This window comes from Gorilla gorilla, chromosome 11, assembly GCF_029281585.2.
Source record: "Gorilla gorilla gorilla isolate KB3781 chromosome 11, NHGRI_mGorGor1-v2.1_pri, whole genome shotgun sequence".
NCBI classification, from domain to species: Eukaryota; Metazoa; Chordata; class Mammalia; order Primates; family Hominidae; genus Gorilla; species Gorilla gorilla.
In genome coordinates, this window is record NC_073235.2 from 140,006,036 (window position 1) to 140,150,214 (window position 144,179).

Here is a 144,179-nt window from a genome sequence, read left to right on the forward strand (position 1 = left end):
TGTGTCAAGAACTCTGCTTATTCTTCATAGAAACAGCCTACTTAACACAACCGGACCTTCAGACAACTCCGGCCACTCTCACGCCGAAACACCTATGCATTCACTATAAAACCTAGGTCTGTCATCTGTACAGTCTTTCTGTTGGGGTCACATTCAATGATCTTTTGGTCAAGGGCAAGGGCATTCATTCCCAGGCCAGATGAAGCTTTGTGCAGCACTCTACAGAAGACCAGACACAGAAACATGTACTTAGAGGTGCATTTAACCCAGTGCCTCTAAACCAGAGATTGCAAGCTGGTGGCTCAAGGGCCAGAGTTGCCCAGAAGACATTTATTTGGCAGGAGTGTATTCAAGTCTTCAAACCCCAATGCCTTTAGAATGGACACCTCTTCCTTATTTGCCTCAAGCCCCAGCAGTCCCTAGTGCTTTGCTCCTCCTCTGCCCAAGAGACCCACCCAGCCCTTGAAGACACAAGGCTGTGACTCCACCTAGACCAAGTATGCTCCTTGAGCTCCAAAAGGACCCCAAGGGACTGAGGCTGAGGGGGCTCTCTGAGCCACCATCGCAGTGGCTGCCCTGGCTGCCAATACATCCCCTGTTATCACACATTCAACCCACTTTGAAATTGCCTAGTGAGAATCCCACTCCTGCTCCTGGAGCCTAAGGAGGCCTAAGCCTTGTGCTCAGTGAGGTCACAAAGGGAGTGACTCCGAGAGGCTCCAGAATGGTGCCCTTTCTCTGTACATCAACAATTAGTTTGGGTTGGGGTTTGAGTAACAACTTCAGCCAAACAAGGGAATCAGCCGAGTCCTGATGAGGCTCTGCAGACAGTGCCTCCACTTCCACAGAAGACAGCCAGGCTGCGCGGCAGAGCCTGCTGAGCTGCACCCCGCTATTTTTAGTGCTGCTCTCTGCCACGCTGGCGAGGCTGTCCTGCTCAGTGGCAGGCAATGCGTTCCATGTGTGCAGGCTGGAATGCAGCGGCTGAACCAGGGCCAGCAGCAGAGCCTGTTTCCTTAAAAGGCAAGAGAAATTCAGATCACATGGCCACAGGGACAGGAGCATGGATCCTGGGACAGGAACGGATTTCCATCCTAGAGAGCTCTTCAGGGGCAAGTGAACTAACAGAAATCTGCTTATGAACTTGCTGTAGGTGAAAATGGATTTTTATATTGAAATTCAAATAAGGACAGGGATTTGAGCCGATTGTTCCATTGCATTCCGGTCGTCTCAGGAAAAGAGATCCCTGTGTGATTTATTTGTGGCAGAGACCCTAGAGCCACTCATATAAATTCCCCTCAGACATTTACTTCACAAATCAAAGCTGTTTGGCCAGCTGGTTACAGCTTGATGCTAAGCAGACCCAGGCCTCAGCTCAAGCTTCTCCCAGGGCAACCTTGTGGAAAGAAACAGTTTTCTGAATATATTCTAAAACAGACTAGAATAGAATAGAATAAAACAGAATTAGAATATATTCTAATTTGAGACCTTTATTCTGAATATCATTAAACACGCATAAGTTTTTTCTGGAAATGGTTAATATTTATCTTTCTTATCCTGAAGTTGCGTCTTACACTGAGTAGCATTCATTCCCCCGCCCCATGAGGTGGGAAATTCAACAAACGACTCATTGTGTATAGATAAGGGCCAGGCAATCTATTGCCAAAGTCCTCTTTTGCCTCACAGAAAAACAGAGATAGAGACACTTTTGAGGTCCTTCTGCACAGCCCTAAACTTGTACTCAAATCTTCGTACTGTTTTCCAAATCACTGTCTTAGGTCACAAGCATTAGACCTGGCCCAGGAATTAATGAAGGCCACCAGCAAATGAAGAAGACAGGAAAAAAGTGTGGTTAGGATGATGGGCACAGACCCCCAACATTCAAATCTAGACAGTCAGCAAAGTCAGTGTCTAGTTGAGGCAGTCAGGTTGACAGTCACATAAGGACCCAGTTTTCCTGTCCCACAGCGAGGAAACCACAATAGACTTTACGTGTCATTAAGTCTTACTACTTTAAGTGCTTCCCTTAAACAAAAACTAGAAAGCTTTGTTTCTGTTGTTTTGCCTCTTTTGGAAACTGTCAAGGGAGTTAGTAGGGAAGGTGATGCCTATACGTATGCCTATATAGGGTGAACTACAGACTCTTAAACGTCACTGATGACTGTGTGTCATGGCTGCATACACATGAACTTATACAGGAGCAGTGATGAACGCAGTCCTCCCATATCCTCCCCACCACAGCCCTCGGGTTCCCGCGCCTCTCCACAGGGGTGGGCTTATTTAATCTAAGAGGGGTTCCGGTTGTTTTTGTTTTTTGTTTTTTGTTTTTTTGACGAAGTCTTGCTCTGTCACCCAGGCTGGAGTGTAGTGACATGATATGGGCTCACTGCAATCTCCACCTCCTGGGTTCAAGTGATTCTCCTGCCTCAGCCTCCCAAATAGCTGGGATTATAGGCATGCACCACCACACATGCATGGCTAATTTTTGTATTTTTAGTAGAAGGGATTTCACAATGTTGGCCAGGCTGGCCTCAAACTCCTGACCTCAGGTGATCCACGGATTCTATTCTTATTCCCAACATTGGCTTAGAGGCATGCAACCCATTTCCAACCAATGGACTGCCAGGGGACATCTGCCAGGGAGCTTTCTGGAGAAAAGCCACAGAAAGGATGGTCTTCCTTCTTCCTTTAAATATCATTGTGTCCACATGAGACTGTCTTGTTACTAGCCTAAGAGTGGAGCCCAAGCTGAAAATAGTCCAGAGAGATGGGAAAACCTGGGTCCTTGATGGCATCTTTGACTCCTCCCACAGCCTGTGCTCTGGATTTCTGTGAAATGGGGACAACCATTGACTTCGCGATCTAAGCCAATGCGAGATGGGGTTTCAGTTCCTGGCTGCTGAGAGCATCCTAACTCACTACACACCACAGCCCCAAGAATACTCTCTCCTTCCTGCTCTCTGTTTTCTAAACCATGAGCAGCATTCAGCACAGGTGACTGCTCTGTTCATTTTGACACAGCTTCTGCCAACGCTGTCCTTGCATGACACCTGTCTCTACTGATTCTCTTCTTATTTCTACAAACACTCCTCCTCAGCCTCTTTCACCAAGCCTGTCTTCTCTGCTCAACCTCTAACCGCCAGGGCACAGACAGGCCTCTCCTGACTCCCTGTCCCTCTTCATCTATACTCTCAAGCAAGGAAATCGCACCATAAATCTAGGCTTCGAATATGGTATATTTCCAAACTGCTGAATGTATATCCTTAGCCCCACCCTCTCCTCTGAACTTCAACTGTCTTCCTCATATCACCGCTTCAAAGTTCAATAAGCATCCCAAGTTCTAATACGCATGACAGAATTTTTGATTGACTACCCCGCCTTCTCAAAGAATCACATGCCACACCCAAGACTGCCCGGCTTAAAGCTCCCAATGGCTTTCCATCACATTAAAGTAAAATCCACAACTCGTTAGTTATGAAAGAGTTTTGGGGCCTGACTTGGCCATTCTCTCTCAGACTTCAACTCCAAAAATTTATCCACTTATTTGTTTGACTCCAGCCACACTGGCCATCTTGCTGTTTCTCAAACATGTCACAGTCATTTCTCTACCCAGGATCTCAGATCCAGGCCCTCTCTGGATCTGGAATCTTCCTTCAGGTCTTCCCAAAGGTGGCTGTCTTGGGATTTTTTGTTGTTTGTTTTTTGTTTCTTGAGACAGAGTCTTGTTCTGTTACCAGGCTGGAGTGCAGTGGTGCGATCTCGGCTCACTGCAACCTCTGTCTCCCAGGTTCAAGCAATTCTCCTGCCTCAGCCTCCCTACTAGCTAGGATTACAAGCATGTGCCACCATGCCCAGCAAATTTTGTTGTTGTTGTTGTATTTTTAGTAGAGAGGTTTCACCATGTTGGCTAGGCTGGTCCCGAACTCCTAAGTGATCCACCTGCCTTGGTCTCCCTTGATGCTGGGATTACAGACATGAACCACCGTGCTGGCCTCTCTTGGTTTTTTTTTTTTTTTAGCTCATAAATCAACTCTTCAGAAAGGCTTGCCTTAAACATGCAGTACCTCATCAGACAGCCTCCACTGCAGCTCATACGTCCTTATTTACTGAGGGTTTTATGTGTTTGCCACCTACTTCCCTTGCCGTGTAAGGAACACAAGAGGAAGACGTGTGTGCTGTTCACCCCTGCGTCCCCAGTGCCTTGTCTAATACCTGACACGTTAGGTGCTCAGCAAATGTTTGTTGAATAAGTGATTGAATGAAAGACTGTGTACCTGTCCAGGCTCTAGGCAGCAAGTGACAGAAACTTACTCTGGTTAACATATGAAGAAAATTGAATTATTGGAAAAATATTGAGTAGTTTATAGCAACAATGGGAAGGCTAGCAAATCAGGTTCAGTTCCACAAATGGAAAGGAACAAGGGAGTTGGGCAGCCCGAGCCACCACTGAAATTCACAGACACAGTACATGCTCGATGGCTCTTGCTGGAGCCCCAAAACCACTGGACACTGGCGGGGTCCTTTACCAGAAGTTTGCTGACCCCCATCTGGTAGAGTGCTGGGCATACCGTGGGCTACAGTTTAAGAGCTCAGAAGCTGTGCTTAATCCATAAATCACCTCATTTCTTTCCATCAGAGTAATCAGGAGTGGACAATATGTCTCTATTATCATCCTTATCTAGGCAACCATCTCTAATCAACTTCATGTTAAAGACACTTCAATTTCTATAGGTTCATGTTCAAACTGGCTGATTGCTGATGCTCTTTATACCTTGCTCCTCGGCCCGCCTCTGTGCTCCCCTGCAGCTGTGCTGGCTGCTTCCAGGTGTGCTGACAGCACTCCACCTCAGTGGCCCACATCCCTCTTCTTCTCTGCTTTACTTTTCTAGCAACAGTGTGTGCAGGGCAGCCTCAAAATGCTGGCGTGTAATGCCCCCAGGTCAACCCTGCGAGTGTCAACTTGACTGGATTGAAGGATACAAAGTATTGTTCCTGGGTGTGTCTGTGAGGGTGTTGCCAAGGGAGATTAACATTTGAGTCAGTGGACTGGGAGAGGCAGACCCACCTCAGTCTGTTTGGGCACTATCTAATCTGATGCCAGTGCAGCCAGAAAAAAGCAGGCAGAAAAACGTGGAAGGACTAGACTGGCTGAGTCTTCCCGCCTTCGTCTTTCTCCCGTGCTGGATGCTTCCTGCCCTGATACATCAGACTCCAAGTTCCTCGGCTTTTGGACTCTTGGACTTACACCAATGGTTTGCCAGGGACTCTCGGGCCTTCGGTCACACACCGAAGGCTGCACTGTCGGCTTCCCCACTTTTGAGGTTTTGGGACTCAGACTGGCTTCCTTGCTCCTCAGCTTGCAGACAGCCTATTGTGGGACTTCACCTTGTGATCGTGTAAGTCAATACTCCTTAATAAACTCCCTTTCATACATACGTCTATCCTATTAGTCCTGTCCCTCTAGAGAATGGTGACTACTACAACCTCCAACCAAAAAGAGATGAGGGTCAGTCCATAAACGTCCAGCTTTCTGTTCCTCGTAGCATTCTCCCCACCTTCTCAGTGGGTTTCCAGGGAGACTGAGCCCCAGTTGCTCTCAAGGGTAACATGCTTTTAGTTAATGCACCATCCCTTGACTTGCCAACTTCTTTGTCTTGCTTCTCAGTGGCCTCATTTGTGCTTCCCACACACCTTCCGAAACAAATGACTGCAGCCAAAACTTGGTCAGGATCTGCTTTCGGGGAACTCAACATAAGACTGGTTTATGAATGACCAGTCAGCTTCTTCAACTACAACTCCTATCAAATGTAACTGTTTTAAATGGAGTCTTTCAAAACAAAGATTCTTTCCCAGATATACAAGTTCTGACAATTTCTTTTTATTGTGCTATTTCTGTTTCTAACATCTCTTATAAAATTCGTGTAAATGCTGGGAATTTACTATTCTCTTGAAATCCAACATGCATAGCTAGCTCCCTTTGCAGATGCCCAAATGCCTTCTCTTAGATGACTTTTTGCAACAGCAGCATGGTTTTCGCAGAGACATCTGACGTAGGCAGGAAAACAATATCAGTTTTCCAGGTTGAGCGATGCTTGGGTGGTGTCCCCATCATGCACAGAGGCCTTTGAATCACTGGCCTTTTCCCATCACTCGTGACCAAATGCCTTCAAGCTTTGACTACTAGATTCCAAAATACTACTTCTTTGGTGTTTTGGTCTTTAGCAGCTTTATGCCCACCATAAAGTTGGATGGAAGACTAGGGAATACCACGGAAAAGGATTTCTGAACTGGCTCTGCATGGGATCTCAGGAATGCTGAGGGGTGGCCCAAAGCTGGAGAGCATGATTCCAAGAAAGCAGGAAGACCCCAGGAATCCCATGGCTCTTACAGCAGCTCACCATCAGTATTCATCTCCCAGGGAAGGGGAGGCACAGGCAGCGGCAAAGCTCAGACCCAAACTAACCCGAGGAGGGGTATGGCAGAGGGCAGCCTCTGGACTGGGCCCCCTGGCCTGGCAGTGTCAGCAGCCCCCAACTTCTCCGGAAGCCACACCCAGATAGGTGGAACCCTGAGAGCCTGGCTCATGAAGAGCAGCTAGGTCCAGCTGGAAATCTGACAACAGTGGAAATTTGGCAGGAAAATACGAACCATCTCCTAAAAATGAATCACCATGGGGAAATTTAAAATGGTTCTTGAGGGTTCAAAACATTGGCTTTCTACAAAAAGGCTGGCACCCATTCATAAGTGCTGTGATTTCTTTTTAATTATGCAGAAAATCGTTGAGGGAATGAAAGTATAAAGCACTTGTATTTAAAAACCCAGCAAAGCTGCTGTTGAAAGGATTGAGATGTGCTCACAGTTAAGCGCAAATAGACGTCCTCGTGACTCGGCCTTGGAGCCCAGGCAGGCCATACTGAGCCCAGGCCACCTTCTGCGCAAGCCCTCAATGCGTGCCAGGGCCCCCAGCTTCTCCAAGTTCTTTCCTAAGCCAGAGCAGCTCAGGATAATGAGAAGAGATGGAAAAGACTACAATGAAAGGAAGGAGAAGGGTAGAGACTTGCTGTCCGAGAAAGAGTGACGGAAGGTCTTGGGGAGGGTCATGTGGAGGGCATGCTTTGTTCTGGGAAAAGACACATGGCTCAGATCTGACTTCCAGAGAAACAGCCAGAAACATCTAGAGAATGGCAGTGAGCGTCCCACAGCAGCCAACCTTGGAACTCTGAGAGGGCTTCCGGGTCACCATAACTTGCCCAGATCCTCCATTAGAACATAGCTGGGTGAAAAGGACCACTTTGACCCTCTGTTTCATCATCTTTAAAACTAGAACAATGACCGCTACTGAACAGCACCACCTAAGATGTGTGTGAAACACCTAGTACAGCACCTGACCCACAAAGGCTTCTGGATAAAGGTGCGCTGTGTTCGTTACGGTCACACCAGCTGCTAGAACAGCCCAAGACCTCAGTCTGTTACTTCAATAGAAGTTTATTTCTTAGTCATAAAATCCAAAACAGGTTTTCTTTATTGGCAGGCCACCTTCCACGGGCCAGGCTGGAGGCTTCCCCAGAGAGAGCTGAGTGGATATGAGGGTCAGGGACATGTCAGGGTTCAAGAAAGGACACAGAGTCCTTGGCATAGTCTGGCAGAAGAATGTCTTGGGAAGAGAAATCCACGAGCTGTCAAGGGGTCAGGAATCCTGCAGCTCAGATCATGTTTTGCTGAACCCTAAGTTAGGACAGACAATGTAACAAAGGATTTTGTTTTATTTGCTCTGTGGGAATAAATGGGAGAAACTGCTCATCCACCGCCTGAGCACCTTGCCTTACCCTAAGTTAGCAGCACACACAGCTTAACCAGCCACTCACCTGGACTTACGTCACTTCCTGCTTCTCCTGAGTCAGGTGAGATGGTGGGTGTGATTGTCCCAGCAACCTTGAGCAGCCAAGGGACACACACAGAGAAGCAATGCATAGATAGAGTGAACCAAGAATGGCAGGGATGGGCATGCTGGCAATAGGAGGTGGAAAGGGAGAGAGGGTTCTGGAGCCCTTGGAAGTGAGTCTCCTAGTGATGGGCCCTGCCCCAGTCTATTGTAACACACCTTGAGCAGACCATCTAGGTATGTTACAAATATTGGTGTCCTACTCCTGTACCCTGGGCCTGACTACTCCCCCAAGTTCCACATGGGAGTATCTGCAGGTCTTTGCCAAGAACATTTTCTTACACCACAGAAGGCCCCTTTGCCAGTGTGCCTGCAAGCCAAGAGGACCACCGCATGAATGCCTCAGTGACCCGTGGAAACAGGTGTATGACTACCCAAACTCCTTCAGCCCTCTGCTGGCCTACGAGGTGCAGTGCCACAGGTGCTCCCAGGGTTTCCCCGAGGGATTAGGCTCTGGGCACCCACAGTGGACACTGACTGTACACCTCTTAACAGTGCTCTCCCTTTACTTGTCTCACTCCCCACTTCTCAGCCACTCAGTGACTTCCTTCACCTCCCAAATAAACTACTCACACCCATATCCTTAGTCCTAAGGGCTGCTTCTGGAGGAACCCAAAAAGTAAAACCAGATTGTGATGCTCATTTTAGGTCCATAGCAGATCAAGTCAATGGGGGCGGCGGGGGCAGGGATCCCTTGGGAAGTGGAGCACTCAGCCCACCGCTATGGGAGCTGGGCCCACAGCTCTCTGCTCCGCAAGTTCCTGCAAGAGGCTGGTGTTGGGTGCCGGGCGGATCCCAGGGTTGGTCACCAAGGGTCACAGCTCAGAGCACACTGACCTGAGCACACCATGGTAGCTGCCGAGATAGAAGAGGACTGGGGAGGAGGTCATGGCGACCTTGTGGGGACTAAGTGGCGCTTCTGAAGAGGGCCACACTCCTCTCTCCTTTCCCAATAGACCAACTGGCAAATTCAGCCCGATTTTACATAAAACATTTCTGCTGACACCCAAGATTCCTGTAATTCTACCCTCAGCACTTGTCAGGACATATGTATTTTATCCAATAAGTTTTTCCCTTTGTAAGTGGAACTCAAGTGCCACCTGAATATGTATTTGTTGGTTTCTTGTATTATTTCTGAAGAGAGAAAAAAACAGTCTTTAAGAAAAACAAAAAAATGAAAGACCTTGTGCTTTGAGACTCCAGGAAAGGGGTTGGGGGTCGTGGGGCAACACTGAATCTCTCAGCCATTGTGAGAGGAAGCAAATCAACCCCCTGGGAAAGGATCACTGTGGAGAGGAAGACAGGAGGAGGCTGAGGCTCTGAGGGCCAACCAAGAGTCAGAGGAAAAGATGGAAGCCAGCCTGACTCTGAAAATCAGAAACACTGCCGGGACCCAACAGCAGGAACACCTTCCGCTCGGCCATGGAGCACTGGAGCGTGTGGGGCTGAATCCACAAGCGGGGGATGCTTGTCTCCACCCGGTCTCTTTGCACACTGGCTGATAAAGCTCTTTTGCCTCCTCCACTGGAAACGAAAGGCTGTTGCACAGGTCCATGGGGCCAGAACCAAACCCAGTTTCCCCAGCCTAGGGGTGATTCTGACAATCGCTGCTATGGAAACAAGACCGCCAAGAACGTCACACCCAGGAGACTTTCAATATACTTTATTAAAAAGTTTCTTTGTATAAATTTCCTAAACATTTTAAAATTAAAATTAAATCCCCTCCCCCCAGCACAAAAAAAAAACACACAACATTAGAGGAATGCCAAAAATATTCTCTATTACAACTTTTTTTAATTCTTTAATTAAGGCATTGGTCCCAACGGTGCACATAGATTAAGGGATTTTGCTTCCTTCTGAACTAGATCATTTGTTAGAGGCTTCAGAAAAAGAAAATTAGCTTGAAATCTAGTCTGGGAAATTGGGGGCAGGGAATGAAAAAGTTGGTCTCTTGTTTCTCCACGATACACAGGCTTCCCATCTAAAGTCATGCTTAACTAAAAGGGAAAAAAAAATGAACCAAGCAAAAGTATATAGAGTAGCCGTGACATTTGCATTATTTTCTAGACTTTACATTTGCCTGCAACAGGCATAACATGAAACTCCAGAGGGAATTTGGATTGATAGGAACGTTCACATAAACACCAGCAGTGGCTAACTGTTACACAACATTCAAAGTATTCGAGAGAACTGCCTGGAGACAGAGAGCGAGGGTCCACAGACACATTAGCACCATACTGATAGGTCATGCAGCAGGATGTTCCCTCCCGAGTTCGAGTGTAAATCAAAGCATGAAATGATACAGTGCAAGGGAATCTACACCCGGAGCTTCTACAGAGACAAGTTGGCGATGGCTGACTCCTTCTTCTTCAAGAGGTATATGATGTTGGCCAGCCACGCTTAGGTTCCCATCACACTGATGACTCCGGGTTTGGCGAGCACTGAGCGTCAAGAGAGGGGGTCGGTGGGGTGAGGTGATGAGCCGAGAGAAGAGAGGAAAAGCCACATTACTGACCCAAAAGGGCACTGTCATTATCATGACACAGTCCCGCAGCCTCTGGTTTCCATCACCTGTCTCACTTTTCTACTCAGTACATCAAAGGCCCTCTGTGACCTTCTTGGCCTGGGGCCCCGGGGCCCAGGGATGTCTGGGAAATCTGATCCCATTCTTTTGCCCTGCACCATCTACCAGGCCTTTATACGAACTGAACCCTCCCCATTCTGGCACTGACCCCAGGCTCTGTTCAAAGTGTTTATTTTATTACCAGTTGAACTGCGCAATATAATGGAGATACTGGATGGCCCCAGTGACAACATTGTTATTTATAGGAAGCAAAACTATTTAAAAGATAAATTTGTGGGGGTTATTTATCTTTGGCGTTATCTGTAGTTGTTCATTATATTATCTTCCCAGGAATCATTTTTGGTGCAATATTTTACAAATAACAGCAACTTAGTAACATTTCTGAAGAATGACAAGGGACAATATGTTTTTAGAAACCCAAAATAGGAATTCAAAAAGAAATTTCATGGGTTGTATTTGAACGTCTTCCTTATCTGAGGATACACTTTATCTTCTTTTTCACATGTATCATAATCATTGCACTTCTAATATTTTTCAAGGTGAATTATTGACCTGAATCTCTTATTTGCAGAAGCCATAAACACAAGGAAGAATCACTTACCAGGAGCGCAAACCTTTTCACATTCTTTCTGTGATCCAAATTTGTTTTCGTTTCCACCACAACCTCCATACCAGAATCTTGCACAGCTTTTGGTGTTTGGATCATAGTACCATTTTAATATGAAATCCCTGCAAGTTCCTTCGTCTTTTGGCAACTTGCATATGTCTTTAATAAAAACATGAGAAAAGGCTATTAATGAGAACATGCGTGTTACTCGGCTCCCAGTGCTGGGGCTGACAGTCTGATGACCCTACTGTGGCAGAAGGAAAAAAAAGAAGAGCTTCCAGGTGAAAACTCCCTTAACCTGCTCAAATCTCCATTTCCTCACTGCCATATGGACATAGGAATTGCTTACAGCATTGTGAGAGATAGATGAAATTATATCAATGAAAGGGCTTCATAAACAGCACTCAGAATCCCAAATGCTGGCAATGGTTATTGAATAATTTTAAATGAAATGAATTGTTTTTCCCCTTTCCAATCACTGGGCCATTTGCCCTCCAAGTCCTTCCATGTTAAATCCCCAGAAAAGAAACTGAATTTTAAAACCTCAGGGTTTTATAATTCTTGGCAAAAGGGAAATTCGATTCTGTTGGGATATAGTTCAAAAATAAGGCTCTACCTTTCATTACAAGCCAAGTAGACTGAAAATTAAAGGTAAAGCAGAAAAGAAAATCCTTCATGAGTGTGTGTGTGTGTGTGTGTGTGTGTGTATGCACGTATGTGTGGTAGCCAAGGGCCTTTGTGACCTGCCAAATGAAACACATAAAACGAAGAGCTAGCACTGATGTAAAATTCATGATGGCAAAAATGTCACATAGCAGAACTATTTTGAAGACAGAGAAGCATTCTTTTCCCAGTTAAGGAAGTTTATGTTTCAAATGCACACGTCTGATGTAGCCCAGCTGCAAAGTAAAGCAAAGGTCCCCTCGACGCCTGGAGAGAAGAGTTTACAGTTCACACACAGCACGACTCCTGTTTACAGAGTTTTCTGGCAAACTCCAGATTGTTCTGGGAAAGAGAAGCATTGATGTCAACTGTTATCTGTAAGTTTGAAAACGTAAACCTTCTTTCTCCAAAACTCCCTGGAGCCAATAATTCTGCCTGTTCCTGTGAGTAGCTAACAGGCTGGAATTATCCAGCTCTCCCCTACAAAGGGATGCCTCTCCATCTCCTTTGTCCCCAGCGAGGCAGGCTGCTCACAGCTGCGGAGGTGGTGAGCATCTGTGCTTCAGACAGATACCAAAAAGGATAAGGAAAACCTAAGTCTTCAGTGGATAATCATAGCTTGGATCACCCACGATGGACCAGACTCAAAGGTGCACAGGACTGAGGCTCAGAATTGATCTAAAACATTTCCTGGTTGCTGCTGTCACCCAAATTCCAGGCTGGTGGCTGGTGGCTCGTGGCTCCACAGTTACAACACCTCCTAGTTGCAGACGCTCTCAGGGCCCAGAAAGCCAGTGGTCCCCACGAGAGCCTTTGAAGACTCCAGGAAGTCAGAATAAAATGAAGACAATTTACAAAAACAACCTTCTTTCTCTCAAATATGCCAATAACTGAAGGAAAATGCCTGGCTGTCAAGGAAGGTCCTGGAGAGAACTGACAAGGCAAGGTAATTTAACCATCAAAACTTATTCCTCATTTACCGGTGGCTTCCCTGTTAGCGTGAGGCCGGCGTCAAATGATCTCCCTATTCTTCCTTCCTTCTCAGAGCGTTGGCCAATGGACCCTATTTGCTCTATTTTATTTGTTTCAAGTGCACTTCAGTCCTGACCATCTGTGTTTAGCTGTTCAGTTCCCAGTCCCCTGGGCTCTGCTGAACCAATCACGAGAGGTCTGCCCAGAGCCACGGACACCCAGCCCATGAGTGGCCTCACAGCAGCACACTCCACTCCCCGTCTGATTGGCTTCTCCAGCTTCCTTGGCTCTCCACCCTAGCCCTCCGGTTCCACACCACGGCACTGGTGTTTTCTGCCCTTATTTCAGTGAGAGTCACTACTGAGACCCTGTAAGATTTACTAGTGGAAAATAAGGACACTGTTACTGTGGACAAGCAGATATTTGGAAAACCAAGAGAAATATATTAGTGAGGTGAGAACCCAGCACTATTCAAAGACAAAAACCTGGACTTTTCTACTTCTGAAGCATGAAAACGGAGGATTTTATGTTCTTAAGAAGGCTTCTAATGCAAACTCCACATAATCTTGACTTCTGAGACACGTGGTTTTGGCTGGACTCTACTCAGCTATGAGTGCATATGTTAAAGCAACTGTTTTAAAGCAAAAAAAAAAAAAAAAAAAAAAAAAGTATTTAAATGTCCTGGAGTACAAAGGGAGATGGCTGGCCCTCGTTGAACTTAACCTGGACTTTTCCCTAGAACGACACGTCTTTGGATGCAATAGTTGTTCATCTTTTCCCTCTGAAATCAGTCTGCCCCCCAGGCATAACCTGTAGGAAGCTAGAGCCTTCTCTTTATCTGAGAGGAGCGCATGGCTGAGTCTTCCTTAATTTGCTCTTCTTTATTATTGAGAACCTAGTGGGAGCCTAAAAGACAATGGGGACTGAAAATTATCCACAACCTTCCCCGGCTTCCTAACCTAGAATACCAATGTAACTAAGTTTGCTTGGAAAACAGAGAGGGGAAAGGCTGCCTGACTCAGACCACTGTCTGCTGAAACTTCCTTACTATTGGTCACTGGGCTTCAGGAAAGCATCCAAATAGAAGAGAGGAAACGGAGGCAAGCACAATGTTAGGTTAAAACCCTGTTCTGGGAATCCCACCTGTTCCCAGGAGCCACAGGCACCTACCTAGAACATCCTAAAAACAACCATTCAAAAACAGTGGGGCGCAAGGCACCCTAAGCCCCACAGTCCATTTTTGTAATAATGATGTGCAGGAGTGGATGCGCATGTGCGATGCATGCACCTTCCCACAAGCAATAATATTCATAGAAAAAAATAGGAAGGCTATGCATCGGGTCACTATTGGTTTTCATCAAAAGCCAGCAATGCTGTCACAATGAGAATCGTGTAATATATTTCTCTGTACATCCTGAATGCTTGACAATGCATATCTGTTAACTTTATAATCAGCAAAAAATATATGTATTCTTCAAAGTGGAAAACATATTGATTGGAAAATCTTGTCTTTTTCATAGTTTGATATTCCCATAGTGTTTCAATGCATTTTTAAAGGCATCAGCTTTGACATTTCCCAAACATATTGATTTCCAAATCATGATGTAAGTACTTCCTTGAGCAAACTGAAGGAAGACAGACTGAGAGGTGTTTATGCTTCAATCACCAACATGTTCCTCATCAGTTTAATGGTCCCCAAAACAAGAAAATTCAATCACCTTCTCACTCGGCATTGTTGTTACAGTATAAAGTACTTCCATACCTTGGATGCAGGTATGATTTGCCTGAATGAAAACACTTTCCGCCGTCTACATTTTGAGCATTGATCAGTTCAAAGGGTACCAAGGAAACTTACCAAATTTTTAACTTACTTAATTTATTTACTTATTTAGAGACTGAGTCTCACTCTGTTGCCCAGGCTGGAATGAAGTGGTATGATCTCAGCTCACTGCAACCTCTGCCTCCCAGGTTCAAGTGATTCTCCTGCCTCAGCCTCCTCAGTAGCTGGATTACAGGCATGAGCCATCATGCTTGGCTAATTTTTGCATTTTTAGTAGAGACAGGGTTTCACCATGTTGGCCAGGCTGGTCTCGAACTCCTGACCTCAAGTGATCCTCCTGCCTCAGCCTCCCAAAGTGCAGGGATTATAGGCATGAGCCATCACACCCAGCCAATTTTTAATTTTATTTTAAAATGTAGCTGTGGTTAAATTTTACTCTTTCAGATCTTGACCAATGGACTTCTATTTTTTAAGACTTCAAGATAAAAAACACTCCTTTGGGCTCATCATAACCCACACACGACAACTAACCAGAAAACATCCTCACACAGCGATGAACAACAGACAGCCTGGAGAGGACCATTTCCTAAATCCCTGTAGCTATTTAACTTACTTCAGCTGTGGGATTAGTTTGTTCTTTAAATTATTATTAACATAAAGTCAGGTATTTCCCCCAAATATACCATTTTATGCTAATCGATGATATATATTCACATGGAACATGGCCAACCAAATACTGTATTCTATCCAATATAAGAGCTCTTAATTTTATGATGCACCATTATTTTATGTTCCACTAAGTAACACAAAATGCTACCAATAAACCATGATATATTGTCAATTCTAAGTCACATTTCAGTTTCAGAAGTGTCCCAATGAGAAGAAAATTGTGCATCTTAGAATCAATAAGTAAAACGTTAGTAAACACAAAATGATGGTTCCTTCAGGGCTATACAATTGGCCCAGTCATGTCTACTCGGACAAAATGTGATCAGTTCTACAGATTGCTAATTTCAAGAATAAATAATAAAGGACATGATGATTTTGTTAGTTGTTTTGTCTAGTTTCTGCACTGAAACTTCTTTAACACATGTGATTAAGCCAATAATTTAGGATTCATTTTGTAATACTGCAAAAAGTAAATTTTAAGTTAGATTTTTGTTGTTGTTGTTGTTTAGAAATTCTAGACAGTCTTAGCTTTAATAGTAATATGCATAGAAAATATCTATCCAAATCTTCCTTAGCTAAAAATGAGAAGGGAGAAGAGGGAGGTGGTAACAAAAGCCTAAAACCAAAATTAGCAACTACATAGCACTGTCAAAATCAGCAGCGACAAAGCAGGTGGCAGAAAGGCCCAGCACACCCATGCTTTCAGGAGGCCATGGTAATGAATGAAAGATCCACTGCTGCTCACTGCCATTTATAGGCAGCAGATGTGTGACAGAAAAGTGGCTGGAGTATAATTCTTTTAGATGCTGAGCAAAGCAAAAAGTGGAGTGAGATATTTTTGTGGGGGTTCATTTGGTTTTATTTAAAAAAACACAAATATTAACCACTGAAAATCAAATCATGTAATATTGTAAAGCTGGAATCCTGAGTGGTTGCTAACGATGCCCTAGGTATATTAATGGAATCAAGGCCTGTTAACAGAATCAACCTTCATCTCAAAGGCGAGAGTCTCCCTGCCACATACCAAACAGGGCCAGATCTTATGGAGGACAAAAAATGCCCCAACCAGACTGCCCTCGCATTACATGCCTGACTCAAATTCCTGATAAACAAGCATCTATTCAATGTGACTGTCAAAATGGGCAAACATTAACATATGCAAATGAAAACCAATGGTAACACTGGTCCTCTCCTCTTCCCCTGCCTTAGGTGCCCAGGACTAGGAACCTTTTCATTTCAGAGTGTTTCTACCTACAAATTCCTTCACAGATTCAAACACAGGTCACCAGGTTCCCAGAATCCAACATGATAAACTATGAAAAATACAGATTCTTAAGACAGCATCTTTTATTCACAGAAGTAAAAAAGCAAACAGTAGCATCTACTATTTAATACTAAGAAAGGGACCCATCTCTGTAAACATGTTTCTAATTAATGGATGCTGCAGAAAGTAAGAGGAATTAAAATGGACACATGTAAATATAAAAAATATATTTTTAAAACTTCATTTTGCCTGAATGGTCTAGAAAATGTATATTTGGAGAAATAATGCATATTGTGGTCATTGGAATTTGGATGCAAAATACACACGCAACTACTGAGTAAGCATGCAGTTATTATCTTTTTTTTAGTTATTTAATAAAGAGTGATTCATTGTCACTCCTTTTTCTATATCCAAATATATAAAAACCATTAAAAAATTTTCCCCCCACCCCAGGGGAAGTAGTTAAAATGACAATTATAGGAGAAGGTGAGGAGGGGAGGGAGAGAGGTTGGTAGGGGTGGGGAGGATAAGGATTCCTCTCCCAATTCTGGTTATCCATTTTGAATTTTAGACATTTTTAAGTAAATGTCCCATTTATTAGGTCGGTGCGAAAGTAATTCCAGTTGTTGCCATTACTGTCAGTGGCAAAACTGCAATTGCTTTCGCACCAACCTAGTAATTCAAAAAGAGCTCTCAAAAATGCCATAACTGTGTGTACACCAACATATATTCATCAGGCCAAGGCAGGTTAAGTGCTTGTTTGTTACTATGAAGTCATTAAGTTTAAGAGATCAGAGATCAATTATGCAGGGCCTTGTTCTTTTTTTTTTTTAAAAAAAAAGGTAATTTATGTCTTCACCCTGGGAAGGAAAACACACATATGCATGTGTACACACATACATACACAGACACACACACGTGAAATGGTGAGAGGACATTCACATCCTGGGTCTGAGGGTTATGCCCCAATTAGTATGAAGGAGAAAGGTTTTATTTAGATTCATCTGTATCAACTACTTGCAGCCCTGAAAGAAACACAAGCCCCAATTTCAAAAGCTCTTTTCTCTTTATCACAGGTAGACAGGCGATCTCAGTGTTAAAGGTCTGGATCAAAAGCACCTTCTTAATTCTGAACCTCACAACTCTCTCTCCCTCTCTCTCTCTCTCTCTCTCTCTCTACATATATATATATATGTGAAAAGAAAAACAAAACAGCCCAGCCAGACCCTTGCTTAAAGACATTGTTGTTTATATGAACTAGGCACTGTTTATACAATCTTGTCCCTTTTGGACCACACATAAGAGAATCAAAAACATCCCCAAATCTTGCTGTCTAGTTTACTCATTATTGATCTCTGATCTCTAGTTTACTCCAAGTCTTTTTCTCTCAATGAAGCACTAAATTGGCTAAAATTTTTCTATTTCCCACACTGTATTCAGGGAGAAGTTAACCAATGAGTGAGAAATGACATACACAGATTTCAGCAACTTTGAAGTTAGAGTTGAATCTGTCCTGACCCACACCTTTGGGGAAAATCTACTGTGTTCTTTGTGGCTTCTCTTTGAGCTCAAGCACCATGGTGGGGTCGCCTAACAGGCTCACTCAGCAAACACCTTTAAAATCAATTACAGAAATGAGCATTGTGAAGAGAAATGCTTTCCTCCTCCTGACAGTAGACGATACACCAAAAAATAATGAATTGTCCCCTAGTTAGCAGAAAGCTTTTGCTTCAGGTCTATAAAACAGTATTATATCTAAATTCCCATGGCATTTCCATTTTTTATGTTAGCACCATCATTCTTTGCTGAACACTCTTAAGCAAAGCCTATCAACTATTTTAATAATCAGTTTCTCACGGATGAACAAGCCAAGTCCACATTCTGCTGAATGAGAGATTCCAGGTCTCTCAGAGTTTCACTGCCCAAGAACAAAAGCAAGTAACAGCTGTCAGTTCCTGAATTACACCTAACCAGTCACTAACTTAGCATAGACTATGCACACACTCTGGGGTTCAAGCACATGAGAGACAGTATCACAGACTCACACACTAAGCTGGGGTGTGTGCTTAGGATGTCCGGACCAGAACACCCCATGGGTCAGATCCAAACCCATGCATTTCATGGATTCCAGCCAAATTTGTCTTGTGTTCTTCTAAGCAGTTTTTTTATTAGATTAAATCACTGAGTAAATGAAACGCCAATCTTCACAGCATCACAGACCACAAATCAACTCGAGTCCCAGTATGAGGCACAGGAGAAATGTCTAATGGATACGTGAATTCTAGTGATAGCCCCAAAAGCACCTCCCATCAAATTTTCACTGAGTCTGATCACAGGTAAAGTAAGACTCCATTTACACCTGGGATTATGCAGAATAAGATGATGTTGGGCTGCACAGAGCTGACATGGACCTTTTCCCCCATAGAAGTCATGCCTGGGCTAAGACTTAGAACCCAGGAAGGTAAATTGGAATCAAGATGGGTATTTTCTTAGTGCCATTAATGGACCTAATAGTTTCACAACTCACCTGTTTCAGTGAGAGCCAATGGTTCTGTGCTCACCATTAGATTGATGGTTGAACTAGAAGCTGACCTTGCTGGCTGTGGAGGTGGGGGCTGAGATTTCTCTATAAAAGAAAAATATATGCAACTCGTAGGTAAATCAGAAACAGGAGGGCTTGGGAATCCTTAGTGACTGATATAAGGTTGCCTGCTGTGATTAATGTCTTATGTGGGGGAGTGGTGATTGAAAGACACAGATCCAAGACACCTCTACATCCACGGCTTATGCTGTGGGCTAAAAGTTGGATCCATGTGCTAATAAGCGACAGGAGGGGATCCCTGAACTTCTGAGCAAATCCTCTCGCTTCCCAGACAGCCTCTTCTGCTGCTGTCCAGGAAAATAGAGCCCTAGGGTTGACTGGGTCTTTGGACTCATATCTCTATGGGCCTAATCCATGGCACTGGTGGGAATTCCCTTTCCTCAAGCTGGTTCCTTGATCTGAATAGCATTGACCTGAAGAAAAGAGGAGCCTTCCCTTCACATTCCTGGAGCAGTGGGGGTCAAGAAGAATGGGAGGGGGGAATTTAGAATTCAGAAAGAATTTAGAAAGATGAGAGAGGGGACCATGAATAATTAAGAAAAGCTGCGACAGCACTCAAGTGCAGGCCTCAGTGAAATGGGGGAGCCCTGGGGACAACAGCCAGCCAAGGGCAGAGCCCAACTATGGTGAGATCAGGGCAGGGAGACTCAGCTATCGACATCCTCCACCCCCAGAGCGGTGAGACTTCAGGGACACCTCCATTACTCCCTAAGGAGCCAGTGACTGGCTGGGGTTTTCCTGAACATGGAAACCTGGACAGGGTGGTAGGCAACCAGGAGCCCTCGCTGGGAGACGTGGCCATCTTTCCCGGGTGCAGTGTTGGAAAGGGCTGTGCTCAGGCGACGTGGATCTGGCTTCCTCCATAAAGTAACCCAGGACCCAGAGGGCAGGACTGCATCCCACATGGAATCCCATTTCCATTCCGTGTTTTATAAACTTAGGCTGCCACCAAAGCACCCAGGCTGAGTTGTTTTTTGTTGTTGTTGTTGTTTTTCTAATTTGTGATTATTTCAGAATAGATTCAATAAGTAAGTGTCTCCTTTGTGTCCTATTTGATACTCTACATAGAAATCAGGTACCGACTTGTACTGATCATGTACTTACTTGTACTGAAACTTCCGTGGTAGGTGGCTCTGACCTGAGACCTCAGGTAGCAGACCACAGCCACATGGTATGTCTGCCCAGCGAGCAGGCCTCCGATGACGCGGTCCGTGACCGTGAGGTTCTGCTTCAGAACCAGGGACTGATCATGGGCTGAGGTGACGGTGAGGTCATAAAAATAAGGACCGGGGGGCTCAGGCCTCTCCCAGTGGAGTTTGGCGCTGTTCTCTGTTATCTCAAACACCTGGACTTCACGGGACATCTTAACTGAAAGATAGATCAGAGTGTGAAGATAGAAAATAAAATCCTCCATGACTGTTGTGCGTGAGCGAGAGAGGAAATCTGAAAGGGATGTGTTAACAGACAAATTGCCTTGAAATTTAGGTGAAGCGGGGAACTAATTTCTTGTTCAAGCCCCTAAAAAATATTGCTCTTATAATCTATCAGCATACACGAAATGTGAAATTCACAGTAATGAAAAATCTCATTATTCATCAACTTTTTTTCTATTAAAAATCTCCCCTGTTAAGAAGATACTTTGAAAATGCAGCATACTAATCATAAGTTGTGTTTGCTACAAAATGAGCCCCATAATTTAAAATATATTAAGTCATAAAATTTTAGGGTATGACATGAAATTCTTTTAAAGGAATTCTGCTTTCTCTCTTTCATACTGTTCATCAAATGAAGATAATTTCCATTTTATCATGAGCCTTCCTTTACAGCTTGTGACGTTCGGTAGTGTCTTCCAGTATCTTCTTTAGGAAAATGATAAAATAACATACTCTTGGTCTCATTAAAGCCATCTACCTTTTGTATCTAATTCAGTCTGAAATATATTAAGTTGGTGCAGAGTAATTGTGGTTTTTGCCATTGCTTTCAATATTTTTCTCATGGTCAGTATGAGCATAGATTTGAGCCTTGGGGAATGACTGATGGTCCAGGCTCTGACTTTTCAAGCTGCTGGACTGAACACCCAGTATTGCCACAGCACACAGCTTAGCGCCCCTTTTCTGTGGGTATGAGGCAGAGACAAAGTTTGCAGTTGCAAAGGGCTCCCCCAGACCTTTTCAAGGCATGTTCTAAGGTAGGCGAGTCCGGCTCCGTACACCAGCCCGGAAACATCTGCCTTGCTGCCTGAGAACCAACTGCAGTGTTTTTCTTTCTGTCTCTCTCACTCCCTAAATAGGAGCTAAAACCTTATTTCAACAAGGAAACTTTTCCCTTTAGTTTAAGATGACTCAATTTTCAGGTGAGGTGAGCTGTACCCCCACTGACATTCCAGAGAGAATGAGAGCTTCCCATCCCTACCGCAAGACAGGATTGAGGGCACAGGATGGGGAGTGGGAGGCTGGAGTCCCTAACCAACACCTCTTAAAATACATCATCCAGGTGTACAAGCCCAGATCAAGGACTGTATTCTGAGTGTGTTACATGCAGGCTTTGAGGAACACACCCTGGAGCAGGAAATGAGGATGTCACAAGATGGCAGCCCTAGCAAGGGCTTTCTTACCCACGGGCTTAGTGGTGGCTGGCTTGGTGGCAGCTGGTTTGGCTGCCTGTGGCCTAGGGACCTCAGGCTTGGTCGCCACTGGTTTTGCAGCAGCAGCAGCGGGGGGTCTTACAGCTGCTGGCTTTGCTGCTACAGGCTTCGCTGCCGTTGCTGGCTTCACCGCCACTGGGGGTCTAACAGTGGCCGTCTTTGTGGCCACAGGCTTGGCAGCCACAGGTTTTGCAGGGGCCGGTTTCACAGGGGCAGGCTTTGCAGCGGCTGGCTTCACAGATGCCTGATTTACAATAATCACAGGCTTTGTTGTGGTGGTTACAGGCTTTGTTGTGGTGGTCACCGGCTTCGTCGTAGTCACCGGCTTCGTTGTCGTCACTGGGTTGGATGTAGGACTTGAAGTAACATTATTCGGAACATTTCTGTTAAGACAAATTCAATATTACCTCTACTTTTACCCGCTATCTAAAATAAACAAAGACATAACCCCGTGAGCTACATTAAATTTGTTTTAGCAAAATGCATGCAATAGTTTTTATAGATTATGTATAGCAGTGCATATATTAAATTCCTTCTTTTAAGGATCTGTGCCTCCCTAAAAAAAGATATGGAACAGCATATTGAAAAATAGAACCATTAAAAATGAAGCTTATATTGTTCTACAAAAACATCTTTCAATTTCTAAAATAAAGGCAGAGAGAAAATAAGAGACAATAATAATATCCAACAATGTTCTCATTATAGCAATTAACCAACCAAAACATACACCAAAAATTAAATGAAATCAGTAGTTAGCTACTTACATTATAAGAAAATATCCACTCAATCAAATGCTATGTTGAGCTGGAAAATTATAAAGTTAGCATGCACTATTTTGCTCCCAGGGCTTATTATTGGGAGTATATATATTTTTTATTTCTCTTAATTTTTGTGTATGTGTATTTTTTTTACAATTTCTTGATCTATTACCAATATCTAGAGAGAATAGCAGCCTAATCAAACAGACATAACAACAAGGACCCACACTTCATAGCTTTCTTGATCTTAGAAGAAAATATATTATTTTATAGTCATATCTTGCTACTTGTCCTAGGAAGTATTAATATATTTTCAAGTTAATATCATAAGACTTCAAATACTAGGTTACTTCATTCATTCTGTTTTCCTAAAGATAAAAAGGTTGAGCCAATTTCAGGGAAGGTTTCAGAGAAAAAATACGAATCATTAGAGCCTAGAAAAATAGAGGCTACAAAGCTAAATGAAGCATCCGGTGCCACGATAAGGGTCCTAGTGGCCTTAGCAATGATACTCATTCTTGCTATGCTGAGATTTAAAGCCACTCCTTCTGAGGTCAAAAGAAAGAGCTGAAGGACTTAAGTGGTGATAGACAGAAGGGTCTGCAGTAGGAAGAGATGGGCTCTCTTTCCCCATCTTGAGAGTCAGCCAGCAGTAAGCCAGATAGTCATTTTTCAGGGATCATTTGCGTTCACATCTCATCTGTGTACGAAGTTCAGAATCTGCAGAATCTGCACTTCCCTCCAAAGCATGACATACTGTGACATCCTCTTAAGGAGCACACATTGCTGACACGCTGCAGGGGCTCAGTTCTTGCAGCCCCATCACCCCCGCTGGCCCTCTGTTACATGCCCCCGCTGCCCTCTTTGCTCCTAGGGTTGGCACCCGAGATGGAGCAGGGCATGAAACACGGCACATGGGCCAGGCAGCAGCATCGGCATGGGTGCCACAGTCCTGCCCACTCCCACCCCTCCCGTCAGTCTTCATAGAACATGCACATGGCTTCCTATTATTACCATCATTACATGTTATCACAGCATTAATAATTTTAAGAAGACATGGAGTCCATTTTTTGATGTATCCAATCCTTCTTTTATGTAATCATTTCACACCAGATACGGTAAATTGTTTGGACCTACGGTCTCAATTATCTACCTTCTCTCTGCCCATGCCCTTTCAATGTAATGTGGCAAGTCCTTCCATCAAGCCTAGTTTTCCACTCTTAAATCTAGGTTAGCCTTTGGACATGCTTTGGTCAATAGAACGTGGCAGAAGTAACAGTGGGCCAGTTCTAACCTAGGTCACAAGAGGCCTTGCACACTTGTCTTCTCTCAGGGAACCCTGCCAGGTCACCTGGTGAACAAACCCAAGCTAGCCTGCTGAGAATGAGAGACCACATGGAGCAGAGATGAGCCAGCCCATCTGAGACCACTCTAGACCAGCAGCTCTATAGCTGACAAGCAGCTGACCACAAACATAAGGGATCCAAGGAGAAAACAGAAGAACCACCCAGTTGAGCCCAAACAAAAATTGCTAACCCACAGAATTGCAAATTAAATAAGTGGTTGTTGGCCAGGCCCAGTAGCTCATGCTTATAATCCCAGCACTTTGGGAGGCTGAGGCAGGCAGATCATTTGAGTTCAGGAGTTCTAGACAAGGCTGGACAACATGGTGAAACCCCATCTCTACTGAAAAAAAAATACAAAAATTAGCCAGGCATGGCTGCATGCACCTGTAGTCCCAGCTACTCGGGAGGCTGAAGCATGAGAATTGCTTGAATCCAGGAGGCAGCGGTTACAGTGAGCCAAGATTGCACAACTGCACTCCAGCCTGGGCAACACAGCAAGACTCTGTCTCTAAATAAATTAAGTAAGAAAATAAATCGGTGGTTGTTGTTTTAAGCCACTAAGTTTTGGGTAGCTTGTTACATGGCAAAAGCTAACTGATAAAACATATTATTTGAGAAGCATGACCCACATTACCTTTGGGAAGTCACATTTTCTGGATTTCAAGGTCCTCATCCCATAAAGTCAGGAGGTGGTTGGAGGACCTGTACATTCCCTGCAGTGCTACAATTTTTAAGACAATAATTATAATCACTTACACTTGTTTGTGACCAAACTTCACAAGGTTCTTTGTGGGTTGGTCCCCTTGGAACCAATCACACTGTTTCCTGATATCTGGGGACAAGTAAAAAGCATTTTCACCTAAAGAAAAAAAACAAAGAAAACAATTGAACCGCATGCTAATAACATGAAAATTAAAATTAATCTGTCAACAAGTTAAATGAATCACATAACATTTATTTAGCCCATAATTATTGTTGAATTAACTATATCAGACAAACTATGTCCAGTGATTTTAAACATAAAGTATGATGGCATTGGATCCATAAAACATGGTAAGCCAATATGTTCTATTTGGCAATATTTGGGTGATTAAGTTAAAGATATATTTATCCAACATGAGAGAGAAGACAGGGATAGGAGAAAAATCAAGTGGAGAGTTTAACAAGTTCTAGACTCTTGGACATCAGATTATAATCCAACTGCTTTTCAGATTTTCTCAATGCTTTGTTGAACAAAGCTTTTGTTTTTAATCTTTGGAAGACAGGAACAGTGACCTGTGGGTGAACCTGGGGGCTTACCTTTGCTTCACATTTTTCTTTGAATCTTTTGGGGGCCAGACCTTCACAAACGTGAATACTGTTTTCATAGACCTCAACATTGCCTTAAATAATAAACATTTAGCATATACATGTTTATTTATACTTTATAAATCCCCCTCATTTGTTCCAAGCCTTGCCTGTACTGACCCTGGGCTGCACACTGTACGCAGGCTCTGGAAACTATAATAGGCTGCACCTCCTCAAAGAGCAGTCTAGGGGACCACAGACTCACAAATAAATGATCAACAGGCCAGGTAATAGATGCCCTAAATAGGGTGTCCGGATTAACCATGAGCAGGCCTTGGGAGCAGCAGCTTCCACGGCGAGCAGAAGCCATTGGAATTGAACTTTGAAGATGAATATGTGTTTGCTGCTGAAGTGCGGTGGAGAGCATTCCAGGGAGGGGGAGCCCCATGAGCAAAGACCCAGTGGTATCCAAGCACGGGGCTGGTGGCTAAGCCCCGATCAAAGCAACTCTTTCTGGAAGCTTTCCCCGGTGCCCCTAACAGAAATCACTTCTCTCGCGACATGCCAGCCTATTATGTCATGCATAATAAATGTGCATTTGATCCATTTGCCCACCCATTTGTAAACTGTTAAGGACACCAAGAGTGCCTTATGACTAGGTGGCGCTTGGTCAAATGTGGTGGAATAAAGGAATCAGTGAGAACAAGGATTCTGTCTGCATGTTCCCTGCTTACTCTGGCTCCTAAAAGCATTTGTAGCATATGGCAGGTGTCAATATATGTCTGTTCAATGAATGAAACAGTTCCTGTCAACACATCGGTTGTCTTTTCCATGACTGTTCCTACACTTCTCCTGGCCCGAGCATAAAGCCAGGCCAGGGCACATGCTGTGCCATGCAGGACTTACTGCTGACGAAGGATGGCAACAGCCTCCCGAAGCGCATCAGAGGCTCCTCGTTGAGCTCGGTGGACTTGTCCACTAATTTGAAGAAGACGTCGTTTGGCTCACTGGCGAAGGTGTATACCTCCTTGATGTTCACCTTCCTGCCAATGCCCAGGACCACGAAGAAGTAGCCCTTGCATTTGGCCTGCAGGATGACTCTCTGGGCCTCCTCCAGCTGCTGCTCCGGCACCTCGCCCGTCAGCATCAGGACCACAATTTTCAGGTCCCGTGGGTTTGGGGCACTTTCAAAGACATTCTCTATGGTGTATTCAATGGCACTGCCCAAGGCCCTGGTTCCCTGCAACTGTGTCATTCCCCTGCTGAGGAAGTCCACCAGCTTCTCCTTGGAGCCATAGTCAGTCAGGGAGAATTCCACCTTCACAGGTGGCATGCTGGCATTGTCCACGGACTCAGAGGGCGCGTGCTGCACAACGGCCACTCTGGCGAAGTGCTGGGAGGCCTTGGGATCCGGGCTCATGTCCAGTTGTCTGACCAGGTACGCTACGTACTTCTTCATCTCATTGAACTGGAACAGGGTGGTGGTCTCAGCGCTGTCTAAGATGAAAGCCATGTCGATGTCCACATCGCTCCCTGCCGCTCTCCTGTCCCTGAAGGAAGGCCTCCAACTGCCAAATCCACAGGATGGGTCGATGTTGCAGATGTCTAGAAAGAAGCATGGCAGCCTATTTGTTCTGTGACACCCACAGCAGGATACACAGCTCATCAATCTGCTGGGAGACTTGGGTGATTAAAATGATCACGTAAGATCAAAAGTGGGCCGGAAGCGGTGGCTCATGCCTGTAATCCCAGCACTTTGGGAGGCCGAGGCAAGTGGATCACGAGGTCAAGAGATCGAGATCATCCTGGCCAACAGGGTGAAACCCTGTCTCTACTAAAAATACAAAAATTAGCTGGGCCTGATGGTGCATGCCTGTAATCCAAGCTACTCTGGAGGCTGAGGCAGGAGAATCGCCTGAACCCAGGAAGCAGAGGTTGCAGTGAGCCAAGATTGTGCCACTGCACTCCAGCCTGGGCAACAAGAGCTAGACTCTGTCTAAAAAAAAAGAAAAAAAAGGATCACAACCAAAACCAATTTATATCTTGCCTATGGCCAGATTTCAGTTTCTATCACCTAATACTTAGTAAATGAAACAAATCACTAACCTAAAATCTTTGTAGTATACCATGTGCTGGCATTTTTAAAAGAAATGAAAAATTATATTACTTCTCTGCCACTCTTTGAAGAAATATGTTCTAGAAAGTCACTAGTGCCAATATTTTCATTCTAGATTCTAATGTCAAAACTTAAGCAGAAACTGCCTCCTCCTTTGTTACCTATAAAATGAATTATCCCCCATCAAAGAGAAGCTCTGTTTTGGGAGGTCCATTTTGAATATAGAAACTGCTGCAGTAGTATTTACTCTGGTAAATACGAGGCTTTGTGAATCAATTGAACTCAAGCTCTTTTTACAGATCATCATTATTCTCTCACTCTCCTGTGGATATTATGTTTTGCAATTGCAGCTGAGCAGATCTTCCTGTTACAGAAACAGCTTACCCAAGCAAACATGACACGTGAGGACATTCTCCAGGAAGTCTGTGAGGTCTCTCCCTGCAGGCAGGACAAGCGCATGCCCCACTGCTGTGTTATTGATCTGGTTTAAACAAAAGAACAATTTTGGTAGGGGCGTACATGATCAGTAATATCTGAAAATATGGCTGAGGAGTAAATCATAGCTACATCAATAAAATAGATTAACTTCCCAATAGGGCAGTATTGGGAATATCTTCTCATTTGGGGGTGGGGCTAGGCTCTGAGTATAATAGAAAGACATAGGTTTTATTCTACTAGGGTGAGCTGGAGTTCATATCCCGTTCAAGTGGGGTTCAGTTTTTTTCAGCTGTAAAATGGGGGGTAATACCTTCCTAATGGTGTCATTTGGAGGGTTAAATTAGATAATAAATGTTAGTACCTGGTGTATCCTCTGGCAAATAGTAGGAACTTAATCTTATCGTTATTTTTAGCAACAATATGGGAGCTCCATCCCTTCCCCACCCTCTCAGGTGTGGTTAAAGCAAGTAACAAAATCACTCCCAGTGGGTGCAAAGAGTCCTGTCTATCGCCGTACCTGGCACGCGATTAGTAATTATTCATTTAACAAATAGCTAGTTTGAATGAATGAATGAGCAAATAATTAATGAATGAACAATTTTTTGATCTTGTTGAAACCATGCTAAGAAACTCACGTGGTTCTGGGTCCCTCAGCCCACACAAGGACAGACTTATGTGAATGAACCCCCCCATCAAGAGCACATGGCCGGTAGCCCAACTTCAACACTGAATTCCCAAGCCCAGCGCTCTATGCACAAATCATCCTGTGTTTGGCAGAACAAGCTCTGAGGAACGGCAGTGATGACTCAATGTCTTTTGCCGACACAGGCTGTGGTAAAAGCATAGAATATCCAGTGTGGAAGGAAAGACATTAGCAATCATCCTGCCCCAGCCTCAACTTACAGGTGAAAAATCTGAGACGCAGGGACGCTAAGTGGCGTGCACATTACTTTCAATGGGTGGGGGGAGTGTGGAACCAGGCCAAGGCCTCCTGACTCCCGGGTGGACTCCTTCCTACCCGCCACCCATCTGTCTTGAACAGTATCACCAGAAATGCACTGAATAAATATTAATTGATGTAAGAATTAAACCAGTCGGCTGAGTGTGGTGGCTTATGCCTGTAACCCCAGCACTTTGGGAGGCCGAGGCAGGCAGATCACGCGGTCAGGAGTTCGAGACCAGTCTGACCAACATGGTGAAACCCCCGTCTCTACTAAAAAAAAAAAGAAAGAAAAATACAAAAATTAGCCAGGCATGGTGGCGAGTGCCTGTAATCCCAGCTACTCAGGAGGCTGAAGCAGGAGAATCACTTGAAACTGGAAGGTGGAGATTGCAGTGAGCCGAGATCACACCATTGCACTCCAGCCTGGGTGACAGAGCAAGACTCTGTCTCAAAAAAAAAAAAAAACAAAAAAAACAAAAAAAAACACACAATTAAACCAGTTATTTAATAGAATTACAAGCGACACTTGGCCTCTCTGTGGGCTGACCCTTGGGGCCTCACTGAAGAAAGCTTTGCACAGTGGTGTAGATTGGGGGTGCTGAGTCGGCATAGTTTTGGGGACCTCACTAAGAGACTGCAGGCCTCCAAGGCCACCCTGGATATTCACCTTCAGGGCCGACTGGGACAGAGTGGAGACTGGAATGGGTATCATCAGCACATGGGTTTCAGAGTCTAATGGACTAGGGTCCTAGCCTCTCACAAGCACCTCACCAACAGCAGGATCTTCCTATCCATGAGGTGAGACTGATGATACAAACCTCACCAGCCAGTTATGGGAAGCAAATGCCCAGTACACAGTAAGACACAGCTCAGAGTGTGCACAGGGGGCCATCTTGGGAGGAGACAGGACGGATCCAAACGTCCAGGTCCTCATGAATAAAGCAAACAAGTCACACCACCTTGTTAGTAGATAGAGAGTGTCACCAACACTAGCATCACTAACCGGCAAGAGCTGTCAACATGTGAGGAGGGACCTGGGGGCAGTGCTACAAGCATGTAGGCGTCCCTGTAGTGCTGGAGCCACGAGGTTGTCCTGGAGACCTCACAAAAGAAGTTCTCAGGCAGATGGCCTCATTGGGGACGTTTTAGGAGCTATGGGACATGAAGCCACAAAGGAGCATGGACGTGTCTGAGAACCTTTTCAGAGCCCCAGAAGAAAGGGAGATGCCAACAGCACCCACAGAGCACAGACCTGCAAAGCGTTGATGAGCTGTCGGTCTTCCTGCCTTGTAAGGAACAAGGGGGTGATCCCCGCATCTGAGAGCTTGAGCACAGCCTCTCGGAGCTGTGGGGATGCTCTCGTGGGCGTGTTGCTGAAGAAAACAGCCACTTTCCTCATCAGGAATCCGTTCCTCACACGCTTAAATGTGTTCCTGGCCACAAACGACATGGCAGTCTCCAGACTCTGCTGTTTGGATGTCAGAGCCACCTGAAGGTTCTTAATCTTGTCCAGGAGGACTGACTTCCTCTTGGAGTCAGCAAACCGGATCTCCGTGGTCACCTCGTTGTTGTAGGTGACCACAGCCACCCGGGCCCCCCGTGGGCAGTTGCTCTCAGCAATGGTCAGGTCATTCACAATACTCAAGACCACATCTCGCATCCGGCCGAAAGTGTCTTGGTTGACTCCCTCAGAGGTGTCTAAAGCAAAGGCTAGTTCTGTTGGGAAGACGGGGCACTCCAGGGGCCCTGTGGAAAGTGGAGGGCGGAGGGTTAAAGACAAACTGTACTTACTACAAAAGGGAGGCTTCCTTTCCTTAGGAGAAAGTCACCAAAATCAACTTACCATAACAGCAAGCTAGAAAAGAAGCAAAGAGAAGAAAGGGTGAGAGACTGCTCTACCATGTGAGAATTTCGAATGTAAAAATATGCATTGTGAGACAACAGAAAATCATGTACTTACGGCATTTATCTTTGATGCTTTGGATGAGGGCACATTGCTTTAAAAGAAAATAAAAGAATATGTAAAGAGAGCAAATCAAAGGCTCATGAGGTTAATGAGTCATTCTGGACACATGGAACTTACATCGATGGAGTCGCCTCTGTTGCCCTTGGGACCCTGTAAAACCAAGGAACGAAAGGTGAGAGGCACAGTAGATGGGGAGTTCGAATAAACAGGCTTTGGCCCCCAGAAATACACAGAGCAAGACAAAGGGGCCCCTGGATAACCTTGATTGTTTACAGCCTCTCCCTATAAACCTGATTTTATCCCTTGCAAAGCAAAAAAGAGAAGATTCTGGAGCAAATGTGTTTCCCTGGGAGGTCATTTGGCTTTTGAAATAGTCTCATGTTCTGAAACCAGGAAGCTCACCACCAATCCATGTAAAGCCCACGAGTGAACTTGGGTCTAGATTCTGCTTCTCTTGAGAAAAGAGCTCCCTTTCACACACTTGCTTGATACGCTGTCCCCTGCCGAAGGGGCAGTAAGAGATCATTGAGCTGCCCTGGCTCCCTCCATGTCTAAAGCATCCCAGCTGAATTCCACACCGAGGAGCTCTAGGGACTGACTCGTGGCTTCCCTCACTGTCCCATGCCTAAACCTCACCACCCTGACAGCCCAGCAGGCATCTCATGGGCCATTAGTTGTCTTTCCAGGAGGCTATTTCTGCCTGCTTGGTCTTCTGCAGGAACTGGCTTAATGTGCTCCCCCCAACACTTCACCTACTTAAAGACAGCAATCAGACCCACCTGACCAGCCTTCTTTTCCCTAATTCAACCAAACTAAGCCCTGAACCTTTCCTTCTAGGAATGATTTTCCAACTCCCGAATTATCTTTTCCATTATTTTTTGAAACTCACCAATTTCAATATTGAGGGGCAATATATGGAGAAATTCAAATAAGAAAACAAAGGTATTAGCAATAAAGAGGTTTGGAAGGGCTGTGGGAGGATGCCTTCCTGGCTCCTGGTGGCAGCATGACTAGTGGGCTTTAACCACAAATCAGGAGCTCCCTTGGGGATTTCATAGACCACAGGAAGCATTGTCAAACCAAGGCCTGGCATAATTGCACTGCCTCTACAAGATGCAAGCAAAAGGTATTTAGATTTCTCCTCTTTGGTTTCTCCTCTACACAAACCTCAAATGCACCTATGCCAGGAAACTATAAAGGCAAATTACAATACTCCCTAGATGACAGGATATCCCATGAAACCTATTTTTTTAAAGTTTCTTGTTACTCTAAAATTCAAAATCTCTTTGCTGCATCATGATGTCAGAGAAGCGGTTTGACAACCAAGCAAATACAAAGAGAGCACATTTTCTTGTGAGCAAAGCAGATGGTGGGAAGTTTTCAGGGACCACGTGTAAAGCACCCAGCGCCAGGTGGCTGGGTCAGAACTGGATAAATACTTACAGCTGGTCCTGGGTAGCCAGGGTCTCCCTTCTGTCCAACTATCCCTGGAGGTCCCGAATTTCCCTAGAGGGAGCAGAACAAACATTGTTCAACTGTGTCAGAAAGTGGAGAATTTAAGGCTCCTATAGTTGGAAGGGACGGTAAAAGTGATCTAACCCAAGGGACTCCATCACCACGAGAAATCTCTCACTTTAAGGGAGCTAAAATGTCTCTTAAATTCAAGTTTAGGGACAAGCAACCTCAACAAAGCCAATGGGAGTCCCCCACCAACTATAGAGGTGTTGTATATTGTGTTCTTTGCCAGGCTAAGGTAAGACAGATGCTTTCCCAAGAACCATTAATATGATTACTAAGGACTCCCAGGAGAATAGGTAACAGACAGTGAATTAGCTAATGTGTTCAGTGTAGATAATCACCCAATGTTTTAAAGCTCTTTGGGATATTAAATGATCTAGTTTGACTGTCTTCACTGATCAAATTAATAGGATTATTATGTTTCTTTTTAAACTACATTTGAGGCTGAAAATAACTGTTAGCAACATTTACACAGATCTAGGCCACAATTTGCTAATTGAAGACTCTGCCATTTTAAAAGGGTGAGTAAACATCCATTGAAGAATAATCTGGCCAGGTGTGGTGTCTCATGCATGTAATCCCAGCACTTTGGGAGGCTGAGGTGGGAGGATCGCTTGATCCCAGGAGATAGAGGTTGCAGTGAGCCAAGATGGCACCACTGCACTCCAGCCCAGATGACAGACTGAGACCTTGGCAACAGAGTGAGACCTTGTCACACACACACACACACACACAAAGAATAAAAAGAAAAGAGCTATCAGGGCCAAAAGTCACTTAAGGAAGAAGAATCTCAGCACCAGTAGTCTGAGGAGCCCATGGCCTTGGCCTGGCTCGCTTGCAAGCCCAGAGGCTTCAGAAGCAGTTTCCATGCCTCATTCACTCCCATTGCCTGGCCGTCTGGGTGGGTATGGCCCAAAGTGACTGCACAGACTTCCCAGTCACCCATAATGAGATTCGAGACTGTAGGTGGGTGCTGTGCCTGGAGTGAGCTGGGCTGGCGACCCTGGAGGTGAATTGGAGGAAGAGGAATATACTTACAGGAGGAGAGCCATGGACCACAGCCATGGTGGCACCCTGAGGACATTGCTCTGGGGCTCAGGATTCCCTTCCTTCCACCCTGTGCTATCCCTGGCCAGGGTGCAAGTGAAGGATAATTGTCAAAGCCTCAGCAGTTAATCACATTGAGACATACATTCTCATTCCTCACCTGCAGCCAAGGCCCACGCAAACTTACCCTTCGGCCTCTGATGCCTTTGGGTCCTGTTGTTCCATTTAGCCCAGGCTCGCCTGGGTTACCCTGGGAAGAAAGCCGAGAAGTGGCACAGTAAGCTCTGGAACAGAAGATCTCACTGAGGGTCCTTGGGGCAAGACATCCAGGAGACGTGTGGGTCACACTTTTCCAGGGCAGCCAAGTGGTTAGCTTTGATTCACTTTTCCAGTGGGTTACTACTATATTTGTGGTATTTGCAGATGGTCTCAATTTAATTAATCAGCAATGATACTGTCATGTAGGTTATATCATTTCACAGCTTACAGAGTACTTTGATTGCAGCATATTTTATTTAAATCTCATAAACACCAGGACAAGTCTGTATTGTGACCTCCACTTGACAGATGAGAGAGTATTTTAGGGAAGGAAGGGTCTTTCTCAGGGTAGCCCAGTTAACTGAGTGGCTGACCCAAGACTAATGCCAAGATATTCTGATTCTCAGTCCATGGACATACCAGAACCATCCCAAAATCATGATGATGCTTCACCGACCAGGGATTATTTACCTTTGGTCCTGGGTATCCAGGGAATCCTCTTTCTCCCTATAAAGGAAAAATAGATTATTTAATACTTGATTCTAATTTAAATTCATCTAAAATAAATTGACCTTGAAAGAAAGAAATGTCTGCTGAGTCATCAAAAGAAAACACTCACTCAAATACAAAGACAATTTTTAAAGAAATAATTCTTTTAAAACACAACACATCAGAAGTTGTCCTTGGAGCCTCCTGGCAGCAAGGACGCTTGGATAAGCCTCAGCAGATACGTACTTTTTTGCCTCTGCGTCCTTCACTGCCAACTCCGTCTCTCCCGTCATCTCCCTAAGAGTGGGAAAGAGATGTGACTGTAGGTCTCCATGCCTGGCACACCATAACCACCGTCTCTGCCCTGCCGCTGCCCCTGAGAAGTGGATCCTTGAGCTCCTGAAATGTTTGCAGACTAAGGTACAGGAGTAGGCACACTTCCTGCTCCTGTCCTATCCTCCAAGTGTGAACAAGACCATTTCTGTAGGCGGTGGGCTCAAAGGACTCCTGTAGCAAAATGGCACTGGCGGACTAACATAGAAAGAACTGCTGGTTGCTTTTGGTAAAGATTCTGTTTGGATGTAGAATCAAAGACTCGTCAACCCCAAGAATCTTAGAATTGACAGGAATCTTGATGGTTACTTTGATTCTATGCATCCATAAGTCTTTGATTCTACTTCAAAACCAAAACACTGAACTCCGTCTCTCAGGCCCAGGTCATATTCCCCCTCCCCATATCCCTTCCCTTCCTTCCAAGTCATCACCCCTAGACCCCTCCTTTCCAACACCTCCCCCCAGCATGCTCAGATCTGTTCCTGTTGCTGTCTCATGAGGAGCATTCAGAACTGGACGTCATTAATTATGAATCAGAAGAACTTGTGTGAATTGTACATTACTATCTCTAACATATGTAGGAATTGCCACTTAGTTAATTTACAGTTTTCAACAGATATCGACAACTAGAGATCTGTGGACCCAAATTAATAGAAACAGAATCAGGAAGAGATTTCCTTCAATGGTTTGAAGTCTGATTTTTTCCCTGTGCTTCTGAGATTAAAAGTAATACAAACAGATTCGTTTTTAAACTTCAGTTAGTTGAAAAGACAAAAATGAAAGAAAGAAAAATATTTTGATGCTTGGAATTAAAACAGTCAGATCAACCTGGTCCTTTTATATAGTGTTTAGGTGCCATGACTCCTTTTGGAAAAAGTCACAATGGACCGTAGATTTCTTTATTCTTTTGTAACGTAGAAATGTACATTACAAAATTATTGTTGGTGAGTTTTTGGGGCGTTTTTAAATAGCATTTAAAAAATGAGTTAATGAGGTAATAATTTCTATTCCTAAGATGTCTCATTCAAAAGAAATTGTTTCCTTCTGGACTGAGACCTAATCAAATCCAATTCCATTTTAACCCAAATGACATTTACTTCTTTGCAGAAAAGCTTCATCTAGTTATGCTTGCAAAGCATTTGCGGGACCTAAGATGAAGGTAGTTTAAGCTTCATTAGCCTCTACATTCTCTTGTATCAGGAAAAACACAGGGGAAAAAATGTCTCTACCCACGGCCCGCCCCACCTCTCTACCCCTGCCAATAAAATAAAACTTGTTAAATTAATTTGCCATGGATGAGCAAGTTTCAGTATTTCCAGCCGTATCCCCAATAATACAAGAAGCAAGGCTCATCTTTATTTGGAACCCTCTCCTGGCTTCCTGCACCTTCCAGCAAAGAGTCAGCGACAGCCTGACCCCAAGCGCGCTGTGACCTTACCGTCTCCCCACGAGGGCCCCGGTTCCCGATTCCTCCTTTTGGTCCTGGCTCTCCGGGCTCACCCTAGACATGAGAAACATGGCTGAGACCCTGTGGCCTGAGGCTGGCTGAGACCCTGTGGCCTGAGGCTAGCTTACAGTGTGATGCCAAGCCATGCTTTTGTTCTAGGTAAGGGTGCTGCAACATGCTGACTTCACCTTTGAGATTTCGGTGGAATGATTTTCTAAATTGCAACATTCATGTGCAAATTCCTGGAAAAGAATCCAGGAGGGTTTGTGTTTGTCCTTTTCACCAGCGTGGCATGGGGGACGGGCTGATGAGAAGAGACAGTAACGGCTGGGAGAAGAAGGCACGGAAGGCGGTGGGCATTGAGGCCAGCATAAAACCCCAAAACACTCTACAGGCAGAGACCATCGTGGATTCACAGGAACTCATTTCTTTTACAGAGAACATGCAGTCTTTTCGGACTGGTTATGACAAATTGTAATTTATCTCAAAGCTGATAGAAAGGAGGTTCTCAGGCAGCCTTCATACAGCAGACTTGCTGTTATCCAGGACAGTCAGGGTCGGGGCTCTTGGATGATCTAAATGTGATTAGCTGAGCCGCTGTGCGTGCACTGCCCATGTTTAAAGACTGCTCGTTCCATATTATACTGAAACTGTACCAAGCACTGCCTGGCTGCTCTGATGGCTCAGAGGGTGCTGCACTATTGGCACAAGCCAAGCAAGAAAGGAGCAGAAAACCCGGCAGCTGATGGAGGGCTGTGGCCAGGAGAAAGCCAGCCCTCTGAGCAGAGATGGTTGGTGGCAGGGATGGTGGTGGGAATTATGGTGGGGATTGTTGGGGGACAATGATTCCACTGGCCAAGCCGCGATCAACAGGGGAGGCTGGAGTGGGAACCAGTAGTACTGAAGAGGAGGGACAGACAGACTGACCAAAGAGGGAGAGGGGCATGTGTGCCTGGCTGGTCCCTGTCCTCAGGAAAGCTCTACCTTTCTAAAGACAAACCTTTCTTCCCAGGGGACCGGTTCTGCCTCGTTCTCCAGGAGCACCAGCGGCACCTCCGCTTCCCTGGAGCAGGAGGGGAGGAATGTGTCAGTCAAGTGGCCAACCGTCCAGGCAAATTGGTCTCTGAAACCTGACTCTCCCCTGCATGGAAGTCAGAGCCCGCCAGGGGCATGGGACCTGTCCCGCCTGCAAATCCCAAGCACTCAGCTCTGAGCACAAGGCTACGGACTCAAATATAAACATGCACAGAAATGGCATGCACAAATTTAAAACATGAGTATTACTTCTCAGTGCCAGTTTTCACAAATTAACGCATGTTGCAGTTATTAATGTACATATCCTAGGTTCCTGACAGGACGGCAAGCTCCCAGATTTTATGTGACTTTATTCTGCCTCCCTTTTCACACCCTCACAGGGAGCACCTGGTACATATGGGTATGTTAAAGCCTGTTAGGTGAATGAATAAACTGATGGATGAAATTAACTCTTAAAATGTGGTACAGTCTACCCAGCCCAGAAATAACGTAAAAGAGATGGTGAAAAAGTGCAAATTAATAAATGTTTCTGGAGCTACTGGATAACTATTTGAATAGCTTTGCATCTATACCATCTTAAATTGTTGATTAATTACAAGTTAAGTAAATGTTTTTTAAAAACCTCTAAAAATATGTATTTATCAGCTTTCAAGCTAGAGAAGGACTTTCTAAGCAAGCTCTTGCCTGCTTCCACCATAAAATATTTTTGTACATTTATGTAGCAACAGATTGAGCTTGTTACCAGTTTATTAGTCATTTTTTGGTAATAAATGATAGGATGCCTCCCTCAATATCATCTCAGACATGAGGGAAACCCGAATATGTAATTCTGTGACACCTGATCCTAGCCCAGCAATGACAGTGTGTCTCTGCTCATCATTGCTGATAGCTGCATTGCAAGATAACATCTGCAGTCACAGCAAGTTTAAGGGCCATCTTCTGTGCTGAACTCAAGGGTGAACTTGAGGCACTCACTATACAAAATACATAAGCACAAGGGGCTATCTCCAGGGACCAAAGGTGAAACGCCTTGCAGACTCTAAGCATTTTGGTAGATTTAGATTTTCCAGGATTCCATCCTGAGGCATATCCCCTGATTTCCACCCAGGGACACTTGGAAGGAGCAGAATTGAGACTTAGAGGCCCATGGAGCACCAAAAAAGGAAACTCTTACTTTCTTGGGGTGAAGTAGCCAGTCACTGAAAGGCCTGAGGTTAAATCTGGGGGTTTTGTTGCCAAAGAGGAGAGCTAAAGGGAGGTCTGTCTACAATAGCATCATCCGAGAAACTCTCAGCCTGCTTGGCAATGTGCCCTCTGTTCAGCTAGAGAGGGGGCTGGTATTAGGACAGGCTTACCCGAGGTCCAGAAATGCCTTGTTCTCCTATCAGCCCTGGAGGACCAGCAGGACCAGCTGGGCCCTGAGGAAGGAAAAGACCATCGTGAGTGCTAATGAGGTGACTTTCCATGAGAAGCCTCTGCATGGCATCTGCCCATCCCACAGGGCCTGGAACCTCACTTCTGCTGGCCAAAAACGGCCACCAAAACCCACAATTCTCCTGTCTTAGCTGCAGTAGCAGCTGCCTCAATCCAGAACGTGAATAGGCAAGTGAGCTTAAAATGTATACAAGCAACAAGCATTCAGACAAAAACGTGTAGGAGAATCTTCACAGAAGCATCATTCACAATTGCCAGAAGGTGGAAACAACCTAAATCTCCATCAACCAATGAGTGGATAAACAAAGTGTGCTGTAGCCACACAACAGAGTATCCTTCCACCATGTAAAGGAATGAAGTGCTTCTACATGCTGCAATGTGGATGAAGCTCAAGAACATGATGCTCCGTCAAGCCACACACACAAAGCTGCCTAGTAAATGATTCCATTTATACAAAATATCCATAGTGGGCAAATCCATAAAGAGAGAGAGATTAGTGGTTGCCAGGGACTCGGGGTGGAGGGTGATGGGGAGTGACTGCTAATGGGTACAGGTCTCCTTCGAGACTGTGTTTTGAACCTAGATAGAGGTGATGATTGCACAGCATTGTGGAAGTACTAAATGCCACTGGATTGTTCACTTTAAAATGGTTAACTTTCCGGATATAAATGCCACCCAATCACTTTTTAAATGATTTGTGAAGTATCAGAGGGCACACAGTCACACACGGAAGCACTCACCTGGGCACCTCTGGTCCCCTGCTCTCCCTCAAAGCCCGGCTGGCCGGGACCGCCCTTGTTGCCCTTTGAAATAAGAGAAGATGCAGGGAGGAGTCAGCATGGTTCCTGTCAACGTCAGCTCTTTGCTCTACAGTCATTTCTGGGCCAGGGACTTGGAAAGCAATCAGGGAAAACTCAGCTCTTCCAGAGGTAACAGATGATCAAAGCGGTAACCCCAGGCGAGACACTGAGCACAGGAGCAAGCTGTCTCCCTGCACTTCTACAATTGTTCCTCACTCTTGCCTCACCTCTCCTCGGACAGCTCTGTGAAACAGGGATCATTTAGACCTAAAGCAGAGGACCGAGACACCGGCAAGTTGCGGGTTGCTGATGGCCAGATAGGTGGGCACGTTCTGGAAGAGGCGCCCGCCCGGGACACTACTGCCTCAATCATGTTTCCTGCACTTGGACCCCAAGTCCCCACTGGGCACCATTTTCTCTAGACTCTGCAGAAGAGGCTGTTTAAGGAGATGGCTGACAGAGCCTCAGGAGCCATGACAGCCCAAGGAGGATGAAAGAAAAATAAATCTCAGAACCCCAAAATCGCTAAGCCAAAGGGAAAAGTCAAGCTGGGAACTGCATCAGACAGAGCTGCCTCCCATTCTATTTTTAAATAAGATAGCTACAAAGAATTTTTTTTTTTTTTTTTTTTGAGATGGAGTTTCACTCTAGTTGCCCAGGCTGGAGTGCAATGGCATGATCTTGGCTCACTGCAACCTCTGCCTCCCGGGTTCAAGTGATTCTCTTGCCTCAGGCTCCTGAGTAGCTGGGATTACAAGCTTACAAGCATGCACCACCACGCCTGGCTATTTTGTATTTTTAGTAGAGACAGGGTTTCTCCATATTGGTCAGGCTAGTCTCGAACTCCCAACCTCAGGTGATCCGCCTGTCTCAGCCTCCCAGAGTGCTGGGATTACAGGCGTCAGCCACCGTCCTGGCCAGTTTTTTTTTTTTTTTTTTTTTTTTTTAAGCTGCATACCTCCCTCACATTCTGCCCACAGGGAAATTCCTTGTGGACAAAGGACAGACAGAACTGAAAGTCATCCCTCTGCTCATGGGAGACAAAGGCATATCCAATTGCTTCCTTCGCCCTATTTTTCACTAAGACTAACTAAGGCGTAGGTGACTGTTCTGGTAAACTGTATATTCAGTGAAAGGCTAATCAGAGACTCAAAAGAATGCAACCTTTTGTCTCTTATCTACCTATGACCTGGAAGCCTCCTCCCCTGCCTCGAGTTGTCCCACCTTTCTGGACCGAACCAATGTACATCTCACACATATTGATTGATGTCTCATGTCTCCCTAAAATGTGTAAAACCAAGCTGTGCCCCGAACACCTTGGGCAGGTGTCATCAGGGCCTCCTGAGGCTGTGTCATGGGCATGTCTTTAACCTTGGCAAAATAAACTTTCTAAATTGATTGGTATCTGTCTCCGAAGCTTTGTGTTCACAGGAGAGAGTATTTTTCACTCCTGGGCTGGGCGGCATCTGGGCTGTTTGAAGAGAGTCTCCAGGGGGCATTGCATGAGGCTCACCTTAGCTCCGGGGGGTCCCCTTCGGCCAAAGCCACCCTGTGGAAGAAAAAGTCCCACAAACTGTGAGGGGGAGCATGGGACGCTGGGCATGGGGCCTAGAGCTCTTTCAGACTTCACCCTCTTATTCTGCGGTTACTCAGGGGAATCTTCCCAAGCACCCACATCGTGCCAAGAACCAGAAACCACGCCTCATCAGCCCTGGGGAAACTCGCACACACAGACACCCTTCCTCCACCCTCATCCGGGTGAAGTTTTGCTTCCTTGCTACTCCTGTTAATCACCCAATGGAAGTTTTGAGAATTACTGCAGACCTGCCAAGCAAAATAATGACTCCTTTTGGCTGCACGATCCCAGCCAGTTTCAAATGAGGAATGTGAAAAGGGAATGTCAACCTGTCTATTTTTCTTCCACCTTCCCAACTGTACTGAGAAGTCATGAAATACGTTAATTATAATGGAAGGGAGTCCCAGGTTCTCCAAGTGATCCCGGCCAAACACAACACACACTCGGTTAAGTAAAATATCTGAAGTGCACACACGTGCACCTAAACGTCTCGTGTACTTAGGTAGGGCTCACGACTTGGCAACATCTTCCTGGATGCTCCAGAGGTGACCTTTAGTTCAAACATGTGGGCTTACTTCACAAGTAATCCATTAATTTCCACCTCAAAATTGTTTCCTCGGCAGTAGAAAGGTTTGGGGTGGGACTTTATGAATGTCCTAGGCGGTCTTTGCAAAGTTAGGGTTGGTGTTGCAGAGGCTGTGACCGACTAGCTCTGTTGTGGGGCTCAGTCATCTGCTACACCAACCTAGGAACCTCACTCTCCACTTCCAATGGACCAGCCCAGTGATCTGCGGTGACCAGTTTGCCATTATTCGCTGTAATGCCACCTGCTTCAACGGAAGATCTTGGCCACCTTCCATGGAAAATTTGAGAGAAGGGGACACTGTTCTCCTCTACAAAGCAACAATCTGGCCTGGCCCCTCCCAAAAGAGACATGCTAGAGTTCCACGAGAGCCCACCAGCACTCAGTGATACATTGCTCAGGCCAGAGGCCGCCTGCGGAGACTCTAGAAAGGGGATGTAGGCATGCTGAAGCCCAGTGGGAGGGACACATTTCAGCTTGGCCTGAGCCTGGCACTGTGGTCCTAAGGGAAGGGATAGCACGCCATTAGGCCACAAAAGGAAGAACTGAGTCCTCAAGAGCCCGTGACTGAAACCGAATTCAAATCCAGTTTCTACCTTGTGTGTAGAATTGAAATTAATTGTATGAACTACTCAATTTTAAGTCATTTCATGAAACCAAGTTTTGGCTCTGCTCACACGCTGAGTTGTAATAGCCCATTGTAACATTTGATGAGTATTTCTTCTTTTCCATTATATAGCTTCTTTTTCATTATATAGCATTATTCAAAAATAATGCTCACTTCCAAGCAGTTGATCCAGGTCTTTACAATTTATTAAAAATAAATAAATAAATAGTGCTCAAACATTTTAAAATGATATTTTCAAAATTTCTATTTTCTTCTGAGTTTTCAAAGCAAAATGATGCCTATATTCCATCATTTGATTTTGGTGAGTCGCTCCTTTTGAAAGTCCCTCACCCCAGCGAACTCTAGTGGCCCAAGTGCTGGGGCCGAACGAGCCACTGCCACTCAGGGCGTAGCTGAGGGCCCAGTTCCCAGCGCCCAGCCCCAGCTTGCAGCCTTTGTGCTCTGTTCATTTCTGAGCAGAGACCTCCCCTAGGCACCCACCAGCATCCTGAATTTCCTCTGAGAGGTTACAAACTTCTACATCACTGCCTCCCTGAGCAGGGGTCTTCTCCCAGCTACAAGGCAGACACTGTCTGTGCCCGAGGACCCTGGAAGCTTTTGGTTGGCTTCAGAAAGATCATTCACATCACTTTGACTTTAGCATTTATTCAACAAGACTGAGGATTAGGCATACAAGGAGCTATTCTGCTACAGACATTTCTGAAACGTCTTGAAATTGCAAGATGCAATACACCAGAAAAAGAAGAAATCTAGTTTTGTTATTTCACTTACAGCATCCCCCCAAAAACCCACAGATAATTACAAAAACAACAAATCCACAACTCCCTCAGCCTTCTTGCCCCTTATTCCCTCCCTCCCCCAGTATTAGGATTTCCATTTGGGTTTCTTAAATATTTAGTTGGATCAAACCTGGCCCGATATTTGAAAGTAGCAAAGATATTATTTTTAAAAGCATCTGTTCAGTATGTTTTTGGGGAGAGCAAGAATTGGGGAGAGAGAAGAGATGAAGCACCAAGGAAATTATAAGAATGAAAATAGATTGGAGTAACGACCGTTTCAGAAATCCTTTTACATTCACTCAGTGCAGAGCTGTGGACTAACCATGCACCAGGTCATGTTGGGCAGATCTTACGGCACTAAGAATTGTCACAGAGCCCCCCAAAGCCCTAATGGCACTCACATTCTTCCCAGTTTCTCCAGGTCCTCCAGGTACTCCATCTCTCCCTGGGACACCCTGGTGTGGGGAAAATTAGCATGAGATTCTCATCTGCAGAGAAGAATGTCTAGCTCTGAAATGCTGCACAAGACATTGCAGGGAAAGGGGTCGATTCACAGAGGAAGAGCCCGTTTGCAGGACAGTTGCACACTTTGCAGGATGCACCGGACTTCAGTACACTCCCACCTCTACAAGCCTTTGGCTTAACAAACACCTTCTGTAACTATCTAAGAGGCACAGATTCTGCTGAGAAGCCCCACTTGGCAAGGGTCACTCTGGTTCCCCACGGAGACTTCATTCATGGGGACTCTGCTCCTAATCTTAGGCCACTCTGCAGTGTTAAAGACCACGTCTTTGGCCTCTGTGGCTGCTGATGAGCCGAGAAGTGTGTCCTTTCTCTTGCCCTCAGTACAGGGAGAGTCTAGGAATGTGCAGCACCTTACCATGGGGCCGAGGTCACCGGTTTCTCCTTTGGGTCCTCTCTCCTGGCTGTCTTGTCCTGGGTTACCCTGAAAGCAACATGGGAAAGGGAAATGAGCCACATATGGAAGGAAAGCAGCTGCCACTGGACTGGATGGTCAGGGAACTATTAGCAAGGACCTGCATGCAAGGCTTCGAGGGACAAGCCCTTTGGCCACAACCCATCCAGGTAACATCCATGCAGGTCTTACGAAACCCAATCACGGGATCAGCAAAGCACTCTTAGCCCCAAACAGGTGCAATGGTTCTTCCCCAGGGAGGAGGATGCCCCAGGCTCACTCTTGCTTATCCTTGGCCACAGAGGCAGGATGGACTGGAAGAAGAGGCTAGTTTGTACTGCTCATTTGCTTAAACATTTTACAGAGACACAAAATGAGAAAAGCTGCAAACTCTTCTCTTTTCCAAAAGCAAATTTGAAGTGCCCTGATACCACATTTTTGGAAACTTCTCAGATATTTGTATAACAGGACTTGCAAATGATTATCTGGTTAGCAAGAGAATCAACACATCTCCCCAAACCCCCAAACTGCAAGAAAAAGACAAAGCACTTATTTTATCAACATGTTTTAAAGCAATTTCAAAAGTAGAATTCTTCCTTTCATCCCCCTTTCCCAACAACCCTCTTCCCCAGGCTCAGGTCTGAAATCGTCAATAAAGAAATCTTCTTTACCGGGTCCCCTCGAATCCCGACATCTCCTCTTTCTCCTTTCTCTCCTCGAGGTCCTTTATCACCCTAAAGGAAAAACACAAGTGGATGCTAAAAACTAGATGTTTCCATTTTTATCTCACCCTAAAAATCACATTCTTCAATTCATAAATCTTAACTAGAACAATGTTTACAATTTACTCATTCACCATGAAGGCAAATTCACTTCCACATATTTTTCATTCGTTTAGTAAATCCATGAATATTTATCAGGGACCCACTTTGTGCCAGGCACTGGAGATTTATTTATAACAAAACAAACTCAGTCCCTGCCCTATGGGATGTGATCTCGAAACAAGAAAATGTACTGTGATGTGTCAGAGCTGAGAGGGGATGTAATGGGTGCACTCACAGGGGAGGTCAGGGAAGGCTGCCTGGAGGAAGCGGGCTTGATGTATATGAGGAAAGAAAATAACTATTCCCTAAATGAAATGTTGATATTCTTTCCATAATAGCACCACCGTGGAAATACACCTACCCTTCTTCCAGGATTCCCTTTCTCTCCAGAAGAACCAGGCAATCCTTTGTCTCCCTGCCAAAGACAAGGATTAAAGGTCACGCCTGCTGCAATTTCTATCACAGACTGAGTTGTTAGTTTCTGGAATCTTCAGAACCAAAAGCAGTTTGGACTTAGAGTAAAATCACTTACATCTTCACCATCCAGACCATCCAGTCCAATTTCTCCTACTTCGCCCTAAGAGGGAATAAGGCGGACAGGTAAGTATAGAAAGCTATTCTGGCAAAGGAAGAAATGAGAAATACTGGGAGAGTTTTCCATTTGTAAAACAAAACCAAGCTTGCATACCTTCTCTCCTGGGAATCCCCGAGAGCCCTAGAAGGCAAGGGGATAGGGGAAGCATTAGCTTTTCCTGCAGGGCTGGTCCCTCGGGCAGAAGAGGCCAAGGGCTGTTCCCCCACTCCACCCCATTTGAATGTTGCAGTGTCTGAAAATTAAATATTAGAGTCCCACCCCTTTGGATTCCTCTCTCATCACCACGTGCGATGTTTTAAAACTAAAACTAGAACTGAATGCTTGGGTGGTCTTGGCTCCCAGGGCCGGCGGGGGTGGGCCCCAAAACCCAGGGCAAGGAGCTGACTTTGTAACTTTGCAGCCCTTCCCTTCAGCACCTGCCTTCAAACTTCAGCAAACAGAGAGGCAAGTTCACCAGCCTTCAACCCACCTGCTGTCCTCTCACTCCACTCCCTTCCCTGACTGCTCCCACGGTCCAGGGCCGGGGCCGTGGGCACCAGCCTCCCCTCCACCCTGGCCCATGTTCTCTCCTTGTGAGGGTTTCCTGGCTTCTTCATGTTTCCATAGGAAACTATTTCTCCATTCTCAGGCTCCCCACCAGCTGCAGCCCCTGCTCCTGAACCCACCCTGCTCAGAACTGCCTTCCAATGAGAGGTCACGGGCTGCTGAATGCTGAGGTCAAGAAGCCTGGACCAGCGGCCTCCCTCCCTGGCAGCATCTGGAGAAACTGCGAGTCACCTGACCCCTCCCCACGCTAGCAACCCCATCACCCACGCCTCACCTTTACTCCTCTCTGGCCCGGGCAGCCCTGGAAACCTTGAGTGCCGTTCACACCAGGCGGACCACGCTCACCCTGTTGTGAGAGACAAAGGCATTTTGCAAGCTGGAGCCCTTCATCACCCTGTCTCTGCCGGGCTTGCAGCAGCGTGAAGGGTACTGTGAACAGCATGCAGCAGAAAGCAGATTTCACCATGGGGAATGCCGATCGAGGCTACGTGAGCCAGGGAGCCTCTTGGGCCCCTGCATGAGGCCTGGCCTGGAGCCTGCAGTTTCCCTGAAGGGAATGAGATCTGGGAGGGTAGCAGTGCAGACAGCACTGCCCTGTGGGGCAAGGGTGGGTGGCCCCCAGCACTGTGTGTCTGTGGGTGCTGAATCCCGGGAAGACCCACTGGGCTGACAGCTCCTCCAAGTGATGCTTGATTCCCAGTTCTCTAGCCGAGCCCTGCCGGCTGGGCCCTGGTGACCACACTGTTCCTCGTGAGCCCCTCTGTCCCCTATCCCAGGGCTGGACCTTGATCTAGGGTCCCAAAGCTCCCCAGACAGGCGTCTGTCTTGCTCCCATGGACCCTGCTACTGGGATCTGTCCATCCCCAAGACCCTCGGACACTGATGATCTGATCCAGCAACATCCCCTCCAGGGACTACCCTTAACAGGGTAACCCCTACAGCCCTGGTGAGGTCTCCTGCTGTGTCCCTGCCCCTCAGCTCACTCCCATCTCTACTTGCATGTCTTAATCTAGTAGATACTGGGTGTGCAAATTCGGTGTCCCTCTGGCTCAGAAACCAATTAATCCCTCCTTCTGAAACAGAGTAAGAACAAACCCCACCCTTCATGCCCACATTTGTCATACTTCAATTATCACACTTAGACATCCGGGCAAAGTTGTTAAGAAAATTAGAAATTAATTTTTCTCCCAAAGGGAAAGCCATCAGCAACTGAACAAATGATGAAATCCACAATGCAATCCCAATGGGTAAGGATCAAGGAGGGGGTGAAATTTTAGGGACTAAAACAATTTTGACTTACGGGTCCACCCTCATCACCAGGATAGCCTCGGTAGCCATCTTCTCCAGGAATACCCTGAAACAAAGGAAATCGGGTCCTCTGTTTAATCCCGTGGCCTTCTTTGCTCTAGAGTAAGAATCCCTGTGGTCCCCCTTCATTTGGCAGAGCAGCACTAAAACTCAGCATGGCTTTCCCTGTTACTGCTTTTCCCCTCAGTACACCATGTCACGATTCTATCAGGATCTCTAAGGCTCCTGCTCTGCCAAGAAAGCCTGTTAGTTCCTACTGACTCAGAGCAAATGCTACGAGTTCCAGCTGCCATTCGCAGCCAGGCTGCTGTCAGGGACGCCAGCTGCCTTTAACATTATTTTATGAAATGAAGGACCAAGATGTTAAAGCACAGATCCCCTTATCCTGTGCAAAAGGAGGGTCCCGCCTGAACCATCTTCACTGGAACAGGCCCCAGCAGAACAGCACGCGGGTCTGCCCCTCAGAGCTCCTCCTTCTAACATAAGAAATGGTCTCTCGTCTCCTCCTTCATCTCCACACTCTTCTGTTAGAGAAATTACCCCACCAAAATAATGTCGGGCTTCTGACACCTCATCTCAGGGGTGGGCAAGGGTAAAGCCACCGTACCTTTGGCCCGATGCTGCCGATGGGCCCGCGGTCTCCCCTCTGCCCAGAGCACTTGCAGGGAACCCCACAGCAAGCTTTCTCAGCAATGTTGTCCTACCAAAAGGAAGAGAAACCAAATGTTCAGATCTCAAGAAATGCTCAGCAGAAAATCATAAATGCGCTTTAAGGGTCAAAATCGGATGCGTGGGGGTTTCATGGTGTGAGATGAAGTCCCTCCAGGTGACATTTGCTGGACGACTGACGATATGATAGAAATTGCCAGCGAAGTCAGGAGGGCCCATCTCCTGGAGGTCGGGGTGCAGGTGGGAAGTCACCAATGGGAAAGTAAAGAACAACCAAAGTAAGATAGATCTTATCCACAATATCACTGCAGGCTGGACCTTATTTCTAGAAGTTTCCATCATCAGATCTTAACTATAACTTACATATGTTCCAGTTACAAAGTGCAAAGCCAAGCAAATGGCAGATGGCCAAGACTGAAGGTGGTTCCAGAACAGATATCCATGACCACCCTTCCTTGGAACCAGGGTGAGAGTCATGGGATATGGTACCAACCCAGAAAGAGGCTTCCAGAGCAGCCATGATGGGAGCAGGCACAAGTGATCCTGGCCTCGGAGCCACAAGCTTCTCAACTCCAGGTCACACAGACACCCTCTACATTCTCATCCCATCTGGCCCCTGACCTTATGTGGGAAAGGGCATGCCCAAATACATTTCCATCTGCTAAACTAATGGTGGGCACATGCACTTTCTTCCAATGAGCTTCCAAGAGCTTTCCCTTTCTCCCATATCCCAGATTTGTGAGCTAACTCAACCTACTTCCACCAGGAAAAAAATCCTGATTCTAGCCCTGCAAAGAAGTATGGAAGAAAGGAAGGAGCCAGGTCCATTCCTCCCATTCTCATAGCCACAGTCCACTGTTGCTACCACCAAAGAATCTCTGAGTTCGCAGCTCAGCCCCACATCTTCCAAAAGCTCCATCCCCAGTCTAAACCCAGGAGGTCACACCTCCAGCTGAGAGAGGCTGGCCCTGGGGAGAATTAGGAAGCCTCAGAGGGAGCTTCATTGACACAGAGGGAAACTAGGGAGGGCAATTAAAGCACTTCTCCACCCAGAAACAGCCTTTCTTTTCCTGCATGTTGTTTTTATCATGCAAGATTTCAGATGCTCTTGACACGGTTTCCAATTGGAGGATGGACAACCTCGACGGTTTGCATCCCAGCAATGGTGTTAAAAGAGGCCGTTGCTAACGGAGCAGAGAAAATGCTAAGGCCACAACCTCAGCGCGCCCAGGATCCCCTTCCAGCTTGCGGATTTCCAGCGATTTGCTATCTCCATTTCCAGATTCACATGTGTTATGGCAACAAGGCAGTTCCCAAGTGAATTAAATAAATTTAACTATCTACCAAGGCCCGCCCCCCCCGCAATTCACCTGCTGATAATTAACTTCATTCTCTTGAAATGCCAAAAGGTGTGGTATCTAAACTGGTCTGTGTATAAAAACATAAAAAAAACTCACAAGCTGCTCCGCTAGTTCATAATCCAAGTCCAGCAAGTTAAGCCTCAGGGGCCTGTCATACATGAACCCTCGTCCAAACTCCACATGCATTAGCCGCTCCAAGTTGGCCACTCGTTCAAGGCCCACCAGGATCAAGGCACGGACTCCTGCAAAGAAAGACACATTTAATACAGCTCACCTAGGCGCGTGGAAAATGCAATGTCCTTTTTTCCTGACTACATTTTTAAAGAAAACTTCAGAGTAAAATTTAGCTTTTAACTTAAATATATTTAATCAAGTTTATTGGCTACTCTGAATTGTTGAAATACTCAAACTTTGGACTCTGCTGAATAATTGTTTCCGGTATGTCAATAACTAAACCTATTACTAAAAATATAGGAAGTGGCATCCATGAAGCGTATTCATACATGAGTTCTCAAACTCAGGCCCTCTGTAACATGAGTATGCTGTGGGAAGTATTGAAATACTAACACCTCCAAAATCAGATAATAGCAGCCTCATCTCCATTGCTTGGGAAAAGTAAGCTAATAAATAGAACGTTCTTAGGCTAAATTGCACCTCTGTAATGGCATCCACTTTCTGATAGTCAGTGCTACCAAACACCAAAGCAAGTGAAGAGTCAAAGATCACATCTGATAACAGGCATGGCTGTCACCTTATGTTTGGTACGTCATTGCTTACATTATTTTCTTTGTATTATTTGGGTGTAGTGTTATTAAATGTTGAACTGTGATAACTGCAAACCAAAAATAGAGCAGTGTATTTTTATTAGTAATTAATTCCTAGTTTATATGATGAAGTTAAGTGAATCAATATTTCATGATCTTTTGCAAAAGCATCATGCTTTCTGAACATTCTACCACCTGAACAGCCACAACACAGCAGTAAAGCTGTCTAAGTACAGAAGGAATTTTTGTTAGCTCCATCCCACAGCTCCAAGCAGGTGATGAAGGGCCACGACGCTGGGAGGAAGACTCTCCCAAGACACACTGCTCCCTTGGGGCACTGCATTGGCAGAGAGCTTTCTCTCCAGCAGAGCAGTACACCCCACCTCACCAGGGTTTACTTCTCATATTTAGAAAGCCTTGGCACCTACCTTCTTGGCGGAGGTTCTCAGATGCTCTGTGTAAATCAGCCAGATCTCCGTCTGCTCCATCAGTAAAATGAATAACCACCTGAAGATAAGAGAGCTGTCAAATCCCAGGAAAACTAAAAAGGAGTGTTGCAGACTGTTGATAGAAAACTGAGAGACTCGCTGTCTCAAACCCTTCATTTTACACTTAAGGAAACTGAGGGCCCAAGTTGAGGAATGATTACCCATGTTCACAAGACTTTGATATTGCACTTAAAATGGAGGAGTATATTTGAGTGCTTAATTTATTTTAAAAAAGACAAGCAGCAATGACAATAAAAACAATTTATCTCATTCTCATATTTCTAAGATGCAGTTTCTGCAAATCATATGCATATGTGTGCATGCATGTGTGCATGCATGTGTGTGCATGTGTGTGGGTACGTGTGTGTGTATGGGTGCATTGCGTGTGCATGTGTGTGCATGTATGTGTGTGCACGTGTGTGTGCATGTGTGGGTGTGTGGGTGTACATGTGTGAGGGTGCATGTGTGTGTGCATGTGTATGGGTACATGTGCGTGCATGCATGTGTGCGTGCATGTGTGTGCATGCATGTGTGCGTGCATGTGTGTGCATGCATGTGTGCGTGCATGTGTGTGGGTGCATGTCTGTATGTACATGTGTGCATGTGTTATGGGCTAAATTGTGTCCCCTCAAAATTTGTATGTTAAGTCCTAAACCCCAGTACCGTAAGAATGGGACTGTATTTGGAGATAGGGTCTTTAAAGAGGTAATTAAGGTTAATGAGGTCTTTAGAGTGAACCCTAATCTAGTATGACTGATGTCCTTTTAGAAGAGGAGATTTGGACACAGACATGCACAGAGAGAAAGCCATGTGGAGACACAGGGAGAAGACCCCTGCCTACAAGCCAAGCAGAGAAGACTCAAGAGAAACAGCCCTGCTGACACCTCAAGGATGTCAAGCCTCCAAGACTGTGAGAAAATAAATGTCTGTTCCAAAAGCCCGCCAGGCTGTAGTACTTCATGATGATCCCTAGCAAACTGACATGGTGTGTGTGTCTACACAATATATATGCATGCATATACACACATGCATGCATGCACACATATACACAGAGAAATGAAAGTGGAGAACATACCTGACTGGACTATAATTAAACATAAATCAATCACAAATTCAACTCATTCAAGTTAAACTACTGATTTCCAGGATTCTTTTAGAGCTTACGTAAGACTACCAAAATGAGGAAGACAGCACATGACATTAGATCAGTTAATAAGTAAGGGATTTTCCATATAGACACTAAAAACCCAGTTAAACATGAAGAGGATTTAACTTGGGGGAAGGGGCTTCCTCCTTTCCAGTAAAAATCTGGAAATTTCCCAGGGAGCACCTGAACCAACTGGCCCCACGGACCTTCACGCTGTCCGGCGAGGACTGTCTGAACTTGTTCAGGTAGACCTTCAGGGTGTCCTCCGTGAGGACATAGGGGTGCTGGCTGCGCATGTTCCGGAACTTCTCGAGCATCTCTGGCTGGTACTCGTCAAAGTCAAAGGCCTCCACCGGGCCCGAGGGAGTGTTGGCCACCACTGACACACGCACAGTGGGCGAGCGGCCACCGCTGCAGCTGACTCTGTGCATCTGGCTGATTCTGTTCAAGATGGCGTCCACCTTGGACTCGAAGCCCTTCTGGGCCACAAAAACATTCTGGTCTCTAGAACCATCAAACCCCAGAATCACATCCAGATTACAAGCTGGAAAGGAGAAATGCAGGTGATGAGTTCTCAGCTGGGGCTGAGGAGATGAACTCTACTTATACCAGCAATAGGGACAACCCAGGAAGAGGACCAGGGCATCGCACTCAAGTGCAAAATGAGATCCTGTGTGTGTGAGCTTTGAGAAGCAATTCGATCCACCCCTCTCACAGAGAGAAATGAGGGTAGCTGTTAGGTGCCAAATAGTAAGCTATTTTAAAAAGTCAGCTTTTTGGGTGGTGTTAATTAACTTTGGTGTGATGATACACCATTGGTGTTTAGATGCACCCCAAGTTTGTGCTTTAAATTAAAAGCACTTGAAAATCAAATATTCTGATCTCAAATACTTGATCTAATAAATCTATAATTAGACACAGGAATCAATAAATCTGAATTGTTTGAGGGACTAAGGAATAGGGGAGAAAAGTAAATCTTATAAAAGCAAAATACGATAGACTTCTACTCTTGTCTTGGAAGAACGCCCTAGGTAGTGGTGAGGTGGGTGTCAGGACCAGTCCCAGTGGGTATAAGTAAATGTATGAAGCAACCAAATGCCTAAGGACTCCAGAGATCAGCACCAGGGACCAGACAGCTAAAGAGGCACAAATGTCAACAGGAAAGGATGGAAAATATGCACATAATGGGAGTTACCTTTGGCAGCATCAGTTACACCAGGGCAAAGGGTTTCATGCATCGCATCATGCAAAGTTTCCAAAACTTGCTCGCTCAGTTCGGACAGCTCCTGGACGTTGCCCACGCGGAACGCTGTGGCGCTGTTGGACGCTATCTTTCCAACCTCCTCCGAGTCGATATTCCTCACTCCAACAGCAAACACTTTGACCCCCCTCTGGGTGAGGGCCAGGCTCACATCCTGTGCATCTTCCACCGACTTTCCTCCCGTGATCACAAAGGCAATCTGAGGGACCCGCTGGTCCAGGCGGCTGCCTGCCTCAGGCACAAAGTGGTTTACCCGCAGGTGCTCAAGGCCCACCTTAGTGTTGGCGTGTCTTCCCCCTTTGTAGACCACTTTGTTGATGGCGTCAATAATCTGCCTCTTGGTGGAGAAGTCCTTCAGGAAGAATTCGTCAGTGGGGTCAGAGTTGTACTGGACAAGCCCCACTTGGATGGAGTCGCCATCTTCATAAACTGTGTCCACTATTTCAGACACAAAACGAAGCACTTCCTGGAAACTGTCCCTCCTGAAGTTGATGGAACCATCCAACAGGAACACAATGTCTGCTTTCTTCTTCTCTAGAAGTGATTAAAGTGAAAATAAGGAGAGATTAGGTTTCCAGACCCAGAACATAAATACACAAAAGGTAAAATTAAATAACTGAAATAAGACGTTCCTAATAATTTATTCACAGTGAAACCTTCACTCAAATCCATGCCTCTTTAGCCTGTAGTTCCTGAATTTGCAGCTCCCAAACATGCTAAATACAAGAAGATGAATGATAAATCCTCTAAACAAAAAGGAAAGGAGAAAAATTATTTGATGTCACACTCTGTGAAAACTCAGTGACAGAGAACTTCAGTTATCCCGTGCAAAATGGCATTGTGACAAGAATTCAATAGGGACCTGGCTTTGACATTTGTGATCTCAAGTGTTTTAGGAAATGCCACTAGAAGTTTCCTTTGTGGTCAAGAATTTTAAATGGTTCCTGGAAGTGAAGAGATGTGTGTTAGGGGCAAAGCAAGGAAGGACTGGGAGAAACAGATTGGAAAATAGGAAGAGACCCCTTAACCTTTGGATGATGGTCTGAGAGCTTTGTAAGAGCTGGCTGAATATCAGTGGTGTGGAGGGTAATTTCTTGATTATAATTAAGCAACTGAGACTGGAGTAGAGAGGAGAAAGGATGAGACACAGTGTGAGGGATGTGAGATGTGCCACAGGCAGCCTGGTAGGGAGCAGTGAGCTAGGGAAACAGGCATACTGCTCCCCTTTGAAGAACCAACCCTAATGGTTTGCTTCAGATGTCTACATGGTGATTACTTGGAGGAGGGACAAAGAAAAATATGGGCTGGTGGAGAGATCCACTTTGCTTTTGCAGCCCCAAAGGCGAGAACCAGGAGCACGGGGTAGAAGCTGAGGTGGATGACTGCAAGTCTTCCAGGAAGGTGCTCCCTGATGGTCCCACCAGGCCAAGGAATGAGGGGACCTGGACTATATTGGGCATCTGGCCAGTAGGCATGGGCCAACTTCAAAGTCATGTTCAGTGGGGCATGGACTGGCTGATTTCAAAGATGCCATCCTATTCTGAGAGCCAATGAGTTTGTAATTAACTCAGTGCAACACTACAGAACCTTTCAATGGGGCTATGATTAGTCTCAGGAGTGATGGAAGATCAATAATATGCTTCCTTCTGCAATTTCAATGGAACTACTTTTCCAGTATTTAATTTCTAATATTATCTGAAGAAACAACCCAGAGAGAAGAAAATTATTAAAAATGACTACTGATTACTTTTTTAACTAAAAAGAAAATGTTGATGTCACACTCTGTAGTCATGGGTCACACAGTGCATACCTGGCCGTGAAGGAGGAGGGGTGTCCACCCCTGGAGGTGCAGGAGTGGCTGCGGAGGGTCCAAACGAGTTCATGATCCTTTCTTCTATGTTGGGAAGCTCTCTGAACTCTCGCACTGTGAAGACCAGTCTGGGGTCATTGGTGATGGTCTGCAGCTCTGTTCTGTCGATGTTCCGGTCTCCTACCCCTAAACTCACAATGCCCGAGGAACGGATCACCTGGGCGAACCTGGACACGTCGTCCTGGGATTTTCCACCCAGGACCAGGACCAGGTGTTGGGGCACCCCGTCTTCTATGCGACTCCCCGCAGACTTAACAAAGAGGTTTCTTGCCACAAATTCGAGAGCCTTGCCAGTGTTCAGTGGGGACCCCCCTCTGAGCCTCAGGCGCCGTATGGCATCCAGCACCGGGGCCTGGGATCTGTAGGTCTTCAGATAGAATTCTGGGAAGACATCATTGCTGAACTGCACGACCCCAACTCTCACTTTACTGGGGCCAATGTTGAGTCTTCGAACAATCCTGCTAACAAAATCTCGAATATGTGCGAAGCCATCTGGCCTAACTCCCTCAGAGCTGTCGATCAGAAAGACGATGTCTGCAGCATCACTCTCAACTGCTGCAGATCAAAGAAGAAAAAGGGAAACATTCAGTGTGTAGGTAGCCCTCGCCCAGGTTTGGTGTGCGCCTTGCACCATAATCCTAATCAACCTTAAGGTTATATCCCAAGATGCCTGTGTTGTTTGTATCTTGGGCTTTTTGAAATTAGCCATTAAAAATTGGACCTTTTACACCAAAACAATTTCTGCTCCTTGAAATATTTGAAGTTATCCAAAACGTGTCTTTCTGAATTTACTCTATTTAAATGTTGGCATTGTGGTCTGGGTTACTACTGATTTCTAAAATGTAAGCAGCATTTAGAAATCAATCTTGGGCTACCATAATCTACAGAATCATGAACTGTTGCTACCAGAAGAGACCAAGGCCACTGGGATCTATGTCTTTGTTGTACAAGAAGAGAAACAGCTGAGGCCAAAGGTTCTTGCCTTGTCCAAGGCCATCACTTAGCAAGTGTGACCCCTGAGGAGCCCAACACCATCCCGGCATGCTGCCCAGTCTCAGCCCATGGGGGCAGGGTACGTATAACACGGTGCCATATCCAAGGGGTCACATTAATGCTCCCCAGGCATTTGTGCCCTCGTATTTCCTTTTTGTTCACACATCTCTACCATTTATATGAAGTTTTTATTTTTCACTATTATTCCTCTATTTCCTTTTCTTTCTTTCTTTTTTATTCTGAGACATGGTCTCTTTCTATCTCCCAGGCTGGAGTGCAGTTGCACAGTCACAGCTCACTGCAGCCTTGACCTCGCAGGCTCAAGCAATCCTCCCTCCTTATCCTCCAAGCAGCTGGAACTACAGACATGAACCACCATGCCCGTGTCTTTATTTTTTAAATTTCATTAAAATTTTTTTTATTATTTTTTGAGATGAGGTTCTCACTGTGTTGCCCAGGCTGGTCTTGAACTCCTGGGCCCAAGTGATCCTCCTGCCTCAGCCTCCCAAAGTGCTGGAATTATAGGCATGAGCCGCCATGCCCAGCTTCCCCCACCCACCCTGACTCATTTTCTTTACATAAGCGCATTTTTTAAAATATTTAATTCTATTAAATAACTGGTTTAATTTTTTTTTTTTTAGATGGAGTCTTGCTCTGTCGCCCAGGCTGGAGTGCAGTGGTGTGATCTCGGCTCACTGCAACCTCCACCTCCCAGGTTCAAGTGACTCATCTGTGTCAGCCTCCCGAGTAGCTGGGACTACAGGTGTGTGCCACCACACCCAGCTAATTTTTGTATTTTGAGTAGAGATGGGGTTTCACATATTGAGCAGGCTGGTCTCGAACTCCTGGCCTCGTGATCAGCCCACCTCGGCCTCCCAAAGTGCTGGGATTACAGGCGTGAGCCACCGCGCCCAGCCTAGTGCATTTTTAACAATAAAATTAATCAAAAGATCCTGAGAAAGATGAGCCACATTTTCCTATTAGTTAGAATTTTAGGTACTCCTCAGATGCTATTTTATTAAACTTGTATGTTGCTACTCCACACATTTCAACCTGCCCTTTGCCTCATACACAATTGGGCAATTTACAGTGTAAATGCAGCACAGTGGAAGCTGAGCAGCTCTTGTGATGGAGCTGTTTAAGAAAGAGAGAATCAGCCCCCGCATTGGGGAGCTGGTCCAGCACACATGGCCTTGGGGTTCTCCTGTTGAGCATACATGATCTCACAGAACCCCCACAACAGACAAGGCTACTCTGTGATCACAATGGGGCAAGATGAAAATGAGATCACATTGTAACCCTATCTGAACACAGACAAAAAGGAAAACATGGTGCAAACCACAAAAAGGACAAAAACACCCCCTGTCCTGGTTAATAAGAGTGACTGCTCTTCTCTACCAATCTATACCAAGGCCATCCTGCTTCTAGGTAAGACTTAAGATACAGCTACAGAATCACCCCCACGTCTTGACAACATCCAATCCAGGCCAAAGTTCCATTTCTTTAAGCCTTCCACAAAATGACCTGCCACTAGCTCAAGTCCCCCCAGTCCTTCCGGCCACCCTCCTATGGAGATGCCCTCATGCTTTGCCACGGTATGCATTCTCCTTGGATGCCATGAGCAATAGACCCAACTTGTTCAATCGCAGGTGTGACCTGGTGGGGTCTGGCTGGTGGGCATGAAGAACATAAAGGTGCTGAGCGCAGTGTCTCAGGCCTGTAATCCCAGCACTTTGGGAGGCCGCAGCAGGTGGATCACTTGAGCTCAGGGGCTTGAGACCAGCCTGGCCAACATGGTGAAACCCCATCTCCACAAAAAATACAAAAATTAGCCGGGTGTGGTGGTATGAACCTGTAGTCCTAGCTACTGAGGAGGCTGAAGTGGGAGGTTGGCTGGATCCCACAAGGCAGAGGTTAAAATGAGTTATGATCATGCCACTGCACTCCAGCCTGGACGACAGAGCCAGACCCTGTCTCAAAATAAAAAACCATAAAGGTAAGGGCATACAACCTTTATTTTAATTTAATTTATTATGAGTACCATGGCCTTTGAGCCTGTTATTTTTCATATGGAAAATGCTCCAAGGAGAACCTCCGACGCCCCCATCTCACCTGGAGGTGGATAGCGAGTGCTGGCTAAGAGCTTCTGGATCTGCTCTGAGGTCAGGGTCGTGATGGGCGTCAGCAGTTTCTGCTCCAGGCTGGGCAGCTCCCGGAAGGTGCTCACCGAGAACACATATTCGGGGCTCAGCGAGATCTTCACCAGCTCCTCCTGGTCTGCGTTCCTGGCGATCGTGAAAGGGGCCACGCCAAACTGCTTGAGCTCCACTGCCGGGTCGTCCACCTCATCGTCAGACTTTCCGGACAAGATGAGGACCAGGAACTGCGGGACGCCCTCTTCAATGCGGCTCCCCAGGGGCCTCTTGAAGATGTTCCTGGACACGTACTCCAGGGCACTGCCCACGTTGATCTGCCGCCCTCCCTTGGGCCTCAGCCGCTGCACCGCGTTCTGCACTTCATCCTTGCTGGAATGGGCGTTCAGCAGGAACTCCACCTTGGGGTCATCACTGAACTGGATGACAGCCACCCGGGTGGTGTCAAAGCCCACGTCCAGGTAGTCAACCAGCCTCTCTATGAGGGTGCGAATGTACTGGAACTCAGGCCCGGCACTTTGGGACCCATCGATGAGAAAGACCACGTCCCTCTTGCCGCCAACACCTGCGAAACAAATGTGAGCATGGCTTCACCTTCATCGTCACCAAATTCCTAGCGTTCATGAGCCACCGCCCAGTTTGTCATGGATTCACAGGCAGGGGATCCTAACACCAACCACCACTGTTAAAAGTCCAAGAAGTGGGAGTCCTGGGCATTTCAGTGTTTACACATCAGAGAGAAGGGGAGCAAAGGATGAAAAACCCGACGGAGGCGGAATCAGAAGAGCTGCATCAGCACTAGCGAGGATGGTACTTGGGAAGGAGGTGACCTGCACTGCATCAGGTGCTGCTCAGGGACCCAAGGGTCAGCCACTGGGCTTCGCCAGAGACAGGGACCTTGTCAGATGGAGTGACCTCAACTGGAGCACTTGGGGGAGGAGCAAGGGTGAATGACAAAGTAGGGTGGGCTCAGAGAGGATGAGAGGAAAGGAAATTTACAGTATAGATAAGTCTTTAGGAGACAGGTGTTGCTGGCAGGGGAAGTGGCGCATCAGAGAGGGTGTTTAAGAGAGAAGAAGCAATGCATTTTATCATGGATGGAACCATCTAGTACAGTGGAGAAAGGGTGACATAAGAGCAAGAAAGGGAACTGCAGATGGTGCCACTGAGCAGGTGAGAGGAAAGGGAGCTGAGGAAGCAGAGACAGGCCACCCAAGGAACCGTGGGATGATGTGGCCGGGGACAGCTCTCTTCGGGTTTACTTGCATTTTCTTGGAGAAATAGGATTCAAGATTACCAGCTGAGAGTCAGCTGGGTCAGGAGAGGTGTGAGAGAAGCCTCCAAATGGGGAGAAGGGGGAAAGAGGGAGGCTGTTCTGGAGCGCAGGAGAGTGAGTGGGCAAAGAGCCACAGTGTTGTGGAAATGTACGTTCCTGACAACAGAAGCTGCACCCGCACTGTGACAATATTCCCAAAGTCCATTCTCGGCAATCTGGGGCCAAGACACAGCATCACAGAGGCCTCCTGCAGGCACATACCTTTTGGAAATGTTGCATTTCCTTTCTTGTGTTGGAGACACACAAAGCGCCTTAGTTAGGAAGAAAAGAAAGCCTCTTTCACTTTGTTTATCCCACTGTTGCCCAAATTTACCTGATCATAAATGCTCAGGAACATCCCACAGAAACCTGGTGGGCCACACTGCTCTCTTCCCCAGACACCAGCGAGGAGAAACCAAGCCCCTCTCAGTTGCACCCAAATAGTCATCCTCACCTCCCTCATCACCCACTGTAACCTGCAGTGATTTCCCTTCACTTGCTTTTACTCCTTCCTCTGCTCCTCCCCAACTTTCCTTCTTTTCTCTTCTCTTGGAAGAGCAGGCGAGTGAGTGCATATGAGGGAGCAAGGCTGCATCTGCCTCCTTCGCCGCTGTGAGCCCCCCCCACCCGAGTGCCCCGGGAGAGTGGCCCTTGGAGGACTTTTATTGAGAGGTGGATATATCTTTCCTCCTTCCTTCTCAGCACCAGGGCTCCCACCATTTTTTAGTTTATTGTACCAGGCCTAGAAAGAGGGAACAGGAAGAAGAAAATAGAATAAACTATGATCATAAGAGCCAGGTGGCCTTCCTGCCAGTTAAGACACTTCTCAGCACCAAGCAAAGTCAAAATTATCTTCACACCTTGGCTCTGGAGATACCAATATTTCAGAGTCTATGTCCCAGCTTGCAGAGTGTCCCTGGTCAGACTCCTTCCTGCCTCACAGAAGGCTGCTGACCAAACCTACCAGAGGGCGCAGGACTGATACGGAACAGGCGTTATCAGTTAGACAGCCCCTCCCTTTGGATATCTAGACAGAAGCCTTCATGCAAAGTTAAGGAGTCCTGAACTCCAAGCTGCATATATGTCCCTTTTGGAGAATTTAATTTGCCCCAAAACATGAATCTTAGCATCTCCCCCCTTGAACCTCTGCCATTTCTGCCCATCGAGGCCAAAAAGGGCATGTGGGTTCCTAAATTTTCCTGTAATTTTAGTTTTCACTTCACATGGCAGGAAAAGCAAAATTGAGAACACCTTGTGGCCCACAGTCCAGACAAGTAGCCCCAGACAATGACACCGAGTGAGGATGCAAAGAGTTCCCTGCTTACCTGGGCTCGGTAGAGGCTGCAACACCGGCTGCAGCCTGCTCAGCTCCTTGCGGGTGAGCTGGGTCACCCTCTCAGAGATGACCTGTTGGACGGTCCCCAGCTGGCGAAAGGTGGGAATGGCCACGGCAAAGTCCGGGATGAAGGAGATGGTCTGCATCTCTGTGATGTCAGCGTTCCCGATGCCGATGCCAATGGGCACGGCCCCACCCCTCTTCACGACCACGGAGGGGTTCCGCACATCATCCCCAGACCTGTCGGCCGTGAGGACGATCAGCAGCTGGGGCACACCTTCTGTTATCCTGCTTCCCGCAGAGCTGACCAGGATGTTCCTCAGGACAAACTCCAGGGCGGCCCCGGTGTTGGGGGTCGGCCCTCCCAGCAGGGTCAGCTGGCGGACAGCGTTGACGACGTCCTGCTGGTTCATGTATGAATTCAGGTAGAACTCGGGCCTGGTCCGGTCGCTGTACTGCACCACGGCCACGCGGACCCGGTCCTGGCCCACATCCAGGCTTTCCACCACTCTCTGGACAAACTCTTTCAACAGAGGGAAGCCGCTCCTGACGCCCTCAGAGCCATCAAGCAGAAACACCACGTCCTTTTCGCCTGAAACTGGGAGGAGGACAGCCTGGTAACTCACACAGGACATCAGAGCAACAATTTCATATCAACGAGGTGGGCTTCATAAGAGCACCCCAGGGATGTCCAAGTCCAAATCCCTGAACTTGAGAAAAGGACTTTGCAGATGTGATTCAGGTAAGGATTTGGGGATGGGGGGATTACCCTGGAATTAGCCAGGTGGGCCCAATGTAATCAATCACAAGTGTCCTTATAAGAGGGGGTAAGAGGGTCAGAGTTAGAGAGAAGATGTAAGGATGGAAACAGAGGTCAGAGAGGAGAGAAAGTGCCAAGCTGCTGGCAATGAGGATGGAGGACGGGGCCAGGAGGCAAGGAATGCAGGCGGCCCCTGGAGGCTGGAAAAGGTGAGCAGATGGAGAATCCCTTAGAACCTGCAGAAAGAACACAGCCTGTTGACACCTTGATTTTAGCTTAGTGACACTGGTTTCCAATTTCCAGCCTTCAAAACTGTCAGATAATAAGGTTTTTTGTTTTTGTTTTTGTTTTTGTTTTGCAGTGGAGGGGTCGGGGGGTGGACAGAATTTCGCTCTCGTCGCCCAGGCTAGAGTGCAGTGGCGCAATCTCAGCTCACTGCAACCTCCGCCTCCCGGGTTCAAGTGATTCTCCTGCCTCAGCCTCCAGAGTAGCTGGGATTACAGGCACCCGCCACCACACCCAGCTAATTTTTGTATTTTTGGTAGAGACAGGGTTTCACCACGTTGGTCAGGCTGGTCTCCAACTCCTGACCTCAGGCAATGGGCCCGCCATGGCCTCCCAGAGTGCTGGGATTACAGGTGTGAGCCACTGCACCCGGCCTGTTTTGTTTTTGGCCACTAAATTTGTGTTACTTTGTTATAACAGCAATGGGAAACTAATACATCAATATAGGGACCCCTTTTATTTTGGAACTTTTCAATGCTTGAAGAGTATTGTTAGCTTTCAAAGATGTATTCAAGAAAAAACTTGGGATGGGAGGAGAGATATGAGATGGCAGCACCTGCACAACCACTAGCATTTTATCGATGGGAGGTTTCAACTGAGTTGCTGCAAGTCACAAGTGGGTTAATGGGAGGAAACGGAACCCAGATGTCGGAGTTACCATCCCAAGCCAATGGCCAATGGGCCCAGTAATCAAAGGAGAGGCTCTGGAGTCTTCATTTTTCATCAAAAGGCGTACAGGGGAAATTACTCTCTTCACTGCATTTTTATCACTAAATTAAAGTGGTTAAATGAAAAGTCATGGCAGCGTCAATTAGCAGTTGGGGGATTTTAATGCAGAGTTTATGATGGAAAGTTATCTGCCTCTTCTACTCCTTTAATTTTTAATGAATGTAATGAAGGAATTATAACAATATAAAGGCATCGGGTGAATATGAAGATGAAGGCTGTTTTAGGTACAATGTAACCATATGATATGGCTCTTATTATGCATACCATAAAAAACTGTTTTTAAAAAAGGATTTTAACCACTGATATCTACATCTTTATAACATGTCTTACTATGAAATAATCTAATGCCCTTAAAAATACTCACCCTGATTCTCCTGAGAGAGCAGCTAGAGAATCAAAGTAAGGAAAGACATCTCATATTCTATTGTTCCTGCTGAAACCAGCAGGTGATTAATTTTCCACCTTTCCTGTAAACTCAAGGAGGGCTTCTATCTGAGGACCAGTGGCCAGCAGCCTACCCTCAACTCATGCATTAGAGAACTGAGTGGCAGAACAACTAGCATTTCTCTACCATACCTGGTGCTGGTGCTCCGTTGTGCACTGATTTTAAGAGATTCACTATCTGTGGTTGAAGATCTCCAATCTTGGGAAGCGACTCCGCAGCCAGGATAAACGCTGGAGACAGCACGATCTGCTCTAACTCAGCAGGGTCCGCGTTCTTGGCTTGGAAGATGAAAGGCACAACCCCACTCTGCTTCAGGTTACTTGCTGGCCCATCCACACGGTCAGATGACCTTCCCGCAACCAGCAGCACCAGGAACTGAAGCACTCCATCCTCGATCCGGCTGCCAGCAGACTTCACAAAAATGTACCTCTGTGCATAGTCCAGGGCGTAGCCCAGGTTGAGGGCTTTGCCCGTCTTGATCTTCATTCTCTTCACAAGATTCAGGATCTCAGGCTTACTCTGGTGCTCATCAAAACGGGACTCCACCTTGACATCATCGCTGTACTGAGCCACCGCAATTCGGGTCCCATCTGGCTTCACATCGAGCTCATCGATAATCTTGTAGAGAAAGTCACGGACAACAGGGAACTGGCCCACAAGATTGGCTGAGCCGTCAAAGAGGAACAGAATGTCTCGCTTGCTCTCTGCAATGAAGGTAGATTAGGATACAATGAGGGACAAGAGCATAACAGGCACCAAAGCGACTTCAGCCCAGCACCATTTGACAACAGGAGTTGGTGAAACTCATCTGATGACCACTGTGCCAGCAAGAGAAGAGAAAACCCAAATTCATACCACTTGTCTTGAAAATGTCCTATTTCAAAGCAGTGCATATTTGCAAAGCTAGTAACTAGAACAGCCTATCCCATCTAGCATCATGCTTCTTCAATAAAGCAAGCCAGGGAAAAGGCCCACCGGATTGTGTTCTTACATCAGGTGGCAATCGCTCCAGGAAAACAGACAGCATTTTCAAACTGTTACAAATAAAAGTATTGAAAACATGGCCCTTAATATACTTTTGATTAAAAAAATTGATCTCAATCTCTAGAAAAAACAAGGGGGGGCTGATATGGGTCAACCACTCAAAGATAACTGGGTTGCCATGAATCTGCTGTAATTGAATGATCAAATCATTAAATTTGAGGTTATGGGCCAAGACCCACAATAGTGCCCATTACTGCTGTGTGGGTCAGGCTCCTTGTCAATGCTTCCCAATCTGTTGTAATGAGACAATAGGAAACACAGATGACAGGCCCTATGGCGCCACAACGTGTAATGTAAATAACATTCTCAGTTCAAACAATTCTTAGAACTATTTTGATTAGGTTTCAATTGGTTTAGTCTTGCCATTCATCTCTGTGATGTTAGCCGACTGGTAGACCTGATACAACCATATCTTACCACCATAATAATTTGCAATAATAATAAGTTAGCCTTCCCCTAGAAACCATTTTACCATTGCATGAAGGTGCACCCTTTGTTTGTTTTATAAAAAATAATTTTCTAGATACAGCAGATGTTGAACATTTAAAAATCATGTAAAAATACAATTTCAACGTTTAAATAATCCCAAGGCATATTCATGTAAGAAAAATCTCTCTCTGCCTCTCTCCACCCCATGATCCCCAACTCTGGATTCGAACTCCAGAATCCTCACAGTCATTAGAGGAAAAAAAAATCCTTCTGAATAAAGGGTGAGGCAAAATGGACAGAACATAAGCTGGATGTTCTAGACTTTCCTTCGTGAACACCCTTTAGACAGAGTCCAACCTTGCTGGTACAGTGTCTCAAGCCCCCATTCAAACTATTTCAATGGAAGGGAGCCAATTGTCTTTCTACAGTCCACAGTGCTCTTGAGTTCAGACTGGCAAACTACCCGCCAGGGTGGTGTCTGAGGAAGGAGAGGGAGTTCCCGGCAACAGGGGAGGTTTACCTGGCTGGGCGAGTGGTACTTCCTCCACACCTCCACTAACATATGTGGTTAGGGGCTGAATCAGCTGCTGAGGCAAAGCTGGCAGGGAGCTGAAATCATCCATGAGATACACCAGGCTTGGGTTAAAAGCAATCTGCTCAAGCTCTGCCTTATTCGCCTGGCTAGCTCCCACACAAAAAGTCAGGATGCCCGCGCGTGTCAAGGCGTTGGCAGCTTGCAAATAGGAGTCCTCAGACTGCCCAGCTGTGAGCAGAAGCAGGAGCTGCGGCACGTGTTCACGGATCCTGCTGCCGCCAGCTTCCGTGAAGTGGTTGGCATAGACATAGCTTAGGGCTGAGCCTGTGTTCAGGCCCGAACCTCCCTGGAGCTGCAGCTGCCTCAGATGACCAAGGATATCTGACTTGGTCTGGTATGTGTTTAAAGAGAACTCTGTTACAGGAGTGTCACTAAATTGCACTAAACCAACACGAATATTGTCATTTCCAATATCAAGGCTGTTAACTAGGTTCATTACAAAGTCGCGCACATAAGGGAAATTGGTTTTTCCAACGTTGGCTGATCCATCCAAAAGAAAGATGATATCCCTTTTGTTTGCGTGAACTGCAGTGAAGCACAGAAAACAAAGTGAGACATACACAACCACGGAGAGTTTTATCATGTGTGCCTACAACACGTGCACACATGCCAACATTTAGAACACAGAGAAAGTCAGCGTGGCAAAGCATGTCCATCTTGTAAAATATGGCAGATGGCTGCATATTTTCCTCTGGTGGTGGCTGGTGTTTGTGAGACATATTGGTAGCCTAGTTTACAAAACCAAGTTGGTTCAAAGAGAGCTACAACATCAAAGTTAGAATGTTTACAGACAACAAAAGTGATCAGAATCCTTGAAACCAAACGCTCCTTCCCTAGAAATGAATACTATGAAGGTGCTGCATCAGTCCACATCACTCATCCCAGCCAGGTTTAAGTTTGCCTGGCTGGATCCTCTGGGGCTCACCTCTACCCACTAACAGAGGGTCTTCCATCCATAGCTCAGAAGCAGTTAGCCCTCACTAACCTGAGAACACGAGTTCCTTAAGGCTAAAAAACATAGCAAAAGTAGGCTGGTCTCATATTGAAGTCTTCTTCGGACTTCCCCGTTTGTCATTCTCCACTGGGACTCTTCTCCTATTAGGAAGTCACAGTCTTGCTAGGCAATCATCCAACAGGGGAATTCCCCCGAAGTGAGATGATGGGACCGTAAATACACAGCAAAATAGAAGGAGACTAGTTGCTAGGCTTGGCCAAACTTATACACATCAAGAATAAAAAGTATAATTCTCAAAATAGGGTATTTGACCCAACACATTTAGCATGTGCCTTTAAAATTTTATTTTTTATTTCTTCCCTGATGCCCTACTGTAATTTAGACCTCACAACTAATTGTATCCTAAGTTGAACTTTGGCTATGAAAGTGTGGATTAAAAGTTTTAAGAAAAATTTTAAAAGAGAGAGAGAGAAAGAGATGGATATAGAAGACCAGGGAGTGTGAAGAGAAAGCATGCATCCAGGCAGCATGGGTCATGCCTGCATCAGGCAATCCTCTAGTGATTGAGTCTGCAAGGTGGGAAAGCATCATTCTGTGATGCTCATCTTCTCTTCATTAAGGGCGGTGAATTGTATTTCTTCGACTCATTAGCTCATAGATCTGTATAATGTCTTTAAAAATAACTCTCCACTGGCAATCGTATTAAATGAGGGATTTGAAGAACCACTAGGTTTGAACTCCACACTTAGCCATTCAATATGCTTTCCCATTGAGGGTAATCCCTTAATGAGAGAGAAGAGAGGGATTAAAAGCTGAGGACACTGTGCCCTAAACAGCTCAGACTGGGGCTGTTTAGAAGTAGATGGACAACTCAGGAAAGGAAAGCTACATCCTGGTGATGAGGAGGAGACTGGACAGAAATCACCAGTAGAAACAGAAGAACACAGGGATCTGACAAGCAATAAGAACTGAGATGTGACCTCCTCGGCCAGAAGCTTCAAAGACAGGTGGTGGCCCATGGTCCTATGGTTTAAATCATATGGTTCTTATATGAAATTTTATTGCATGACATTGTAAACCACACAATCCTCAACCCAGTGCAAAAGGAAACCTGGAATAAATCGTGTTTGTTGCTGCTGTTTTCATCATTTGTTGTCCCTTAGCTAAACACAAACAAACTTCATTTTGTTTTGTTCTTAAAGGTCCTGCCTGGAGACCACCCCATTGTGTGTCTGAAGCCATCACCACCGTACCTTCAGGGGTTCCAGAGAGGGTCCTGAGAGGTGCCAGCAAGCCAGGCAGCATGCCTTGCAATGGGGCGGCTCGGAACTCAGCTGGGATGAACACCAGGGAGGAGTCGAAAGCGATCTCTTCCAGCTCAGCCTGATCGGCACCCTTGTTCCCGATGGCAAAGGCCATTATGCTGCTTCTCTTCAGCTCCTGGGCAGGCTGGCTGATTTCATCTAGGGACTTACCACCTGTGATCAGCACCAAAAGCTTAGGAATCCCTTCGGCAGCCCGGTAGCCGGCTGAACTCGTGAATAGGTTGTTACGAACAAAGTCTAGAGCGGAGCCCGTGTACAGGGCCGAGCCGTCCAGGGGCTTCATTTTCCGCACAGCGGTTATGACTTCCCTTTTTGTTGGATGGGTATTGAAATAAAATTCAGGCCTCACAGTGTCTGCATACTGGGCCACTGCCACCTGGATAAGATCCTGTCCGATTTCCAGTCTCTGGATGACTTTAGCAATGAAGTCTCGGATGGCATTGAAGTTGGCCAGTCCCAGTGCAGATGAGCCATCCACCAGGAAGACTATGTCTCTCTTGTTGACTTCAATGACTGTAGGTGGCAACATTATAAGGCAATTAGAATGGCCTTACCAAGCACAATCAACAATGACTTTCTACAAAGCTAACTCCATTTAAAGGACACCCTCATTTACTGTGGCCAGTGTGACCACAGGGCCACCCCAAAGGGAATTTGTCCTAATGAACACATAAGTTACGGTTGCCTCCCCACCTGCTGGAGGAAAGCTGGCTCACCTTCCACCCTGCCCAGTCAGTACTTTTTACAAAATAGTTGCACAAAAACAAATTTAGTTTTAGTAGCCACCTGTTTTGTATGCTGTCACTGAAAATTCAATAAGTTCTTTTCTGCTGTAAATACACAACTTGGCCAGAGTGAAGTCATTGCTTGAATAATTAAAGAAACCACTGATGTCTGCTCAGAGAACCCTTTGCCTCACAGTCTTGATTTCAAAATGCTCATTGTCAAGTGCAAAAGCTGAAAGAGCCTGAACATCCCTGTTCTCTTCAGTTCTATATTCCATGTCTTCATTTGACAGATGAAAGAATTACTTAACATAAAACTTATAAAAAGGAAATCAGCATCAAAGCCAGCAAGTGCCGCAAACATTTTTCACTTAAGAGACCTGTGTTTTGGCCAGGCACAGTGGCTCACTCCTGTAATCCCAGCACTTTGGGAGGCTGAGGCAGGTGGATCATCTGAGTTCAGGAGCTCAAGACCAGCCTGGCCAACAAGGGGAAACCCCATCACTACTAAAAATACAAAAATTAGCCGAGCGTGAGGGCAGACACCTGTAATCCCAGCTACTCGGGAGGATGAGGCATGAGAATCACTTGAACCTGGAAGGAGGAGGTTCCAGTAAGCCGGGATTGCACCACTGCACTCCAGCCTGGGTGATAGAGTGAGATTTCATCTCCAAAAAAAAAAAAAAAAACAACACCTGTTTTTAAAGATCCTAAGTAATATGACAGTGATAACTTAAAGGCAAACCATAAAGCAAAAACATCTCAATAAGATAACTGTCTCACAGTGACTGTGAACTGCTGTATCCATGTGTAGGCACCCCGCCCATATTGCAAGAACCATGAACTCTGTTAAGACCACAACACCTAACCCAAAAACCTGACAGAGCTTCCAAGAAGTAGAGGAAAATAAATGATTAAACCTGAGATGGACTGTTTTGCAAAAGAGTCCTCTGTTATTGTATACCATCAGATAGATTGCATGGCAAGTTGATTTTGTAAAAGCAGACAAAGGAAACAAAGTTTGGGATGAAGGTAAGGAGAACTTTCTAAGAATCAGAGCTACCTTCTAGAACATATTTTTATTTTTATTTTTATTTTAGGACAGAATCTCACTCTATCACCCAGGCTGGAGTGCAGTGGCATGATCTCAGCTCACTGCAACCTCCGCTTCCTGGGTTCAAACGATTCTCCCACCTCAGCCTCCTGAGTAGCTCGGATTACAGGTATGCACCACCACGCCTGGCTAATTTTTGTTTTGTTCTGTTTTGTTTTGTTTTGTTTTGTTTGATAGACAAACAAAAAAAAATGGGGTTTCACCATGCTGATCAGGCTGGTCTCAAACTCCTGACCTTGAGTGATCCACCTGCCTCAGCCTCCCACAGTGCTGGCATTACAAGCGTGAGCCACCACATCCAGCCTAGAACACATTTTCGAAATGCAGTTCATTTCTAGTTGTTTGGACCAGAAGCTGGGAGCATGATGCCTGGGGTAAGAATTGCTGATACATGCCAGATGAAGACAGCAGTGCCTCATCTGGGTGCTCACCTGTAGCATCAAGACAAGGTCTATGTTCTAAGAGAAGGGTAACATGTTATGCACCAACGTCCTTAATACAATAACACAGTTGCCTACTGGTGTAACAATGTGTGCAGAACATCATTGAACCTTTCCTCAATATTTCATGGTCATTGTTATGAACATCCATTCCGGGCTTTCCTTCCTTCATTTAATTTAGAACATGCTGTCTCTCTGGGCTACCCCTTCATTTTGATTTAAAATATCTTTGCAGATAAAACTAATGTGTAAATCTCTCGAAGACTTCTTATACCTTTGTACCATTAGAGAGAATATATATGTATATAGATAGATACACACACACATATATAGACACATATAAATTCCATATATGCTATACCATGAATCTACCACTCATGTATTTACTATGTATATCACACATGACAGAAAAATAGACAAATACTCATATAACAATCACCTGAGAAGCTCCTTGCTCCTATACCAAGTGGCCCAGATTGTTATATTCTTCTTTATAAGTACCAGCAATGGCACAACTCTTGGGGTGGGAGAAGATAAATATCATCCCCTCCCCTCCCACGTTTTCCCTCCCCCTACCACTGCATCACTAAAACTTCTCCCAATGAGCCAGCGGGAAGGAATACCTTCCAGATCTAATGAAACAAGTGGCCTAGTCTCCTTGCGCACCCAACAAGGATTCAGCTCTGGGAAACCTGAAATGCACCTCTGATTCCCAGAGGCTTTGTCCCAGAGTCCCCTTTGATTAGGTAAGAGGTCATTTACGTTTGATTTTTATTCAAGTCATGGGAGCTCATAACAGATGATATGCCTAGAACCATGCTTAGCCAAATACAGTAAACACTGAAAAATATTGAATAACTGGAAGAATAACTGAATTCCTATGTTTGCTTCATGACTCTGACACAATTTACCTAGGCTTTGCAGAATCATTTCATTTCTCTGGGGGCTGCACCATGAATCTCCTCTGACCCAGAGATAAAAACCTTGGGATTCTCACAGCTGACTCTTCTGTGAGCCACGTCAGGGATGCATACGCATTTCCTTCCACCTGACATAAATATCAACCCAAACACAGCAGTCTTATCTCTTTAATGTGGCTCTGCAGGGCCTGACTTCACTACCTTGTTGGGAGATGAACTTGAAGGTCCTGCTACTCCTCACCAACATGGCACAACCCTCTTCAGCCCTCCTCCCACGCCTCTCTCTGTTTTCCTCCATGCCTCATCCCTGCACCTCCATCAGACTCTCCTGAAAGCCTCCATCAGGCCCACGGTCTTCCTCATGCATCACCCAAGCAGTGGACATTCCTGGAGAAGACCACAGAACCAGGTACCTGCATGCCACGCTCAGAACTCCAGACCCCCATCAGGAGACCTGTGCCTGCCCACCATCCTCCCATGCCTCCTTGGGAAGTTGGCTGTCCTGTCCTCCAGAATGACTGTCTCATGGCTGCGCTCTCTGCTCAGCCCTCTGCCACTGCCTCCAAGGCCTCCTCATCTGTCTCTGAGAAAATAGAAGCCCTCAGAGGAGAGCCCCTGCCCCCATCACTAACCCACAGCCTACCTTCCTCTGCCATTGGCTCCCAACCCACAGGTTCCACTCCCTGTGGCTTCTCATCCCCCTACAGCAGCTGCTTCTCCAGCTTCCATGCATCCAGGGAGTCTGAACCTCAGACTCCCTGTCCAGTGTGCTCCAGCTACACTGCCTTCTGACAGTTCTGGGAAGGGACTAAGTGCCTTTGTGTTGCAGGGCCACCCCTCCTGCTCTTCCTTCTGCCTGGACCACTCTTCCCCCTGCTCTCCGCATGCTCATCTGCCTTTGGTTCCACACCTTCTCAGGGCCTTCCATCCACCTGATCTAAAATTCCCTTCCCCAGTCTTCCTATCACAGCCCTGTTGAATGCCCCAATGCAACTTATCATGCTCAGAATATTTTGCCTGGTCACTAGTTTATATTATTATCGTCTCTTTCCCCATTATCCTGTAACAGACGAGCAGCCACATCTGTCTCATTAAACAGCACCATATCTCCAGTGCTTGGCATAGTGTCTGGCACATGCCAGATAGTCAAGGATATTTGTTGAATATTTACAAGTTAATCATTGATATTAAACATGATGTTTGTAATCAAGGGGTTCAAACTCTGCTTGGCTAGGGAAAATCTGAAACAAGGGTCATGTGCTGCCCATTTTCATTAAAAAGTTGAAACTTCTCCTGGTACAGACATATCTTCATCTGGTGCAACTCCTTTGTCATAAATTCAAGAAATCGAAACCCAGAGAGGTTGCATGACCTGCCCAGGATCACATGGCAGGTCCACATAAGACCCAAGACCAGAGACCAGCTTTCCCATCTACAGCCATGTTGCATCGTCGGTGTCTGCAAAACATAGGGAAATCTCTGGGCTTCTGTACTTTGGGATGCACACCAATAGTATGCAAGCTCAGAGAAACCTCAGCAGGTCATAAATTTTCACTTGATTGTTTTCTTAATTGCCAGAGTCACAAAACAGCACCATGATGGAATGAGCATGAGCAGCTCTAGGCACCGGGCAGGTAGTCCTGCACACTGTTTCCATTGCTTCTCAATGTCCATTTGCATTCAGAACATTATGTTCAAAATTCTAGTCTCTCTATTAGCTCATCTGGAGGATTTGGGCCAATCTTATGGTCCTATCAAGTGAGAGGAAAAGCTGGAAAACTGTATGCAGCAAAAGCTAAGCCACACAGAATTGGCCTTTCAAACTTAAATAAATGCCAGACACAGCCTTCTCCAGAAGGCAACACTCACATATACTTTTCTTGCTACATCACCAGGTCACAGTTCCAATGTACAGATTAAGTAGAGATGCCATAGCCTGAGCTTTCTACCTGCAATTTTTATTACAACAAAAGCTGTGGTTTAAAATCAGTTGAAGCAAGTTCAAGCTAACTCAGTGTGAATTTTGTAACCCTTGTAAGGAAATGTGGTGTGTTGCCTTTACATGAATGCAGCAACTAGAACTAATGATTAGCAAGGCACTATTAAGTAGAGGTCAGCTCCTTAAATAAATAGATAGTGATGTTTTTAATTAAGACTTTAAAATGTTCTACTCTTAATTTCATACAATGCCATATTCTCCAAAAGGGTTATTTTTAAATTATTTTCACTCCTTTATCAAAGGAAAACCTCCCTTGATCAATTGTAATTGATACAATGGGTAAAGCAGTATCTTATTACAATATTTATCTTGTAGACCCAGACTTTACTTATAAAGTTAGCAAATAAGAGTTGTGACTATGTGTTATTTCACCCAAGAAAATTTAGATGATTGGTTGCAGATGATAATCAGAGTCTTATAGGAGCCTCGGTATCCATTCACCAATTTTCATTGAGCCCATACTCTGGAAGGACAATGAAGAACAAGGTGTTATAGTCAAGGACTAATCTCATTAGAGCATCCCAGTGTGTAAGCAACTCTGGAAGTGAGTTGGGTGTTTCTGGAAACTGTTGGGGGCCACTGTGTCCCTGATTTACCAAATGGCATCCTATTGGCCTGACCTAGGTAATGAAATTGATAGGTCTGAAAAGTGACTGATGTCTCAGAAAACAGTTCAAAAGGTAGAGGAGGCTATGCATCCTGATGCCCCCACCATACCTCCTATGTTTGTTAAGTGCATATTTGTTATGTGACTTGGTTGGTTTTTTTGTTTTTTAAACCACTCCAATTGGCTGTTTTGCCAAAGGCCCCCCATTTGAGCCTGTATCCTAATATTGCCACTCAGGAGAATTACTCCTACACTTCACAAGCACAGGAAAAAAAAACTTCATAAATATTTCATCAAGTGATTGCACTGTTATTTCTTACCTTCAGAAGTATAACTCTCAGCACCTTAGCACAAAAGGACTTTGAGGAGACACCCTCACTGCATCTTTGCTTTTGGAAAGATACTCTGTCTATGAGCACACTTCTAACACTGACTTTTAGAACTCAATGCCATGGTCCTGGAGTAACTTTCTCAGAACTGTAATGAGCCCCTCAAGCCCATTTTTAGGAAGACTGGATTATAAGTAGTTAATACGGTGATGTTTAATAATCTCAAAGCAACAGGTTTGTTGAATTAGCCTTAAAAGCACGCTTTCTCAGCAACTCATACTCTCTTAAGAGCTTTCACTCACTCATTGGTCTTTAGTTTTTCCGCACACATGACATCACAAACATGACATCCAGGACCCAGCTCATCAGGGAAGGACTGGACTGTGGGTACTTACAGCTTCTCCCGTGGCGAATCATGCTGGTACCCACCTTACGTCTATGTAAACCAACACACACAACACCCCACTCCCACACAGATGGTGAGAAGAGGATACATACCTTGTGTGACAATGGTTGGCGGTTTCAAGACAATGTGCCTTTGGGCCACGCCAACAATGTACGGCAGTAATTTCTCCTGGAGGTCCCCAAAGCTACGGAATTCCGGGACAGTAAACACCAAGTTGTCATCGGTAGCTATGTGCTGAAGCTCTGCCCTGGAGGCGGCCTGGGCTCCGAGGCCGAATGAGAACACGCTAGCCTGCTTCAGTGCTACCACCCCGTAGCGAATCTCGTCACTAGAAGGCCCGGCACTTATGAGGACCAGCACCTGGGGAACCCCTTCCTCCACGCGGCTGCCCCCTGCCCGGGTGAAGTGGTTCTCCACCACGAAATCAAGGGCGAGGCCGATATTGGCCAACTCCCCACCAGCAAACCCGAGGGCTTTCACTGCACCCAGAACCTGGGCCTTGGTGGAGTAGGTGTCCAAGGAGAACATGGTTCTGGGCTCATCGCTAAACTGGACCACCCCCACTCGGATCTGCTGAGTTCCAATTGGGAGTTTCTCAAGGAGATTTACAAGGAAGTCGAGAATGACTGCGAAATTGACACTTCCGGTGTTGTTTGATCCATCAATAAGGAAAATAATGTCAGCAGAGTCTTGTGCTTTAAAAGAAAGAAATGCAAAAAATGTGAAAGCATTAGAACAAGTGACCACATGCATTATTCAGTGTTCTGACATGTTTCTTTGGAAACCAATAAGAAACACGAAATATGGGCAAACAAAACACATGTTGATGAAGGAATGTGAAATTCTCTTTCAGTTCTGCATTCTGAATGGATAAGAGGCAACCTCTTAGAAATCATGGTGTAAAAAAGGGACATTTATAGCAATTTTTCATTTGTGCCATCCTCATAGTTAAATTTCCAAACATCATATTCACTTTTCTGAGGGGACAATCTTGGGTACATATTCTAGAAATTTCCACTAAATTTGGAGGGAAAAGTAGTTGCATGAATTGTCCACTACCAAACCTACCAGGGAAAATCAATGAGTAGGTTCACAAAACTTTAGAGATGATTTCTAATTTTTGGTCATTTCTCCTGCCTCCTCAAATGATTAGAATAATTTTTTATACAAATCCACAGCTACAAAACAGAGTCACGATTTGGTGATTCCTCAACCCAGTATGTTGCTGGATGCCTTAAGAAACTATTGTTTCTTCTTCTTTTCTTTAAAAACCAAAATGACCTTGTACATGCAACTTTGTGAATCAGAACTCAAACTACATTTAAAGTTTTCATGTAAAAAATACTTTGATGAAATTTTTGTTGTTCTTTTTTCTCAAATGATGTTTAGTTGCATAAAACTCAAATGCAGGTCTGGGATTGGGCAGGATGTTTTGTTCATTTATTTTGTCATTGCCTCTATATTCAGTCACTTAATGCAGAACAATGTTAAGCAGAGTGATATGAAACCGGTCATGACATAATTATCCAACCTTGTTTTTATGACATCCTAAACTAGTTACCTAGAAGGACCATGAGCATCGAATAAACCCTGATCAGAATTAGCCTGGGGTTATACAAAGGGCAGAAAAACAGCTGACCAAGACCTCTTCTCTCCCCCATAATGGCAAACAGAGAATTCCCAACCTGATGCTGAGAATGGGGTTATATAGCAGCCCTGAGGGAGGAATAGGGATCGAGAAATCTAAAAGTCAGGGCCAGAGATTTCACAGCATCAGTTCGAATGTTTAAATTTGGCTGATTTAAACTCAAGGAGGAGCACAATTATTCTAGTCGATGTTTTTGATAACTTAAGTATGTGTTAGGGACAAGAAGAGATTATATGTGAGCTTATCTATTTATATTCTGGGATTCCAGAAAACTACACTCAGGGTATCATTTTTAAATGATGATAATATTGTAGGTAAGACCATTCACTCTGATCTCTGATCTTTTCAATGACAGTGAACATTTTATATTTAAAATTAATGTTTCCTTGTGCCAACAAAATTGTTTTTGTTCTCACTGTAGAAAAGGATCCAAAGCTTGTCTCACAAAATTGAAGAGTTCTGCTCTAGTGAAATTACATTCTTACCCAAGCTCTTCTCACTGTGTGAACTGAAACAGAGATTGCCAGGTTCGGAACTGCTCTCTTCCCTTCCTAATATACACGAAAGTTCCTAACAATATATTTGCAGATTAATTCTTTGCATAGGGAAATATATTAACCTGGCAACATTGCTATCACAATCCTTCTTATAAGATACAAGGAGTAGGATAATTGTTGTGCTGCAGTAATTAAGATCTTGTGTTTTTAGTAATTGCCACACAAAAGTTTTATATAAGACTAGGCCCTTGATTAGGGCCCAAAGCATTTGCCACTGTTCAGCCAAAATATAAGATTCCTGAAGGATCTTCAAAAGAGTGTGGTGCCAGGGGGTGTGAATTACACAGAAGGCCATAGAAATGGCCTACATCATTGTATAATACAGAGGCTCCACAAATCCCACGAAATTCCTCAACATTTCCCAGGCCTAAACCAATGACCTCAAAGGACACGGAAGGATTTGCCACTTCCTCAGCATATCAAGACCTTTAAAAGAAGGATTAAATATGATCAATACAGTCAAGCTTTTAAAAATGATCCCTAAGTCGCAGGATAACACTATTTCTTCTCCATTTGTAACTTACTTTTGGGTTGAAATTTATAGTTGTGCAAATAAGATAAATGGACCCTGCGGGAAAATCCTTGAACATTCTCTTCTAAAAGACTGAACGTCTACAGTGGCCAGTCATAGAAACACGTTGGATAATTTGTCATCACTGAATAACAACATTATCCTCTTACACACACAATATTGGGACATACAAGGGCATGCTTTGTTATTCAAGAGAGCTGAAGCCTCAAGGGCACACAGGGGCCATGTGTGCTTGTGTACAGCAAGGCGGACCAATGACCAATGTTAATGTTACAAGGAATCAGATCTATGCACAATTTAAAAGCTTTAAAGTTGTCTGGTTTTCTGCTTCTATGCTTTGTGTATCACATCCTCTATGGTGTTTTCTACAGAAAAGTTTTACAGTGTCCAAGGAAAATTCAGTTTCCTTTGACATCCCTGGAAACTCTTTTCCCGAGCTCACTGGTGTGGGCACAATGCCTTTCTTAGCTCATGTGATGCCTCCTTTCATTAAGAAAAACAAGTTCACATTCTTATTTCCTATGTAAAACACAAAATTGTAGATATATTTTACAAATTTTAAAAATCTTCATCCTTTACAGAGAAAAGAAAGCTGATGCCAAAATCCTCCCTGTCACCTTTAGCTTTTGTTTTAAAATAAAGGTTTTAGATCTCAGGTATATTCATTTTTTTAAAGAATGACAGAGGGATTTTTAAAAACACAACCATTAGAGATTGATTATTTGAGTAGAGTTCATTGACAACAGTGGTGATCGTTCATATTTTACACATATGTGTGTTTTATAATCAAGAACGCTCTATGGGGAAGTTACCCAGCAGACAGGTAGTAAGAAGAGGCAGCCCTAACTAATTAGCAATCTCTATAATGCCCTTCTAACTGGCTTTCCAAAAAACTATAAGCAGAGATGTACTGTTCTTCCTAGGATTATTATTCTATGTTTTTGCCATGGAACATGCAGCGGGACGTGGTACTAGGAGGAATTGCAGAGTGATGTTAATTAGAAAAGACACATGAATGGATTAATTTTCTGCCCTGGTGCTGCTAGTGGCTTGGACACTAGAAGACAGAGATGCTTTCTTGGCATAAAAACAAAGGTTTTATCATCTGTGTGGAAACACACGATGTTGGTAGTTTCACTTAGCATTCACTATGGTAATCTCATTGTTTGTCCATTACATAATGGTTAAACATAAAGGCAAACTCAGCTATTTTTGTGAGTATAACAAAACGTCAATAAAAGATGTTCCATTTCTCTACTGGTCCCTTTCACTGTTTGTTTGTTTGTTTGTTTATTTGTTTGTTTGTTTGTTTGTTTTAGACAGAGTTTCACTCTTGTCACCCAGGCTGGAGTGCAGTGTCACAAATTTGGCTCACTGCAACCTCCACCTCCTGGATTCAAGCGATTCTCCTGCCTCAGCCTCCCGGGATTACAGGCGCCCACCACCACACCTGGCTAATTTTTGTATTTTTGGTAGAGACGGGGTTTCACCATGTTGACCAGGCTGGTCTCAAACTCCTGACCTCAGATGATCCTCTCGCCTCAGCCTCCCAAAGTGCTGGGATTATAGGCGTGAGCCCCTTTCACTATTTTTTGGTAGGTCTTTTTTATTATCCCGATATTCCGAAATGTGATGGATCAGGGAATTAATGATACCGAGACTATGGTAGCGAGCAGTGCAGTTCATTGTAGATACCCTCTTGTCATTTCCTGGTAACCTGAGTGTTTGGTTTGGGGTGCACTTGGAGACACCCAGCTTTTCCTGTCATTTGGCAGGACTGATGCCTGTGTGGTAATGCCAGGGTTGAGGCCTGTCATTTGGAAGCAGGGAACACTTTGCAGTGTTTGAACTGCCTCTCACTCTTTCCTATGGAGAAGCAGACCCACAGGTAAGGGCATCAGCACTGCCAGCCCCGTTAAAGCTGAAATCAGGAGTAACCACTGGGAAAACCATTTTATGAACAAACTTCTGAAACACCCTGGGGCTGGCTAGTTCTGAAACCCTCTTCTTCATCAAGCTCTGCCTGCTCGAGACAGCTGGTTCCTTTCTGCTGATGTTGGGTCATCTGTCTTCAGCTCCTGCTTTCTGAATCCTTGTTATGAAAAACTGACATCTGGTACTGCTTCTCTGCAACTGCTCCAGTATTCTGATTGCAATCTTGCAATTCTTCTGCTGTCCCTCCCATGTGGTCCTGTAGAGTGATGTGTGCCTCCAAGCCTCAACTGTCTTTTTCCTGCCCCACCATCCATGTGTATTCACAAGAGACTGACTCTCCATCAGTCACCTCACCTCCTACCTCCTGTCCCAATGGCCATCTTGGTGGTAACCATTTTTAAAAGTGTAGGAGAAAAATCTGTTCATAAATCTTGCTTTCTATGATCAGTTCCCCTATGCCATGTGGTTGCCCACTCATTCTTTTTTGATTCAAAGAATTATCCACTTCCTCACGCCTACTAAATACACAGAAGAGAGTCTCCAACCTTCCTACGTGATTTAGTTACATTATTTTCAGCCTGCGTTCACACTGCAGACTCTGTGGTCATCTCCAGACTTTAAGGTCTGTATGGACAACCTTTGTGAGCACCACCCTCTCTGGTTTCTGCAGTGGCTGGCTGTCTATAGTTCCTACACATCTGAGGACCACACTGAGCACCACTGGAAACTCCTCCAGCCCCGCGATTGGCCCTCAGAGGTCTCCCTGTCTACACACCAGCAGCGTCTCCAACTTGCACACTCAGCTGTCTCCAGGACTCTCCTTCCGAGCCCTGGCCTCTCATCCTCTGGCTCTTCAGAGGTCTCCTGGCCCATTCCAGCTCTCATTAGCTCCCCATGCAGCTAGGACACCATGGCAGGCTATTTCAGGAATTTACTAGCAACCACTCTGGATTTCCTTACTGAGAAAATTTTCTTCTCTCCTCTCTATTGTTCCCTCTTTGCAAGTTCCAGTTCTGGGAACTCCTTTGATCCTGGGAGTGCCTGAGATATCTGCAGAAAGGCAGGGATCCACACTAATGGAGACACCCACTGACTCGTAATCTCTGATAGCAACTGGATGCCACTTCAAATCAGCAGTTGCTTCCTGAATGTTTTGTGACCCCTCTTCACATCCCTATAGCAGCTGATCAAAAATAACTTCAATCCCTCCAAGCCCCCAAGCCCCATTGCTTCCCTCCTTTATTGAGATGATGGATGTCAACTCAACTTGAACTCTCTCAATGTGCCTCTTATCCACCTGAATATCTTGGAAACACAGCCCCTTTTCTCATGCCTTCCCTCCATCTCAGAGAACATGTGTGTCTCCTTTCTGGAGCTCAACTCTCCCCCTGGATTCCTCTCTCATTTCCTGCTCATTCCACCCAGAATTCTCTGCTACCAACTATCAAATGGCTGCATGGACTCATTTTCTAACAAGGGGAGGTCCCTCTGCTCTGCCCATCACTGATGAGTAAGCTCTGGGCACTCATTACAGTTGCTGTGGTATGGTAGAGTTTGAAATTGTACTTGTCAAATTCCTTCCCCACTGGCCATTTAGGCACTTAGCCCTGGAAGGAGAGCTAACAGGCTTAACTGGTTAAATAACTTGTCGGCCAATTAGCTCTGTACATGCAACTGCACATGACACATCGATGCAATGTCCATGTGCTCTCAATACTTCCAGAGTGGTTCTCATCAACTCCATTAGAATTAGAAGAGTCTCTGTGGGCACAGCCATGATTACCGCATGGAGAAGAAATAAGACCAGACCCACAGCCCAAATGCACAGCCTCCAGCTCCGGCTGTCACTAACCATCCAGGACTAAATTTTTTCCAAATCGATCTAGATTGGATCATAGCTGAGGTTTCTTGTAATTCCGATTCTACCAACACTCTTAAATTAACTCCGTGAAGTAGAAGAGAGAAGCTCTCTGCTAGTCCACTGGACACAAAAACAGATGCCCTCACTCCCGTCTCAGTTCACGCACTCTCCAACAGGGAGATTTCCTTAAAGGAAACAGATCCCAACACCAAATAGAGGAGTTTGATCAGAGGCGCACCTCACCACTCTGAGGCTTTCTTTTCTAAGGAAGGCAGAGGTATTTTGTGGGATCATAATATTAGAATGTGGGTTTTTTTAGACTGAAAATATTAGTTGTTTAAAAAAAGACTCTTCTTGTATGTAGGTGAATGCCCTACTTGGGGAGAAGACTATGGAAGAATATTCCAAATCAAACCTTTGTTTTTAAACCTGTGAACACTCATCTCTTCCCTGGCCCGCGCGCCATCCTAGCTGTTGCTTTAAGGCCAGCAGTTGCCAAGCTCATCTCCCAAGAACAGCAGGGCAGGGCGTAGCTTGGTGGCGTTGCCATTACCTGTGATGTCTTTAAGGGTTTCCGTGTCCCCAGCCCTTTCTGGACTCACGGATGAATGCACACAGGACACTAAGTTTCCTACTATGTCATGAAGTGAGGTAAAATTCTCTAGGTTGAACATATGCATATTGAGCGGTTCACTTGCTATTTCTTTTAACGCTCCTTCATCTGCATCCTCAACTCCAATTGCAAACACGTTAACATCAGCAGACTTAAGTTCCGCTGAGGGCAGAGCAAGGCCATCCTTCGAGTGTCCATCAGTTAACACTACGATAACCTGAGGGACTCCGTCACCGGCCCGGCTTCCAGCAGCCTTGGTGAGGTGGCTTTGCATTATGTATTCTAATCCTTTTCCAGTCTGATTGGTTCCCCCAATATAAGACATGTTGGAAATATGAGAAAGGACTTCTTGTTTAGTACGATACGTATTTAACAGGAACTCGGTATGTGGGTTTCCGTTGAACTGGACCAGAGCAAAATGGAAATCATTTTCTCCCACAGCTAAGGATTTTACAACATCATATAGAAACTCTCGAACAAGTTGGAAATGTTCCTCTCCAATGGTCCAAGAGGAATCCACTAGAAATATTATATCAGCAGCCGCACCATTTTTGACATCTTTAAAAAAAGACATTGGTTTAGATTTTTCTACTATGTAAGCAATTGCTTCCTATCAGTGCAAAGCCTTCCTAAACAAATTTGGTTTACACTATACTGCTACTAAACACTTCACACCTCACTGATAATACAGGAAGGTAGACTCACTTACCTGGGAACCAGGGACCTGAGCCCATGCACTCAATAGCTGCTGGTGCCCAGTCACTAGCCCAAGTTCCATACTCAGAGACCATCATGAATGGGCCAGTAGCATGCTCCAGATTGGGGAAACAATTTCCTGGGCTGTCTTTAACTCAAGTATGATTCCCTGTGGCAGTTTGAGCCCCAAGACCCACCTGATTAAACCAGAAGGAAGTCTTATCACAGACAACCAACCATCATTTTATAAATTCATTCTTTAGTTTGGAATACGAAACTGGGCCTTGACAAAAAAGGAAAAGTAAAAATTGCTATTTTCCATTCACTAACCCCCAATGCCTTGGGTAATTTGTGTGAAAAATAAATATAATAAATACATGTTCTTTAAGCGAGGAGGACTTGTGTAAATGTAGAGAAGGGAAAAGACTTATTTTTTCCAGATTTTTTGAGCATGAACAAACTGTACTCTATTAGTTACTGCATATTTTTCAGAGCCAGAAAAGTCTTCATAGATGTCAAACATTAACTATCTCGTTTCCAGATGAACCCAGTTCTCCCTCAAGGGTGGGAGCTCAGGGTATCAGGCTGTCAGTGGCCCCAGGAGGTGCCCTTCTGCAGCTGTGAGCCAGGCTTGCTGCTGGACTCTACTTACCTCAGGCTGACCTGATGCCCCAACCCACGTTCTTCTTCCTTTGAAGTGACACTAGACTTCCCTCCATCTAAGAGCAACCTGGCCTGGAGGAAGAATCCCTCAGAGGCCAAGCTCTCTGGGTCAAGGAGAAGGAGACCCACCTGAGTCCTTTCCAGCTTGCAATGCATGAAGCATTTCCCACTTTTCTAAAACTCTGAAATCAAATTCTTAATAGAGTTAATTAGAACCCATGCTTTTAATTCGTTTTGGGAAACAGAAATCTTAAAGATTCAAGGATCCTAGATGAAAAATGCCTTCCTGCATCTGGAGTTAGAGAGAGAGGGTGATCTTTGTATTTTTCAGGGAAAATAGTTTTTACTCTCAATCATTGACTTCTCCCTACTTTATGTGCTCAGAGACCAGCCAATGCCAGAAATGTGGAAAGTCCCTTCAGGTGGTAAAACATTTGAGATACAAACTTTCCGTTCACATCCAATGTAAAAACAAATCATTTTCAAGCCAATTCCAAGATACCAAACCCAAGTTTTAATAAAAATAGGTCATCTCTCACTGGATAAAGAGTATCTGAAAAGGTCTATAAATCCTAGAATTATCCTATCTGACTATCCTATAATAAATGGCTTAGCTACCTTAAAAACATATCTAAGCTCTATGTCAGTGCCTGATGTCTAAGATCTAAAAGCAAAGAATGATATTCCTTTTTACAGAATCAAGGACGTTTCTGGCTCTTACCTGCTTGCTGCTGCTGGGCATGAGTTGTAGGAAAGCCTGAGAGAAAGAGGCAAAAGACGGCCACTAAGGGCAAGTGCCGATGTTTCCTCATTTTGAATTTGTCTAAGCACCAAATATGAACCTAAAAGAGAAAACAGGGCAAAGGGAATGATCAGTTTTTGACTCTCATTATGCAAAATCCCTCAAAATCCCATGCTTTCTATGTCCTTTTTAGACTTCCAAGAAGACTTTGTATCTGATTCATTCTTTGAACCAGCAGCAAAAGGATGGATGATAGACAGTTAGATAGATGATAGATAGATAGATAGATAGATAGATAGATAGATAGATAGATAGATAAAAATCTATACAGATACATACATGTGCACATATATGCTATATAAAAGGAAGGGAGGAAGGAAGGAAGGAGGGAGGGAGGGAAGGAAGGAAGGAGAAGGGAAGGGAAGGGAAGAGAAGGGAAGGGAAGGGAGAAGAGAAGGAAGGTAAGGGAAGGGAAGGAAGGAAGAAGTGAAAGAAGGGAAGGAAGGAAGAAGTGAAGGAAGGGAAGGGAAGGAAGGAAGAAGTGAAAGAAGGGAAGGAAGGAAGAAGTGAAGGAAGGAAAGGAAGGGAAAGAAAGGAAGGCGAGAGGGAGGGAAGGAGGGAAGGAAGGAAGGATGGAAGGAAGGAAGGAGAAGAAGAGAAAGAAGCAGAAGAAAACAAGAAGAGGAAAGAAGGAAAGAAAGAAAGAGAGAAGGAAAGAAAGAAAGAGAGAAAGAAAGAAAGAGAGAGAGGGAGGGAGGGAGGGAGGGAAGGAGGGAGGGAGGAAGGGAGGAGGCAAGGTGGGAAGGTGGGAGGAAGGTAAAGAATAGGTAAGTGAGGAGTGAATAGGCAGAGCTCTCTGTCTAAGGGGACCTCAGACCTCTTCTTGTTAGCAGAACATAGGTCACCCGTAATGGCACTGCTCACTCTCCTCTCTGGACATTCTTAAACATAGTTCAAAGAACACAATTACATTTTTAGAAAATAGGCATTCATAGTAGTTTCTCCACAATCTGAAAATATTCTCTTTCTTTTTCAAATTACTAATGAATGAAAAATTTATCCATTATGAAAGATAGTTTTGATTAAACTTATAAATGAGAATTTTTGAATCTAGTGACTATTACTTTGGCCACAGCTAAAAGCTATGCAATTAAACCTTCTTTTCCTCCCAAAGTGATGTAGGCAGCAATTTGGAAATAGCATATTCCTAAGCAAAGAGCAGAATGGAAATGGGTCAGGACTCATAGGCACTCATAGGCACTCATAGGCACAAGGTGTCAGGTTTTGACACCCAGCTTAAGTTCGTAAGTCATGTTTAAAAGAACCTCAGAGGAAAGTTTCAGTTTATGGAGAGAACAGGCTTTGCCCAAATTACACCAAATGCAACCCAACCACAGCAGCTGGGACCATGTCAAGCCTTGTCCATATTCTCTATTAATATTTAGCACTTTTCCTCCAAGGAAAATCTGCCATATGCCAACCTCCAATCTCACAGTGGAATGAGCCCGGGGTGATTTAATTAGTAAGACTGTGAAGCCAGACCTGGAGGCTAACTGCCCTGATGCAGAGTCTCCCATACCCACGCGCCTCTGGGGGCCGCACACATGATGCCCCACCAGCCAAGTTCACATTCACTTGAGCTCAGTAGTGTGCGCCATCAGACCTTTCCCCTGCCAACACCTTTTCTTCCTACCACAAGATTTTGTGACAGCCTCTTCACTCTCCAATCTCCAATCTAACAGATCAGCTTGGGGGCTGGGGTCTCCTTTAAGACCCCTCCAGAGAGCTAGGGTCTTTCTGTCTAGGCTGAAGTCCCCTTGCCAGGACAGCATCTTTTTTCTCCTCTCCTTGACGCAGGATTCTGGTTTCCCTTAACTTTTTCTTAGACCACAGACGGGGCTGCCCACAGGACCCTGTGCTCTGAAGGGCCCCATGCTCAGTTTGATGCTTTGAGGTTGCTATCTTGGAATTCTTAAAACATTTGAACGAGAAGCTCATTTTCATTTTGCAATGATGTGCATGTCAGTGACTCTTCTTACCCAGACTGGCCAGGGGTTCCCCAGTTAGGAGCTCTCTGGTCAGGGGCTCCCTTTTCAGAGGTTTGGGTAACAGTACTGGGGAACAAGGCCATTGGCGACACAGGTAGGCTAGGACGTTATTAAACCGCTGTTTTGGGTGCCATGTTATCAAAAGTTATTCAGCATCTACTGTGTGATAATTGCAGTTTTTCATAATTTTTCATAATGTATGTTATTTATCTTTACATTATCCTTAGAGGTAGATGCTGATCCTCATGCTTACAGGAAAAAATGGGGGTGCAGAGAATAAGTGGCCAAGGTGCACAACTATTCAGACACCTTGGTGCTCAATAGCACCTGCCACACTGAGGGTTCATAAGATGAGAGGATAAGAAGAACATTTTTATTTCTCCATGAAAACCCCATGATTCCATAGCAACTTTTCAATCAAGTTCACCAGCCTGAATTTGGGCTTTTTAGGAATCAGAAAAGGAGCCAGAGATGTTGGGGAAAGACAAGGTGCTTGGAATCAGATAAATCTGGATCCTGGATCCACCACACCCTACCTCAGGCAGGTGGTATACTTGCTCAAAGCCTCCATTTCCTCCTCTATAACACAGAACAATGATAGCCATGCCTCTCTTCCAGCCCTCTGTGAGGAGCATGTGGCAGGCTGTTTGGTAAATGCCTGACGCGGAATGGATGGTAAGTGAACTCTAACTACCATTCTCCAGCAACGTTTCATTCATCAGCATTTCCCAAAGCACATTTCATGGAACACCCATTCCATTAGATGTTCTAAGGGGAAAAACAGGTGTTCCATAAGCAACGCAGTTTGGAAAGTGCTGAATACCAAGCCTCCTTCTGGAACAGTGACAATATACCTTAATATATAGCAGTTCTGAAAAATAAAGTAAAGAAACCTGCTGTACTTGATTTAACCCAGAATTCCCCAAACACATTTCATAGGCTATTCCTCTCCATGTCTAATTTTGCTAAGCTCTTAATCCTCTGAAGCAGCAACCAAAGGCATCTCCACGTGCCCAGGCCTCCACTGAGCCCAGATCACTGGGTTTGCAAATATCTGTTCTCTCGGACTCCATTAACTGTAAGTGGGACCCATGTCCCTTGATGGTGGAGCTCACCGCCTCCCTGTGACCAAGTGAGAGAATTAGAATGGGTAGATGACTGACGTTTCCCCAGAGAAGCCCAGGGGAAGGACCAGACTCAATCTCATTATCAGCATGAACTTTCATGACACCAGTTAATATTGTCATTTTTTCTTATACTGAGTTTCAGGAAGAACTATTTGATATTGGAAATGATATAGTGTAGACTACAGTTAAATTAGAAATTCCATTTGACTTAAGAAACTGAAATACATATAATCTAGGGAGATTGAGTTTTCATCATCATTTCACTGTTAGGGTTTGAAGGTTAAAAAGAAGTCTGTTTCACAGATTACAGCATGTAAAGGCATTCAACATCAGTGTGAATGAAAATCAAAAACATCTTTCTGGTTATCAAGTATATGTCAGATTTTGAAATGTGACTTTTTTCGTCTTATAATTCTAAAACTCCAAATGCTTACAAATTGGTTTTATATCCCCTGCATCAGGAATAATTTGGCAATTCCCTGAAGAAAGCAAGGGGAAATGAGAGCAAATCAGGCACGTGAAATTGTTTATACAAGACTTTGGAAAGACTGACAAGACTCCATGAGATCTGTAAGAAGTGAGGAAAATAACACACCAAGAAACTGGATAACCTAGAAGAAAAATAGATATTTGCTTGAAATATACAATCCACCAAGACTGAATCATGAAGCAATAAAAAAAATTCTGAACAGACTTAAAATTAGTAAGGGGTTGAATCAGTAATCAAAAACCTTCCATAAAAAAAAAAAAAACCCAGGACCAGATGTCTCTCCTGGAAAATTCTTCCAAACACTTAAGGAAGAATTAACACTAATCCTTCTCAAACTTTTCTCAAAAAAATTAAAGACGAAGGAACACCCCCAAACTCATTTTTATAAGGCCAATATTGAAAAGAAAAATACAGACCAATATCCCTGATGAACACTGATGCAAAAATTCTCAACACAATACTAGCTGACCAAATCAACAGCACATTAAAAGGATTATACACTATAACCCAGTGGAATTTATTTCTAGAATGCAAGGATGTTTCAACGTATGAAAACCAATCAATGTGATACACCACATTAACAGAATGAAGGGGTGGAAAACAGCAAAGCTTGAGACCTCACACTTATAATTTCAAAACATATTACAAAATGACAGTAATGAAATCAATATGACGCTGACTTAAAGACAGACATATGAACCAATGGAACAGAATAGAGAGCCCAGAAATAAAACCTCATGTATATGATCTTTGAGCTACAACAAAGCTACACAGTGGGGAAAGGCTAGCCTCCATCGTATGAATGTTCCTCAAAAAACTGAAAACGGAATTATCATATAATTCATCTATCCCACTTTTGGGTATATCCAAAAGAAGTGAAAACAGGATCTCAAAGATATATTTGCATACCCATGTTCATTTCAGCATTATTTGTAATATCCAAAAGGTGGAAACAACTTAAAAGTCCATCAATAGATGAGATGAATAAAGAAATTAATTCATTTCAACAGTGTTTTATAGTTTTTAGTGCACAGGTTTTTTTCTTCCTTGGTTAAGTATATATATGTATATATACACACACAATAGAATTTTTTGCAATTATGAAATTGATTATAGATTTCCAAGGCTGCTTTATCACAAACAAAGAGTCTTCCAGGACTGTGAAGCTCAGCCACACTCTGAGCATAGAGTATGGCAAAATGCCTGTCTGTATCATTGTAGGTGTATAATAAATATTTGTTAAATTCATTAACTGCTATTCCTACAGTTCTCCTAGGACTTTGCACTGTTATTACACCACTTACACTGTAATTTTTTTTTTTTTGAGACAGGGTCTCACTCTGTCATCCAGACCGGAGTGCAGTGTCACGATCACAGCTCACTGCAGCCTCAACCTCCCAGGCCCAAGCAATCCTTCCTTCTCAGCCTCCTGAGCAAATGCGACTGCAGGCACACACCACCCCACCCAGCTAAGCTTTCTATTTTTAGTAGAGACAGGGTTTTGCCATGTTGCCCAGGCTGGTCTTGAACTCCTGGGCTCAAGAGATCCTTCCACCTTAGCCTTCCTAAGTGCTGGGATTACAGGCGTGAGCCACTGTGCACGGCCTACTGTATTATACTAAGTCTTATACATGCCACATACAAGGAATATTATTCAGCTTTATAAAAGAATGAAATCCTTTTATCTACTACAACATGGATGAATCTTGAGGATATTATGCTAAGTGAAATAAGCCAGTCACTAAAAGACAAATATATTACTTTATAATTCCATTTATGTGAAGGTATTTAAAGTAGTCAAAGTCTTAGAAAAAGAACTTAGAATGGTGTTGGCCATGGGCTGTCAGGAGGCGGGCAGTTGTAGTTACTGTTCCACAGGTATAGAGCTTCTGTTTTGCAAGATCAAAAAGTTATAGATATTTGTTGTAGCACAAGGTGCATACAGTTAACACTGCTGTACTGTACACTTAAATATAGTCAAGATAGTATGTTTTATGTTATATGGTTTTTACCACAATTAAAATAGAAATAAGGACAGGAAATACCATTTGCCAGGTTTTAAAAGCATGGGTAACTACCCCTAAAATGTAGCCATCAATTTAACAGGAATGATGTAAGTGCAGCATTTCTTTTTTGAGGTGTGATAGAGTTTAAGAGCTACTAGGAGAAAACGGTACAACTAAACATCCTAAAGTGTGTCTACATGCCGCTGTATTCAAATAACACAATGTTTGCCCTTACTTCTAAATAAGATTTGGAAAGAAATAAGAAAAGAGTATATGTGATGCAAAATGTTAGGGTTTGGCAAAGAAGATCAGAGTCTCATGAAAGTGGGAAAGAATCTAATATGAACATTCAGACCTGGTGCAAACATGGCTTCTGCCTTGACTAGTATCCTCTGAGCTTTGGAATCGGCTCCACCCAAGGCCTGAGCTTTTGTATCTCTATCTTAACTTTCCTCTCTCCACAGGTGCCCCCATGGGCTCTGCAAGTCTTTATGGTTGTCTGTTGTGTAGCACAGGAATTCCATTTTCCCCAAACAGCTAATGAAATCAGGGATGAGGATGATCTAATGTTCTCAGCCTTGCCATCTGAAGATTGATAGCAGAGGAGAGTCTGTCCGGCTGATGAGTGATGTAACTTTGCCATGAATGGAGCAGCAGACTAGTGTCCAGATGGACCACTTAGCAAAGGTACAGGGAGAGCCACAGAGAGTTATTGAGGCTGCCAGTCAAGGACAGGAGCTAAGTGGGTGCAAACGAAACCTGAAGCTCAGTCCCGTGGATTTGCCGTGAAATTCCTCCTGCCTGAGGTCAGGCCCAGAGGGAGAACCTGGAGTCCAAATCTTGTGGCCCAGCTATGAGGAAGACGGAACACAGTGTGGGCCCTAGGCCTGACCCGCCAAGAATTGGTGAGATGGAGACAGATGAAGCCATAAACAAGGGAATGAACACCAGGACCCATATGGCTTTGGATTTCCAAAGAAAGTCAACAAAAAGTACCACCTGTGATGAAACAAATGTACCCTGTGATTCATATTCTGAGAACTTGAAGGCATGATCTCAGCAGCTAAAATAGAACCACCTGTCAATACAGCAGTCTCTTGGAAATGCATCAACAATGAGAAAGGAATACTGTTCCAATGATGCTCAGGAGGCCAGTTATCAACAGAACAGATTTTTTTCTGCAACAAAGTAACAGCAGTGAGTGGTGATAGCGGCAGTATTGCAAAAGCTCAGCCCGATTTTTTTGCCTTGCAATGGTCACTGCCTTTTGGACATGGATATATGTTAATACGATGTAGAAGAGCAGTCTCCAGTGCTTGTGCTGTGGTTTGACAATGCTCCCAAGCTTTAGCCCGGTCGCAGCACAGCAGGGCTCAGGGACCCCTGACAGGCTGGACTGCCTGTTCTCCTCCCTCCACTTAGGTTGACCTTACCCCCACCGTGCCACAGCCCCAACTTTGCCCCTTCACTCTCTAGGAATCCCTCAAGCCCATGCAACCCTGGGAACCTTCCAGACTTTTCCACCAAGCTCTATCTTTCTTCCCTACAGTCTGTTAGACCCATTCCTGAGTGTTTCTTCAAATAAAAAAGAAAAGCAATTGCAATATCTAATTTTTGTATGACCTCAATTAAATAATGATATACACTTCAAAATAATATAAAAGTACATTTTATATGTGCTATTCTTGATTCTTTCTATCAAGCTTGAGCGTCAATTTTTTTTTAGCAAAGGTAAGCTTCCTGCTAGATTCTTTCCAAGAAAATGGCCTGTTCTTTCCAAAACAACCTGTATTATTGTAATTGGTCCAGATCAATGTTTTAATACGGGATCAACAAAGAGTCTATGATCTTCCCACAGTTGAGTGCAAAGTTGCATCTATGGATGAGGGTTTTTCTGGAGATAAGGGTCCATGTTTGTATGTGATTCTAAAAGGCAGTTGTGCCACTCCTCACCCCCCAAAAGTTTAAGCATCACTGCTTCAATTAAAAATTTTAATGCAAATCTTCTGGAAGATCCAGTTCAATTACTTTAAATGTTTAATCCATGTTCAAGAGGCATGATTTTAAGTGGTATTTTTGTTTGTGAATGAGAACACAAGAGTATTATAGAGGCTCTTTGTAAAGCATTCGGCTTTGTAATCCAGGTGGAAAAAATAGGACGTGATAAGATGAGAGCTGTCTCCTCACTGTTGAGTCTGGGATGGGAAGAGCTGCAGACGCCTGTGCAGGGAGCATCGACAAAGAGCACAAGTGAATTATGCCTTGAGCAGGTTTTGCTAATGGTTTTCTTAATCATTCCCATACCTCACACAGTGAAAGCCTTTGAATCCACTGATTCTGTCACATATAAAGCATTGAGTGGGCTCACTCTGGAGCAATTCCAAAATTACATTTCTCATCTTCCAGAATGCTCAATACAATCTAAATAGTTACAAAATAAAATCCGGGAAGTCTAAGACATCACTCACTTACTTCAACCATTCTGAGTAAAATGAACTTTTAGTTCATTGAAAATCATATGTAAAGATTTTTATTTTCAAGATGTGAATCTTTAGAGGAGTAGCCCCCTCAGTGGAGATACTTCCCATTGGAACACAAAGTAATGGGATAAATACACTGTGCACAGGAATTATTTTATCCAGAATATATCCAGATATTGAGGGAAGAGGAGGGGAGGGAAGAGAAGGAAAGGAGCCCTTCCAGCTCTGAAAAGGACGGGAGATAATGCCTGTAGGACAATGCGTTATCCAGGCTCCACTGATGATTCAGAACCCATATGGTTTGACTGAGCTGAATTCCCAGGTGGGAAAAACGCCTTTGGCCCCACACACTTTCCTGCCATCATGCGGGAAGCAGGTCTTGTGGCTCGTGGGCTCCTAGCCCAGCTGTTGAATATTTGCTGATATTTTCGTTTGCAATTAACTCTCTTCTATTGTTTGTCATATCCTGGAGTCTCCATTTATAAAAAAACGAAATTCCCTGGCAGCAAATTTTGGAGAACTTTTTCATTTAGATTATTAAAAGATGTCAAACACCATCTCCCCAGATGACCACCCGCCCTCTTCAACAAGGGGGAATGAGGCAGCCATCCCCGCTCATTCCCCGACACCACCCTCCCGGAGGAAGGAGAGAGGAGAGTGCTGGTAACGTTTCCTGGGCTTCTGTCTTGTGGGTGGGATTTCACGCCCTCCTCCCAACCACCCGATGGCTGATTTCCCTCCATTTTATAGCTGAGAAATTGAAACCCCAGCAAGGCAAAGTGATTGTTCAAAGCTACAGAGATAAAAACAAGATAGAACCAGAACCCTAACCCAAGTTAGCATTTCCAAAGCTCATGGGAAGAACCCCGGGAAACCCTAGAGGCTGTGCCAGATTTGGCCCAGATCTCAAGGAAACTCCCCATGCCTTTTGGGGAAAAAATAGACTTCCTTGGTGGTGACACACCACAGATTCTATGTCAATGGAAGTCGGCTGTCTGCTATCATTCTTTCAAATATGAAAAAAAGACTCAGAATTGGCTGCTTGAGATCCTTGGGCTGGAAGGGGTCTGTTCCTTCATCCTAGATTCTGTGTCCTAAAGGCAACAGATTCAATAAGAGACATGCATCACATTTTCATTCTCATCTTTCTGTTTAGGATTATTCATCTTTTTGTTTACTCTGCCTCATTCTAAAAAGGATTTGAGGTGCCTTTTTCCGTTTAGTTTCTATCCCTTTGAAATTTAAAAGGATACCTTTCATTACAAAGACTGCCCTACATGGCCCTTCAACCTGAAATCATATTCAATCATATTCCAATGAATATGATTTCCCAAGCTATTTTGCAATTCTGTAAATTGGTTTTCATTTAGCCTACTCAAAACCTTTTTCATTTTCCATGTCTGGAAATCTTTTTTAAGGAAGAGACACACACACATGCACACAAGGAAATAGTTTTAAAACGAAGACTCAAATAAATCCAGAGCTTCCATTTTGAAGTCATTTATTTGGTTTTCTCCAAGCACTGCTTTTTAAAATCAGCCTGTCCCTCCTATCAAGTTCTGGGACTTCTGTTAGTTCCTAATTGTCCTGTTTAAAATGGGAGCAGTGGAAATAGTCAAAGACCACAGTGGGAGAGCCGTGCACACTGACTGTGAAATAGAAAGTCAAATTTCAGTAAATTTGAGGCACTCATCCACCCTTGCCTTTGCCACACCCGTTCCTAGACTGTGAGAAGGAGCGCCCCATTTCTTTCTCTTTTTCTCACTCTTTCTCTCTCTTTTTGCATGAATCCTGGGAAAGGAGTCCCCGTTCTTTTCCTCAGGGAGGAAGCTAAGAAAGGATTTATTAAGTCCTGCAATTAGGGTAGGAGGAGAGTGGAATTTAATATGCTCTTGCTGTTTGAAAGACCCAAAGGAGAATCCTCAAAAGTAAATGTTTTGGAACAGCTCCAAGAAACCTCCAAAGAAATATAGCAAATTTTGTTTTTTTACTGTTTATTTAACAACTTGGATTTCACATTTCTTTTTTTTCTTTTTTCCTTTTTTTTTTTTTTTTTTTTTTTTTTTTTTTTTGAGACAGAGTATAGCTCTGTTGTCCAGGTTGGAATGCAGTGGCATGATCAGAGCTTACTGCAGCCTCAACTTCCTGAGATCAAGCAATCCTCCCACCTCAGCCTCCCAAGTAGCTAGGACTACAGGTGTGCGCCACCACGCCTGGCTAATTTTTTTTGAATTTTGGTAGAGACAAGATCTCACTATATTGCCCAGGCTGGTCTCAAACTCTTGGGCTCAAGGGATCCTCCTGCCCTGGCCTCCCAATGTACTGGGATTATAGGCATGAGCCACTACACCTGGCCTTTGAATTTCTATTCTATGAAAATACTCTAGAACAATAATCTGTTTGACTCAAACTGAATGTGTATCCTGTGATAGCAACATTTTAAAACTCTTCTTGTCAGGCAGGGTAACTAGACCTCCTTTGTCACCTACTGGGGTCCTCTGTCACTTATGGTGGTCCTTGTTAGATATGGAGTAGCCGATTCAAGATCTTCAACTCTTCCTGGTAAAATCTAACAAAGCAACACCTGTTCTGCAACTTGTGGATTATAACAAAGCAATGCAGAAAGAGAGGGCCTGGACATCCCCTAGCAATGCCCTCCCTCTGTGAATAAGAGCCCTCTGTAAGAACACACCGACCTGCAGCCAGGCTTAGGCCAAGCTCCTCAGAGGTGGGTCTCCTTCCCATTACAAAGGCAATTAAGAAACTCCAGATTAATTACCCAGATATTTGAAAAAATTACTTTAAAACATATTCCTAGCATTGAAGATAATAACCATGAGGCAGAAAGTTCCATATCTGGTGTGATTTGAAAAGCTAGACGCCACCATGCAAATGTAAAACACATTCCACATTCTGAAATATACGGCAGCCAGACAAGATTTTGTCTGCACTTATACTGCTAATTATAAACATCAGGCAGAGACTAGTTCCATTTCAACATTAAAGAAGAAAGGTGCATTAGAAAATGCTTCAAGAAATATTGCACAAATGCCCACTCCATTCCAACTCCTTGCCACATGACGCTGCTGGATCCAAATTGGAGCTTGGCACTTATTCCTGTCTTTTCCTTCTTGGCAATGAACTAGGGTGCTACTGACCTTTCCAAAACTGTGGTGTTCCATTGTAAATGATTAAAGTGGCTGAAAGGTGCTCTCATTGTAAAAAGAAAAGTTAGATATTTTGTCTGTTTTCTAGTCTAATTCATAATCAAGTAGAGAAGATAAAATTATTCTTGAAAACAGAAACCTTTTCAAAAATCAAGTTGGAACATCTGATAAAATATCATCCATGCTGGATTTATTGCAGTAACCTGGGAAATTCTACTTCCTTACTGCCTCTGTCAGCAATGGTCGGCCAATCTCTCCCAGCCTCCCTTTTGTGTAAAAGAAGGCTCCTTGCCTGTTGCTCGAACAGGCCATAGTCCTGCGACTGCTCTCTTCCATCTGTTGCCCTGGGCTCTGATGAATGATGGGTTTTCTGCAGCCCCAGTTAGAAACAGAGCACCCTGGTGCACCGCCGGGCCAGCTGTGGGTTTAGCTGAGTTGGCGCTAACTCTGGGTACCGGCTCTGGGCTGCTGAATCAACTAATGAAGATTCCAGAAGTGAAAAACCAGTTTCCTGGAATGGTTTCCCTTGAGATCTGAGTCAACTCCAGCTGCTGTTCAATTTTTAATTTTGAAATTAAACCGAGCCATGAGCTCTTCCTTCCAGTGACCAATTCCTGATGCTCTGGGTTCCTGAAAATCTAATGTATAGCACACACAGGGGGTTTTACAGAAACATTTCCCATTGTACTTTTCCCTGGCCACTTGCAATTCTCAAATGTTTCTCTGTATTTCATGAGTTTAAACTTCAGGAGAACAGTAGGATCGTACTATGCTGAATGCAGCCAGACCCCTACAAGACTAACAATTTGCCTTTGGGAGAGGGTTTGGCAGAACTTTTCGTATTTGTTTTTTTCTTCTCTCCTTTTTCTTTCCAGATTTTTTTAAGCAACAGTTACTCCTCTGCTGAATCAACTTAAAAGAGGCTACTCCAAGGAAGACTGGGAATGGGAAGAGTGCCTTTCTCCACATGGCACCCTGAAATACACTCTTAAAGGCTTGTCCCCCTTGAAATGTCCAGATTCCAAGATGTCTGCATATTGGAAACATCAGACAATTCTGCTACTAGCTCTGTGGCCCTGTCACTGGGCATACCTCTCTGAGCTCTCTTTCTTCATCTGAAGCATAAAGGGCACGGAGAAACCATCCACCAAGGCAGTAGTTTTTTTGATATTTCAATTAGCCAAACAGAAATTATATGTTTGCCAACCAGAAGAGAGGGGGCTATGTCTTAGTCGTTTTTTTTATATTCCCCAAGAATGTATTCTCTTTTTTTAATTTTTTATTTTATTATTATTATACTTTAAGTTCTAGGGTACATGTGCACAACATGCAGGTTTGTTACATATGTATACATGTGCCATGTTGGTGTGCTGCACCCATCAACTCGTCATTTAGCATTAGGGATATATCCCCTCCCTGAACCTCAGCGCTCAAGGCCATGATGCACAATAGGTCTTGTTAAACTTAAGTAAACATGAGAACACAAAGACCAACCAAAGGGTTAGGTTTTTGTTTTTTTTGTTTTTTTTTTTGTTTTGTTTTGTTTTGTTTTTTGCTCTGAGCTAGAATTCTCTCCCTCAGGGTCTTAATGCTGGTTATCTCAAGTGAACAGACATAAATCTGAGAGTCAGTAATATGTATTTGTATTAATAAATATTTAAGATGAGACATTCATAATTATAGCTTGTGTGAATTTTTAGAAGTATGTTAAAACCCATTGTCCATTAGGGGAAAGTATCAAAGGACATGTCATGAACACCCTTACAGTTCTAAAATCCGGTAATTCTACAGGGATACGCAATGGCATGAATATGCAAACTTACTTTGGTTCTCAAGCACCCGACTGTTCATTTAAACCTCTGTAATTAGATATGGGTAAAATGCTTCCTATAAAATGTCTTATTTGCTGAATACCCTTGTAATACAATTGTTTGGGAACAAAGATGCCTCCTTTCATGGCACAATTTCATCTCAATACACTTACACCTGAGCAGAGAAGAAAAACAAAGCTCTAACATATGTCCACTTCAGTTATTATGAACAGCCACAATAAATATAATAATGACAATCATGTATTGAAATATCAGTCCTAAAATTGCCCGCAAGCTCTGCTGAGATGGTCATCACTGAGTTACTGCAAACCCTGAAACTCCACCCTGGGAGACTCCAGGCACCACTTCAGAGATTTTTCTGAAGCTCGCAGAGATACACCTCCCTCTAGAGGAAAGAAAACCAAACTGCCTTTTCAAAAACAGACCAGGATGAACGTGCTAACTCAAAATTTCTTTTCTTTTTTTTTTTTTTTTTTTTTTTCTGAAACGGTCTGGTTCTGTCGCCCAGGCGCTGAAGTGCAGTGGCATAGTCACGGCTCACTGCAGCCTCAACCTCCCAGGCTCAAGTGATCCTCCCAACTCAGCCTCGTAGCTGAGATTACAGGCACATGCCACCATGCCTGGTTAATTTTTTAAAATGCTTTTGTAGAGACAAGGTCTCCCTATGTTGCCCAGGCTTGTCTCAAACTCCTGGGCTCAAGCGATCCGCCCACCTCAGCCTCCCAAAGTGCTGGGATTACAGAGACGAGCCACAGTGCCCAGCCCTCAAAATTTCATCTCTTTCCCAAAATGGACTATAAGACCAGAATGTATTAAAAATTATATTTTTCAAAATTAACAAAGTGAATTGTTGAAGGGAATATCTCTGCAAAATCAGGACCTGCGGAATACTCCCTGAAAATAAGACGTTCATGACCACACGTTAGAGGGGGCAAGCAACATGTTTTATTTAAAGAATAGGATTGTCCTTTCTTTGCACTGAATTTTTACACTGAATTCCACTGAAGTTTTACAGTGGAAACAGAGAAGCTGTATCTAGAAATGGGAGAATGAAGATAACCATTCTTGTCTAGTTCGTGGCTGTCTGAATTAGTAGGAAATTTTAAAGCTCCCCCACTTTAAAATTTGGAGGGTTTGCGGCTTTCATTTCCTTAGCTAGAGCTAATAGGATTTTCTTTAAATGTCAGGTCCCTCCTCAAATCGTCAGCTATTTATGTAGCAGCGATGTGTTTTTTACTGCCTGCTTGCTGCAGCCAGGACACCGTGAAAAGTTTGCTCCCGTAAGTCAGGGTGGAAAAGCTGCCTGGTACACAACATCCCTGTCAGATGGAAACCGCCTGCGATTCTTCCCCCAAGAGATACCAGATTTTCAGCTTCTTCCAAAAAGAGCAGTGACAAAACTGAACTTTCAAATAAAAATTTTTGCTAAAGCTGTTACTGCGCCTGCAAGGAAGTGTCACCCAATAGTATTCACGACTTGCCGGTGAATTTTAAGTCCTAAACATGGAATTTCACATATAAGTGGGAAGTGATATCAACCGCTGGTGAAGACTACGCTTGATCCAGTTGTCTAAACACTCTGAGCAAGGAAACAAACGAAACCTCGCTGGCAAAAAGTCACTGCCAGCTTCCAAAGCTTCCAAAGAAGGCGGTCTTGTTTCAAGCTGGCTTTAGGCATCCACGTCTATGGGTTCCGTTCCTGAAACTAAGGTCAGGATGAGCAGCCTCATTGGAACCACAAATCAACAATCGACTGAAGAGAGGAGCTTCTTCCTACTTTCTCATCGGGGACGTATTAAGTTCTAGGATAGGAAATCACAAAAGGCACTTATGATAAAGTCAGTGCAATTTGCTGAGTCCTGAACGCTTTAGAAATAAAATGAAGTGTGAAGTAAAGACAATTTTTCAGAAAGGTGCCTACCTCGTATCAAAAATATCATTCAGACCCCAGGTTTGGACATTTGCCGCACGTCCCCTCACCTGTGGACCACAACCATGGTGGGGTGGAACACGCTCCCTGCCAAGCAGGGGAAGAGCGGGGCCAAGGGCTAACATTCTAGAGGCTTCCCCAGCCACCTCCCAGAAAGGTGCTGTAGCCACACCCTCCAATGCCTGGATAGGAAAAGCCAGGACAGCCTCACTTCACCCCAACATGGAATTCCTTCCCAAGCCCTCCGCTCCACTCAGTGTCTGCTTCCTGGCTTCTCTCGACCATGAGTGAGGAAAGGAGAGAACTAAACCTCTGGGTAGCAAGAAACCCCCTAAACAAAGAAGTCCAGACAGGCAGCTGTTCCTAGATCCTGATCTTTGTAAAAGCCCCGCCTCCCCACCCCAGGCTTTCATCCTCAGCTACAAGCCCACTTCAGAAAGAAGAGCATACAGGTCCCCTCCTTCAGAGCCCTCCACCCCCAGGAGGTGGCCTGAGCAGGGCGGCCAGCCCCGGTATTCCGGTCACGGAACCGATGCCCCCGCCCCACGGTCCACCTCCCTTCTTTCTCGGTTCATTGGTAGAGTCTTAGTGAGCCCAAAGCAGTTTTCCCAACGAGATGTGAGTTATTTGGGATCCTCCGTCGCTGGCTTGTCTGCTCTCCTTCAATGGGGAAGGATTTCACTGCCATCTCAGGCACTCGCTCCCTGGCCTGGGCAAGGAAGTCCGCATCTCAGAGCCCCTGGTTGCTCATTTTGAAAACCAGGAAACGACTGCATCAGTGGCTTCTGACCGAAAATCTCTTCCATTATCTTTAGCCCAACAAAAACCTCAGGAGTCCCAGTAATGTCATCAACGGCCACCCACTCAGTTTTCAATATAGTTTTGCTTAGGAGCAATGTAACTTCGATTTTAAAGCCATTTCGGTTCAGTTTTTTACAGCGTTAAGAATGGGACCCTGGGGAGCTGGGGGATCCCAGGTTGAGCATCCACCATCCCCGTGAGCTCTGAGCACCCTGCAGCTCTAGCACCCTGTGGTCCTCATCGGGGTGAGCTGTATGTGGGGAGAGAAGCCGGCCAGCCGGGGCCACAGCCCTGCCTCCCCATCCAGCACAGCAGACTCCCCTGTGCTCAGAGGGGTTTGCTCCTGGGGTCTGCACCGGCCTCGAAACTGGCTCCTGGGGCTTCCTGTGGAAGCAGATTTTTCTTTAACCGCTCCCCAGTCCCTCCCAGTGACCCCACCCATACTTCAATACCCGTTCATTATCTAACATAGTAGGCCCCTTGAAACAGGTTCCCCAAACAGGCTGGCCACTGTCAGTGAACATGTCCATCCTCAGCAAGAGAGGACCCGAGCCCCACCCTGCATCCTCCGGGCCAGAGAACAGCCCTTGGGGCCTCCCAGCTTGGCACTGGCCTCACCTCTGTGCAGCATGGGCTGGCCCTGCAGCCCCAGGGGCCCCGCCTTAGACACTCAGCATGCTGCCCAAATGCCCAATTCCTTCTTCTCCTCTGACCCCTGCAACTCCTTTAAGCAACCCCAAGGGACAAAGTCTCCAATAGAGACTTCAGGTTCCTGGAAAAATGAAAGCTTGGTGGCAATGACTGAGCGACCCTTTACTTGGCCCTGATCCTGAGCACCAGAGTTACTCCAATCTCGTGAAAGCAGCAAATGTGCTCCACCAGCACCTTCCCATGGGCGGCCCTGGGCAGAAAACCCACGCAGGTTGTTGCACCCCGACCTAGTGTCACCACCCAGAGAGCTCAGAGAATATCTCCCAGCGGAGCCGCCCGGCAGGGAGTTATTCTAGTCCTCAGCAAAGACGATTCTGCAAACAAAGCGGATCCCGAATGGGTTTTAGAAGGCGGCAGTAACTTAAATAAATCATGGGCCGAAACACGCTGCCACCCGGAATGCACAGGGCGCGTGTAGCAGCCACAGACACGCGGTGGAAAAGTGCTCACGCTCTTAGGCAACCATGACCTTAACCAATTTAAGGAAATCCCATTGCCATAAAGTGAGAAAGAAAAATCAGCGGAATCTTCCAGAGACCTAAAACATGTACAGAAAACTGGCGATCAGCATGAGCGTAAGAGCCACTAACGCTACCTAGAAAGGATCACTTCAGGTTAAGAGCATTTCCTTCTAGCCCCAAACCTGGAAAAACAGAAGAGAAATCACACTTACCCCTGAGCAAACCTGAAGGCGTGTGTCCCTGGGCTCCTCGATTCAATTAGGTTTGAATAGGATGCATACTTTTCCCACTCACTGCGTCTCTTTTTCTTTTTGCAGTGTTTCTCCACCAAAAAAGTGGAGACTCGGAGCTGCGGAGGAAAACTCTTGCAGTCCTTGCAGGAGGCTGGAGCCCAGGAGAACTGAACGGCCTTTGGTGGAAGACTGAGCTCCAAACTGGACTGGGGCCAGGGATACCAGTCAGGGCTTCCTCCAGCTCCTCCTCCTCCTCCTCCTCCCTCCCCGACCCCTCCTTTCCCCCTCCTCACTGCAGAACTGACCCAAAACTGTAAATGAAACCAGACTCCTCCACTCTGTTTCTTCTGGCCCCCGCTCAGGCTGATGTCACCCTCTGAATTCTGTCTTCACCCTACAAGCGTTTAGCTGGACTCCTGCAAGCCCCAACTCTTAAAAAAAAAAAATTGACCACTCCTACTCGTCACCTTTTGGGCTGGGCCCTTGGCGTCAAAAAGAATAAATTTTGGAATTTCTTCGTGGGTATCCATGGTTTTCCTGCAATGTTTTCCGACACCATCTGAAAGGAAAACAGGAAATGCAGTCCCCCCCTTACCCTCACCACACCCTCCCATTTCTTCTTGAAGTTTCTGAATTGAGACTTCTACTAATAACCTCCCCCTTCAAATAGAAAAACCAGCAATTAAAATCGCCTTGGTTTTCTGTTAACCAAAGCTCTGTTCTCCGGCAAAAAAAGGAGGCTACATTTCTTTTAATTTCTATATCTAATGATTCTGATTGTGGTGCTTATAGGCCCATTCTAGGCACAGACGGGGTAATAAAAATGGTTATCTTGCCAAAGCTTCGGGAAAATGCTTGAGTAAGAACTTCTGTTTCTAGAAAGCTTTGCACATTTCAAAACACTTCAATATACATTCTCTCCTTTATCACAAACATCAACACCCTAAGCCCTTTTAAATAGAAAGATGTCTTCTTTTATTAGGTGAAATTGTGGTCCCATTTTACAGATGAAAGAAACAGGCTGGGCACGGTGGCTTATGCCTGTAATCTCAGCACTTCGGGAGGCTGAGGCAGGCAGATCACAAGGTCAGGAGTTGGAGACCAGCCTGGCCAACATGGTGAAACCCCATCTCTACTAAAAATATAAAAATTAGCCAGGCATGGTGGCAGGCGCTTGTAGTCCCAGCTATTTGGGAGGCTGAGGCAGGACAATCGCTTGAACCCAGGAGGCAGAGGTTGCAGTGAGCCGAGATGGCGCCACTGCACTCTAGCCTGGGCAACAGAGTGAGACTCCAAAAAAGAGAGAAAGGAAAGAAAGAAAAGAAATGAAAGAGAAGAGAAGAGAAGAGAAAAAAGAAAAAAAGAAAAGAAAAGAAGAAAAGAAAAGAAGTTCCGAGAGAGTAAGTGACATCGTCATTGTCCAGTCTGGGTTAGTAGCAGAGCTCAAATGACAACCCAGCTTTGGCCATCCCCAAACTTCTCACTGCTCTCCCATCATGTGGTCATTATGAAAAGTCCATTAATGTGAAATATCAAGAGACATCCGAAAGGTTCTTTTTGACTGAGAGATCCTTCCAAACCAAGTTTGAAGAGCGAAGAAATCATTAACTCCTTTCCATGGATTATCTCCCTCCAATTTAGGGAAGAAAGGAGACAGCACCCCAGAGAGAATGTCTGCTCCCCTCTGCAGCTCCAGGGCTCCCTTCCTCTCCCATAAAGAAGCCCAACCCATCTCTAAACCAAAGGGCTCACTTGCAGAGCACTGGAGTAGGGAACAAGGATGGAACCTGAATTATGGGGTTCTTAGGTGAAGACACGCTGAGCAGAGGCTCCAAGTATAGAACCGCGCTGCCTGCATGACATGTAGAAGGACAACACGCCCCTCCAGCGGCATCCAATTCTCTGCCCTCATCCTCTCTGCACAGTGCAGGCATGGACTCAAGCCCCTACAGAGACCGGGGATACTTGCTGCCACCCCCTTGGTTAGAGTCTGCAACTTCAGCACTAAGGAGGACTATTTCTCCCAGAACATTGTCTGCTGCAAAGAAGACAACCTTTGATTACAACCCCATGCTCCAAGCAGCTCAGCAAACTGAGGTTAACTGAACAAGCACATTTTAGGTGTTTCCACTCCACGGTTTCTTTCAAATACAAATACACTCTTTTTCGCAAAATCGCTAGGCAGATGCATTCCTTGGTATTGAAAGTTTCTATTAAAGTCGACCTCGTATCCATGGGTTCTGCATCCATGGATTTAACCAACTGTGGTTCAAAAATGTTTTTTAAAGTAGATGATTGCATATATACTGAACATGTACAGATGTTTTTCCTTGTCATCATTCTCTAAATGACACAGTATAACAACTGTTTACATGGCATTTACACTGTATTAGGTATTATAAGTAATCTAGAGATGGCTTGAAGTACACAGAAGGATGTGCATAGGTTATGTGCAAATACTACACCACCTTCCTTCAGGGATTGGGGCCTCTGTGGATTTGGGTATCCATGGAGGTTCCTGGAGTCAATCCCCCATGGATACCAATGGATGGCTATATTTAAATAGCAAGGGCAAGAAATCATTTAGAACATGATTTAAAGAAATAAAAGCTCCCATTCAGTAGGAAACCATAATCTTTAATATTTAGCTGCACCTACTCATTGATGATCCAGATCCTCTTCAACACTGCCCGTGGCTCTAGAAACTTCCAGAAACTCGTGGTAAACCTCCCTTGTGCTAACAAGAGAGAATTTGGGTTCTGTGGCAGCTTTCTTCCTTAATCACCAGTATGTGGATTCCCACTTACATTTCCAGTTCCTCTCTGCTACCTGATCCCAGGAGGAAAACCACCTCAAAAGTCTGAGCTGCCCTAAACGTCCTGAGTCCTGGATCTAGGCCCAGCCATTGGTGGGACCTCATAAGTCACTGAATCTCTCAATTCACCTCATAAGTCACGGAATATCTCAATTCTGTTTCCCCTTCACTGCAGGCTTGAACTGGCTCTTGGCACCTCTTCCCATTTTCTTCCCTTATCTTGTCCATAACTACACAAGTTAGCAAGTTCAGAACTCCATTTTCCAAGCTCCCTTGTAGCTGTGGCCCTGATGGGGATGGGGCCTCCCCATCCAGATACACGGCTGTGGGATTGGAAGGTGGCCTGAGGGCTGGTGATTTTCTGAGACTTTGGCTGCCCTTTCTCCTGTGGGCAAGGACAGTGTGGAAGGTCCCACGGGTGCCTCTGCAAGACCCCCCTCAGATGAGAGTCAAATGCTAGTGGTTCACACCCATGCCCTTTCCTGGAGGACTGTTCATGGATGCTGGGAACTGTCTCTTCTGGACACATTGGGGTGTGTGAGGTGGGTGGAATTCCAAGATGACCCCCAGGAGTCAAGCCCTTGTGTAATCCACCCCCCTTGAGTGAAAATGGAAGCTGAGCCCTGATTCCAGCCTTTGAACATGACAAAAATGAATGGTGTCCCTTCCTGGATTAGGTTACAGTTGGGTCGTGGGAAGTCACCCAGGGATCACAGAAGACTCTGTCTTAGGAAACGGCAGGGAGAGATTATCTTGCTGGCTGCTGGAGTCTGGATGTCATGTCCCCCAAAAATCCATATGTTGAAATTCTAACCCCCAAAGTGATGGTATTGGGAGATGGGGCCTTTGGAAGGTTATTGGGTCATAGAGGAGAAGCCTGGATGAATGGGATCAGTGCCTTATAAAAGAGGATATGGAGAGACTGCTCCATCCTCCCACCATGTGAGGACACAGAGGGAAGGTGCAGTGCATGAGTTAGGAAGCAGGACCTCTCCAGACACCGAATCTGCGGGCACTTTGATCTTGGGCTTCTCAAACTCCCAAACATGAGAAATCAATTTCTGTTGTTTAAGCCACCAAGTTTAAGACATTTTGTTACAACCATCCAAATGGACTAAGACACTGGCCTTGACAAAGTGAGCCACCATCCTGTGAGGGCCAATGGCAAGGAAATGTGGGGGCCTCTGGGAGCTGAGAGCAGCTCCTAACAAGCAAGGAAGCAGGAACCCCAACTCGACAACCACAAGGGCCTGACTTCTGCCAACATCTACGTGAGCTTTGAAAAGACTCCGTGTTTCAGAAAGAAATGTAGTCTCCCAAACGGAGGTTTCAGCCTCTGAGACCCCAGCAGAGGACCCAGTGAAGCCAAGCCTGAACTCCTGACCCAAGATACTAAATGCATGTTGTCGTAAATTGCTAGTTTTGTGACAATTTGTTACACAGCAGTTGATAACTAGTACAGCGTTATAGCCCATCTCCCTTGGGGTGGCCCACAGCCAGTGATGTCTGATGTGGGATGCGACACTCCAGTCCATTGCCTCTGGGCCAGAAAAACTTGGCAAGAGGATTCTCACTGCAGAACACCCACCATGGGACCAGCCTGACTTCTCAGAACCCACTCCTTGCCTGGCTTCTTCTCCTGCCCTCATCCTTCTTCCTGCCTTCCTTCTAGGTTTCCCCTGGGAGCTCTCCCTCAGTAATCACTTGCACAACACCCTGTCTCAGGCTCTGCCAGAAGGAACTTGAACATACACACAGTCATAGAGAAGCCAATATGAAGACTCCAGCTCCCTGAATGTTAAGAGGCAGTGGCAGACTGTGTAACGGACTCAGCATCCGAGTTCCGTCACAGTCTCCAGGACTCAAAGGGAAGTCGCAGCCACAGCAGCAGCATCTGCCACACCCCGCATCCCAGCATCCAGACAGTTGCTGAAGGGTGCCTCGATCTTTGTCCTGTAAACCCTGGATTGCGGCTGTGCAGTGTGTTCCTAAGTTCAGTCTCTCCAGTACAGGCTCCTGTTTCCCTGCCTCCCAGAATAGACCAGAGGGTTTATGCTGGGATATCCTGGGAGATATTCCTGGAGGGGCAGCTCAAGTCCATTCTTCTCACCCTCCCAACCAGCTCCCAGTGATGGATCTGCAATCATGTTAATAGATTTGATTGTTGCAGTGAGGCTGGAGTTTCCTCTTATTGAAGAGGAGGTATGTGAGATTCCAAAATCAGCTTAAAGTAAAATGCTCCACTGAGGCAACTAGGCCTGTTTCAAGACAAGAAGGATTAGAAGCCCAATCAAGGAAGAGGACTTGAGGCTTCCACTGACCCCACAGCCAGAGGGCAGCTGGGGTTTCTCATTCCATCCCTGTGCCTGTTTTAAGCCTCCTCGAGTGTCAGAGTGGAAAGTTGAGCGGATCTCTGGGAATGAGGCCCTAGTGCCTTCTTTGCTACTAACTCACCACAGGTTTTGGGCATGTCAACTAAGCTTCCTGCAACTCTGTTTTCTCTTCTGCAGAGTGAGTGGTAGCTGTGCTCAATAATGTCCAGAATCATCCAGCAATGACCCCTCAGGGATCTGGGCTGCATCAGCCATATTCGTCTCTGCCTCATTTCTAGCCTCAACTTCTATCCCTGCCCCAATTTGCACATTTCAAAGCTCCCACCTCTAGATTCAGTCCCACTGAGACCCGGGCTCAGGAACAAGGATGGACCAGCTGCCCCTCCCCATTCCCTAAACACTTCATATGGACATGTTGGTGTGAATTTTTCCTACTCTATTCTACTGCACAAATGACGCTGTTTCTGCGATTTTCGAGAGTCTAAAACCAAATAGCACTTCACTTTATGCTACTAAAACACACCAGGCTATGAAGGAAAACGTAGTGCCAGCCATGCACAGAAAGCTGTTGGGTCATGTGTCTAGACCAACATTTCTCTTATTTCAGGAATGCCCATCCCCTACTTTGACCAGGGGTTCAAATGAGAGCTGCCATCTTCCAGAAGAACCTTCTAGCATCTCCTCTACCAGGTGATCCAGAGTTGGTAAGCTCATCCCCAGGTCTGCCTGCTTACATCTTAGAGCCAGCCAGTCTTGAGCCCTCTCTGATAATACCAGGAGCTGCCATATTTGCTACCATTTGGAGGAAGCCAGTCAGGGAGATCAAAGCAGAGAGAAGTGGAGAGGAGAGAAAGAGAATGCAATCGGCTCTCCGATTTCAGACATCCTTTCCATACTAGTTCAAGTTAAGTTCCCAACACTTACAACCAAAGAAGTCCTGCCTGGTGCACTAATACAATCTGTTTGAAGAAGACACATTTCTGAAATAAGTCCTGGACTAGCAGATCAGTCAAGCCATTACACTAATTCCCACTGTAATTCCATGATTTCTTCTGCTGTGGTAAAAGTGTAGCTATTCTTGATTTTCCTTGACTTTTCTTAAAAACTTTTCTCATCAAAACAGGCAGGATTGGGAGGCCGAGATGGGTGGACCTCACCTGAGGTCAGGAGTTCAAGACCAGCCTAGCCAACATGGTGAAACTCTGTCTCTGCTAAAAATACAAAAATTTGCTGGGTGTGGGGGCAGGCGCCTGTAATCCCAGCTACTCAGGAGTCTGAGGCAGGAGAATCACTTGAACCCGGGAGGTGGAGGTTACAGTGAGCCGAGATCGTGCCATTGCACTGCAGCCTGGGCAAAAAGAGCAAAACTCAGTCTCAAAAAAATAAATAAATAAGTGAAACAGGCAGGAAGGGAAGTCTTTGTTTCTGAGTAGCACAAAAGCCTGGCATATAAAGTAGATGTCGAGTATGTGTCCTAAAGCGTCAACCCAGGGAGATATGGGCGAGGACTGGGGGTCCTAAAGTGAGTCTTTGAGTGTATGGGAAACACCTTATGAAAATAAACATTCTTGTGAAGAAAAAGTCTAACAAACAATTTTATATTCATCTTGAATGATTAATTTTGGGGGGACATGTGAACCTGGACATTTGGGGAGGATGAGAAGATTGCATTAAAGAGAATGTGCCAGCTTTTAGCTGGCTCTAGGAAAAATCAGTGTAAAATTGCCCCGTTAAAAATATAGCATTTTCCTGGCCGGGCGCAGTGGCTCACGTCTGTAATACCAGCACTTTGGGAGGCCGAGGTGGGCAGATCATGAGGTCAGGAGTTCGAGACCAGCCTGACCAATGTGGTGAAACCCCGTCTCTACTAAAAATACAAAAAAAAATTAGTCAGGGCGTGGTGGCGAGTGCCTGTAATCCCAGCTACTCAGGAGGGCTGAGGCAGGAGAATCACTTCAACCCGGGAGGCGGAGGTTGCAGTGAGCCAAGATCGCACCACTGCACTCCAGCCTGGGTGACAGAGCAAGACTCCGCCTCAAAAAAAAAAAAAAAAAAAAAAACATTTTCCCTAGATTTTTGTGAGCTATAAACCATGCTCAGCTGATTAATTTTAAGGATGTCAAGCCCAAATGTGAAAAGATCCAAGAAACTTTTTGCAGTTGATTGGAATTCAAACATTTTAGCAAGGAGATGTTTGGTTTTATAATTATAGGACGACACCAAAGTGCCAATTTGGCCTTTTTCAGTTTGAAATATAAATTTCCATGTGTAAAGGATGGGTGGACCAGTTCCTTTATTTAACAATCTTAGCCTTAGGAAGAATTTTCTCTTAGGCACAAAGTCAGATGTCTACTCATTTTAGCTTCAAAGTCATCTCAACTCCTTCATTCCTTCACTTATTCAACAAATGTGCACTGAGGGGCTATTGTGTGGGGAAGCCCTGCCCTAGGAAGTGGAGGTGACGCCAAGATGAAGCAGGCGTGGACCTCGAGGATCATTCATTGCAGACCCGCGGGGAACCGGGGCTAAGGGGCCGGGAGGATGCTGGAGACGCCAGAAGAGGGCGCCCTCACTTCCACCTGGCAGGAAGCCCTGAGGAACGTGTAAACTGGAAATCCGATCTGCAGTGATAACAGATCGCTCAGGAACTGGAGGCTCCTGTTATTTTCCAAGACTGAGCTGAGGCTGAAAGCACAGGGATGAGCTGGGAATTTCAGTAGGGAGGACTTAGGCCCCTAGGTCCCCACCCCACGCTGACCACTCCTCCCTCCTCACCCTGGGATTAATTTCAAGAGCAATTAAACCAGAGAAGCTCCAGACCCGGGGACGACAAGCACAGAACAGGGCCCGGGGAGACCTACAGCAGGCGCAGAAGTGGAGGGGGCGTTCAGGAAAGTGCTTCATCAGAAGTGGAGGAGGTTCGGGAAAGTTCTTCCCGGGAACTGGAGGGGGTTCGGGAAAGTGCTTACCCGTCAAGCTCCTGTCCCATTGGCCAGCATCTTGGGCAGCAGTGGGCACACACACTCTCTGTGTTAGTTTGCTAGGGCTGCTGTAACAACGTGCTACAAACAGGGTCTCCTAGAACAATAGAAACTTATTTCTTACTGTTCTGGAGGCTGGGAGTCTGAAATCAAGGTGTTGGCGGGGCCCCACTCCCTCCAGGCTTCTAGGGTAGGCTCCTTCTCTGCTTCCCCCAGAGTCCCTTAGCTTGTGGCTGCCTCACTCTGATCTCAGCCTCCATCTCCATAAGGCTTCTCCCTTTGTCTGCCTTCACACGGTGTTCTCCTCTGTGTCTGTCTCTCCTCGTCTGTAAGGACGCCGGTCATATTTGATTAAGCCCCCCTACTCCAGCATGACGTCATCATTGTCTAAATAATTACATCTGCAATGATCCCATTTCCAAATAAGGTCACATTCTGAGGTACTAGAGGCTAAAACTTGAACAAATCTTTCTGGGAGGACACAATTCAATCTGTACCACTCTACCAGCGGAAATGGCAAAGTTCCTCCGTGGAGAAAGTGACTGGACCAAAAGAAAAGATAGAAGATGCTAATATATAAGGTCTCCCCCCAACCACCACCCTGAAAAAAATATGTAAGTCTTCAGCCATTGGGAAACTCACTACCCACCAAGTCCCACCCATAAATACAGAGCTCTGACTAGCTTTTCAAGGACTCATTCTCAAATATGAACAGCCAATCACACCCTCTAAGGATATCCCTAAATAAGCAGCAGAAATGTAAATGAAAGCGGGAAAGAAGTCCGGGCGCGGTGGCTCATGCCTGTAATCCCAGCACTTTGGGATGGTGAGGCGGGCAGATCACCTGAGGTCAGGAGTTCAAGATCAGCCGGACCAACATGGTGAGACCCCATCTCTACTAAAAACACAAAAATTAGCCGGGCATGTTGGTGGGCACCTGTAATCCGAGCTACTCAGAAGGCTGAGGCAGGAGAATTGCTTGAACCCGGGAGGCGAAGGTTTGTGAGCCGCGATTATGCCATTGCACTCCAGCCTGGGCAGCAGGAGTGAAACTCCATCTAAAAAAAGAAAAGAGGGAAGGAAGGGAGGAAGGGGAGAAGGAAGGGAGGAAGGGAGGAAGAAAGAGAGAGAGAAAGGGAGAGCAGGAGGGAGGGCCAACAGACTTGGAGGAAACAGACAATACAGAAAAAAAGAGAAAACTGTTCTACAGGGAAACAATATTCACAGGGCTGAAAGAAAAAATAATAATCCGTGAAACAAGACAGGAATGTTACTTTTGAAATGAGAACATTTACAGAATAAGAAATCTTTTTTGTAGTTTTAGTAGAGATGTGGTTTCACCATGTTGGCCAGGGTAGTCTAGAACTGACCTCAAGCAATCCACGCACCTCAGCCTCCTAAAGTGTTGGGATTACAGGCATGAGCCACTGTGCCCGGCGTGGTGGCAGACACCTGTAATCCCAGCTACTCGGGAGGCTGAGGCAGGAGAATCGCTTCAACCTGGCAGGCTGAAGTTGCAGTGAGTCAGGCTCAAGCCACTGCACTCCAGCCTGGGCAACAGAGTGAGACTCCATCTAAAAAAAAAAAAAAAAAAAAAATCTTTTAGAAATCAAAAATACCACAGCAAAAATTAAAAGTCAATAGAAGTTTTTACATTAACTTGAGAAAATCCCTGAGAAAGTATAATAAAAAGTCAAAGAGAGGTAATAAAACAGGAAAGCCTAGAAAATTACAGGCTCATCCAGGAGGTCCAACATCTGAGAAACAAAAGTGACAGAATGAAAGAACAGAAAACAACAAGAAGGAAATGATCAAATAAATAATATGGAAAAATTCCCAGGATTGGATAGTGTGAGTTTCCTGATCGAACAGTGAAACAGTGAATGAAGAAGAATTCTCATGAGGAAACATCCCTGTCACATTTCACAACACTGATAATAAAGAGAAAATCCTAACAACTTACAGAAAGTTAAAAAGAAAAACAAGATTGCATGGGTTTATACAAAGCATCAGGAATCAGAAAGCCTATCAGACATTCTCATCAGCAGCACTGGAAGGAAAGAGCCCATGGAGCAATGCCTTTGAAAGCCTGGAAAGAAAATATTTCCAACCTAAAATTTTACATCCAACCATTAATCAAATTCACTGCTAGGTAAGATGTCAAAAGTTATTATCCATTATCTTTGCTCAGAAGTTCACTAAAGGCTGTGTTACACCAAGGATGTGTAAAACCAAGTTGAGAGAGAAATCAGGAAAAAGGAAAACAAAGATTCTAGAAGACAGGGATCCCAGAGAAGATGCAGGGACAGTGCATTTCCAATACATGAGAAAGAACAACTGCTAATGCAGTGGGCACAAGGTCAAGATCAATGAGCCAGGCCCAGAGCAAGAGGATAGGGAGGTCCCAAAAGGGAGGCCTGCATGAATTTAGAAAGCAGATGGATCAGTTTTGCATTTAATGATTATTGAAGAGTTTGGGGGAAATATATATATATATATATGCACAAGCGAACAAACCAAAGAAGAGGTTGTTTTAGCTCTCGTGATCATGTAAACACTGAAGAATTCTTTAAACAACACTTGTGATACAATTATCAGGGAGAGAGGAATGGCTGACATAAGACAAGGAAATGCTCATTCCCATAGAAGGAAGTCAGAGATATTTATAACTGGAGAAGCTGAGATGAACAGGATAAGCATTTCACAGGGAGGAAAATGACAGAAGAAAAAGTGAAAAGAGTTAAAGTGGCTTCAGGAAAGACAGAGGGTTGCTGGATTGTGGTTTTTTTTTTTAATCCCTTTTTAAAAAGAAAGAGAAAATCAAGACAAAAATTTTTTAAAATGTAGCTCCCTGTCAAATAATTCATTTTCAAAATTTCTGAAGATGATTAAAGGGTGGAAAATTGGGGAAAAGGGTCCTAGCAACAGTATCAAGTTTATTTGTTCCCAAGCACTACTTTTCAATTTGGAGAGATGGAATTTTGGGTTTAAAGTTTAAAACTTTCTGACATAAATTTATATACTCATATCCTTTTTACCATTTTAAAACAGAAAGAAAGAAAGAAAAGCAACAGATTGGCACATTCTTGAAATCCACCATACCTTTCAAAACAGCAGTAGAAGGAAATTGTGTGCAGTCTCCAAGGTGTAGTTTTCTGTCTTGGTGTCTCAGTTTTAAGGATTTGCCCTATAGCAAGCCGAAGCAAGAAGAAATTTATTTTAAAATGCCTTTTTCTCATCTGTTCTTATTCTACTGAGTCCCTCGGTCATAAGTAAAACAGATAGATTGTGTTTTCTGAAACAGATTCCAACCTTATCACAAACTGATAAGCATATCCCATCCTTGGTGATTTGAAGAGGCTCTGGAGTGGCTTGGGGCACTGCCTATGGACTAGAACTGCCTGCCAAGGAGACCCATGCTGTTCACAGGTCATTCCTGATACTTACATGTACTGGTAGTTTTAGCTGTGCTATGCCAATATGCCTTCCAAAGGTGTTTTTCATCATTCTTCTAAGACACGGGGCTTAGTTAGGGAAGGTTCTGAAGACTAAACTATAAATACCTGCTTTTCATTAATTCTAAATGAACAGCCATTCTGTGTTCCCAGAAAATTTTCCTGCTTAGGAAGGAAATCCAAAAGATAATTTGGAGAGTTGCTCCCCAGATGTACCATATTTTGTGAATGAAATTAACTGCGGCTTTTGTGTTTTAAAATCTGAGACAGCACAAATAAAACAACTACTAAAGAACAGGACACATGATCATCTCAACTGTGTCTGTGTTCCATCATTCTTTAACTCATTCAACATACCTTTTATGCAGTAGGCAGTATATTAACTGTAGGGATGCAGTCTGGTGAGCGTCCCATCCACCATGCGAAGCCAATCTGAAATTTCCAGTATCTGTGACTTTTCCCCTGTTTACAGGAAATAGAGGACAACCTGCTGGGTGTGGCGGGGGGTATGATTGTTCCTCTACCATGTGTGCTCCTGCCTGGTAGAAGATTATATATTCCCTCCAATCATCATTGATTTACCGAACCCACCTTTATGCAGATTTTAATTCTTTTTTTTTTTTTTTTTTTTTTTTGAGACAGAGTTTCGCTCTTGTTGCCTTGTTGCCCAAGCTGGAGTGCAACGGTGCGATCTTGGCTCATTGCAACCTCCGCCTCCCAGGTTCAAGCGATTCTCGTGCCTCAGCCTCCCAAGTATCTGGGATTAAAGGCATGTGCCACCACGCCCGGCTAATTTTGTATTTTTAGCTGAGACGGGGTTTCACCATGTTGGTCAGGTTGGTCTTGAACTCCTGACCTCAGGTGATCCACCACCCCACCCACCTTAGCCTCCCAAAGTGCTGGGATTATAGACATGAGCCACCGTGCCCGGCCTAGATTTTAATTCTTCATCGCACTGCCAGCCTTGACTATGTGACTAGCTTGAGCCAATGGAACTTGAGAAAATGTGATATATGAGAAACACATCACAAATTTCTGCAACCCCCTAACTCTCCTTTCTACATGCTACAAAATGAGCACATATGAAATAGGAGCTGTTTTTCCAGGATACTGGATTCCTGGAGTCCAACTGCAGCAGCCCAGCTGTTAAGGAAACCAAGGCCACTTTTTGTGTAACATAAGGAAGAAAGAAATGTTCAATGTTCAAAGTCATTGAGATTTGGGGGTTGTTTGTTATCACAGCAGAGCTCACTAACAGACCAGATTAGTAGTACCATGGCAACAGCTGTGTACTGCAAAGATGGTGGAAGATAGTTTCCTAAAACATAAGGATCTTCTCTTTCCACATCCTCTCTTTTCCCAAAATACATTCAGGCTTGCGCCTCTTAAGGTCTAATTCTACTCTTCACTTTTAATCTGTATCCAAAGATCTGGATTGAGCTCTTTGAAACTTCTAGTTAAATCCAAAAGTCTAGTAAAAGCCCTTATTTTCTAAAAGAAATGATTCTACTTGGGCTGGGCGCAGTGGCTCATCCCTGTAATCCCAGCACTTTGGGAGGCCAAGGCGGGTGGATCACCTGAGGTCAGGAGTTCGAGACCAGCCTGACCAACATGGTGAAACCCAGTCTCTACTAAAAAACAAACACTATTAGCCAGATGTGGTGGCACATGCCTGTAATCCCAGCTACTTGGGAGCCTGAAAATGGAGAATCGCTTGAACCCAGGAGGCGGAGGTTGCAGTGAGCAGAGATTGTGCCATTGCACTCCAGCCTAGGCAACAAGAACGAAACTCCATCTAAGGAAGGGAGGAAGGAAGGAAGGAAGGAAGGAAGGAAGGAAGGAAGGAAGGAAGGAGGGAGGGAGGGAAGGAAGGAGAAAGAAAGAAGGAAAGAAAGAGAAAGAGAGAGAGAAAAGAAAAGAAAAAAGAAAGGAAGGAAGAGAAAGAGGGAGGGAGGGAACAAATCACAATACCATTTAAGACTTCTTTTGATTTAACTTGCCATTAAAAAATATGGTGGCCAAGAAAATGTATAATGAACAAACCTTCTGTAGGTAGCTGTTGATAAAATTTAACAATTTCAAAACAGAAATGGGCCAGAGTATACAAAAGTCACGGCCATCCCTGTGGAAGGGGAGGAGAGTAAGGCCATGCTTGCTCCAAGAACCATCCTTCAGAGATGTGAGGCCAGGTCACGCCTCACTGGCCCTCATTCTCCTGAAGATGGACATTGGGATGAGCTTTATGAGTCCTGAGTGGTGGGCAGACCAAGGAATCATTGTTGTTCACTCCCACTTCTCAGACACGGACATTACGCAGCTCCAAGGGAGTTAGGACTCAGCAGCTGAAAACCACCAATTCATGCCTCATCAGTGTCAATGTCAGTCCCCACACTTGTTCTTCCAGATGTCTATGAGGTTGTGCCAAGCAGCCCCTCTCACATGCCTTACCACTGGGTTCCAGTGGTGTCTCTACTCTGGCTGTGAAAGGCCATGTAGTGCAGCACAGTGGCCCCTCAGCCATTCTGGGGTGGCTTTGGTTCATCCCTTTGATGTGAAGTCCTACCCTCATCTCCTGCAAGGTGGCTATCCATCCCAGTCCGTAAAGTTCCTGCATGGCTGTGAGTCTCTGCAGAGATGCAGTTCTGTCCCCTCTGATCTGCTTGGTTAATGGCAGGACAGCAGGCAAGCTGAGTTTCGGGTCTTGTTTCTGGTTTGAGGTTCGGTTTTGGTATTGATGTTCTTCACTACTCAACAATGCCAGCTCCTTCTCTGACACCAGGTGCCTCCCTGACTCATCATCATGGGGGAGTCCCACTCTCTGGAAAGTGGCCCCAAGGTCAGGAAGCCTCATCTGCTATAGGCTCTGTGCATTCTGTGGGGGCCCCTGCCACCTCCATCAAGTGGCAATGATCAGCACTGAGTGCAGGCTCAATGGTGGGAACATCACATGCTTTGCCTTCTCTAACCTCACCACAACACCATGAGACACTCTTGTCACCATTGACATCTACAGATGAGGACAATGAGGCTTGGAGCAGTTAAGAAATCTGCCCAAGCTCACTGTCCTAATAAGTGATAAAACTGAGATTTGAACCCAGACAGTTGAGCCCTGCACAAACTCCCAAGGGGGGAAGATGAAGACAGACTTCAAATAGACCCAGAGTTCAGTCGTAAAGGTGCTTGAGATTTAGATGGGCCTGGGAAGAGAGCCCCACAGCCCCAAGCAGTCATTGCGCATCCTTCCTCTATTCATAACTCTCTCAACTCTCCATCCCTCTCCCTCCTCTTAAAATATCAGGGCGTTTACTGGGATTATTCTGTAAAGGAGCTGGAGAAAATCAAGCTTCCTCAATTCCTAGCATTGAACAAATGCTTTGCGAACCAAAACCATTTCTCCTCACAATTTGATTGGATGTTGGCAGGTGGCAAAGGAAGCAAGTGCTGAGTTCTCCACTCATTCTTCTGTCTGATGAGTGTCTTGAGCCTCCTCTTTCCCATGAGTCTCTTTGAATCACTGGTGCAATAGGAGAGCTTCATGTCACACCAAAATATGTCAATCCACAGAATTCAAAAATTTCATCATTAAAAGCCTCCTGAGAGAGCATCTAGTGCAAATCTTCATCCTACAGATAAGGAAATTGAGGCAAGAAGAGACCATGACTGGCACAGGAAGGTCTAGCTGCAGATCCACTGCAGAGCCTCAGCCTCCAGCTCCCTGCCAGTCTCGGCTCTCTTGATGACCTTCTCATCTTTCTGTGGTTCTCCATGTGGGCTGCTGCATACTCTCTAACCCTCAACCACAAACTTCCTGAGGAGAACATTGACTTTTTCTCTATATTTTCAGCCTCAAAATGTTTTTACTTTTTTTTTTTTTTTTTTTTTTTTACTATTTCGATCTTTGGTAGAAGACACACTATAATGATGCTTCTTCCCTACTGTAAATCAGCCTTGGTTTTTCCCTCATGTCATGCACATCACCTAAGTGACACTGAGTCACATCCCTGCAATGTTGATGGGGAAAGAAACAGGCTTCTTCCACCCTTTTTTCCTTGCTGGCTTTCCAGCCCTCAGCCTGTATCCAAGATGCAAACAGTTGAAGCTTCTATACAGTTGCTTGAGATCACAAGTCTCCAAGATACTGAACACATATGAAACTCAAGTTTCAGATACAAAAATTACAGGCAGAATAAAGACAGGGTTGAAGGCAAAATTCTTTTATCCTATTAGCCCCAAAATAAATGTAAGTGTGTCCCTAGCTTGGTGAGAACTTTTTGCAAAGGCTTCTGAGCAGCCCTGTGGGACTCTGGGGATTGTTGGTGCCCTGAATCCACTTACAACCCAGAAAGGAGGCACCCAGCCAGGAGGCGGGGCCCATGCTCGCTGGAGTCCCTCAGCTTGCACCACTCCCTCACCTCTTGAGTATGCTTCCCGTGACTCTGTCTCTATAGCATCTGACTTTTTTATTTTTTTAGACAAAATCTCACTCTGTCACCCAGGCTGGAGTGTGGTGGCACAATCTTGGCTCACTGCAGCCTTCACCTCCTGGATTCAAGCAATTCTCCTGCCTCGGCCTCTTGAGTAGCTGGGACTACAGGCATGGGTCACCACACTCAGCCAATTTTTTTGTATTTTTAGTAGAGACGGGGTTTCACCATGTTGGCCAGGCTGGTCTCAAACTCCTGAGGCTCAAGTGATCCACCCACCTCAGCCTCCCAAAGTGCTGGGATTACTGGCATGAGCTACCACACCCAACCTAGCATCTGACATTCTCAACACTTCTTCCATTGCCATTCTGAGCTTATTCCTTGGGCTTAAGATGATCAGGATGTCAGAAATTTGGATCTATAACAAGGAAAAAAAGAGCTAACTTCTTGGTAGAACTTGAAAAACTGATTCTAAAATTCACAAGGTACCCAGAATATCATGTAAAAGTAGAGCAGAGCTGAAGGACTCACTCTTCCTGATTCCAAAACTTACTACAAACCAACAGGAATCAAGACCACATGGGACTTACATAAGGATAGACATATAGATTAATGAATCCAAAAAGGCCCAGCAATAGACTCTTACATTTATGTTTAATTGATAACTAAACCTTTACATTTATGTTCAACAAGAGCACTAAAACAACTCCAAGGGAAACAGTTGTCTTTTCCATTATTCTTGGGAAAACAAGATATCCACATCCAAAAGAATGAACTTTGATACCTACCTCACGTCATATACAAAAATTAACTCAAAATGAATCAAAGACCTAAATGTGGCTTGATGCAGTGACTCATTTCTACAATCCTAACGCTTTTGGAGGCCAAGGTGGGAGGATCACTTGAGCCCAAAAGTTCGAGACCAGCCTGGGCAACATAGTGAGACCACGTCTCTACAAAAGAGTTAAAAAATTAGCCATGCATGGTAGCACACAACTGTAGTTTCAGCTACTCAGGAGGCTGAGGTGGGAGGAGCTGGAGCCCAGGAGGTTGAAGCTGCACTGTGATCACACCACTGCACTCCAGCCTGGACCATGGAGCAAGATCCTGTCTCAAAAAAAAAAAAAACTAGCCATAAGAGCTAAGTTACTAAGTGTAAGTTAGTAAGAGCTAACTCCTAGAAATAGATATAGGGGTATATCTTCACAACCTTAGATTAGCCAATGGTTTCTTTTTTAAATATGACACATAAAAAAAGCAACAAATATAAAAATATAAAAATTGGACTTCATCAAATTTTAAAACTATTGTGTTTCAAAAGACACTTTTAAGAAAGTGAAAAGACACCCCACAGAATGGGAAGAAATACTTGCAAATCACATATCTCATGAGAGATTTGTATCTAGAATAAATTATGAGTTCTCACAACTCAATAAAAAATAAAAAACCCAATCTGTAAAATGGGCAAAGTGCCTAAATAGACATTTCTCCAAAGGAGATGTACAAATGGCCAATAAGTGTATGAAAAGATGCCCAATGTCACCAGTCGTCAGAGAATGACAAATCAAAACCACAAAGAACTACCACTTCCAATTCACTAGGATGACTCAGATAACAAGTATTAATGAGAATACAGAGAAACTGGAACTCCCACACACTGCTGGTGGGAATGTAAAATGGTACAGCCACCTCAAAAAAAAAAAAACTTTCTGGCAGTTCCTCCAAAGGATCAACATAGAGTTATCCCATGACCCAGCAATTCCACTCCTAGGTATACACTCAAAAGGATTGAAAACAAATGTTCACACAAAAGCAAAACAAAAAAAAATGTTTATTTTAGTAGCATTATTCCTAATAGGCAAAAAGTAGAAACAACCCAAATGTCCATCAAGTGATGAATGATCAAAATGTATTACATCCATGCAATGGAATATTAATCATCTATTAAAAAGAGTGAAGTATTGATACACACTACAACATGGATGAACCTCAGAAACATTATGCCAAGTGAAAGAAGGCAGTCACAAAATATCATCATGTGTTCTATGATTCCATTCCTATGCAATGTTTGAATAAGCAAACCTGTAAAGACAGAAAGGTCAGTAGTTGCCTAGAGCTGGGGAGCAGGAGGCAAGGGGAATAAAGTGAGATGAGATGAAGTGAAATAGGATGAAATGAAATCATGCATCTTGTGCATTGACCCAGCAATGGAGAAGTAGGGGGCAGGCTGCAGGCTGGGGGCTGTCACTGGTCTGAAGGAGAGGATGTGGATTGTTGGCTACTCCATCTGACCTCCAATTTCTGTGTGGTGAAATGACAATAATGCCCTCATCTTTCTGACCTCCCAGGGTTATCATGGAGATTGGTTGAGAGGAGTAAGTAGAAGAGATTAAAGGCCACAGAATGTTTTAGCACATGTAACAAATAAAGAGCCTTGGAACTTCACAGCCATTCATACTGTTCTCTTTGCCTGGAACATCCTCTCCCTCTTCTCCACCCAGACACTTAACAATCACTTCTGCTGTGCAGCCGTCCTTGGCAACCCAGACAGAGTGATGCCCTCTTGCAACAGGGCTGCCAGCAGGAGTGTACCCGACCTCTGTGTCATCACTTGTGCACACTGTGATAAGACCATACGCCTCTCACAGACAGGACATGAGCTTTCACCTCTCTGTATCCAGCCCACTGCTGACCACAGCACTGCAGGAGGATGAGCCCCTGCAGGAAGGAATGCTGGCTCTCTGGGGTAGATAAAGAAGGTTCTGGGGAAGGGAAGGGAGGAACAGGAACATGGGCTCCCTGCCAGGCTGTCCGGGATGCCATCGGCAAGTGGGCGGGGACAGGCCTGGGTAGATGACATGGTAGTGAGTAAGTGGGGAGGCAGGCGAGCAGAGGAGGCAGGCGAGCAGAGGAGCCAGGCTCACCTCCCACCCGCCCACCTCGGCCACAGACCGGGAGGGGTCGGAGCACTGCGTTGGGGTTGATGAGCAGACAACTGCCAGGCAGCCGTTCACAGGAAATGGCACAGACGCACCTTGTTCCAGCTACCCCCCATCCTCCCTCAGGGGCAAAGTGAATGAGATACTCACCAAGGAAGCCGTTAGCAAAGGCGGACACTGATTCATGGTTTATAAGCAATGGTGAAGTCCTTTTTCCACTGGCTGCAGCCACGAATGGCCGAGAAGCTGTAAACAGTAACCGTAACCATGCATGAGCATCCCTACCTCGCTGTCTCCTCGACTCACCTCTCCAGCCCCGAGCGGGGTCACTGGGCATTGGAGAACTGCCCCGTAGCTTCTCACCTGCACGTTGGCAGTCTGCGTCCCCAGGAAACACACATGATCACTTTCTCAGACACCCAAGACCTGCATCAAATCTGCCAACTAAACTCTGGGAGGGGTGGCGAGTGGGCTGCAAGCCTGTTTCTTAGAAAGACAGTGAAGGAGAAGATAACAAGGCCTCAAGTTTGCCCAATAGACTTTCTGGACAGCAGCATGGCCAGGAACTTGGTGGCAATAAGGTTGATGGCATCATTGCTTTACTCGTTCATTCATGCCACTAAGCTGTCCCTGAGAGCTACCATGTGCCAGACTGTGCCATGGGCTAAAGGTACAGAACACAGATGCCTGCGTGTGACTCTTAGTGCAGGGGAAGGACTTTGCACTCTCAGGACATCCTCTGCACCCTTTTGCCACCTTCAGACTCCCAAGGAAGGAAGCCCATCCAGATGCCGCCAGAGAGAGGTGCCTGGTAATCATGTCTACTGATGGCAACCACAGTGGAGATCCTGGAGCACAGGAGAAAAAAGCCCAGGAACGTTCCCTTTCCAGAATTGTCTGGGCCAGGCTGAGCTGCCCGGATGGCCTACACCTCTGCACTCTGTATCATGGCTAAGGATGAGGGCTGTGATGGCCACATCATTGGCTACTCCCCCTCCAGCCCCTAGGATCCATTGTCCACGGGAGAGCCCATCTCCCAGCTGCTGCAGGTGCTGCTAAGCGCTTGCACAGGTAGCCTTCCCTGGAGAATCATCCTTGAGCAACAGCAGCCCCTCCCCAGAGGTCCCAAGAAGTATGTCTCCCTCCAGAGAAGGCCCAAAGCCAAAGACTGGCAGAGGGAAGGCTGCCAAGCACTACAGGGCAAATCTAATGAATGCCCCTGAGCTCAGTGAGAGCCGGCTCGGCTGCACTTCCCCTGCACACCCCTCGCCCCACTTCCTCCCCAACCTCTCCCACTCCCCTCCCTCCCGTGCTAGCTTCTCCCACAGCATCCATATCCCTTGATCAGTCACTTGCACTGAGAATTTGTCTCAGGCACTGTTTCCACAGAGCCAGACCTAAGACAGGTGTAAGCCACAGGGTCTGGATCAAATCCCAGGTGTGATAAGTCACCGGGGGCCAAGTACTCAACCTCACCAGGTCTCACTGTCTTTCTCTGTAAAATAAGGATAATAGTCACACTTGCACATAAGGGTGCAGTGCAGAGTGCATGCGTGCATAACTCTTAAAGTAATTGGAACATACCTGGCCCATCGAAAGCACCTGGAGGAGACATCAGTTCTTACCACTGTAGCCAGAAAGTTGTCTCTCTGAGCTACAAATAAGACACTGGACGCCCATTTAGTCAACCTTCTACAGACGATCATAGCCCAACCCAATCAAGCACCTATGTTTCACATTAGGCATGTCCATTTCAGGGTGTCTTATCCAGCGGCTGAGTTTGAAGCATCATTTTCAGGGTGAAAATTGGAAGAACTGATAAAGCTTACAAAAGCAAATAAATAAGCACGGCCTTTGCAGGATGCTTCGAGCAGAGCAGTGCTGGCAAGCCTGGCTGCCTGTCAGAGCCACTGGGGGGCTTACTAAAACTGCTAGCTCCCCTCCACCACCATCCCCCACCCCTTCCCCAGCTCCGCCCCTGAAGGTCTAATTCAGTCTAGTCAGCTGGAGTCATAAAAGCCTTCCTGGAGAAGAAGACACCTAATCTGGGTCTGGAAGGATGTGTGGGAGTTGTTCAAATGGAGCAGCCGTGCGGGGGCAGGACATCCCAGCAGAGGGGACTGTGAGAGCCACGGCGTGGGCCCTGGAACCCTGTGGTAGATGCAGAGAACCACAAATATTTCCGTACGGCTAGAAAGCGAGTGGGGGTGGCAGGAAGTGGTGGGAGGGGCTCACGATGCCAGTAATGGCCATATTCAGGGGTGCTCCCGAGCCCTCCTTCTTTATGCCCCACGTGCTCCCACATCACCCCAGGAGATAATAAACGAAGGCGTGCACATGGGGGTCAGGCCCCTGGGAGTCAACAATGACTTCGGAGACCTCAGAGAGTCTGCAAGAAGCTTCCCTGGCTGCGTCCCTTGCCCCTTTAGGACCTGTAGGGGCTGTCTTTGCTGGGTGAGGTGCAGCTGAACTAAGGGTGAGCTGCTTTCCTCTGCCACCACAGGACTCAAATCCCATGGGGCCCCAGAGCAGGTGGACGGTGGTCCCCTGGCTTCTGCATGGCTGTGCCAGCCCACCCTTACAGGGACAGCATCACAGGCAGCAGAACTTCCAGCATTTTCAGAGGAGCTAGAAATTCCACCTTTTTTGTGAGATTTGAATTTTTACATGTTGGAGCAAATTTTTTCTCTGGAGCAAATTTTTTCTCTGAAGCAAAACACATTTGCAGAGTCGCGACCTCCGCCAGGGAAGTGGGACAGAAGCTGGAGCCAGAAGACCTGAGGACAGGTCTCAATTCTGTCCCCTGGCTCACCAACAAGGGAGGGGTGGGCCACAGGGTCTTTCAGTGCCTTCCCAGCTGGACATTTCTGACCCCTCCTCTTCTCCTCTCCAAAATAAAAAAAAAAAAATCCTTAAATTTTCTAACTACCTCGGTATAATTTTACTAGAGCATTAACTGAATTATAAATGTGTCTATTCAAACAAGGGCCTGGCCAGTGAAATTTTAACCAACTACCTGATTTCCAACTGTTTTCCATTGACCCATATATTAAAATAGTAGAAGGCCTTGGTCTCATGAGGCTTCTGGAGAAGCCTGCACGCAGCAGGAATGACGCCCCGGTTGTGGAATTTCACTAGGCAACAGGCTCCAAACAGAAAATGTTCGCACTTTTGAGGACAAATACAGTGTTTCTGGTACACTCTCTCCCCACCCCTTTCCTTTATCTAGTTTCTGCTCTTTCTTTGCTCTTTTATTTTTACTACTCCTTTTAAGAGTTCGTGTGTATTTTTACTAACTTAACTTCAGTAGTACATATCCCCTCGCCAAAATGCTCCCTTATCACTTTACACACTGCTGAAAACTATCATGCTGGCCCCTTCCTTGGAGTACAGCTCTGCCCTGTTGAAATGCTCACCCAGGAGGGGGCACCGAATTCCTGCTTTGTCACCAGGGACTGGGTGTTCAAAGAGTCGTTCATGGGGTGGGGGGGTGTGGCCATGCCAGATAGCTGGTCAACCCCGGAGGAAGGCCAGCCCCAGGAGGGAGCAAGTGCAGTGTAGGGTCCAGCCAAGGGTTTATGAGCCTGAAGATTGGTTCAGGCAGCGGCGCCATCCTAAGGGAAAAACAGATACACCTCGAAGAGAAGCTGCTCCACCACTGCACCTGCTCTGTGCCATATGGAGGGTAAACGTCTGCTAAATGAACGCAAATGAAGAGGCCACCCCTTCATACTGTTGACTATCCCACCTGTGAGGGCCCAGGAGCAGAATGGTCACCTGGAGATCCAACAAGGTGGCTGTTTCCTTCATAGTCATCAGTAAGACTCTGCAGAAAACTCACTCCGCAGGGATTAGGCCAAAAAGAGGATGTGTCAGGAGTTTACAGGGTGCCCTGGGTTGAATGGTGGCCCCAGAAAGGTACATCCATGTTCTAATCCCTAAACCTCAGAATATGGCCATATTTGGAAAATGGGTCTTGGCAGGTGTAATTAAGAAATTCGAGGCCAGGCGCGGTGGTTCCAGGCGCGGTGGCTCATGCAGGTAATCCCAGCACTTTGGGAGGCTGAGTCAGGTGGATCGCCTGAGGTCAGGAATTTGAGACCAGCCAGGCCAACATGGTGAAACCCAGTCTCTACTAAAAACACAAATAATTAGCCAGGTATGGTGGCACGCGCCTGTAATCCCAGCTACTTGGGAGGCTGAGGCCAAGATTCACTTGAACCCAGGAGGAGGAGTTTGCAGTAAGCCAAGATCGTGCCACTGCACTCCAGCCTGGGTGACAAAGAGAGACTTTATCTCAAAAAAAAAAAAAAAAATTTGAGATGAGATTATCCTGGACTGCCTAGGCGGGCCCTAAATCCACAAATAGTGTCCTTAGAGAGGGGGAAGAGAGAGGACTTGCAAGGGGAGCAGGAGGGGAAGGCCCTGTGAAAATGGAGAGATTGGGGCCGAGGAACACCAGAGCCACCAGAACCAGAAGAGGCAGGAAGAATTTTCCTCCAGAGCCTCTGGAAGGGAGCACAGCCCTGCCCACACCTGGATCTCAGACTTTTGGACTCTAAAACTGTGAGAAAATACATTTCTGTCATTCTAAGCCATCACGTTCATGGTGATTTGTTATGGCAGCCACAGGAAACTAAGAGAGGGTGTCACCCTTAGAAGGGGTCCCATGGCACCTTGCCCAGTGAGGACAGGAGCTCAAATAGGACATGGGGAGGGTCAGAGAAGCAGCACTGGCTGGGGGTGATCTAAGCACCTGAGCCCATTTCTGTGGGCAGCCCCAGAATCAGCCATGGTCAGTGGACCAGAGAAAGGCCACTCCACGGAATAGCTTTTGGGGACCCAGGAGCCCAGTGGGTGCTGCGCCTGTCCAGGACAGCTTGCTAAGGCATCAGTCATCACCAGAGTGACCCGCAGGCTGCCAGCTCCGGATGGTGTCTGCCAACCATCCATCCACAACGTGAGCCCATCAAGGCCCCCATCCACTCTGAGCCTCTCAGACCTAACTGTTCAGGCACCCCGGGGAGACAACTCCACAGCCCCGCAGGCCACTTTGTGCCTGGATTTGAGGAAGAAAGGAGCTGCTGTACTTAAACTCTGGGGCCAGGCTGCATGATAAACCCCTTCAAAGCAGGCATAAGTGCAGAGAATGCCCTGTTACATTTTATTTTTGAATTTCTAATTTAAAAAAATACACAGGGGAGTCCTAGTTTTAAGATACTGGAGTAGAAGCTTTTCCACTCCCAACTTTTCTCAAAAAGCACATTTTAGCAAGGAGAACAGTGAAATAGGGACACAAAAGATATTTATAACCCCAGTTCACAACGTGAAAGCAGGAAGCAGGCAGGTGAATGGGAAACTTACAGCAGGGCCAGAGAGGGCGGGACTTAAGGCCGGTGGGAGAGAGAACAATGAGAAGCAAATCCAGGAAGGCTTGGGAACTGCAGGTGACAGGTACCTGTGCAGGTAACTGCAGGTGACGTAGCCTGTAGATCCTCCACCCAGGCGGCGAGGGCAGGGGTTGCTGGAAATAGCGCATGGTGTAAACATCTGTACAAGGAGCCCTCTGACCTGGGTTCCACATCCAGGTGGCCCCAAGATGCTGAGACAGGAAGTTTATTCTCTGGGGAAAGTGAACCAAAGGAACCAAACCTGCAGGCACATTGGGAGAAAAGAGTGGCTGGACTGAAACCCAGCGGGCCAGGAAATTGTGCATGCCGAGCATGGAAATTCCCAGTCCTGCCATCTCACCCAGATCACCAGTAGCCCTTGCCCCAACCCAGCTGGCAATCAGAGAGTCCTTTTCTACAGAAACCAAACTGCTCCAGAGAAAACAGCCACAGAGATTGACCACTGGGGGTTCCTAATGAACAAGCCAGTTGGCCTGCAGCTCACCCTGCAGTAAAGCCCAAGTTACTCATGTTTAGAAACCCTCCCACCATCATCCTGAGGCCCCAAATTTACATATGTGCCTGCCATAGAAGTCAAAGACCAAGGACAATCAACAAATGGGGAGGGGGAGGAGTTAAAGTAAGCAATAAAGAGAGCAGAATAAAACTTCAAAAAACACTATATTTTATAACCTCAAAGAAAGAAAAAATAATGCATTCTTAAAACAAGAGCAGGATGTTATTTTAAATTTTTTTAAAGGCAGAATATTTAACTGCCACTTTAGTTAAAAATACAAGGATCAAAAGCAAAAAAATAGGCCGGGCATGGTGGCTCACAACTGTAACCCCAGCACTTTGGGAAGCCAAGGTGGGCAGGTCACCTGAGGTCAGGAATTCAAGACCAGCCTGGCCAAAATGGTGAAACTCTGTCTCTACTAAAAAATACAAAAATTAGCCAGGCGTGGTGGTGGGAGCCTGTAATCCCAGCTACTTAGGAGGCTGAAGCAGGGACAATTGCTTGAACCTGGGAGGCAGAGGTTGCAGTGAGCCCAGATCACTCCACTGCACTCTAGCATGGGCAACAGAGCAGGACTCCATACCAAAAAAAAAAAAAAAAAAGCAAAAAGGATAGACAATAATGTTGAGAAAATCTCCAAGAAGGCTGAACAAAAATAAAAGGAATTTACAATGGAAGGGAAAAGATAAGACCATTAAAGGATCGATCTATCCCAGAAGCCTCAAAATGGAGAGAAGAAATTATTAAAGAAATAATACTAGAAAACTTCCCAGAATTGAATGACTTGCATTAATAGATTGAAAGGGTGGCCAGGCAAGGTGGCTCACACCTGTAATTCCAGAACTTTGGGAGGCCAAGGTGGGAGGATCTCTTGAGCCCAGGAGGTCAAGGCTGCAATAAGCCTTGATTGGACCACTGCACTCCAGCTTGGATGATAGAGCAAAAGCCTGTCTCAAACAAAAAAGAAAAAAGAAAAGAAAGAAAAAGAAAAGAAAATACAAGGAAAAAGAAAGGGCCTAAAACAACCAACCATTAACTCTTGCTATGCCTCTTGAATCCCATGTAATAACAGGACATGATGCCCTCATCTTCCCTCTGCCCCTCCTCAGCACCTTCCACCACCCCACTCCGGGAATCATTGCTCTTATTTTATTATTTTTAAAAATTTGGGAATATGAACATTCAATGCTGTTTCCATGTGGAGTAAATTATCCAAAAATTGAATCTGAAAGTTAAAAACCTATCACTGCTACACACAGATATCACACACACAATGTAAATGTGTGTCACTGCACAGCTGAGTAGGGTGCTGGTGTTGCATTTCCTTCTCCGGAAGGCCAACGATGCAACTAAAAAGGAATTGTCTCTGGACATGAGTCCTTTTTGCACTCCGCTAATTGCCTTATATCTTTTCAAGACCCTCCAGGATCTCAATTGCTTTAACTCTTTTACTCTTTCCTCCTTTCCCAGAGACTTCCTCTCCTCTCAGCCTTTCCCTCCAGCCTGTGCCCCACTGCCACCATCCTTGCAGAGAGTATGGCGCTCTTACAATCAAATGCACCAACTGCTAGAAGTCAGGTCTGGCTCTTTCTTGATTTAATTTCTTCTAATTTGGGAGAATGTCCTCCATTCACCTCCCATGGAAAGATGCATGAGAGGTAAACTTGCTTAGTTAGTCCACGCGTGAAAAAATCTTTGTTATTCCCTCACACTTCAGCAATAGTTTAAGGATGTTGAATACTGAGTTTAAGGTGTCGTAAACTAAAGTCCTTTTCCTTTAGAACTCGCTCTGTTGGCTTCTAGCATCCAGTGCTCCTGGTGAGGATTCTGAGAAGCCTAGTATTTATTTCTTCATGAGTGATCTTTGTCACACTCTCTTTCTGACATTGAAAATGTCTTCCCCTCCATGCTCCCTGGTCTTGCTTGTTGTCTTTTTGAGGCATGGGAGGACAAATTTAGAACAAATTGAAAAACAAGGAAGTGCCAGATGGGAGATAGAAAACATCACCTATATTACTGGGGGAGGCCAAGTTGGAGGATGTGCCTCATGGTGAAAACCAAATGAGACAGCTTCAGAAACAGGACAGCTTCAGAAACAGGACAGCTCCAGAAACAAGACAGCTCCAAAAATGACACAACTCCAGAAATGAGACAGCTCCGGAAATGACACAACTCCAGAAATCAGACAGCTCCAGAAACTGCACAGCTCCAGAAATGTTATAGTTCTAGAAATAAGACAGATTCAGAAATCACACAGCTCCAGAACTGGGTTGACTCATCCACCCAGTTTCAGTGGCACTGGGGTCACAGCAGACCTCCTGACGGGGACAGAGTAGATAATGCTCCTAGCAGGAGGCAGTTCCCTCTGAAGAGGAAGACAGGGCTGCCCCTGCCCAGTAACCTTCCAACATTTACCCATCAGAAGGGTCACAGGGCCCTTCCTGGAGAGAGATCTGGGAGAGGAGCAGGGAAGTGTGAGTGCCACATCAGGGACAGAGAAAGGCTGTCCCCGCATTGTAGTCTCTGAAACTGCGGATAGTCAAACATCAGAGCTTCTGACTTGAGCCTTTGTGGCCTTTCTCCCATATTCTTTATTTCTTGGTCTTTTTGTACTATTTTCTGGGAGATTTCTCCTACTTCTCTTCCAACACTTGTACTGATATTTTTCCCACACTTTAATTTCGCTGCACCTTCTCGTGGTGACTGTTCTATTCTCACAGCCCTCTATTCATGCTTCATAAATTATCTTTTTACAAAATTCATCTAAGTTGCTCATTTAGATGGGGTTTAAGGGTTTGTTTGATTTCTTTTTTATTGTTGTTCTTGCTGGTTGTGTGTACGTGTGGGAGGAGGGAGGGAGAATTGGGTCATCTGTAAGGCAGACAAGAAGACAAGAGTCAGAGAGAATGAGATGTGTTGGCAGAAAAGCCTGTGATGATTAAGATCAAAGGGAGAAGGAGGCTTTCCAGCCTGCCTCCAGATTCTGAGCTGAACCATCTGTAAACCAGGCTTCAGCTTTTTGTTTCTCCTCTGGCAGAGCCTATCAGACCCACCCACAGGGCTGTTGATGCTAGCTGGGGGAGGGCACTGGCCCATCGTGGCAGGGGACGTGGTCATCTGGGACGACTGCTTGTATAGCTCACTTAACGTCCTCCGGTCCCGTTCAGGCTCCATGCCAGCTGTGCCATTTCCATGTGAAAATGGACTGCCCCAGGCACACCCAGCTATATGATGTGGTGGGTCTGACCACCAATCCTGCACTCTTAAAATCCCCAAGGCTGATCCTGATCCATCCTCCTCCCTTCCAGAGTATGGAATTGTGATTCACTGTCATGGTGGGTGGGGAGTAGAACTTCAGAGCACTCTACTTGGTCTTCCTCATCACAATTGTTCTTACTCCGTACTCCAAGATTCAGCATGGGTGCTGAACCCACTGCCAAATATATTGACCCCAATTACATATCTGGGAAGTGAATGCAGAATTAAATGCAATGCAGTAATAGCCAGCCATTTTCACTCTCCTCATGTGCACTATTGCCTCTGTATGTTTCAAAAGGTCGAATCATCACACTCGTCAGGGCTTTCCCTCTTGAGTGGGACGTTTGTCCAAGCCACCGCCATTAAAATTGTTACTGCTGGGCCACTATCGTGTGCTGGGGACTATCCCTAGCCCCATACCACTTAGGATAAAGTCTCCCTTGCCAACCAGGCAGTGGGAAATCCAGCTCCTAAACCCAATTCTTAGGTCCTCTGCAAACAAAAGCAAAAACAACATCTTTAGATATTGATGTAGGTGTAACACCTATGTAGGGAGAGGGAGGAAGGACTGTGATGGTGGGAAGAGCCTCCGCCAGCCCATCAGGGAGCTCTGGTGCAATGATATCCTCAGAGAAACAACACAGAGCTGGGGATGGGTGGCCCTTGTACCACCGCTGTTCTCTATCTTTGGCTGGGGGCTGCTGGCAGAGCATGTGGTCTTGGCTCAGAAGCAGGGCGGAACCTGAAGGCACCCAGTCAGAGCTGCCTGTGAGCTGCAGGCTCCCTTGGAAGATCGGAGTGGCCCACCTCCATGGCTGGCACATCAGCCTTTATGCTCGTTTCCTCTGCATTTCTTTCTGAGTGTTTTCCTCTGTTCTCCTCCACATTGCCAGTTTAAGTGTCTGGCAGTCCCTGGCTGTCTGCTCATTTATTTGAGCAGGTAATAGAAGCTGCCTGGGAGAGGGGCCAATAGCTGGTAGATCTCACTTCAGGTGATGGCACTGGTGCAAACAACAGCTCAGGATCCCAGGACCAGGGTCCAGGGGAGGGGTCAGTAAATGTCAAACTGCACAGGGCTTGGCTCCAGAATACCGGTGCCTTCCAAAATAACTTCTAGACCTCCCAAAATAACCCATTAAATTTCCTTAGAGCAGAATGCTTAGTTAGTTGGTTGGTTGGACTGGTTGGTTGAACTGGTTGTTGGTTAATTGGTTGATTGGTTGGTTGGTTGAATTTGCAGGGGAAGGTGGGACAGTCAGGGGTTGGGGAGAAGGAATAGGTAAATGCCAGGTACCCCAGGGAGAGGAGAATGGGGTGGTGCCCCTGTTTCAGGCCCACAGCTTTCTCCACACCTGGCGCTCAGAATTCTGGGCGTCTCTGGGCTCTGCAGGGCTCTGCCCCCTGCAAGTGTTCATATGAGACACCTCCACCAAACGCCCTCTTCTGCTCTCCACTTTCCCAACATTTGTTGAAATTGTTTGTCATGTTTTTTTTGGGGGGGGGTGGGGAGATGGGGAGTTGGGAGTTGGGTTTTTTTGTTTGTTTTTATTGTGTTTTTGTTTTGAGACAGGACCTTGCTCTGTCATCCAGGCTGAGTACAGAGGCATTATCATAGCTCACTGCAGCTTCAAACTACTGGGCTCAGGCAATCCTTCTGTCTCAGCCTCCTGAGTAGCTGGGACCACAGGCACACACCACCACACCCGGCTAATTTTTGTATTTTTTGTTGATACAGGGTCTCACCATGTTGCCTATGCTGGTCTCGAACTCCTAGGCTCAAGCGATCCTCCCACCTCAGCCTCCCAAAGTGCTGGACTTACAGGCGTGAGCCCCCACACCTGGCCCACTCATTGTTTGAAGGATCCTCTCCCATCTCTTTATTTTGTGTGGGTTTATAAATTAAAACTTCTTGACTGCATTTAATGGAGCTGCAGACAGACTAGATACAGCTACTGAGCCATCTGTCATCTTGATGTGAAGTCTTTACTATTGTGCCTTAAAGCTTGAGCATGGCTATCTTAAGTCCTCTCAGATTGTGTTTTGGAAATCAATCTGATTTCCAAATTGTTTATATTTCTAAAACTGCAATAGTGAAGTTTACAAATTGTTATCTTTTCTCATTGCTTCCTACCTCTTTCCTCTTGACCCTGCCCTTGGCTCCCTCCGGAGATCCAGCCCCTGGAGCGTGGCTATCCTCAAAGTCAGTTGTCCTCCTGCCTCTGAAACAGGATTGGAAGCCTCCTCTTGCACCCCATACCACACACAGTCCCATCCAAAGAAACAGTCCAGCTGCCTAAACATGGTTGGAAGCAGCAGGAATGTCCACGCCTCTGTCTCTCAGAACTGCCCAGGGAAGAATACTCTTAACTCTCAGGCCTTCTTGAGCCTGCTGCCCAGCCTGCCTCCCTCCCAGCAGCTCTCCTGCTCCACCCCTTCCACAGGCCCCTCGGGGCTCCTGCGCCCATCACTTCCTCCTTCCTCTGCACCACCCCTCACCATCTGGGGGCTACCTCCTCAGGCTGGGTCACCACACCCCACAGGAACAATCAGCCATTCATTGACAAAGCACAGATACCAAAGCCAAAAAGGAGGCGCCATCCCTTTTCTCTTAGAAAGGCTGCTTGGCTGGGGCACCTAGGGACTCCAGAGATGGCAGCACTATTCTGGGTCTCCAGCCAGAGGCAGCCAGTGTGGTCAACAGTGACGACAGTGTCCACAGGAGAGGGCTACGCTGGTGAAGAAGGGGACAGTGTCCAGTGGAGGCCTCAATGCCCACCTGGAGAACACACCAAAGGAACCAGAGGACACCTGGACCCTTTGCTCAGTCTCCAGCCCACACATCCCAATGTATACAGACAGCAGCAGCCTTGGGGAATCTGGGGCACCTGGGAGAGAAGGGTTGGGAGGAAGCAGAGCTGGTGGAGTGGGAAGAAAATCATTGTGGCTGGGACATGCCATAGCGTAAGGAAACACAGGTATATTTTACAACTATTAACGTGGCTGTGTACCAGATGTTCTTATCTTGTTTTCTGGGGGTACATTTTTTCTGTCCCAACACTCCCCCAGAATGCTGAAGGCGGAGCAAAAACCAAGGCTCATGTAGCTTCTGAATTAATCACTTAATAAGCATTTATTAAGCACCTCTAAATATTCAGCACTGGGTCAGGCACGGTGTGACGACACAAAGACATAGAAAATAATTCCTCCCCTCGCAGCGTTTGCAGTGAGCCGAGATTGTGCCATTGCACTCCAGCCTGGGCGACAGAGCAAGACTTCGTCTCAAAAAATAATAATAATAATAATTCCTCCCCTCAAGGGACCCTTGGTCCCTTGGGGAAAAGGAAGACTCACACACATAAAAAGTTAGATGCTTTCCACCCTGGAGATTTAAAGTGTTGCATCTGATACTTTTCTCGAATCCCAAAAATGTGCATGTAATTATATAGCATATAATTCATTGTATCACATGAAACACAACTTCAGTGAACATTTGAGCGGCGCCTTCAGATGATAATCAATGCATGCAAGATTAAAGTGATTCACAAAGCAATTTTCTCTCAAAGAACTAGCCTTTTTTTTAAACTCTCCTTACTTTCATCTCTTTCCACACACCAGCACCAGCAATTGGGGTTTTCCTTTTTTGCAGAGAAACAAAATCTATGCTATTGTGTGGGAGTAGCTATGTACCCCCCCAGGAGTCTGGCTGGGGAGGACCTCTCAGCCCAGGGAGGCACAGGCTCAGGCACCGGGCAGAGTCCCTGGCTAGCCTGGCGCCATGCTCAGGTGCAGGAGCCCCAGGGCAGGGACACTGGCATAAGCGCAAGTGGCCACAAAGAACAGAGCCCCAGGGTCGCTCACCAACAATAAATGCGATGCTGCATCTGGGCCCTCCCACCCAGGCTTGTCGTGGGCAGCGCTGACTCAGGTGCCCAATGAAGAAAAGAGCTCCTGAGGGGTGGGTGGGCTTACAAAAGCCTCTCGACCTGGGTAGGCCCAATGGCCCCATGGCAGGCAGGTATGGCTGGGTGAGAATTGGCTGGCACTCTCCTTGGACCTGGTTTCCGGGTTCCTACCAGCTGCAGCAGCTCCCGCTAGCCCCACCTGGCCGGGCAGCTCTCTGGGCACCAGGCTTCCTGTGGAATGTGGCCTTGCCTGACCCCTCCCGCATGGCCTGGGGCATCGCCATTCCTGCCCCGGTAGGGTTCATGGGAGGGCCTCACACGGCAAAGGCTTGAAAGCCAGGGAGCATGGCGTCTTCGTGGGATAAACTAGCACAGGGAGAGTGACAGAGCAGGACGGAGAGAGCCTGGTCGGCCCCAGCGCTGACTCCAGTCCTGCCCTCCCCATGGCTTCAGTGAATGCTGACAGGTGACCGCCATGTGGATCACGTATTTTGAGAAGAAAACTGCATTTTCTCCACATATTGAGCAACTCCCAGTCCTGAGGACCTGGTTGGAGGAGCCTCAGATTCCAGCGCAGTTCCAAGAAGGGAAGTCCCCCAGCCAGAGTCTGCTGTTGGAGGAGGAATGGTCCTGGTGTGATTTTTATGCCTGTGTTAGGCTTTCTAAATAAAAACATTTCCTAATCAGAGAGGCGGGACAAAGAGATTTAATATGGAGTCAAGCAACCATCTTTTTTGCTAACAATGTAGAATTCAACTTTTGTAGATGAAAGTTTAACATCAATGCACATTAATTGCCAAAGACACCAAAGAGTATTCAACCCAGCTATCAAGTTGCTTTCACTTTATAGTGTTGTACAAACAGAGCCCTTATTTCAGGCTGTTCTAACAAAATGCCATAAATTGGATGGCCCATAAACCACAGACATCCGTGCATCCCAGTTCTTGGGGCTGGAAATCCAAGATCAAGGCACCAGCACCTGGGGTGTGGTGAGGGCCCGCGCTCTGGTTTATAGATGGCGCCTCCTCGCTGTGTCCTCACGTGGTGGAAGGGATGAACAAGCTCCCATTTCATAAGGACACTCATCCCATTCATGAGGGTGCTGCCCTCATGACCTAATCCCCTTCCCAAAGACCCCACTTCCTATACCATCACCTTGGGAGTTAGAATTTCAACACAAGAATTTGGGGGAACACAAACATTCTGACCATAGCAGCCCTCTTTGCTCTAGAGCAAAATATAAAGACAAATATTTGGAACAGATTAATTAGGAAAAACCAAAACCATTGTCATCAGAAACAGCCCCTGAGAAGGCTTACTATGAAGACAGCATTACATTATGGTTTTGATGAACACTTAATTTCAGTTGATGAACAAGTAACAAAAAAATTCAAATACAAGTGCTAGTAACTATAACAAAATTCAAAGACCTTTTCATAACACTTCAGTGTATTCATTATTCCAGAGGGGAGACAGCCCATTTCTGGAAGTGAAAATAGCCTTTGAAATGAAAATGAAGGAACCAGGTTACCAATCAATGAGAACAAGAAGATGCTCCCGTGCTGGGGGCCACTGACGCGCTCGTGTGGCTGGTTTAATTTTCAGCATTTGGTAGAGGCCAGGGTTCCCCTAGACCTTGTCTGCGATGCTCCGAGGCCTCTCTGGTCCTTCACTGCTCTTGCCTCTCTTGCCTCAGGTGGGTTTTGCGGACCTCTCAGATTTTCCCAGAAACGCTGCTTCCCAGGCTCTGCTAGCAGCGGCATGTGTACACCATCCTTCTCACCAAGAAACAAGTGTTTTTTAAAGAGGGAGAAACAGCAGCGGCCTGGGTAATTCGAGGATGATGTGCAAGGAACCTGCTCTTGTAATAAATACCCCAGCTAGAGCTTCCCCAGTGAAAAGCAACCCATCCAACCCATCAGGCTGTTTTCCATGCTCTCCGGCAGCCACTCCTTCCACAGCGTTTGCTCCACCGCCTGTCCCCACGTTTTCCAATAAAGCAGTTGAGGCTGGAAAAGTCAAGAGATTGGCCTGGAATCCAACAACTCACTAGGAAGTAATGCCCAAATCCGAGCCACATCTGGAGATTCCAAAGGTTTTTCTTTAATCCACACAGCTTTCTTTTAGTCCAGACTTTGGAACTAGAGGTGCTGGGACTTTCATTGTTTGCCCATTCATTCCATGAGTCCTGAGCTGTTCTCAGCCCTGAGGACGCAGCCTGAGACAAAATAGGTCAAGATCCTTGCCCTTCGAAAGTGACAAGAATCAGACCCCAAGCCCTCGACCTCTCCTGCACTCTCACAGGCATGGCAGAGGTGGACGCCTCAGTCCTCCCCCGCACCCCAGCTCCAGAAGATGTTCACTCTCCCTGCCCTGCAGGGGCCCACCCCTCCCCTGAGGACAGCCAGTTGTCCTGTTACCTGAAACTTCTGAGTCGCTGTCCCCAGTGCCATTTGCCTGGGCAGGGATTGAAGCTGAGTGAGGGGTTCAAGACTGGGCAGGACCCAGAGGACAGCACGCTGGGCTCATGCAGCGACATCACCAAAGGCGGGAGCGCCCCAAGCTGCTCCTTGCCAGGCCATGTCCCAGTTCCTCGGAAGGCCGGAGACCTAAGGCTGTGACCTTCAGGTGTCCTTCCTCAAGGAGGGTGCTGAGACAAGGGGCTTAAGACCCACATCTAATCCAGAAAGTATTTCCAAGACAGTGTGCAAACATGGATCTCTCGGGGCTGGCAGAGGGGCCATTTTAGTAAAGTATTTCCAGGCCTACCCAGGAAAGGGCTTGAGAAAATGGGAAGGGGAACTGAGTCCAGGTGCTCAGGGTCCCCATCACAGCTTCATCCATCACCAGCAACCCCCAACTCTCCGACGCGTTAGAATTCAGGTGAAGAGGAAGGGCAGAAGCCCAGCAGCCGGGCCACAGTGACTCCAACCCATCTCTATACAAAGGCCCAGGCCCAGGCAGCCCCTCCCTCACATCTGGAAGGTTCTGAGCACAAGCAAACCCACGGTCCTTAATATTTCCTGATCTGAGCAGGTTTTTAACCAAGCTGGAAGAGACTACTCAGAAAAGAAGGAAAATAAAATTCCCCTTCAGAATGCCAAGATGGAGAGATTTATCTTCATTCTAAAAAAAAAGGGGGGGAAAAACGTATGTCTGTGGCCCATTTTGAGTGGAAAGTTTTATTTATTCAACTGTTTATTGTTATTTCTCTGCCCACCACAGCAGGGTGAGGGCAAGTCTGATCTGCGGCCTCGCCCTCTCCAAGTGCCTCCCCCAACCGCGCTCCCTTCCCCTCCCCACTCCCGGGAGGACCGCGTTGGTTCCATCCTCCCTCAGACCCAGCCAGGGAGCATGCTGTGCCCTCTCCTTTCTCCAGCACCTGAGCCTGGAGAGAGGCCCTGTGTGCCAGGGGCCTCCGTGGAATCCTTGACAGCTCCCCCAACTGCCCAATGTCCACATCAACCTCCTCTAAGTTAGCACTTTTGTCAAAGATAAGAAAAGTATTTTCAGGAAGCCCAAGTGTTTCCTGTTTGGCAGAAGCCAGGCTGAAACGCCCCAACTGGGAGCAGGGAATCGGGCTTGACCTGCATGTGTTTACAGAAGTCAGCTCAGAAGGAAGTGTGGTCCAAGGGTCTTCTTGTTCGTTTATTGAAAAGGCCGTTAACGGTTTTTGTCCATCTCTGCTGCTGCTGTTGATGCTGTTTGCATAAATGACACCAGATCCTGCAAACCCTGCCAGTCTGGTGTGTCACTCACTAGAGCACTGGCTGCTCTGTAGCTCTCCAGCCAAGGGAACACACCGTCCTGCCTGCTTTCTGATATGGATCCAACTGGTTCTTCTTGTGCCAAAACTGACTGCATGGTGTCATGTGCACGGCACTCCATTTGATCGTTTATTCACCAAGCCTGTGTTGAGAAGCTTCCCTGTGTTGGATGCTGTTCTCTGATGCCCTGGGAGACAGGAGACAGGCTAAGGCTCCTGCCCTCAGGGAGGTTCCACTCTAGAGAGGGATCCAGATACATAAGGGAGACCCTGTTGTGTTAAAGTGAGAAGAGCTAGGACAAAATCAAGTAGGAGGGGCAGAGGAAGTGTGAGGGGAGGGCTGGGATTTTAGAGGGAGAGGCTGAGGCCAGGGAGGGCTGACTAGAGAAATGACACAGAAAGTTCTAGAAGGTGAGGTGGGAAAGTGGAACCAGCTTGCAGCCATCACTCTGAGTGTGAGAAGAGGCCTCAGGGCTCATGGGCAGTAAGGACAAGGTTCAACCCTGGTCCAGGGGGACAGCTCCAATTCCCCTGTTGAGGCACCAGCAAGGGAAAGGCAGGCCCAGGGAGGCAGGAGCTCCCCAGCCAGGCCTACGGTGCATGATGACTGTGTACCACGTGACAATGTGATGTGGTGGTGGCCATCTGAGTTCTGACCTCCAGCAGATAACGTGGTATCTTTCCATATCCCCAAGTCCCAACAAATTCAGGCAGTTTTCATACTGCCTATTTCCTCAACACATTTTTGCTAAAAACATTTTCTTAAAGCAGGCATCATGGTGTTGGGAAAAAGCATAAACGACCATTGAACAGGCCCTAGGGGGTGTCTGGCTGTAATCACGGGTCAGGGGCTGACTGACTGGCCAGCAAGCCCGTTCCGCATCCTGCAGAGGGAGTGATAAAGCCCACATCTGAGAGACGAGGAGCCGAGTACCTTTTCAACACCCACACACTCCTCACCCTTTCCTCAGTTCAGCTCGTCCACCCCAACTACGCACAACAGCAGCACAGCAGTAAGGCCAATGGTGCAAGGCGCTGGGCTGCCCGGCCTGGCACACAAGCTGCATGGGAGGTGGTGATGCCCAGCCAGGTGGGCACGGACCTCCCCGCCCTGGGTCTCAGGCCAAGGCCACAGGGCAGCAAAAGGAGGTGCTGTAAGGGGCCAGCCTGCGCTGTATGCCCACCTTCGACGAATCCCAGTGACCAGGGAGGAGAGGCACGTGTGGCTGGTGGCCACCACCGTGAACAGGGCCAGCAAATGTTTCCTTCACTGCAGAAAGTTCTAGAGGAAGGGGCAGTGCCTGGCATCCCAGCCCTCTAGGGAGGTCACTCCACCAACATTCTGCATGGAGAGTTCTTTCCATGTTCTGGTTACTAGTCCTTTGTCGGATCTTCCATCTGCAAATGTTTTCTCCTTCTCTGAAGCTGTTCTTATTTTTTTAAAACAACGTCTTTCCAGAGCAAAAGCTGTTAATTTTGATGAAGCCCACTTTATCACTTTTTCACTTTATGGGTTGTGCTTTTGATTCCAAGTCCAAGAACTCTTCACCTCCTCCTGGTTCCCAAAGATTCTCTCCTGTGCTTTTCCTAAGCACTTCACAGCTTTATGCCTGGCATTCGAGTTCATGATCCCTGTTGAGTTAATGTTGTATAAGATTGCCTGTTTATTCTTTTGCCGGCAGATGGCCATGAGCTCCGTCGCCATTTGTTGACAAGATGACTTTTGCACCTTTGTCAAAAATCAGTTGGGCAAATTTGCATCAAAGTTCGTGCACAGCGCACAGAGCTGTGGCAAATGACACGAGGAACCTGTGGAGTGCTTAGCTCACCCTGCTATGCGGGGATGCACGCAGCCCTGCAGCACACATCGCAAAAGAAAATCTGAGCTCCCCTGGGCCCCGGATGAACCCTTAGGAAGTTGACAGCTGTTTCTTCTGGCATCATCCAGTCCCGCTGTGGCCGCTGCAGCTCCTTGGAGGCACACACAAGCCCTCCATAACAAAAAAAAGGAACCGGCCAAACCTCTGCCCAAACAAGCGTGTCCTGCTATCACCACCCTCTCACCACGCAGGCCCCCTCTGCTGGTCCAGTGGGGGAGGCACGTGGGGAGAAAGACGGAGCTGACTTTCCTTCACTCCCGCCAGAGGATAAGGCACCATGCTCCTTCCGGCACCCCTGGGGCTCCTGACCCCTCTCTCCAGAGCCACATCATATGGCCCTAAAGATGCATCTCTGCATTTTGGGCCCCATCCAGAATCTGTCTCTGGAATGACAGCATCTCCCTTACTTTTTAAATGCAAGACCCTTCCTGCTGCAGCTGAGACCCATTTCCTCTTCAGTCCCCTGCGAAAATGAAAAACAGCTGGGAACCATCACTCCAAACACAGCGCACTCAAGGCTCTTCGACTGCACCACCCCCACCTCTTCCCCAGAGTTAACGGCAAGTTCACATGGCTGGTTCCATCTCCCCCTGAGCATCCCAGTTCCTGCTGGCCATGCTCGGGGAGGTTCTCTCCCCTAAGGCCTTTTCAAACTGCTTCCTCTCAGATCACAAAGGAAAACCAGTCCCACGCAGAGAAAGGAGAGAGGGAGGAGGCCCTTAGGGAGTGGCGCTTAGCCTCACTTAGTGAGCACCTACTATGTATGTGCCAAGCAGGCTGCTCTGTGCTGCAGGGACAGAGGTGCATTCAACACCTTGCATCCTTCCTTTCCCCGGGAACTTGGGCCCCAAAGATGGCCAGGCCACAGCTCAATGCCCGTGACAGTGGCGGAGGGAATGTGGGTAAGGGCTCCTTAGGAAAACCAGGACATTCTGAGGGAGATGCTGGTGCCTGAGACGGCCCCAAGGGGAGTGTGTCCTCTGAGAGGAGACGGAAGGAAGGCACATCAGATGGCAGCAGGAGAAGAGAAAGGAAAGGCACGAGCAGGGAGTGAGAGGCAGGACACACCGTCCAGGGCACGGGGACCCCACCCCAGTTTAGCCCTTTCACATGGGCCCTGCGTGTGGCACTAGGGTCCTCGTACCCCAGCATAACTAGGAAGGGTGAGAGGTCACAGGCTAAACCTCGCCCGTCGCTCTGGAATGTTGCTAAACTCCAAGCTGAGGGTGGCAGACTAAAGTCATTGAAAACATTTGATGGTAAGTAAAATGGTGATAGATTATGTCATAGAAAGCAAATTTCACTTGCTTGTTATGGATGAATGTCAAGACAGTGGAGAGATTTCACCCAGCCCACCGAGCCTGACCCCTGGTGTCTGGGCTGCTCATTCACTGTCCTCCCCAACTGGAGATACTTGGGGAGGAAAATCTAAGAATACCAGATTCTACAACAAAGCTGCGAATGCGTCCCCAGAGAGAGGCTGCCTGTTAAGTCAACAGCAGGCACTAGTTCTTCCCCAGAACTGGGAGTGAATCACAGACACCAGCAAGCCTGAGTAACCTTGAGGCCCTGCAGGGAAAGTGGAAGGGCCTTGAGGAACCTGCCCAAGGGTAGGTCAGGGGCCAAGTAGATATGGCCCCTCAGGGATGGGGTGGGAGGGGAGAATCCTGGCCAACAAGTTGAAAGAGCATCCCCACTGTGCCTGGAGCAAATTTGGTCAATGTGGGACCCCTGGCCATTCCACACCTGATGCAGGCCAGGCAGTAGCTGCCTTAAGATCCCTCAATAGCAGCAAATATAACCCAGCACCTGTGCAGCAGGCTCCCCATCACTTCCAAATGTCTCTATCCTCAGTTAACAGGGTTCCCGCCATGAATCACAGAAACCCCAGCTCCAATGGATGAAAGCAAAAAGACTCACCCAGCAGGACAGTTCGAGAATGGTGCCAAATTTGGTGACAGCTGGATCCAGGGGCCCAGTGAAGGTTGTGCTAGGGTTCTCTCTATTTCTCTCTCTCTCTTTCTCACTCTTTCTTTCTCTCTCTCTCTGTCTCTCTCTGTCTTTCTCTCTGCCAGTCAGCCCTGCATGGCTCTCCTTGATTTATTCTCCAGGGAGGCCTCCCTAGTGTGACACAGTGACCACCAGCAACCCCATACTTACAGCCTCCTATGGCAAGGACAGAGGTCTTCTGTCTCCCAGGACCCACATATCAATCCCAAGGGAGAGCCTGGTTGGCCCTGCATGGGTCACGTGCTCCTCTTGAGCTGACCACTGCAGTCAGGAGGAGGGAACACTCCACTGGGCCAGGCTGGGCCATGTGCCACCTGTGTGGCAGGTGGGAAGTGAGAGATCATAATTAGCATTTCCCTGGAGTTAAACAGGCAGCCAAAATTTATCTTCACACAGACGTTTACAGAGATCTCTAAAATTAACAAAGCATTTTCATAGACATTACTTCATTTCATTCTTGAGACAGAGCAGGGACACCTCTTAGGGGTCTGCCAGGTGTCTCCAAGCATGGAAATAAAAGAAAATCTTGAGTTCCTTCAAGGGAATTTGCAGGCACCTAGCTGGCCCTCAGAAGTAAATAAGCAACCTGATGAGCAAGAAGGTAACAACAACTTAAAACAATAACCAAGAAACTTAGAGCCACAGGGTGTGTGATTCCTATCAAGACAGCATCTTAACATAGGGCTCTGAGTTATTTTTTCAGAAGCCCAAATCCCCACAAAATAGATCTGCTGGCATACAGTCTCAGATAAGGGGGGAGGTGAGGACTGAACTCTGTCCACAGAGACCTGGAGAAAGTCATGACCATGGGCCAGATCATAACGTTCCTTTCTGCTGACCCCAAGGTTTTAGGCAAAGCTTCATGTCCTTAACTAGTTGCAAATAAGAGAGTTTTTGAATGCACCTATAGGAACTGTAAGCCCACAGGTTTCAAGATATTCGTCTTTTTAGGGCAAACCAATGTATAACCTCTGTATTAGTCCATTCTCACACTACTAATAAACACATACCTGAGACCGAGTAATTTATAAAGGAGAGAGGTTTAATGGACTCACAGTTCCACATGGCTGGGAGGCCTCACTATCATGGTGGAAGGCAAGGAGGAGCAAAGCCACGTCTTACATGGGTGGTGGCAGGTAAAGAGAGAGAACTTGTGCAGGGAAACTCCCCTTTATAAAACCATCAGATCTCGTGAGACTTATTCACTATCATGAGAACAGCACAGGAAAGACCCACCCCCATGATTCAATTACCTCCCACCAGGTCCCTCCCACAACATGTGGGAATTGTGGGATCTAGAATTCAAGATGAGATTTGGGTGGGGACACAGCCAAACCATATCAACCTCCATGTATTGATTTACAATTTTGCCTGTAATTTCTGCTTTCCTGAAATTTACCCCCGCCTTTAAAAGCCCTTGCTTGTTAGCCATTGAGGACATAGGGTCTTAAGTGTGAGCCGTCTGATTCTCCTTGCTTGGTGTCCTGCAAATAAACGCCCTCTGTTCTCCCACTGCAAAACCTCAGTGTGGACATCTGGCCTTACTGCCCTGGGCGAGAAGATCCCAAGTTTGGTTTGGTAACATTTTCACAGCAGACCCTTGAGGTAACAGGGCAGGGATTACAGCTGCCAGAAAGGTTGAGTGGCTTGTCCACTGTGGCACAGCGAGGCAGGGGTATGAACCAGTTCTTGCAGTCCAGAGTGGGTGCTCTCTCCGCTTCATGACACTGTCATGAATGGCCTTCCATAGCAGACACTCTTGTGTCCCACCCAGAACCCGGAACTCCTCTCCCTAGCTTCCCACCAGCTCCCCTGCAGCTCAGTCTGAGAGCTCTCTCTGGACACAGAAGCATGCATGGCCCCCAGGCAGACAGGACAAAAGCACCAGGGTGCTACTCAGCCACAGGAGCTTCACTCAGTGACAGACTGGAGATGGGGACTCCCACTTCCTCAGCCCTAGAGACAGACAACTCTGGGCCATGCTCTACCCAGTCCCCATGAGTTCCACAATAAGACTGAGCCCTAGCAGGCCACAGTGGCCACCTGCCTGTTTGCACACCCTGTCTCACTGGACCACTTTCAGGTCCTCCTAGGATCACCTCCCAAATAAACTTGAACGCAAATTCTTGTCTCAGTCTGCTTCTGAGGAGCCCCAAATTAAGATATTCTGTCCATACTAACAAACTGCTGCCAAGAAGGCAGAGATAAGTAAATTCTGTACAATAAGTAAGTCATGTCTCAACGCCCATCAACCCAGGATGGCACATGAGCAGTGCGTGGCCATGGGGATTTCCTCACCACCCCTCAGAGACAGACATGTCTAATTGACCATGGTGCTTTCTGAAGCTGTGTTCACACACAGGGAAGAAAGAGCATCATGACCAGTCAGTCACCTCTGTCCCTGTAGAAGAGTTGGGGTGGTGGCAAGTGCACAGCTACTTCTCATCCCTACTCCAGCCCCTGGCTTACTGAGCCCTGAGAGCCATAAAACAAATGTCACTCTCATAATGTCACCAGTTCCCAAAATGGCTAATTTTCCTTCTTTCCATTGCCAACCCTGCTAAGAGTCACACGTACAGAAGGATTGGCCGGAAAATGCCACCAAATCCCTGACTGGTCTAGCCCTCCGACACTGGAAATAGAGACACAGAATCTGGAGAGCAGTTGGGTGGCGCCGGGCCCACCTGGGTGAGTGGCATGCTAAAAATAGGCATGACTCACATCTGGCTGGGAGGGCCCCACCACCGCTCCAGTGGGAGCAAGCCCTCCCCCGCCTGCAACACCATCTCAGGCCTCCATGGAGCAGAACCATGTGAACCATGTGAACCATGTGGACCATGTGGACAGCTCCATCTACACTGGCCCTCACTGCACATCACATGGCTCAGGGAGGTCCTTCGGGCTCAGCTCCTTGGGTTACACTGAGGACATCTGGAGCCATCTGGCCCCAGCACCCGAGCCCACTTGGAGTCCCTGGATAAACACATCCCGTCACTTAGGAAAACAGAATTACATTTTCCATCACGATGAAATGAACCTCTAGGGGGTATTTACAAAAATGTATACTCAGCTAGGGGACAATGTGGTTTTTGCCAATTAGCTAGAAGAGGAAGTCTGGGGATCTTTGCATAGCATAATGAAAAGAAAAAACGTAAGAGAAAGAACAAGAGTGAGGAAAGTAAAGCCCAGTTAGGTCCACTTTCAAAATAAACAATTTTTACAGTTACAGACAGACCCTGATTTATACGCAGGCTGAGTTCCAGGACTGTGTTTCCAAGTCAGTCGTTTGGAGTTTGAAACTCATTTTCCCATAGAAACTATGTGCATTGGTCATAAAGTTAACCCATAGATGTCTCTTTCTTCAATAAAGTATCTGAAATGTACTACCATTTTCACCTTTCCAGTTCCCCTCAAAATCATCTATAGCTTTGCTTCCCTAAGAAGTTAAATTCTGATGTCCAGATCAGGACAAGGGAGCCCCTTTCTCCTGTCAGTGAATGGCAGTGAGGAGGGCCTGGTGATGGTGTAAGGCACTCACAGGAACATGAGGCAGTGGCCATCAGCTTTGGAGACCCACAATATGAGTGTGACTCCCAAGGCCACCTCATGCTCTGATCAGATGCTCACCCTGTCTTGGCCTCAGTCACCTCTCAACTCTGTCACCTCACCTCCAAATAGTCTCCGCCTTATGTTGCTGTTGTTGGGGGGATAAAGTTGTACAATGTATATAACACACAAGGAATGGTAGTTGGTCCCAAACAAGTGCTCTACAAATGGCGGTTATTATCTTTGCTGTTGCCTTTCATATGCAGGAGGGAACTTCTCATGAAATCTGAGCATCTCAGGATTTGAGAGGAACCATTAAATGTTCTCAACAAAGGACAGAACCGCATCTACTTTGCACCCTAATACGATTCCCATTCCTGGCCCATGGCAGGCTCTGACAAGGATTTATTGGATGGATGGATGGATGGATGGATGGATGGATGGATGGATGGATGGACAGATGGATTGATGGGTGGGTGGATGGATGGATGGATGGATGGATGGATGGATGGATGGATATATGAATGGATGGATGGATAGATGGACGGATGAGTGGGTGAATGGGTGGATGGGTTGGATGGGTGGATGGATGGGTGGATGAGTGAATGGGTGAATGAGTGGGTGGGTGAATGGGTGGATTGATGGGTGAATGGGTAAATGGGTGAATGGGTGAATGAATGGACAAATGAAGGGATAGACAGATGGACAGATGAAGATCTAATACTTTTTGCTCACCATCACCTCTGGCTTGAGTCCGGGGTTCTGCTGTCAGTGCCCCTCTTAGCACTACCACAGGCTTTGATACCACTGACTCCCTCTCACTAAGTAAAATTCTGACCCCAGGCTCTGAGGAATCATCTCTTTGTCTCAGCTCTTCTTTGGTCTCCCTCCCTGATTGCTAGCTCCCCAGGTGCCAGTTCCATGGAAGCATTCTCCATGACTATCCCTCTGTCTTCTCCCTTTCCCTCCACCCTCTCCATGGGTGTCATTCTCTCATGGAGTCAGCTCTCATTTCCCCTCTTATGTCCAGCCTTGGCCTCTCGTCTGAGCAGCAAAGTTAAATTCCCTCTACCTGATGGTTACTTTCCTATTGAGAGCCCATCAGCACCTTAAATCCAAAACTCAAATGCCGTCTTTTTCTTGTTTCTTACCTCAATAAGACCTACTCCTGTTCCTGGGTCCCCAGCCCTCCTTAAAAACCATAAATCCTCTCATGGTCACAGGCTGGGACTCTCAAAGTCACTGTCACTTCTCTGCTCTCAGTCTCCT

At 45.9% G+C, this 144,179-nt stretch overlaps 1 protein-coding gene across 14 annotated transcripts; it reads right to left on the reverse strand.

Moving 5' to 3' along the window:
• Positions 1-9,590: 9,590 nt before the first annotated feature.
• Positions 9,591-100,253, reverse strand: COL6A3 (collagen type VI alpha 3 chain). Of its 14 annotated transcripts, none has more exons than XM_055380639.2 (44): positions 99,674-100,253; positions 82,388-82,508; positions 80,248-80,865; positions 73,254-73,856; positions 66,550-67,134; positions 64,267-64,866; positions 62,405-62,977; positions 60,044-60,652; positions 57,363-57,968; positions 54,198-54,812; positions 52,322-52,921; positions 51,333-51,670; positions 49,920-49,998; positions 48,824-48,969; positions 47,305-47,397; positions 46,690-46,743; positions 45,664-45,735; positions 44,937-44,963; positions 44,781-44,825; positions 44,610-44,663; positions 44,096-44,158; positions 43,389-43,454; positions 42,910-42,963; positions 40,456-40,491; positions 38,883-38,945; positions 38,064-38,126; positions 36,674-36,736; positions 35,665-35,727; positions 34,140-34,190; positions 33,876-33,911; positions 33,334-33,396; positions 32,025-32,087; positions 30,699-30,731; positions 30,576-30,612; positions 30,459-30,470; positions 29,868-30,361; positions 27,619-27,715; positions 26,025-26,723; positions 24,588-24,690; positions 21,698-22,110; positions 20,188-20,451; positions 19,009-19,107; positions 11,128-11,292; positions 9,591-10,383 (listed from the first exon to the last, which is right to left on the reverse strand). In XM_055380639.2, exons 2-44 carry the CDS (start codon positions 82,476-82,478, stop codon positions 10,343-10,345), a joined length of 9,549 nt encoding a protein of 3,182 aa, XP_055236614.1. In that variant the 5' UTR covers positions 82,479-82,508; positions 99,674-100,253; the 3' UTR covers positions 9,591-10,342. The 14 variants fall into 14 exon arrangements, with proteins under 14 accessions (XP_055236614.1, XP_063551374.1, XP_063551376.1 ...); XM_063695304.1 differs by having other exon boundaries at positions 54,198-54,809; positions 99,674-100,095; XM_063695306.1 differs by lacking the exon at positions 64,267-64,866 and having other exon boundaries at positions 54,198-54,809; positions 99,674-100,095.
• Positions 100,254-144,179: the final 43,926 nt, after the last annotated feature.

Coding starts and splice junctions, on each gene's coding strand:
- COL6A3 (XM_055380639.2), bottom strand. CDS start 82,478: ATGAGGAAACATCGGCACTTGCCCTTAGTGGCCGTCTTTTGCCTCTTT. Junction 60,653..62,404: donor CAACGGAGCACCAGCACCAG/GTATGGTAGAGA, acceptor TCCTCCTCCCAG/TTTCAGGCGAAAAGGACGTG. Junction 44,664..44,780: donor ATGGTCTGGATGGTGAAGAT/GTAAGTGATTTT, acceptor TGTCTTTGGCAG/GGAGACAAAGGATTGCCTGG.